At 50.2% G+C, this 140,442-nt stretch overlaps 3 protein-coding genes and 2 long non-coding RNA genes across 26 annotated transcripts; 3 read left to right on the forward strand and 2 right to left on the reverse strand.

Annotated features, from left to right (window-relative positions):
* The first annotated feature begins 414 nt into the window (after positions 1–414).
* On the forward strand, positions 415–53,042 carry CAMKK2 (calcium/calmodulin dependent protein kinase kinase 2). Of its 18 annotated transcripts, none has more exons than XM_036221893.1 (17): positions 415–494; positions 14,232–14,740; positions 18,110–18,157; positions 18,876–18,929; positions 19,663–19,714; positions 21,753–21,886; positions 24,139–24,175; positions 28,527–28,548; positions 28,651–28,739; positions 29,921–30,120; positions 30,774–30,827; positions 32,888–32,961; positions 33,059–33,146; positions 34,264–34,392; positions 38,574–38,674; positions 39,206–39,248; positions 41,949–45,144. In XM_036221893.1, the coding sequence occupies exons 2-17, from the start codon at positions 14,297–14,299 to the stop codon at positions 42,111–42,113; spliced, it is 1,734 nt and encodes a 577-aa protein (XP_036077786.1). In that variant the 5' UTR covers positions 415–494; positions 14,232–14,296; the 3' UTR covers positions 42,114–45,144. The 18 variants fall into 18 exon arrangements, 11 of the variants coding, with proteins under 11 accessions (XP_036077786.1, XP_036077791.1, XP_036077785.1 ...); XM_036221892.1 differs by lacking the exon at positions 415–494 and adding an exon at positions 2,799–3,355; XR_004951112.1 differs by lacking the exons at positions 415–494; positions 39,206–39,248; positions 41,949–45,144 and adding exons at positions 45,236–46,535; positions 49,078–49,449; positions 50,053–53,042.
* Positions 46,926–61,079, reverse strand: P2RX4 (purinergic receptor P2X 4). The gene is made up of 12 exons (XM_016149649.2): positions 60,906–61,079; positions 56,763–56,910; positions 54,059–54,130; positions 53,892–53,964; positions 53,379–53,475; positions 51,662–51,742; positions 51,416–51,557; positions 51,188–51,324; positions 48,644–48,737; positions 48,435–48,500; positions 48,006–48,101; positions 46,926–47,494 (listed from the first exon to the last, which is right to left on the reverse strand). The coding sequence occupies exons 1-12, from the start codon at positions 61,037–61,039 to the stop codon at positions 47,468–47,470; spliced, it is 1,167 nt and encodes a 388-aa protein (XP_016005135.1). The 5' UTR covers positions 61,040–61,079; the 3' UTR covers positions 46,926–47,467.
* Positions 61,080–61,224: 145 nt separating this feature from the next.
* Positions 61,225–74,803, forward strand: LOC118602801. The gene is made up of 3 exons (XR_004950798.1): positions 61,225–61,346; positions 61,952–62,044; positions 69,188–74,803. It is a non-coding gene; the product is annotated as an uncharacterized LOC118602801 (long non-coding RNA).
* A 627-nt stretch (positions 74,804–75,430) lies between these two features.
* LOC118602802 lies at positions 75,431–79,618 on the forward strand. The gene is made up of 2 exons (XR_004950799.1): positions 75,431–75,762; positions 75,879–79,618. It is a non-coding gene; the product is annotated as an uncharacterized LOC118602802 (long non-coding RNA).
* On the reverse strand, positions 79,536–117,005 carry P2RX7 (purinergic receptor P2X 7). Of its 5 annotated transcripts, XM_016149664.2 has the most exons (14): positions 107,872–109,598; positions 107,523–107,691; positions 106,731–106,822; positions 106,348–106,416; positions 104,038–104,110; positions 102,898–102,994; positions 99,423–99,503; positions 98,655–98,784; positions 94,458–94,594; positions 87,587–87,677; positions 85,796–85,861; positions 85,541–85,690; positions 83,728–83,829; positions 79,536–82,205 (listed from the first exon to the last, which is right to left on the reverse strand). In XM_016149664.2, the coding sequence occupies exons 3-14, from the start codon at positions 106,761–106,763 to the stop codon at positions 81,708–81,710; spliced, it is 1,527 nt and encodes a 508-aa protein (XP_016005150.2). In that variant the 5' UTR covers positions 106,764–106,822; positions 107,523–107,691; positions 107,872–109,598; the 3' UTR covers positions 79,536–81,707. The 5 variants fall into 5 exon arrangements, with proteins under 5 accessions (XP_016005150.2, XP_016005148.1, XP_016005147.1 ...); XM_016149662.2 differs by lacking the exons at positions 106,731–106,822; positions 107,872–109,598 and adding an exon at positions 116,769–117,005; XM_016149661.2 differs by lacking the exons at positions 106,731–106,822; positions 107,872–109,598 and adding an exon at positions 109,613–113,556.
* Between the last annotated feature and the right edge of the window lie 23,437 nt (positions 117,006–140,442).

Genomic DNA, 140,442 nt, shown 5'->3' on the forward strand with positions numbered 1-140,442 from the left:
CCTGCAGGGCCGCGACCGCCGCGGGGAGAACCGGGACAGGTGCGCGCCGCGGGCGGAGGCAAAGTTGCCACCCCGCCCCGCGCGCTCGCGCGCCGGGGTGTCCCCCCCCCTCCTCGCCGGTCCTCCCCGCTCCCCGCCCCCCGCCCCCGCGGGGCCGCACCCCCCTCCCGCCGCCTCCCCCTCCTCCTTCCTCCTCTCTCTCCGCCCGGCCGCTACTTCGGCCGCGGCGCAGGGCCGAGCGGCGCGGGCGCGCGCGGAGCGGCGGGCGCGGGCGCGGGCGCGGGCGCGGGCGGGGCGGGCTCGGCGCCCGGGTTGCCAGCGGCCGCGGCCAATCCCCGCGCAGCCCGCGGCGGCGTCGCGCCCGAGCCGGCACCGGGCGGCTCCGCCCGCCCTCGCCCCGCGCGCGCCCGCCGGGGCCGCGCCGCGCCTAGCGGAGCCGAGCCGGGGGCGCAGAGCGCGGGAGGCGGCGGCGGCGGCGGCGGCGCGGAGCCCAGGTGAGCTGGCGGGAGCCGGGCCGCGGGCGGGGGCCGCCGCCGCCGCCGCCCCGGCGCCCTTGGCCTCCGGGGGCGGGGGGCGGACCGCTGCTGGGACTGCAGACAAAGCCCTGAGTCCCACCCCACGCTTCCTTCGCCGAGGGGACCCCCACGTGCGCCGCCCCACGCCCCCGCCACGTGGGAGACGAGGCCCCCCGCGCCCCTTCCTCCGCAGCCTCGGAGCGCGGGGGCCTCGGGGTGGCAGGGGCGGCGCGGGAGTTTGGGACCCAGGTGGCTGGGGGCGGGGGCAGACGAGCACCCCGCAGGCGGCCTAGGCCCACCCCCTCGCGCTTGACAGGTGGGGGGAGCTGGCGCGCCAGGGGAGCAGCGGGCCCGCGCACTTGGAGCATCCCGCCCCCCGCTCCCCGCCGGGCTTGGGGGAAACCCAGGCCCCGTGGGAGGGGGCGGGTTGGACGCTAGGCGGCGGGACGCGAGGCCAGCAGCGGTGGGACCGGGGGCCGTTGCCTCTCCTCAGTCGGCCCTTTGCCTGCGCCCCGGTCCCTCGGCCGGAACCTCGCAGGCTTGGTCCTTTTGACCTAAATTCACCTCCGGGCCGCAGCGCGCTGTGTATGCGGAGAGGTGCCTTCACCAGCGCCATCCGCCTGACTCCGGGGCGCGGGTGTTCTGGGCCCTGCCCCGCTCACATTGGGTCCTGGTGCGTGGGGCGCCACCTGCTCTAGCCTCGAGCTTTTCCTGGCTTCGCCACCCCCTGCACTGCCCAGTTTGGGAAGCGGGGTGTTTTCACAGCTCTGCCAGCCGTCCTGGCTGCTCTCGCTGGGCGCCGAAGAGGGTGCACCTCCGCCCCTCCTGTCTCCCCCGGAGGCGGGGGGCAGAGGGATGGCGTTTAGGAGGCGGGGAACTCAGAGCTGTCAGCGGCAAGAGAGGGGCGCTCTGGCCTTGGGGTGGGACATGCGGTGTCCACCTCCTCAGGTGCAGCTTTTCCTTCCTCAACCTGCGCTTCCCTAGAGTCCCAGAGGAAAAAAAAACTTCACGTGCCTTAGAGCTGTGCAATCATTTACTACCCTCTCCTGGCTCCGCCACCAGGGGACAGAGAAGAAGATAGCTCTTTGTACTTGGGGGCGCCCTTGTCTCTAGGGCAAGGCAGGGGCTGCAACAGGGGGGAGAGCTTTGGGGGAGTTAGACCCCCTCCTCCCAAACCACCCCACAGAAACATGCAACTTAAGAATAAACAGAGTGCACGCTATGCAAATGCAGCTCCGCGGCGAGCCAGGACGCTCCTTCCAGACTGCTGTTTGCAAACCGTACCCGTATGGAGAGCAGCCATTTGTAGCGAGAGCACACAAGTTATTTTTTGTCATGAAAATAGCCACTGTTGGGTGAGGCCCCTAAATACAGTGCCATGTGTTACACGCGTTTATTATCTCATTTAGCGCCTATTATGCAAGGCTGAGGTTTTTATCCCCACTGTAGAGATGGGGAGATGGAGGCTCGAAACAATCCTGCAGTGTTTCTAGGTGTTAGCCCTGTTTTATGGAGGGGCCCAGAGAGGTTCAGTAACTTACCCAGAGTCACACAGCCAACCCAAGTATTTCAGGTCCTAGACCGTTTGGACTTTACCACCTCTTGTAGAGCAAGGGCCCTTGCAAGGCCACCCTCAGCTTCTCGAGGAGTCCAGGTTTGTTTGCTAAACCGGCCTGTGAGGACACATATCTAAGCAGGTATGGTGGCGATGCTGACCACCTTGGGCCTGTCTTTGCTCCAAAGCTGTTAATGGGTTGGTAGCCAAATATATTTACTAATAATTGTACAGTAGCTCTCATCAGAGGTGGTCCTACCTTCCCGGCAAGTGTTTGGAAAGGTGCGGGGGTGACATTTGGTCGTCATGCTGAATCATGCTGAGCATGCCTGGCGTTTCGGCGGGCAGGAGGTGTGGGGTTGCCAAATGTCCTGCAAGCAGGCCGGATCTGCAGCAGATGTGGAGAGCCGCCCTGCCCTCAGTGCCAGGAGGAAAAAGCGCCGTGGTGACGAGAGAAGCGGAGGGCAGTGGGGGGTTCTGGAGAAATCTCTCCTGGCCGGCGTGAACCTAGGAGGCTCCCCGAAGGAGGTGTCATTGGTGCTGAGCCTGGAAGGATGGGGCGAAGAGTGGAGATGGGATGGGAGGAGGAGCGGAGGGAGCTAGGGCGGGGTGGCCTCACAGAGGAAACTTTCTGCAGTCTCCCTGAGAACCTCAGTCTGGATCCAAGATGGGCTGGTGCCTGGGGGAGTGGGGGGGCGCCTCTATCAGGAGGACGAGGTGGGCCGGGTGGGGCAGGCCAGGCCTGTTTTCAAGGCATTCAGGCTCAGATTTTAACATGGCCCACGCAGTCACCCTTACCCCAGCATGAACCCCAGCATGAACCCCACCACGAACCCCACCACGACCCTATTTTACGGAAGGGCTCAGAGAGGCTAGGTAACTTGTTCAGGGTCATTGGTAAACCTTCTCCCCGGCATGCCGTCTTCTGGGGGGCTGTGGGGAGCATGTGGTTCCCATTTCCTTTCCCGATCCACGAGACTGGGGGCAAGCGCTATTTCAGATTTTCCTTTGGGTCAGAGGTCCTTATATTGCTATTTTTTGCAGCTGTTTTGCTTCCCCAGTGGCTCCTCCCTTTGGACCGGGTTAGGGCGGCCCGGCCCCACGGTGGCACTGCAGTGACCTTCGCGTTTACTTCTGCACCTCCTTTCCTGGAAGCTGGAGCAATTGCGGTTCCCTCATGGAGCGGACTTTTCTTTTCTTAGGCTCTGCTTGTTACCCTACTGACCTGTAAATGATACGTGACCTTTCATGTCTGGCTTCTTTCGCCGAGCATAATATTTTCAAGGTTAGTCCATGCTGTAGAATGTATCGGTGCTTCCTTTTTACGGCCAGCTAATATTCCTTTGTGCGGATGGACCACATTTTGTTTATCCGTTCATCTGTTGATGGACACTTGGGTTACTTCCACCATAAGGGCTTCTTAAGGCACTTCGTCCATTATTCTGGCTTTGCAGCCCCCAATTAATAAAACTTGGGGCATAAGACATTATTTTGTCACTCTGTTTTCAGGGAGAGGGCAATGGAAGAAAGGTTCTTGGGAGTCCGTTGGAGACCAGCTTCCTGGAATGTTTTTGGGGTTTCCTTGATTTCATCCCCACCCGTTTCTCAAGAATGCTAGCTCCCTTCTCAGCCCATCACCCCCCGGAGGCAATGCATGGGGAGAGTCTTGGTTTCATTCAGTTCCGTTCTTCTCAGTCACCATGACGGGTTAAACGTAGGTCTCCACGTGATTCCATTGGTGTGGATTTTGTGACACTTTTTTCTAGGTAAGTAAATCCCCAGAATAAAGAAAGCCTCACCAGGCAGATCGTGCCCCGACCCCCTGGCCGGGCATGGTGTCAGCTCAGTCTCTCCGGATAGCTTTGCCAGGAATGGCCCTCAGGACACTCAGAACAGACCTGCTGCTGCTCAGTCCCCTGCCATGTGACAGCCGGGGAAGGTAGAGCTCAGAGGAAGGGAGAACCGGGTCCCTTCCCGAGCACAAATGGTGAGCCAGGCTGCGTGTTGTTGACTCTGGGTAGGCCGGGTGGCTCCGTTTTACAGAGGGGAACATCAAGGCCCAGGTCCCCAGGGATCTGTGTGGTGTCCTGCCAGGCCTGCTGACCACGCCCATTTCCTCAAGGCCTGGACTCCACCTTCTCCTGGAGGCTACAGTACCCACTGCAATCATTCCCGAATGGCTTCGCGCTCCGAAAAATAAGAGTTTGAATGATCATCTTTTCCTTCTTCCCTGGTTGGTTCTCTTCCTCCAGAAAAGCAATAATAAAAGGGGCATATTTCAAAGGAGGGGAGTCCGGCGAGACTTCGCAGCTCTGGCATTCCCTGCTGGGGGGGGCGGTGTTAGTGACTAAAATGGAAAGGAATTATTTTAGCCCCTGAAGTTTTTAGTTTCAGTTATGTTTCTAGTGTTCCCGATGCCTTTTTTTTTTTTTTTAATTCAATTATGAAACATTTTAAGCATCGAGAAAAGCCAAAGTTTTGTTTCGTTGACTGGCTCATGTTTTTGAAAGGGTGCCCAGGAGGTGAGGGAAGGAGGGAGAGCAGGGTGCCCTGTTTACTTAGTGCTGGCCCTGGAACCCTGATGAGCTTTCACTGAACCCACACTTTTTTGGGGAAGCTGATGACAAGCTCTGCCCAGGAAACTGAGGAATGCAGGGGTTTGGTCCCTGCCCCTAAGGAGCTCCCAGGCGAGTGGTCGGTGACCTGTTGGGGTGCACTTTGGAAAAGATCAGCGATTCTAGCATTTTTCCCTTTTGAAAAGGAGAGAGAAAATTCCAAGAGGCTGTGGTGCCCCCACGCCCACCCCGTCCCGAAAGCTGCTGGGAAACTATTTTTATGTTGTCTCTTTTTATCCCATTGGCTCCTGGAAATAGTCGAGAGATGGCAGTGGGAGAGAGAAAAATGCTAATTGCAACCTGGAGAGGAGAGAGGGATGGTCCCTTAAGGGAATGGGAGGCCTCGGGCTTTGTGGCTTGGACACAGGTAGGAAGCGAGTGCGTGGGGAAGGGGTGTTGGGGGGGGGGTGCCAGAGAGAAGCCTCTGCTGGAGAAGTTTAAATGGGGAACCAGTGGTTTGGGTGGGGGACAGGGTGTGGAGGAAGGGACACACCTCACTCCCGTATACAATCTTAAAGGTACTTTGGAATTTTGCCTTCAATGCCCCTGGGTCCAGGGTTAGAGACAGGGTTGGGCCCCAGAGCTGCTTCCTGGCCCCTCTTTGCTTCTGGCTGGGGTTGCTTTGTCCTGGAGGCTGGGGAGGGAGGGAGTTAGATTTAGCATCACCACCAAACACGGGAAGCTAGCATGAGAAGGGCTGTGGCGGGGAGGGGGCATGCCGAGCTGGCCCCTCTGCCTCTGCTCTGCTCAGCTGCAGAATGGTAGAGTCAAAAGTCTTTCTCTTCATTGTCAGTTGCAATTCTAGTCGTTTCCTAGCCTCTTCCTTGGGTTCGGTGAAGGATTGGGGGGGGGGGGGAGGGAGGGAGGATTCAGTGGGAGAAGAGGAAGGACAAACGAGGGATGGAAGAAGGTCCCTAACTCCCATTTCTGAATACCCCACCCACAGCCACACCCGCTCATCCACACTGCTCTATAAGGCAGGGCACACCTGGCTTTATGATTGAGACAATAGCTGCCTAGCTGACTGTTAAGACGGTGGAGCTTCTTGCTCTGTAAGAGTCCAGGGCCACCGGGGACACAGGCTGTGGGGGTCAGGACACCTGGGTCTCCTCCAGGCCTAGCCTGGAGCCTGCTGGGCTGCCTCAGAGAGGTCATTTCACCTCCCCGGGTCTCAGCAACTGCATCTGCAGCCCTCGTGCATGATTATGAAAGCCGCGTTCAGGTTCTTACGACACGAGCCAGCAAGGATGTAAAATGGCATTGTAATTATATTACCCTTTAATTTTGCAGAGTGATGCATATGGACAAGATTTGGAGGGGAAGATGAAAAGAGTTAAGTTAGCACAGTGGAATTACAGATCAAAAACAATTTTGTTTTTTTTGTATGAATTAAAACCAGTCACAGGCTTGAACTTGATAGTCACTGGAGTGTTTTTTTGGCGACAGCTTCCGTTTGGGGAGCATTTTCTGTGTGCAGGGGCCTGTGCTGTAGGTGAAGGTAGGCACTGTTGTCCCCAAGGTCACATGGCTAAGGGGAAGGGATGTGCACCTGATCACAAGGTTCCGCCTCTCTGGGGGCCTTTGATTTCACACCTGTGCTCTCCAAAGCACGGTGTGACCGTGGACTCTCTGTGCTTCCGTTTCCTCGCCGGTGCAACAAGCACCTAACTCGTGACGTTGTTGTGATGATTGAATGAGACGATGCGTGCGAAAGGCTTAGAAGAGTTCCTGGTGCTGGGCAAGCTCTAGAGAAGTCTAAGCATCACTGTTTTGGCATGTACAACCACCACGGCAGCCGCTACAGTGATGCGATTCTTGTGTTGAAAGTGCTAGTTAGTTTCTTCCCTTCACTCTGCCCTGTTTGTCAGCCCTTCTCACCCTTGACTTTTTTTTTTTTTTTTTCCCTTTAAGATTGAAAAAAGAGAGAGACTTTGGAAGCTCTGATTTCTGCCAGACTGTCACGGTGAAGGGTGTCTGGGTTGCCAGGGCACAGGCTGCTTGCCTGGCAGTTTGGCCTGGTTGGGAGCCTTAAAACACCTGGCAGGGAGCTTAGTGGAGAAGCTTTTCGGTCAGTCTGCCCCGTGTCATTGGTCAGTCACGATGCTTTGCTGTAAATGACAGAAAACCAAGCGCAAACTAATTTAAGCCAACATGGGAATTTATCGACTCGTGTAGTTAAGAATTCCTGGGGTATATGAGCTTCAGGCATGGCTGGATCCAGGTGCCAAACAATGCCTCCAGTGTCCGTCCTCCATCTGTTGCCTCTCTTCCCTCTCTGTCGGTTTCATTCTAAGGCAGGGTTCTCCCCCACCTTATTGCTCTAAGTCCCGCAAAATCTTAGAGTAAGACTTAGTAGATGGACTTGGGTCACACATCTGCTCTTAAATCAGTCACTTGACCAGAGCAGTTGCTGCTCAGTGGACCAGGCTCGAGTCACATGGGAACCCCTGAAGCCGCTGGTGCAGATAGCTCTGTGCAGTCACCTGTCACATGGAAAGAAACATGGCTTCCCAGACGTAATCAGGCTGCTGTTATCAGGGAGCATAGACTCTAGGGCAGCTAAAGAAAGCTGACCTGCGAATGGCCTTGGGATGAGTGAAATAAACAACGACCTTTGGTCAATATTCATTGAATGCCAGGAGTATTCTAGAAAGTTCTAGGTCCTGGAGTTCAGCAGTCAATAAGAAGGGCAAAGCCGTAGCTCTGAGAAGTTAAATCAAGTCAATGTCTTCATGCCCGGATCCTGTGCCTGCCTTTCTGAGCATCGTAAGACACTATGGCTTTGCTCTCTCACCTCTCACACAGGTGACGGTCCCAGGAAGGCAGGGGAGTGGGCTGTACGCTCCCCTTTGTTAGAGATTTTGGCCCAGCCTGGACTTTATTCAGGACACAGCATGGGGACATTGCAAGACCATACCTGCAAAACTCAGTCCCTTCCTGAAAAACCCCGACCAGTGCCAGCTCTGCCTAGAACCACCGCGTGACTCTGGGGCCGATCAGTAAACCTCTCTGAGCCTTCCTTCTCTCATTGGTGAACTGAAATGGCTGGAGCAGGGGACCGCTGGTGTGTGCTCTTAGCTCTAGCATCGAGTGCGCCTCAGAGCAGGGCCCGTAGGGCCGAGAGAGGCCACGGGATGTGGAAACGGGGGGCATGTAAGGTGGCGCTCAGCCCGTCCTTGGTTCTCAGTCTGTCCTGCTGGGGAGGCCAGGGGGAGTGGCGAGGACTCTGCCGTGCTGTCCACAGCTGCAGTGAGTCGTTCCCGGCAGAGAGCACGGGCCCCGTGCACTCAGAAGGTCCAGTCCTTCGAGAGACTGGAAATTTTGGTTTCTGTATGAAATCTCTCAGCTCTGAAATGCTGGCATCTTCAAATAGTTTTAAACACCGCGTAGGCTAAGCAAAGTACGTCAGTGGCCGGATGTCACTCAAGAGTCCTCGTCTGCCACTTCTTTGCTCTGAGGCTGTGATGGGCTGCGGGGTCTGTGCAGTCGAAGGCCAGAGCTGTTTTCCCTGCTCTCCGCCAAGGGAGGGCCTTCGTCTCCGGGGAGACAGTTGGTTTCAAAGAGTCCAAACCCAAGAGCGTTCAAGGAGAGATGGCCGTAAGAATTGGCGCCACTGACCCTGGTAAGACTGCTAGGCTGGGCCAAGGTCCGGAATTTGAGATGGTCAGCTGGTGTCAAAGCCTTTGGCGCTGTGGCTGACGCAGCCGAGCCTCCCCAGTCTCCCCGTTTAAACCCCAAGAAATACCTTCTGAATCGTGGTCTCCGAGGCAGCCAGCTTCTCTGGCTGGGGAGCTGTGTGTGTTCGCTAGGGCCGCCATGGCAAACTACCGCACACTGGGTGGCTCAGGCGATGGTAATGCATTATCTCACAGCCTTGGAGGCCAGAAGTCTGAGATCAGGGTGTCAGCGGGGCGGGTTCCTCCAGAGGCCGTGAGGGAGACTCTGTTCCGTGCCCCTCGCCTGGCTTCTGGTGGCTTGCCAGCTATCTTTGGCGTCCCTTGGCTTGTAGGTGTAGCACCCCGACCTCTTCCTTCCGCGTTCTCATGGCATTCTCCCTGCGTGCGGATCTCTGTCCAGGTTTCTCCTTCGTATAAGGGCCCCAGTCATATTGGAGGAGGACCCACGGAAATGACCTCCTTCTGACTTGCTTAGGTCCGTAAAGTCCCTCTCTCCAAATCAGGCCACATTCTGAGGTCCCGAGGTTAGGGCTGTAAAGTGTCTTTTTTAGGGTTGCACTTTTCAGCCCATAGCAGGCACTGTGGCTTTGCCTCGGGACGCCCCTTCTGCTCTCCGTCCGCTGCCCACAAAGCTCTGGAGCCCTGGCCCCTCCAGCAGCCCTCACCCCGCCCACTCACGCTCACAGTCCTAGGGGCCTTCTTTCTGGTCCTCCTCTCCCACCTCTTTCCTGCCACGAGCCCTTCTCCCTGGAACAGGTTCCTGCTCCCCACTCTCCCCGGAGGTCCCAGCCTAAATATAATTCCCCCATGCGGCCTTCCTCGACTGCCTTCCCATTCACGTGGAAAGTGGGCCACTCTGTTCTCTTCGATCTCATCCTGGTTTTCTCCCCCAGCGTGTGCTTACAGAGTCACGCGTGTGCCTCCCTTTAAGAATTCTTGTTTGTTTGGTTTATCCAGAACATAGTCGGTTCTCAGTAATTACTTGTTGAAAGAAAACAGAGATGAGTAAATTTCCTTTAGGACTTCCCTGGGCCTCAGTTTCCCCAGTGGGAGAAGTTGTGGCTGGCCAAGCCCGTTGTCCCAGGGAGGGACGTCCTCCCTGGCCTTGGCAGGGTCCTTGCAGCCGTTTTGGACCCCTTTTGTTGCCCCTTGGCATCAGGGGACCCTGCGAAGGGTGTGACTCGGGTCGAGCATGTCCCTGGCATGCTCACCGGCACGCCGTGGCTTCCGTGGTGGCTCGTCATCTGGTGAGCAGGTGCAGGTCGGAAACGGCCCCCGGGAAAGGGGCATGTGTTTCTGGGGCACCTGTGCCACTCGGCTTCCTGGCGGAGGAAGGAGCCCTGCCTGCCATCCTGGCCCGGAGCCCAGGTCCATCTGCTCTGGGAAAGGTCTGGTTGCTGCGTCAAGCTGCCCTGCGAGCGTGGAGGGGAGCGCGGGGCTGCCAGCCCAGCGCGCTGGGGTAGGCCTTTGGAGCTGGACGGAGGACCCAGAGTTGGGGCAGAAGGCTCAGGGGAGAGGCTCTTGGCATTTTGTCAAACCCAAGCATCTTTGCAGAAAGGTCCTCTTCCTCTGGGGCCCTGAAATCAACATCAAATGCTTAGCTGTCCCTCCATCGCTCAGGGCCTGTGAGAATTAAATGACCCAGGCAGAGCAGTTAGCTACACTCAGTGCATGGTAAGTGCCTGGTCGGATGCTTGCTATTGCTGTGATTTTGCAAACCATTATTTTTTTGTACAGTTCTTTTCTTTTGGGGAGATCATTGATAGGTTTCATCAAATCCTGATAGGACCTGTGACCTTATAGGGTCAGAACATTGGCTTGGACTCTGCAGGGGTCAGTGGCAGAAAGTCTTATTCATCAGACCGAATGGCCATGCCTGCCAGGCCTCCCCACAGACCAGCAGCCGCCAGGTGGCCTTCGGGAGGCACCCATCTCAGTCCCAGCCCATGCATTTCTCTTCCCCTCCCTCCTCCAGACCTCAAGGGCTAAGGCCCCTGCCAGACGCCCAGTGTGTCAGGGAGACTGATTAAAAGCAACTTTGCTGGGGGTGGATGGCTTGGTGTCCTTGGGCTGGAGAGGAGATCGATAAGCAATTGTTTTTTCTTTTGGCAAGAAAAAAAATTTCTCCATTAACTTTCTCAGGTGCTGGCAGACTGGTGTTCTTTTCAGGAACTCTGCAGCCCTGCCGGAAGTGGCTCTGGGAGGGAAGACCGGCCACGGCAGCTGCTCCCTGCCCTGGGAAATGCGGGCCCACGTGGCTGGGGTTCTGGAACCCATAGAAGAGCAGGCAGATAGTAGGCATTCGACAGGTATTTCTGGAAAGAATAGCATTCCGAGCACTTAACCATGTACCAGACAGGATATTGAGTGCTTAGCTCATTCAATCATCTCATGACTACCAGGCAGGTGCCTATTTTATAGATAAGAAAACCGAGGCCCAGAGAGGCTAAGTCACTTGTCCACGGCCAGCCTAAGCAATCGAACTCTTGCTTCCCCCTCCCGAGAGACAAGGATCATAAAAAAGTTATGCCGAGCAACAGCAGCCGGGGCCACAGAGAACACTGAACTTGAGTTGTCTGCCTTCGCTGATAGGGAAGCCCAGACAGGAACACAGTTGGTGATTTCTTGCTCAGATACCGCGAAGAGGAGGAGGGTAGAGGGAAAGGGGATGGGCCAGCCGCCCCCTCCCCTGCCTCTCATCCCAGCTCCTGTCATGGCTACAGTCACCTTCTCTTTTAAAGATTCATTTCTGAATTTTTACTTTTTAAAGTAAATGCAAATACAGTGCAAAGGAGTCTCCTCTGACCCTGTCCCCCGACCTCTGCGAAACAAGCGTTTTCTCTTGCGGCCGCTGCTACCATGTTCTCGTGTCCCCGTCCAGATACATGTTTGCCCGTGGATTTACATATGCCAGGTGTGGCCTCTTCCCCTCTCTGCCAACAGCAGCGCACTAAAGCTTTGGGGTTTTTCCCCCCATGTAACAGTGTGTCTTGGAGCCAATTCATATTAGGAGGCATAGAGTCACCTCTTTTCAAATGAATGCATGGTTTTATCCTGGGATACCTGTACCTCATTTTATTCACTCCGTCCCCTAGTCTGGTCCTTTCAAACCCAGTCATCTTGTACGTACATCATTTCTTACACGTGCGAGGTTGTCCATAGGATTAAACGCCCAGGTGTGGAATTGCTAAGTCATATGTGCATTTGGGATTTTGCTAGATATCAGTGAATTTCTCTTCGTTAGGATGGTGCAAAGTTATACTCCCCACGGCCTCACCAAAATAGTATTATTATAATTACGTTTTTTTTGTCTTTGCTCCTCTGATACTTGAAAAAGGTGGTTTTCATTGTAGTTTTATTATTACTAATTTTGGTCAAATGTACACAACAATATTTACAATTTTAACCATTTTTAGACGTATGATTTAGTGACATTAGTTAAATTCACAGTGTCGTGCGACCACCACTACTTCCAGAACTTTTTCGTCACCCCCAAACAGAAACAATGACTCCCCAATTCCCTTCTCCACCAGCCCCTGGTAACCTCTTTTCTACTCGCCGTCTCTGTGAATTTGCCCATCCTAAGTACGTCACGGTGGTGGAATCACACAGTATTTGTCCTTTGGTGTCTGGCTTGTTGCACTTGGCATGTTCTCACCTGCAGCACATGTCAGAGCTCTATTCCTTTCCATGGCCGAATAATCCCATGTACGGATGGACCACGTTCCATCATCAGCTGAGGGACGCTTGCGTTGTTTCCACCTTTTGGCCGCTATCTATCAATACGGGGTGTAGATGGATCTGCTTAAACCCCAGCTTTTAATTCTTTTAGGTGTATACGTAGGAGAGAAATTGCTGGGTCATGCAGTAATTCTGCGTTTGACTGTTTGAGCGTCCACCAAGCCATTTTGTCATGGTCTGAATTTGCACTTCTTACTATATATAACTGAGGCTGGGCATCTTGTCGCACGAAGGGGTCTTTTTGTTCTTTTCCTGTGAGCTCGGTGTTCGTAAATCATTTGGGACACCGTGGTTATTTCCTTAACGCATTTCCATGAGAGCAGGGACCCCCTCTGTCTACGTCCCTGTCTAGATCGCCTGACAGAGAAGCTGTGCCTTAAATAACTAGTTGCAGGACCGTCCCAGGTGGGCAGCTGGCATTTCTCTGCCTCGCGTCCCGGTCCTCCAGGGAGCCCTGACGTTCTGCCCCCATCTGCACTTCCTCTCTGTCCCCTCACTGCCATCCAGTGTCCTCAAGGGATAATTTTATTTCTTCACAAAATCTCTCCGCTCAGCACTTACCGTTTCCCGGCATCGTGATGCGGGCGATCAGCACGCAGCTGCCACCGTCCGCATCTGCCAAGGTACTCCCCGAATTCTCGCGGCACCTGTGACGTTTGTCCAGCAGGATTCGTCAAACACGTGAACCAAAGGTTAATACTCTGTCCTAGAGACGGAAGGAGTCGACAGTCTAAAGGGAGTGTGTCGATCTGTTTTGTTTTTAATTTACATAACATAAAACTAACCCTTTAAAAATATACAATTAAGTGCCGTTTAGCACATTCACAATGGTACAACCACCACCTCCGTCTAGTTCCAGAACATTTTCACCACCCCAAAAGGAGACCTGTGCCCATAGAAGTCACTCCTATTCTGCCTAACACCTCCCCAGTCCTAAGTGACCGCTCGCCCACTTTTCGTCTCTATGGGCTTGCCTATTCTAGAAATTTTGTATAAATAGAATCATACAGATGTGACCTTTCGGGTCTGGCTTCGAAGTTCATCTAGATTGTGACACATGTCAGTACTTTGTTCCTTTTTAGTCCTGAAATGTATTCCATTGTGTGTATTCACTACATTTTGCTTATCCATTCATCTGTGGATGGACGTGGAGGTTGTTCCCTTCTGGACATTGTGACTAATGCTATTTGGGTAAAGGCTTAGGAACAGAATTGCTAGGTCATGTGATAATTCTCTGGTTAATTTTTGGGGGAACCACCAAGCTATTTGACATCAACGTTTTTGACTTCATGCTTGCCTTATGCCTGGCAGACACCAGCTGGGGGCTGGTAGAGCTTGGCTCCTCAGACGACACAAACTGCCCTGACTCACACTTCCCGGGCACCCATCTGTCCTCTGATGTGACCCCTGACCCCCAGTCTCAGTTGAGGATCCCGGGCTGGGAGGCTGGACTGCTGTTCGCATGAGCTTTGCCTTAAGAGACCTTGAACAAATATCCCTTTCCTTCTCTCGAGCCTCAGTTCCCCCATTTTCAGAATGGGGGGTATTATCATAGCCAACCAGCAACCTCGGGTGCTTGTGAGATGCTGCCGGTGGATGGAAGACGTTTGATAAACTGTAGAGTGCTGTCTGGATCGCCGCCATGCCGAAGTGGTGCAGCCCAGATGTCGCCACGCAGGAGTGTTTCATTTAGCCCACCCAGCATTCAGAGATATTTGAAATAATTGTGAAGTAAAAAAATAAATAAATAAATAAATAAAAAATCAGATCTCATCTGACCTCTTGGGTTTAGGGCTTCTCTTGAAAAACAGATGGCTTGAGCCGGAAGCGGCTGTGGCCTCTATAGGAGGCGTGTGCTGTTTTGGGGGTTATCTCATACTTGGCTCCCACTGGAACTGAATTTGGAATTCTCGTTATATGTGTGAGGAGGGGCTTTTAGAATAAGGAAACGTGGGGTGTGTTCTGTATAGTCTCAGAGATCAGATCTCGTCGTGTTTTGCAGGATTTTTTTAGGGTGTCAACGCGAGGCAGGTGAGGCACCACCCAGCCTGGGGCAGCAGGAGACGGTGCGCCCCCCCCCACCCCCCGCCCCCGCATTGGGCGTGGCTGACCCTTCCTCTCTCCGCAGGTGGCGCCGCTGCCCCATGGGAGTAACCCCGCGGGTCCCTGCCGGACGAGGTTGGCCCACGCACCATGTCATCATGCGTCTCTAGTCAGCCCAGCAGCGACCAGGCCGCCCCCCAGGATGAGCTGGGGGGCGGGGGCGGCAGCAGCAGCGAAGGCCAGAAGCCCTGCGAGGCCCTGCGGGGCCTGTCGTCCCTGAGCATCCGCCTGGGCATGGAGTCCTTCATCGTGGTCACCGAGTGTGAGCCAGGCTGCACCGTGGACCGCGGTCTGGCCCGGGACCAGCCCCTGGAGGCCGATGGCCAAGAGGTCGCCCTCGACGCCGCGTCCCAGGCCCGGCCCCACCTCCCCAGCCGCCAGCTGTCTCTGCAGGAGCGGGCCCAGCTGGACGCGGACGGACGCCCCGTGCTCCCCGCCCAGCCCCCCTCGCCCGTCGGCTCCCCGCAGTCGTCGCCGCGGCTGCCCCGGCGGCCCACGGTGGAGTCCCACCACGTCTCCATCACTGGGATGCAGGTGCGTGAGCCCGTGTTTGCTGGGGCCCAGGGGTCTCCGTGGTAGGCGGGCTCCCCCAGAAGGATTCTTGCTTTGGGAAGTGACCCCAGGAGAGAAGGGTGCAGTTATGGAGCGGGGTACCACCGTGGGCACCAGGGCTCAGCCGTCTGGGGAACCGGGGGGACAGGTAGGACAGAAACCTCAGGGTCATCCCACCCGAGGCGCAGGGAGCTGGGGCTTTTGCACCAAGTCCTGGCAGCCTGCCTGGTGAGGGCGGCTGAGGGTGGGTGACGTGCCCTGAGTGTGGGCAGAGCCGCTGTGGGGTTCAGGGCGAGCTTCTAGCAAAGAGATGCAAGTGTTGGCAGTTGGAAGTTATGCGAGGGGCTCTGAAATGGGAACAGCAGGTCCCCAAGGGACCCCTCGGCCGAGTGTCTGCGGGGCGCTGTGTTCACGCGCTTTTCTCGTTTGATCCTTACAGTAAACTTGGAGGTAGATTGGGACTCAGACCCGCGCCAGGTTCACGGGGTTCAGGGGGCCTGCGCCGTCCGCCCCGCCCCTTCTCTGGCCGCCCCGCCCCCTCTCCCACTATGTCTTAGGCTCCCGCTGCCCAGCCGCAGGGCTCCATCCTCACCCGCTGCCTTCTAGACCTCATACCCACGCTCGTTGCCTCGGGCCTGTGCCTTTGCCGTCACCTCTGTTTGGAGTCTCTCCCGTGAGTCTCTCCCATCTTTGCAGAGTCACCTGATCTGACGTGTAAGTCTCAGTTCAAATGTCACTTCCTCAGACAGGCCTCTTGGACCACCCTCTCCAGGCCTCCGCCCCCAGGCCCTCTCTGCCCTGTCTCCCTGTTGACTTTCCTTCACAGCACTTGTCACCATCTGATAATTTTGTGTGTCTAGTTGCTTATTGCCTGTCCCCTCGCAGCTGGAAGGGACGTTCCATCCATCATGGTGTCCCCAGCCCCTCTGACAGTGACTGGCACAGGGTAGGAACTCGAAAATATTTGTTGAGGGAATGGAAGAATTTAATTAAGAGAAGCCTGGAAATCAGAAATGGCTTTCGAAAGTGGTTGACATTTAGCTACAGTTTGAAGGGCGGGTAGAATTTTCATAATTGGAGATGGGAACACACGGAAAAGATCACTGCGGGGTGCGTGTGTGTGTGTGTGTGTGTGTGTGTGCGCGCGCGTGCGCGTGCGTGCAGCCTACGCAAAGGCCCAGAGGTAGAAGGCATGATGTGGGGAGAAGGGCAGTCAAGGGTTCAGTTAACTGGAGTACGGGGCGTGGGGGGGTGCACTGTGGCATCAGGGCTGGAGGGACAGTTAGAACTGAGTCAGTCTAGAGAAACATAGACCCCAGCCCCCCCAAAAAATAATGGCTTTAACACAATAGGGTTTCTTTATCATGTAAAACAAATCGGGAGCGTAAAACCTCATGGTCTCAGGACGGCTGCTGTGGCTCTAGCTTTCACAGCTCTATTCCAAGCAGGAAGAACGAGCAGGGAAGAAGGACAAAAGCCTTCTGCCTCCTAAGCCGGCCCTCTTCCCTGGGAAGCTCTACTCAATAACTGCCTTCCTCTTGCTAGCCAGAACGCAGTCACTGGGCCACCCTTAGCTATACGAGAGGCTAGAGAGGGAAGTTTTTTCAGGACTCAGGGGAGTGAAAGCAACACTGGACACAACTTAAACTGTGTGCCAGCGAGGGGAGGGCTCTGCGAGCCATGGACAGCAGGTCAGAAGACACAGGTCGCGTGTACACTCCGACGTGGATCTACCTCCAGTGAAAGGACGTTGAGAAGGGATTCAGTGCGGCACCATGTTATGCCTCCTCATACCCCATTTCAAAAACAACACACTGCTTTCTCCAGGTGCCTGTATGTGTGCATTTACCCAGAGAAAGGCCTGGGAGTTTATACACCAGGCCGATATCAAGGTTTGGGCAGGAGAGGGCTAGATGAGGGTGGGGGGGGGTACCAGGGGAGCGTGGGGTTTATCGCTGATACCCAAAGTTCTGTTTCTGTCGCGTTTCTTTTCCCAGTTTTACCTCGTGTCGCTTAACATCTCCCCCTGATTACATTGAGGTATAATGAAAGGAAAACAAACTGCACGTTTATCGAGTGTATGATGGGATCAATTTCGATGTTTATGTTCACGTGTAAGACCATCGCCCCAGTCCAGGGCACAGACGTGTCCAGCACACCCAGCAGTGTATCCCTCCCCCACACCCCTTTTCCCCTGTACCCCCCGACCTGCTTTTTATCATTGCAGATCAGTTTGCAAGTTCCAGGGTTTTATATTAGTGGACTTGTGGAGGATTTCCTCCTTTTCAGCTTAGGGTCTTCCACAGTATGATGATTGAGATTTGGCCATACACCGGCAGTTCCTTCCTTTTCGTAGCTACATAGTATTCTGTCGTTTAGATGTGCCCCAGCTTGTTTGTCCATTTACCGGATGATGGACATTCAGGTTGTTTCCAGTTTGACTTTTACAAGCAACACCGTTACGAACATTTGTGCACAAGTCTTCGCCCGGACACATGTTTTCATTTCTCTTGGATAAATACCCAGGAGTAGAATGGCTGGGTCGTATGGTGGGCGTTTGCTAAGAAATTGTCAAACTGTTTTTTTCAAAGAGGCCGCATCATTCTAAATTCCCAGCATACGTTCCGACTAAACCAAGTGGTTTATGTTTTAGGTCGTCTAGCGGGTGTGGTTTTAATGTACATTTCCCCGTGATTAATGATGTTGAGCATCTTTTCATGTGCTTATTGATCATTTGCATCTTCTTTAGAGAAATGTCTTTTGAAATCTCTTGACCATTTTTTAAATTGGGTTGTCTTCATGTTAATGCGTCGGTGAGAGCTCCTTGTATATTCGGCTCATCTTTCATTTTCTTAGTAGTGCCTTGAAGAGCAAAAGTTTTAATTTTGATGAAGTCCAGTTTGTCATTTGCTTCCTTTTCTGTTTTGTACTTTTTCTGTAACATCTAAGAAACCGGTATCCCAAGGTCACACAGATTGTCTTTTATTGTGCCACTTCATATTTTTCTAGGACAACATAGTCATGGATTACTTGTTTAAGTTAAAATTAACTTTTTATAAGTGGGAACAACATTAAAAAAATGGGTATTAAAAGAGTATGTACTGTTCATTGATGTTTTTTTTTTTTTTTGCAACGTATGGAAACTGCTGTTAGAAGGCAGGCTGGGGTCACCCCGGGGCAGGCCAGGTGACTGGGAGGTGCTTCCGGGGAGCTGGGAATGTGTTCTTTTTTGATTCGGGTCTGGGTTACAAGTGTTTTGGTGTCGTTTGGTAAGGGAAAAAAAAAAAAAAAAAAACTTTTCTAGCTGCAAACTGAAAATTCACATTCTGTGCGTTTCTGCTTACTTTCCAGGATTGCGTGCAGCTCAATCAGTACACACTGAAGGATGAAATTGGAAAGGTACGTCTCCTAGGAGCCAGGCTGGATTTCCACATCTAATGGGGCGGTGGGGAGCGGGGCACTAGAGAGCTGGGAGGCGAGGTTGAGGGAGGGGAGGGTGTTGTGATTCGTGGCCAATTTGTTTTGTTTTGTTTTTATGTCATGATATTAATGTGTTTCTGCAAAAGCACAGAAAGTGTCCAGGGAAATCCCATTTCACTAGGGTGATAGTTCGAGTCCCCCGCTACCATATTAGTGTTGGGTTTTTCCCTCTAAGATACGCTCTCGCATCTATTTTTGCTTTTGTTGCAGCCAGTGGGCAGGGTCACTGCAGGGGTCAAAGGCTCACGTGCCCATAGAGAGCAAGTGAGTAGTAACCGAGCACAGCGTGCTGGGTATGAGACAGTGGCAGGGGCGAGGGCCCCGTGAATGACGCGGGCCAGGCGTGAGCATAGGGGAGTAGTGAGGTCTGCGGCGAACTGTACCACATGGAAATGACGACGGCTCCATTTGGTCAGATCTTTTGATTCTTTTCAAAACGGGCTGATAAGCTGGATCCTTATATCCAAGTTTTCTGTTTTTAAATGTTGGCAACTGATTCGAAACTTTTTAAAAACTGGAGGTCCAACAAAATACAGTTGCAGGGCAGCTTTGGCCAGTTTGCAACGTCTGTCTCAGGGTCCTCGTTTTCCAGATCATGACTCTGGATAGTACGTCATGGTCATCTCCCTTTTTCCAGGGCTCCTATGGCGTGGTCAAGTTGGCTTACAACGAAAATGACAACACCTACTATGTGAGTATCCACATCCCCCTTCCCGCTCCCATCCTTGTCCAAAGAAAGAGCCTCCGTTCCAGCACTCAGCCTCCTGGAAGCTTTTCATAGCCGTTGTCCCATTTTATTCTTAGATCACATTCCTTTTGTGCATTAGGAAGGAAGCGGTATTCCCATTTTACAGGTGGAATTGGAGGGGTGAAGCGATGGCCCGGGAAGAATGAATGAGTAAATTCAGCGGGTGACTTATATCCCGACTCTGGGCTACCCTTTCTCCATCTTCCCACGGCACCGAGAATCGGGCGGTCGTGAGCCAAAAGGCCCTGATAACTGAGGCTTAGGAGTTAGTCCAGTGTGATTCACGTCCTGGCTCCCCCATGTGCCAACTGCCCGACCTTGGACAAGTGGCATAACTATCGAACCTCAGTTTCCCCGTGTGTAAAACAGCCAGTCATCCCCCTCCCTCGCCTGTCATTTCATCGTACTCATGCCTTGGTGGCAGCGAGTCCCAAGACTCATGGTCTCTCAGGTGGTGGAGCTGACCTGGAACCTCAGAAGCACCCTCAGGGCTGAGGGGACCCCATACGTCCAGCCTCCATGCAACCTGTAGTTGCTTGACCCCCTCTGGTGATAGGACTCTTATGACATTGTCTCGACACAGCCAGGGGGCCAGGAGCTCCGGCGGGCCCGGAGGGAACGCCCCTTCCGCCCCCCTGCCCGCTTTGACTGCGATGCGGGGTCTTTTCTCCCACAGGCGATGAAGGTGCTGTCCAAAAAGAAGCTGATCCGACAGGCGGGCTTTCCACGTGAGTGTGGCGGGTCAGGCGGGCCTTTGTTCTTAGGGGCAGGGGCTGGGGCAAGACAATAGACCCCACCGAATGCTGTCCCCTACAGAGAGTGCCCTGGGTGGACACCCCAGAGACAGTGCTGGGCCGCCTGCTGAGGTTCTTGAATTCATTTTTATTTAAAAAATATTAATTAAAGTAATACAGGTTGCCGGCTGAAACATTGGATTCCGTTAACCAATGCCACCATAAAAAAATTAATTAAAATAAATAAATGATAAATAAATATAAATAAAATAATGTAATACAGGTTTCAAGTCAAAAAAATCGATTAGAAGAAAATAGTTGGACGGTTCCTCAAAAAGTTAACCGTGGAGTTACCCTGTGGCCTAGTAATTCTAGTCCTGGGTGTATATACCCAAGAGAATTGGAAACACAGGTTCACACAAAAGCTGGCACACAAAGGCTCATAACAGCTCTAGTCACAGTAGCCAAAAGGTGGAAACAGCCTGAATGTCCGTCAGTGGATGTCTGGATAAACAAACGGTGGCCTATCCATCCAGTGGAATATTACTCAGCCGTAAAAAGGGTCGAAGCACTGACACACGCTACACCGTGGAAGAACCTTGAAAACATGCCGAGTAAAAGAAGGCAGACACAAAAGGTTGCCTGTGGTACGATTCTGCTTACATGGAATGTCCGGGACAGGTACATGCACCGAGACAGGAAGCAGATCGGTGGTTTCGGGGGCTGGCACTAGGTGTGAGGGAAGACGGCTGATAGGTGTGGGGCCTTTGGGGGGTTGGGACATGAAAATGTTCTGGATTAGATAGCGATGATGGTTACACCATGTTGCAAATGCGGTAATTGAATTATACATTTCAAAATGAATTTTAGAAAATCAAATACAATGAGGTATTTGAATTATATCAAACCTGCCCCCCCCCAAACAAAAAACTGCAAGGAAAGGACAGGAGGGCTTACAACAGGTTCTGGCCATACTCCCTCCCCCTACAGGCAGCCCCCACTTTAAGCTCTTTTAGGAGCTGGTAATTAAGGCGTGCGGTTAAATGATAAACCTGCAGACGAGCGTATCAGAGGCTGCTCCAACATACGCTCCTGCCAGCATTGCTGGGCAAAATGTTGGCTTGGGCCATAACAAGGAAGTAGAAAGTAGATAAGAGAAAATGTAAACCCTGTCCTTTGGCCCGGGTCCTGGTTTATCCTGCTTATCTGAACTTGGAGACAGATCCCACTCCTTCCCTTCCGTCCCCAACGAGACAATGAAACGATACCGTGACGTTTGGCTCCCCTGTTATCCCTACACTTGCCACTTCTCCGCTTGCTCCGGCAGAGCAGCAGGTGTCTCCTGACCCCTCGCTTTGGAGGACGAGGCTGCGAGCGGCCTTCCTTTGTCCTGGAACTCCTCGTTTCCCCTGCCACGTCCCAGTTCTGACGCCCCGCACCTTTGCCTTCGCTTCTCAAGGCAGATCACGTCTGCATTTGGTTCCGTTGATGACACATCTGAGTACAGACACTGTGTGACATCACAGGCGTTTTAACCGTGGGTCTTCCTATCATTGTGATAGGGCCAAACAGCGAACTCGTTGCCTTTCTTTTTGTCGTGGTCTTTTGTTTTTGTCTCTCTGGTTCTTACTTACTTTCCTGTTTCCGACTTCATTTTACGGCTCTGTTATAGCCATGGAGATGAGGGGTAATGTGTTTGTCCATCTTATGGAGTGGGGAAGCTGAGACACAGAGAGGAAAAGCGATTGCCTGCCCCCGGGATGTTGAGATTGCCAAGCCAGAGCGCAGACTTCTTTTCCCGTACCTCGGTGAACTCCTGACGCTTGGTGTGGCCTGGGGCATGGGAAGGGGAGGAGGGGATTCACAGAAGGCTGAGCCAGGGCACCGTGGTTCCAGCTCGCTGATTTTCAGCGGCAGCGGGGACAGATGAGAAGGCTGCGTGAAGCACTTAGCGGCATCAGCTACTCCAGCCCTCGGCAGGGGAACGGACGTCTCTTTGCCCTGACCCTGAGATCATCTGTGTCTCCTTTAGGTCGTCCTCCACCTCGAGGCACTCGGCCAGCTCCGGGGGGCTGCATCCAGCCCAGGGGCCCCATTGAGCAGGTGTACCAGGAAATCGCCATCCTCAAGAAGCTGGATCACCCCAACGTGGTGAAACTAGTAGAGGTGAGGTGGGGGCCCACGGAGGAGGGAAGGAGGCCGACGTGGTCCAGCATTGGCTCCGTTATTACCCAGGCACCACGCAGCTGTCTTCCAGGGAGAGCCCTGCCGCATCAGGCGGCTCGTTGCAGGACTGAGGAGTAGTTACTGCTCTAGGCTCCTTCACCCGTTATTTCATGTAACCTTCACCTGTCCCTAAGACTACGTATCGCTCCCATTTGACAGGTGAAGAAATTGAGGCTCAGAGGGATACTGAGGCCTGCCCTTCACCTATTTCTGTCTCTTTGGTTCACTCTCTGGTACCCACATGCGTAATTGTAGCACAAAGACAGCCATAGATGTGTAAACAAATGGGCACGGCTGTGTTCTGATAAAACTTTATTTACAAAACAAGCAGAGGGCCGGGTTTGGTCTGTATGCTATCGTTTGCCGACCACTGCTCTAGATCAGCAGTTCTCATACTTTTTGGTTTCAGGACACATTTATATTCTTAAAAATTATTGAAGACCCCCCAAAAGCTTGTGGGTCATTGTTACCTCTTTAGAATTTAAAACTGAGAAATCTAAAAAATTATGTATTAGTTTGAAACAATAATAATCCTACTTCATATTAACATAAGTGATCTTTTCATGAAAAACATATTTTCTGAAACCAAAAAATGTAGTGAGAAGAGCGGTGTAGTTTTACACTTTTGCAAATTTTTGTTGTTTTTTTTTAATGTCTGACTTAATAGAAGACACCTGGGTTCTCGTATCCGCTCCTGCACTCAGCCTGTCGTGACATCACATGTCATGTGGTTTCTGGAAAACCCGTGTGCACTCGTGGGGCATGAGAGTGAGAAGGCAAATATTGTCTTAGTTGTAAAGGGAACATAGTTTCGACCTCGTGGACTTCCTGAAAGCATCTTGGGGACTCCCAGAAGTCCCCGGACCCCATTTGGAGCACCTCTGGTCTAGGTGACAAGGACAAGGAAGCCACGTGTGACAAAGTCCTTTATCGAATGTATGTGCAGTGTTGTGGGAGGACGAAGTGGGAGCAGCCGGCTCAGCCTGAAGGGGCTGGGGACGGCTTCCCAGGGGAAGTGGTGTTGGAGATGGCCCAGTCGTTCCTGGATGGAGCAGAGAGGGACAGGCATCACAGGGGGGGAGGAACAGCATGTGCAAAGGGCCAGAGGCCCCTCCTTGGCGGGAGGGTGCGCCCCTGCCTTTGGCAGGTGGGAGGGTCAGCAGCCCCACCGCCTGGGGTCCGCTGGGTTCAGAACTCTAGGTGTGCCAGGCCCTGGGTCTGTCTGTCTGCACAGGACAGGGCTTAGGGCTCCAGATTGGCTGCCCCGGGCCTCTGCCTAGGGTTCACCCCTTTCCCAAGGCTCTTTCCCTGTGGACCTCGGAGGGCTAGGGAAGACAAGTATGACGCAGAAGGAGGCGGGTGGACCAGTCTAGCCAAGGAGCTTGTTTTTGTTTCTTTCCAAAGAAGAGAGATGTGGCTTCAGGCCATCACCACCTCAGCTCACAGATGCTTAGAGGAAGCCCCAGGGCATTGGTTAGCAAGGTGCCCCAAGGCAATGGCTCTGGGTCCTGGCAGGATCTCCCTTCTCCCCACTGCCCTGTGACATGTGGCTTCTCCACCGAACAAGACTGCATGCCAGCCTGCCTGTTTGTTCATTCATTCATCAGACATTTCCTGAGCACCTACTAGGGCACCGGAGAGACAACCAGGGTGGGGACAGCCTGGTGCCTGCCCTTTGGAAAGAAGGAGAAAGATAGAAATAGTGATAAGATAGAAGCAGGGGGGTCAGGAGAGAAGGACAGGGAGAGGAGGTGCTGCGGGCGGCAATTCCAGGCTGGGGACAGTCGCTTCCTGCTGGGGGACAGAGCTGGGGACAGGGTCTGGATTTTTACCCTTTGGACCAGTTGTCGTCTCCTAGGCGACAGGTGGGGTTTTTGCTCAAGATGAGACATTTCCTGGGAGGAATTTGCCCCCTGCCTTTTGCAACCTCCTTTCTGGGTGTTTTGGACCCTTGACAGTTGGGCTAGAAGGTGCTCGTTTTCCGGGTGGCCTTTGGGATCGCACAGTCGGGGTTTTTTTTTTTTTTTTCCTGTGCCTTTCACCTTCACTAGAAAAAATGGTGGAAAGCACAGTCCTCCCGTTAGCAAACGCGGTCACGTGGATGCGGCTTCCTGTCTGCTCATCCCTTTTTTTCTCTCTTCCTCCCTCTGCTCCTTGCCTCCGGCCTGTCTCTCCCACGGCTGTGCCAACAGGTCCTGGATGACCCCACTGAGGACCATCTGTACATGGGTAAGAGTCGAGTCCTTGCCTTCTGCCACCTTTGCTCAGGCAGCTCCCACCAAGGACAGCTTTCCCCTTCCCGCTCCAGCTGGGCCCCGCAGTGAGCCCCGTAGCAGGCTGCAGCCCTGATTCGAAACAGGATGTGGAATGCAGTTCTTGCTGGGACTTTCTTCATCTGATGTCCTATCCATTCGTTTGCAAATATTTATTGAGTGCCTGCTATATCCTGGGCACCACGCTAGCCACTGATCAATTTGAAAGGCGGGGCGCTACCCTTGTGACGCTGACGTTCTGGTCAGGGAAGACAGGTTGTCGTGAACTAAATAAAACATAACTTCAGATAGATGCTCTGCAGGTTAAGTAGGGTGACGTGAGAGTGTGAGAGGGAGGGGATGCTCCAGATGGGGGGAGCCCGTTCGGCACTCGAATGTCAAGGACGTGGTCCTGTTACATCTGGGGAAGAGTATTCCAGGCAGAGGGAGCTTAGTGTGTTTGAGAGAAACGTAGCTGGGGCAGAGTAAACCAGAGAGAGGGGGGTGTGGTTGAGGATGGAGGGCCCGGTGGGCATTCCGATGAGTCCGTGCATTTTGAGCAGGCCCAGATGACAGCCAGGAAGGGCATCAAAGAGGTGATGGGGGAAGGCACGGCCAAGGCCAGCCTGGAGTCAGGCCTCTCCTGGATGAGCGTGGGGGTGGTCCTTTCTGCACAAGGAGCGATTGATCATGAAGTAATGAATGTGATTTGAAAGTAGAGCTCAGGGTTCAACTTCCCCTAATGCTGTTGCTATGGTTCCGTTTTGAGGATGCGGTTGTTGCTTTGGATATTTTACTTTTTTATTTCTCCTCCGAGTTTTTATCCCGAAAAATGTTAAGCCTACAGAAAAGTCGAAAGAATAAATACTGTAATGAATACTTGTATACCTACCACCCGGATTCAGCAGTATCTTTTCGTCATGTTCTCTTGATCGTTCTAGCCACCCACCCACCCATTTCTCTGAATTTTTGCTGAAGCATCCGATAGTTTCGGCATCACCTCCGAAAAAGTCAACGCTCATTCCTTAAGAGCATCTCGTGTTCTAAGAGCAGTCCATATTCAAATTTTAGAACCTTTAGACAACTTCCTTTACAAACAGTTTAGAAGTTGTGCAGTAAATAACATCAGATACGTTAACTTGAAACGATTATGAAGGAAATATTATAAAGATGTGAACATTAGAGAATCGCAATATTTCTCAAATGTGGTCCTATCACCACTTTAAATGTATGAGACAATTTTAGGTGGCGCACAGACAAACATTTAAAAAGAATTTTTAGACTTAATTTACTGTTGTATAAGAAAAACTAGGACCAGCACAGTAAAAGCATAATTTCGTGGATATCATTACCTAAGAAAAGGCTAAAAATTTAAAACTCAGTCTAGAGAAATATCAAATCATAGTTTACATGGTCATTAGATGCAGCCAGATTATGAACGCAGTAGGCAAATAAGTGAAGTCTGGGGAAATACAGCAGAAATCATAAAGTGTAAAAGGTAGTTTTGGGCCCAGAGTGGCTTCCTCAGGCTACTTCACTCACACTCCGGGCCCCAGACCTGTCATGGCTTTGGGCCATTTCTGAGGAGGCGGTTTGTTCATTCAACAAACATTCCCGTTCGTCAGGCCCCGTTCCAGGTTCCTTAGTGAACAAAACTCAAAAGGCCCTGCCCTTGGGGTATTTTATCGCTCTTGTGAGGACAGACAGACGCTCAGTGACCGAGCATTTTGTGTAGGCTTCGAAGGTGACGACACCGTGGAGAAAAGCAAACCTGGGCAGGGTCCAGGAGCCAGGAGTCCGGGGTGGGGGACTGGGAAATAGAGAGGCCCCTGAGGATGCCTCACGGAGGTGGCGTTTGTGCAGGACAGTGGGGACCAGGTGACAGAGGACATTTTACCGCATCGTGAGACCTTGCCTTTCGCTCTGAGCGAGAAGGGAGCCACTGCGGGGGCTGAGCAGTGGGGTCCAATGATACGTGTCAAGAGAACACCGCCCAGGTCCTTGAGAGGTCGCCTGAGTTTGAACCCAGAGAACACCACCCAGGTCCTTGAGAGGTCGCCTGAGTTTGAACCCGGCGGCTGCAGGGACAGAGTTTTTCACTCCTTGAGGCGCTGCTGTGACAAGGAGCCATGCTGCCCTTTGGTACTTGATTCCAGAAGTTCTGGAAATCTTTCTGGGGTACATGCAGGGCCCGCAGCAGGCATGGGGTAAGGGGCCTGCAGCTGCAGGTGTGACCGTCAGAGGGCCGAGAATGGGATCAGCATTTCTAGAGGGTAAAAACATCTTACCGGCCGCTCTGCCCCAAGCGTGATTAATAAACCGTTAGTGTCTGCAAACGGACTTGTTTCTGCAGGCCAGCTTCCCCCATGCCAGTGACTTACAGGGGGCTCGGGGGCTCTGGTGGGCGGAGGAAGACACAGAAATTCCTGAAGCGCCTCTTGAAAGCTGACACTTACAGAACCCAGGTGGGTTAGGCCAGCGCAGGGGGAACCAGCCAGCCCGTCTGTGGGAACCTTACTTTAGGACCGTTGCCCTTAATTTTGCCGCAGCCTAAAGCTGCGGTGGATCCACCCTGCCTCCAGTTTGCCAGTTGATGAACCTGAGGACATGGGGTGGCCCGGGGGTGCCAAGTTCCTTTTCTGGTTCGGGCTGTTAAGCCTTCCTTTTGTCTGAGGAGCTGGCTCATTCTCCTTGGCTGCCTCAGCCCTCAGGACCTGTGAGAAGCCTTTGCTTTCTTCCATACACTCACTCTCGTTTGGGTAGATGATTCCAGAGCCACAGACCACTCCACAGTCATTTTCTCCTGGATTTCGAAATCCACCGTGCCATTTTTTCGCTTCTCACAAGACAGCTTTACATTTGTACACGCAGAACAAAATCAAAGCAGCTGTGCCATGTGACCCAGCAGTTCCACTCCTAGGTCTGTACTCAAAAGAATTGAAGACGGACGTCCATAGATACCTGTGCAGAAACGTTCCCGGCAGCCTCATTCACCATGGCTGAAAGGTGGAAACAGCCCAAATGTCCATCGACCGATGATAGATAAACAAAATGTGGTCTATTCATGCAAGGGAAGCTTATTCAGCCATAAGAAGGAAGGAAGTACTAATAAACGCTATGACAGGGGTGAACCTGGAACACGTTACACATTTAAGTGAAAAAGCCATTCACAAACCGTCACATAATCGTATGATTTCATGTGTATGCAATGTCCGGAAAGGCAAATCCATTGAACCAGAAGGCAGAATGGTAGCGGCCAGGGGCTGAGGGGCAGCCGGGGCGGGGTGTGGTGGGGGGTGGATGGGGAGTGACCGCTAATGGCCACGGGATTTCACTCGGGGCGACGAAAGTGTTCTCGAGCTAGACAGAGGTGATGGCTGTACAACACTGTGAATGCTAAAAGCCACTGAATTATATACTTTATGGTAGTGAAATTTTATATTATGAAAATTTCACCTCAATTTTTAAAATGCAAAAAACAAAAACAAAAACAAAAAAAACCAGACTTACAAAAAACACTCAAAACCCAACCACCAAAAAAAAACTGCATTCCCTGAACACGGTGTGTCTAGGTGAGGGCGGTGGTTCCCGTGTCCACAGGGCTGGGAGGAAGCCGACGCGGTGCGAGGCGTTTGCATGTCGTGTGTGAACATGAGTCCCTCGAGCTCAGTGGAGGAGGAACGAGAGGAGCTGGCCTTCGAGGTGGGGAGGAAGTCCCTAGCCCTGCCGCTAGCTCTGAGCCTTGGTATGGGCTGAGGGTCAGGGGAAAGGGCGCGAGGGCCGGCCGACCACAGGGCATGGAGGCGTCGGAATCGTCCTGTCTGTCCAGCCGTTCTGGGTCCGTAGGCTGACGCAGCCTGGCAGCTTGGAGAACTAGGTAGGGGTTGTTGAAAGCCGTTCATGCTGTTTCTTGAAACATTCCTAGGGTTCTGCAGACCCTTAGGGCCACTTCTTTGTGCCTAAGTAAATCGATACTGGGGTCGCGTCCCCTTAGACCTGGTGGTTTAGCATCAGCCGTTTCCCTGGACACTCCGAGTTGTGGGTGGAGAGGAGCCCCGTGAGCTGTCCCCACCTGTTTCCTGTCTCCTTGCTGTGTTTCTGTGGTGGCTTTGAAGACTTCGAAGTACAGCCAGGCTGGGGTCCCGGGAACATCAGAAATCTGACCCCTGGCCTCTCATGGGGACTTAGAGGAGCAGGGCTTTGGGTCCCAGTATTAGTGTCTCTGCTTCGCGGTGTTTCTGGAGGTGGTTGGGAGGTGGGGACAGTGGGGAGGAAGGCGGAGTTCCCATTTCCCAATGTAATCATTCCCCCTTTTCTCTTCCCTACAGTGTTTGAACTGGTCAACCAAGGGTGAGTGCCCCCACCTCCAGCGGGTGCGATGCCCGAAGCCCGTGAGAGAGGGCAGAGGCTGGGGTGTCTGCTTTGCCTCTCACGCACGTGTCGACCTTTCAGGCCCGTGATGGAAGTGCCCACCCTCAAACCGCTCTCCGAAGACCAGGCCCGATTCTACTTCCAGGATCTGATCAAAGGCATTGAGTACTGTAAGCGGGGCCTGTGGGAGGCGTCCCTCCCTGGGGTGGTTAGCACATCCAGGTGGTGGGGGGGAAGTGGGAAGTTTCCTGGTCCCCTCCTGGAGCACAAGGAGGTGGGTGGGAATCAGAACTGTCTGAGGTGTAGGGTCACAGGCAGTGGCAGGGAACCCCTCCTGTGGCCACGCCCCTGGCTGCAGAATCTCTTCTTCCTGTCCACGCCCCCGGCAGCAGAATCTCTTCTTCCTGTCGCACAGGAAAAGGAAGAGCAGTGGTGATAGTGACTGTTTATCTAGCACTTTTCTGTGTGTACCAGGCACCGTCAGGGGCTCTGCTTGCATCATCCCTTATTCCCAAAACAATCCTGGGACAGGGTTCCTGTTAACCTCCTGGAACCTTTAGTTTCCTCGTCTGTACAGTGGTAATAAAGTGTCTCTCACCAGGGCTGAAATCAGCCAGCGCACATCCGTGGTTCTGATTGACAGGTGTCTTTTCTGCTCCCGGTGACTAAACGTTTCAACTCTTATCCTCACCTGTCACATAGGATCATTGTGAGATTTAAATGGGATGAATGGGAAGCACTCAATACAGGGAGTTGCTGCTTCTGCTGCCCATATCATCATTTCCTTCATCATCATCCTCCTCCTCCTCATCACCACCACAAAAATACAGTTGGGTCTTCCAGGCCATAGGCTTCTCCTCTCTCATGGGCTGCCATCCAGGCAGGAACAGTTAGCCAAGTCCCCAGTCCTGCCCTGTGGTTCTCACTGCAAATCAGTCTGCTCCAGTCATTGTAGGTTTGGTGAGCAGGTCCAGCATCGACATTAGCAAATGAAAATATGTTTGACTGTTACAGTCTCGAGGCTTCTAGCTGGGAGCCAAGCTCCACAGAAACTCCCCATGCTCTGTCGCTGGCGACGGACCGTAGCAGAGCAGACAGTTCCTCATTGCTATTGGCAGTTGGTGTTTCACTCATTTTTGAGGATGGGGGACATCCTTAAAGATGCTCTTTTCCCCTGATCTTTCAGAGCCCTGGGTGTCCAGCAGGTCTGGGAGGGGCAGGATGGGAAGGGCCGGGGGCTATGAGAGAGCAGGGGGTCCATGCCTGTGTCTCTGGCTGCATGGGCCATGTGGAGCTTCTCACATGGTTTTCCTGCCCCCTCTCTCCCACCCGGTGTTCACCCCACCCCCAGTGCACTACCAGAAGATCATACACCGGGACATCAAGCCTTCCAACCTGCTGGTTGGAGAAGATGGGCACATCAAGATCGCCGACTTCGGCGTGAGCAATGAGTTTAAGGGCAGCGACGCACTCCTGTCTAACACCGTGGGCACGCCTGCCTTCATGGCGCCCGAGTCACTCTCAGAAACGCGGAAAATCTTCTCTGGGAAGGTAGGTTTGGACCTGCCTGAGATGCCGAGTATTTCTGTGTTAGGGTCCTCTCAGTTATAAGTGGCAAAAATCCAACTCAAGCTGGCTTAAAGGACGAATTCTTGTAGATAAGTGGGGTACATTTGGCTTTAGGCATGGCTAGATACAGATATTCAAATAGGATTACGTCTCTCCATCTCTTAGGTCTTCCTGAATTGGTTTTCTTCCCAAGTGGGTTGGTCCTAGGAGCTTGGGGCTACATTCTATCAGTTTACCAGCCTCAGTAGAAAGATCATTCAGTTTCCTGAAGAGCTCCAGCAAAAATCCTGGGGTTGGCTCTGATTGGCCCAGGATGGGTCATGTGCCCATCCTTGAACCAATTACGATGCCTGGGGGAAGTTGTACTCTTATTGGTCAGTTCTGGGTCATGTGCCCAATGTTGAACCAATTACGATGGCTGGAGGAATTAGTACTCTTATTGGTCAGTTCTGGGTCATGTGCCCACCCAGAGGCTAGGAACAGGGTCAGCCCCACCTCAATTTCTTGGATGGAGGGTCAAGGAGAAGTGGTTCCCCAAAGGAAAGCTGGAGGCGTGAATGCTGGACATGCAAAAGCAGTAGACATCCTTCACTGCCCTTTGTCCCCTGACATGAAGCTCTTTTTTTTTCTTACAGGCCTTGGACGTTTGGGCCATGGGTGTGACGCTGTACTGCTTTGTGTTTGGCCAGGTAACAGGGTGGGGGTGTCCTGCCTCTTGAGTGTGGCTGGGTGGCCCCCTGGGATTGATAGTTAGTTAACTTTGCAGGGAGGCAATACTTATTCATGAAAAGTCACATATTTTATTTCCACAGTTAGATTTGAACATGAAAAAGGATGCCTTCTCAAATGTACATACCTATATAAGACAGTCATATCTGTGAAAAAACGATCCGTTAAAACAGGAGGATTGGCGGCAGCTCTAGAGGTTGTAAATAGTTGATGGATTCAGAACAAGGACAACAAATGTGCCACCTCACTTCACTCCTAAAGAAACAGAATAGCTAATCAATACCTGCCTTCCCTCCTGCTGAGCCTCGTGCCGCTCTAACATCCTTCTCAACAGTGTTCCTAGAAGCTGTTGGAGGGATAGGATTGGGACGGAAGGTAACATCCATTTGGGCTTATTGATTTAGGGTGTGCCGTTCTGATTTTTTTTTTTTTTTGCCATTCTTTTGTTGTCGTTTTTATATTTTTGATAATTAGGGGCCTTCTGTTTTTAGCTCTATTAAAATTCAGAATGATTATGTGAGCAATAAATGTGGATTTTTGCTTTTCACGAGCTTGTGCCTCTTCTAAGGAAAGCTTCAGAAACTGGTCCTATGAGGGTATAAAGGAGAAATCTGCTCCCAACATTTGATCAGGAAAACTTTCAATCAGATAGCAAAGTTGAAAGAATTGTGTAGTAAACACCCACATACAGCTGCCACCTGAAGTCTTCCAAAAACATTTTACTAAACTTACCTGTGATGATGTCTATCCATCCTCAATCTGTCTTATTTTTTTATATATATACATTTCAGAGTAACTTACCAACATCTCTATACTTCCTTCCAAATGCTTCAGGGTACGGCCATTAGCTAGAGCTCAATATTAGTTCGTGGTTCTCTCTCTTTTTGTTCTTTTGTAGTAAAATGGACATATAATGAAATGTGCAGATCTTAAGTGTACTATTTAATGAGTTCTGTCAAATGGCTATACTTATGTAATCCCAAGTCCTATTCAAGTTACTGCTTAGTGAAATAATTTTTCTTGGGTAGGCCCAGACCAGGTCACTTTCTGAGACTTTTTCCGACTTTCTAAGCACCCACATAAAGGTTTCTTTTTCCTGTCCTCCTCCTGGGTGAGGGCCTCCGCTGGTAAGAACATTGATTTGTCACCCAGAAAGTGATGCTTGTGCAGGCCGCAGAATCAGCCCGGTCTAGGTTCGGATGCTAGCTTTGCGCATCCCAGAACACATCACCTGCCTGAGCTTCTCGTTTCTTTCTTCTATACAATGAGAACAATACTTCTTATTTCCTATGGCTTGCTTCTGAAAGGATCAATAGAAATAATTTAAGCACTCAGCAGATATTGATTGAGCTCCTGCTTTGTGTCAGAGAGCCCTGAGGAGTCAGCAGTGAACCAGGTAGACAAAAATCCCGGCCCTCTTGGGGCTGACATTCCAGCACAGGCGTTAAAACAATAAACAAACGCGTATGTAATACAACATCAGGGGTGGGTGCTGTAATGAGATGTCACGTGCTGCTGGGGGTGGGTGGGGAGCTCAGGAAGGCCTCCCTGGGAAGGTGAGCTTCCCTCAGACATCTGAATGGTGTGAGAAAACAAGCCGGGCAGATAGTGGTGGGAAGAGCATTGCGGGCACAGCTACAGCCAACGAAATACTAGTCCTGAGAAACCTCAGGACAGGGTCCGGCCCAGGCCAAGCCCTCACAGATCTCAGCTGTCGCCGTGACGTCTTTTGTATCATTCTTAGTATTACCATTCGCCTGACAGGAGGGTGTAGATGAGCATTTGCTTTTGTATAAATGAGTAAATCAAGTCACAGCTACAGAGGAAAGCTGCAGTGTGGTGGGAAGGGCTCTCGCCCCGCTCAGAAGGACATTCCTGGTCCTTCTAGAACTTGGGATGGAAACTGCTCTCTCCCTAGACCAGGCCACTGGGCCATTTATTTCTCTGCTGTAACCCATGTGGTGGGCTTTATAGGACAAGTGTGCCAGCCACTGACGGCCACTCCGATCTCTCTTCACAGTGCCCATTCATGGATGAACGAATCATGTGTTTACACAGTAAGATCAAGAGTCAGGCCCTGGAATTTCCAGACCAGTGAGTGTCGCCCGGCTCTCCGGATGCACCTCTTTGCCTGAGCCCTTGGTGGCCCCGCGTGTCTGTCTCCCGCCCCTGACGTGTCTCCCACCCCCAGGCCCGACATAGCCGAGGACTTGAAGGACCTGATCACGCGCATGTTGGACAAGAACCCCGAGTCGAGGATCGTGGTGCCAGAGATCAAGGTACCCGGGGGCCGCGGCTGCCTGCGGGCCGTGTGCCGGGGGCTTGGCCTGCGTCCTCTGCTTGGAATTGTTCGGCTCCGTCCTGCCTTGGCCAGACCACCCCCCGCCCCATATCCACAGTGCCACTCTCTCTTTGGCACAGCTGCTCTCCCATGCCCTGGGGCCTCTAGGCTGCTGGGGGCTGGTGGGGGTGGGGGGTGGGAGGAGGATTTGGGGCTTATGTTCATGCGATTGTGCAAGGGATCTTCTGCCCGCTGGGCAGCGAGTGCTCACTCCAGTTGGCTTGGGCTGATGGCATCTACCCTCCCCGCACCGGACGAGATGGGGCTCTGTGTGTCCCATGCCCTGGCCCGGGCCCTTGTCTTAACGCCGCCCATCCCTTTGAGAAATTGCAGTGAGGATGGGAGGAAGTTAGTGAGCGGTGAGACCCGACCCCTGCCCCGGCCTGCTGAATTCCGCCCCGTTGCAGAAAGTAGGGTTCGGAGCGACCCCCATTCACTGCCAACACCCCAGTCAATGCTGCACACACGTCTGGCCCTTTAAGAAACCTAGAGATTTGTTTTGAGAACTCCTACGCACTTAGCTAACTAGTATTCCAAGAGGGGGAAGTCCAAAAGGTTACAAATAAGGGCTTGGAGCCCAGCGGTGGGTAGTGGTGGGGGCAGACCCCTGCCTGGGTCCTCTCCTGGTTGTGTCCTTCATAAAGGTGTACCTCCCCGAGCCTCCGTTTGCCCTTCTGTGAAATGGGGAGGTTGCTGCCTGCTCTGAGCTGAGCCTCCCAGGCATTGGGGAGCGTGGCCGAGGAGTGATAGGGGCTCCCCTGGGAATCGTGCAAGACAGATGCCAACTTCCAGTCACTTCTGCCAAGACCTGGGGCCAGAGAATCCGGTCCACGCACATGCCAGCCCTGTGGCTCCTTCCCATTCTCTGTCTCTCACCTTTTCCACGTTTCCTCCCATCCTGCTCACCCCCACCCTCCGCCTGGCTTGACAGCTCTCTTGCATGCCTGACCTCAGGCCACTGCCTCTCCTGTCCCTGCATCCCTTCCCTGGCTCCGTTCTCCTGCCTCTGGGAGCCAGCTGCACCTGCCCCTCACCCCTCCTGTCATTCGTTGAAGCTGCACCCCTGGGTCACGAGGCACGGGGCGGAGCCGTTGCCATCGGAGGACGAGAACTGCACGCTGGTCGAGGTGACCGAAGAGGAGGTCGAGAATTCGGTCAAACACATTCCCAGCCTGGCGACCGTGGTAAGGCGGGACGGACCACTGACCAAGAGCAGGGACAGAGAGAGCCCGAGGCAGGCCCAGCGAGGATGGGCCAGGACACAGGCGGGCGTCTGAGAAGCCGATGTCGGGCCTGAGAGTCAGGGGATGGCTGAGTCTGCCTCTGACCCGCAGCCGCCAGCCTCTGGGCCCTCGGCACACGTCAGGCCAGCGGGCCCCTTCGTCTTCTAGCTTTAGTTCTATCTGCAGCCAGGTCCATGTTACAGCAGAGAGGGCTAGCCCCTCTCCGAGGGTCCTTTCGGAGCATGTCGGGGGGAGCGGGAGGAGGAGGGCTGGGGTGGGTGCTGGGGATGGAGTGTAGCCGAGGTCTCTGAGACAGGGGTCCCCCCTGGCTGGACCTCCGGTTCCTGGAGCGGACAGCTTAGCTCATCGCACGTCTGCCGTGTGGGCCACTGCAGGGCTAGGGGTAGGGGCTCCCACAGCACACGTCTCAGAGAGTTCTTCCCGGCTCCGGAGGGCGGGAGTTGGCTCACGAGCCACCAGGCCCCTTTAATGGCCTCACACTTGGGTCCTGACCCAGGTAGAAGGAGCCAGAATGTGGAGTCTTCAGGCTTAACCCCAGAGAGTCTGGGAGTCACCCACTCGCCACGCTTCTGCCCAGGAGGGTGTTGCTCCAGGAGGGAGCCCAGGACGCTCAGGGGCCCGGGACCAGGCAGCCGTCCTAAGGGCAGAACCCAGCTGGCCGCCCCCCGTGGCCGCCTCCAGAGCCCCAGCCCCAGCTGGCCGCTCCCCACGGCCGCCTCCAGAGCCCCGGCCCCAGCACACAGGCAGGGCCCCGGGCTTTGGGAGGAGACCGGCGGGGCCGCAAGCACACAGCGGCCTCAGCGACCGCCCCGTTAGGAGCCCACGCGCCGGCTTCTTCTCTCCTGGCTTTGCACTTCTCCCGCCTGCTTCCCACACACTTTCTCCTTCTTCCAAACCCTGAGCCCCTCGGAGGGGCGTCCATTAACATCCTCCTCCACCCCTGCCTGGGGCCCCTGCATGACCTTCTCTGTTAAAAGCTCACGCACACCTACTCTTTCTCATCCACCCACTGCACCCGCGTCCTGCATCCCCGGTGGGGAGAGCAGCTGGCGTGCACCCACCATGGGTCATCCTGTTCCAGGCTCAGGATGTTCTTGGGAGAAGGCGTCGGACCCTAGAGCTTTGAAACAGTCGTTGGTTATTCAGGGGGCACCTGGACACTGAGGGTTCCTCAGGCCTTGCTGGGAGCGGGTGTATCGTGATGAGTAAAACCAGCATGGCACCCGCCACCCCGGAGAGGCAGATGCGGGGCCAACAGCCGACAAATAAATGTGCAATGTAACTGAGGGTCTGCGTGGCGTGCCCCTGAGGGGGGCCGTGCCCCAGGTGATGGGATGGAGAAGGCCTCCGGAAGCAGTGGATGTGTCCTGAGAGGTGTAGGAAGCGCCTGCAAGCTATGACTCGGGAGCAGCACGATCCGGGTCGGCTTAGAAAGATCCCACGTGGAGAACGGACCGTGGCGGCCAGGGAGGAAGTGGGTGCTGCGGCAGCCATCTGAAAGTGCGGCGGCTGGGACAGGGAGGGCCAGGCCCCCTCCTGGCGCCCAGGGTGTGCCGGGCATGGGGTGACAGCGATGAACAAGGGACAGTGCCAGCCCTCATGAGCCTCCTGGCCTCCTGGAAAGGATCACCCTCATCACATAGTGACAGGGCCAGCATGGAGAGGGGCAGGAACAGCGCCTTCCGCTGGGTTCCGAGGGCTGGGAAGAGGTCAGCTGGTCTGACCAGGGCACAGGGAAGGGGCAGGTCTTGCCGGGGGGAACGACACCTGCACAGGCCAAGGGGACAGGCCGGTGTGTTCCAGGAACCACAGAGCGCGGGTCTCGGCAGGGGAGGGACGTGAGTGCCTCGCCAAGGGGGCCTGGCCTTCGTTCTCTCGGCCACCGTTTTTCTTGTCTGTCTTTTTTATTGAGACAGAATGAGCGCAACATAAAATTAACCATTTTAAAGCGAACAGTACGGTGGCATTTGTTACACGTACAACATCATGCGGTTATGACTCCCATCATTCCGAACCATCACCCCAGAACGAAGCCCTGTACCCGTGAGCAGTCACTCCCGATGCCAGCCCCCGGCAACCACCAGTCTGTTTTCTGTCTCTGCAGATTTACCTATTATGCACATTTTATGTAAAAAGAATCATGATGTGCGGTCTTTTGTATCTGGCTTCTTTCATTTCTTATAATGTTTTTGAGGTTCATCTACATTGTAGCATGTCCTTCCTTTTTATAGTTGAATAATATTCCACCGTAGGGCTAGACTACATTTTGTCGATCTGTTTTTCAGTTGAACATTTGGGTGTTTCTACCTTTCGGTAAAGCAGTTTTTTGTCTTTCTGTTTTTAAACACTTATTTATCTTCTTAGCAATAAGCCCTTAAAAAAACCCAGAATCTCAATATATGAAAAAGCTTGAAGAGGCTCCATGCTCTGCCTGAACAGGGGTGGGCGCCAGAGTGTTATGGGGTGTCCAGGCCATGTCCTTGAGCATTCCTTCATGGGATACAGCAGCCAAAAGCATTGCCAAAGGTGACCGGTTCACTCCTTGCTCCAGAACCTTCTATGGGCCCCTGGCTGGCAACAAGATAAGTTCCAGGCTCCTATAGGTGAAAGATTCTAAGTCAGGAGGTGAGAGAATCAGGTTTCAGAAAAGACGGGGGGCAGACTGGCCAGGTGAGGTAGAGGACTGAGAGGCAGAGAAGGGAAGCTAAGCTGTGGCTGAGGGGTGTGATGACGGATATTATCTTTTCCCCAAGGACCCTCTCCCAGCCAAGCCGCAGACCCAGTCTGTGTCAGAGTCAGCAAGGGGGGCCCACCAAAGAGTTCCCACTCCTGGTGATGGACAGGCCAGTCCCCGGCGCCTCTCCACCTGAGAAGGACCTTTGGGTTCTCCGAGCTCCCTTGTCCTCACACCACGCCAGCCTGTGGACTGGCCATCCTCAGTGTCCTGGGGACAGGGGCTTCCCACGTGACTACAACGCAGCCCCCTGAGAAAACGGCCGCCTTGTCTGTTGCTCGTGGGCAGTTGTGCGGTGGTGAAGCCCCCGTCTGGCAGCCCCTCAAAATGTTAGACATAGACTCGCAGTATGATCTCAGGGTTCCACTCCTGGGTATACCCCTGGGAGAAAGAAACACATTTTGTGCAGAAAGCATGCGTCCACCCAAAAACTTGGGCAGAAATGTGCATAGCAGCATCATTCATCATAGCCAAAAAGCGGAAACAATCCAAACGTCTACCAATGGATGAATGGATAAAGAAAATGCATATCCACACAAAGGAGTATTACTCAGCCACAGAAAAGGAATGAAAAACCGATATAACATGGACGAACCTCAGAAACATTATGCGAGTGAAAGAATCCAGACACAAAAGGTCACAGACCGTATGATTCCATTCCTATAAAATGCCCAGAATAGACATTCACAGAGACAGCAGCTCAGTGGTGGGCAGGGGCTGGGGGAGGGGGAATGGGGGGTGACTGCTCATGGGGACAGGGTTTCATTCTGGGGTGGTGGAAATGTTCTGAGATTAGTGGTGATGTGAACATACTAAAAAACATGGAATTGCACACTTTAAAATGGTGAATTTTATGCCGTGGGAATTATATTTCAATTAAAAAAAAAAAGCGCAGCCCCCTCCCTTAGTGATGCCTGGGCAGCACTAGTTGGCTTCTTGTTGGAGTGGTCGTAGGTGGCTTTCGCCAAGCATAAAGGCCTGGCCTCGAAGATGCGCCAGCTTGATGGGCCAGGTGGGCACATCCAACAGTGGCTCAGGTGAGACAGATGGGCCAGTCGGGCCAGCTCTCCCGGAGCGCGGGGTCCCTTGGGGAAGACTAGATGACGACCGGCCTTGAATGGGAAGCCAAGGGGTTTGGACCTTATCTTGTCGGCAGCCAGGGAGCCGTGGAAGCTTTTTGGGGAGAGTACCAGCCAGACTCGGTGAGGGCTTTGGCTGTCCTATCCTGGGTGGAGGGATGCTGTCCGCTGTGTCCTGAAGGCCTGCCATCGGCCACGAGCCCTGGGATCTGGCAGGGGGCCGGGGGAGAAGGCAAGTAGGAGCGACATGAGGGAGGGTGTCGCCTGGAACCCCGCCTGGCGGCTGAACCTCCGCTTCTCTCCTTCAGATCCTGGTGAAGACCATGATACGGAAGCGTTCCTTCGGGAACCCGTTCGAAGGCAGCCGGCGGGAGGAGCGCTCGTTTTCAGCGCCTGGAAACCTGCTCCTGTGAGTGTCTGCCTGTCTCCCTCTGGGGCGGGGAGCTGGGGGCTGCACGCAGGCCAGCCTCGCCTGGCCTGCTCTGCCTGGGCCCGTCCCTGGAGCGGCACCGTCTGGGAAGGCTCAGACCAGACGCGCCGCGTGCACGGGAAGGCAGAGCGGCTGCTGGCTGGCATCTCACCCCACCCCAGGCTCCGTCTGCCTCCTTTTGCTGATGGCTCATCCACCCCGAAGCTTTACCTTTCTCAGGGGACTTGCATTCTAACTGGGGAGGCTCTTGACAATTAGAAGGCACTTTTGTGGCCCTGAAGCAGGTGTGCTTGATGGCGGGTTTTTGGCCCCGTGTTGGGCGAGCAGGCCATTCTCACTCATGGGTCTCTACGTGTCATGGCGGAACGGTGTCCTGCTCATAAGTGCCCTGGCAACAGCACGTGAAGCTGGTGTTTGGGGCCTGAGTGTCTCTGGGGTGGGGGTCAGGTAACCCGTGGATCCCAAGAGTCCCTTCTCACTTCCCTTTTCCATTCCCTCTGGTGATTCTAGCAAAAAACCAACCAGGGAGTGGGAACCCCTGTCTGAGCCCAAGGTAACGCCTGCCTGCCTGTAGCCTCTGCCGGGGCCTGGGGGCGGGGGCAGCTGCAGAGCACGGGGCATCCTCACCCAGGCGGACGGTCCCCCCTGCTGTGCCCAGGCTCACCTTGGGCCTCTGGACCCAGGATGAATATGGGCATCCGGGGCTCGGACCCGATGGCGGGCCGTGCATGTGAGCTGGGGCTGCGGGTGCATGGCGCTCCGCCCGCGATGCCTGTGAATCCACCCAGGTCTCCCAGTCCAGCCGGGCACCCACACATGCTCAGGGCACGGCCCTGGCATTGAAGCTCTTGCCACAGGGCCCCGCGGCTGCCCCTGCTGTGGGTCGGTGTGGTCAGAGCGAAGGCCAGGCATGCTGCCCGCTGTGCTCTCCAGCATCCGCCCTTTCTTCTCACTAGTGTAGACCTAGAAAATAAGTCCCCTCCCAGCCTGCCGCGAAGGAGGGTCTGGACCTTTTCACCCAGTCAGTCATCCCTCTTCCAGAAAGTGTTACCAGCCCCTTCCAGGACAGGTGAGAGCTTTTGTCCCTGTAAGACTGAGATGACAGTACTTGGTGCCCCTTCTGCCACTCACTCCCCCGTCCCCCAGTACCCGTGGCAGGGGAGCAATCCTCGTACTGGCTGAGCCCAGCTCACCCCCTAGACCTCACCAGGGTGCTCCAGACAGCCATTTCTCTGGTTTAAAAGCAGCTTTACTGAGACATAATTCACATAGCATGTAATTCTCCTGTTTAGAATGCGTAATTCTTTGTTTTTCTACTATAGTTACAGAGTTGTGCACCATCTCCACAATTAATTTGAGAACGTTTTCATTAGCCTGAGAAGAAACCCAGCACCCTTAGCTCTCACCACGCACCTCCCCTATTTCCCCAGCAACCACTAATCTACTTTTAGTTTCTGTAGATTTGGTTGTCTATGTAGGATATTTCCTACATAGAATCACATAGTATGTGGCCTTTTGTGTCTGGCTTCTTCGACACAGCATCATGTTTTTAAGGTTCATCTGTAGTGTAGCTTGTCAGTGCTCCATCCCTTTTTATGGCTATATAATATTCCACTGTATGGAGAGGTGACGTTTTATTTATCTGGTGATGAACACTATCCACTTTTCGGCTCTTACAAATGAGTAATGCTGACGTGAACGTTCTTGTTCAAGCGGCAGCTTTTTCCGTCGGTTAGGAGTTGGCTTATGAGATGAACTTTATTGGCCACTCATACTATAGTAGGAGTCAGCGGCATAAATGGTAGCATGGGAAGGATGCCCGTTTGGGGATTATTTATGCTTTTCTGCAGCGGGGAAAGTGGCAATTAGCAATCAGAGCTGGTCGCCGACAGCCTTCTGACAGCTGCCTCAGTCCCCGCCGGATGTTCCCGGATGTCTCTGCAGCCAGATGACAGGGTGGCCCTGCCTACAGTTCAAGCCTCATGGGGTGACAGGAAGCGGAAGCAAAACGGGCTGGTCTTGATTCGGTCTTTCTCTTCTCAACCTCAGTTTTAGGGTTTGCCTCCCGTCTGTGTGCAAGTTCGTCTTTTTTTTTTTTTTTCAATGAATCAAAATTTCAAGACACCAACAGACTGAGATTGGCCCAGATGGCTTTCCTGCCCCTTTATTCCCTCACCGGCAGCCCCAGGAACACCTGGAAGTTCCCTGCCCTTGTCCTCAGCCTGCAGTTGGGATGCTTTGGTTGTCCGAATGGTCCAGCACTGTGGAGCTCATGGGCCTTAGTCATTGGAGGCCTTGTCCCAAGTCCCACCATCGGTTACAGTGGGACCCGCCCGCAGGAGCAAGCAGCTGCTAGGACAGAAACTGAGGACCTGTTTGGGCATCTAGTGACCGTTTCCTCCCCAGGAGACTTGACCCCCTCGTCTTTAGCATAAACATAAAGCCTCATGAGTGTGATTTTTTCAACAGAGAGGGTTTTCTTCCTAGGAATGCACAGACATCAGGCTCTCCATTGTGCAGGAGCACTGACCAGGGGCATACAGTGGACATTGGTCCTGTGCGACAAGCCCAGCGGCTTCCCTGAGGAGCACAGCTCTGCCTGATGGTGTGGCACATGGCTTGGGCAGCTCCTTAGGGATTTCCCCTCACATCTCCACGCCACTCCGCCCATGTCTGTCACCCCAGGCCGCTCTAGCTGGGGTGCTTTGGGATATGGCCTCTCTGGGACACGAGGACACCTTTTGCCTCGCTGGCTTGGTCCGTTCCGCTCTGGTCACTCACATCGGGGAGAGGAGGGGCCCTTCCCTCACTTCGAGGTGTCCCGTAGGCCTGTGTGCAGGGACAGGTCTGTCGACAATTGTTTCCTGAAGGCCCGCTGTGGGCCACGCCCAGCCCAGGCGGTCCGCTTGTTATAGCCTAGGGGAGGACGGGGAGAAGTCAAGGTACCCGAAAAGCCCCTCAGGGGCCGGGCCTCAACGTGGGTCCCACACAGTAATATGCGCCGTAATGTTAGGTGACAGGCAGATAGGTTCGCATCTATTTTTATAGTCCCTTGCTATTTTTGGCAGATGACGCTGGTTTTCCATTTACAGAGCGGATACAAAGTGTCTTTTTGAAAATTTTACATAAGCAAGAAAAAAAAAAAAGGCGGTGGGGAGAGAATCTAAAAGAAGAGGTTAAGTACATAACGGTCGGTCGGGGCCCGGCCGGCACCGGCCTTGGTCTTAACACGGCTTTTCTGTTCGGTGGGCAGGAAGCAAGGCAGCGAGGACAGCTTCCAGGGCCCCGACCCGCCCCCCGTGGGGGAGGAGGAAGTGCTCTTGTGAAAGGCGGCCCCCGCGTGGAGAGTTGGGGGGCCGCGGCCCCCGGGCCCCGCACGCGCATGCGCCCTCTGTGGCCGGAGCCGGCGATGGAGTAGCCGCCGGACCGCCCCGCGACCTCGCATGCTGGCGTCTCACCTGCGGGCGGCGCGCGCTGCGTTTCCATAGCAGCATGTCCTACGGAAACCCAGCCCGTGCGCAGAGCCTTGGCCGTCATCTCTGGTTGTTGTTTTTGTTTGTTTGTTTGTTTGTTTGTTTTCCTTTGCTGTTTTAAAGGGGACAAAAAAAAAAAGACTTGACTCCATGACATCGACCTTGGCCGCTGGCTGGCTCAACGGGCGGGTGTGAGGAGTTGCAGACCCAGAGCCACGTGCATTTTGGGACAATTGCTTTTTAAAACGTTTTTATGCCAAAAACAAAAAAACAAAAAACAAACCTTCGTTGTGAACTCAGAACCATGTCAGCTATACCACGTGAATGTGTGGGGGTTTGAAAAGCGTGTAAAACTGGCAGAAGACTATCTGGGAAGTGGTCTGAGACCACAGAGTTAGTCACCGCTGCATTCGAAAGGAAGGGGGGCGAGTGGGCGTGACTTCTCACACGAACCCCAAACCTCAAACCATGCCACCTTCCAGAACTGAGGGCTCAAGGAGTCAGGGCAGGGCCAGCCCTCAGTAACTGCAGGGAGCATTGGTGCAACTTATTTGTAAGAAGGACTTTTAACATTTTTCTATGGTTAGACTTGTAGTCAGGAAAACGAAAAGGGCTTGATGTTTCACTGCTTCATAAAGGCGGTTTTCCAACCCTAGAAGGGCATCAGCGGTTGTGGTGGGACAAGTTTTGCCTAAGGGACTGAACAGGTCTCTTTGTGACAGCCACTTAAGGGTTTCTGAAGTTATTAGCTGAGCTCTCTAGTAAACCTCTTCAATTTCAAAAAACTCCAGGGTGAAATCCTACACTTCCATGTACATTACATGGCTTCAGAGTAAACAAACAAACATTTTCAATTCTCCAACTAGGCTGAACTCCAGAGTAGTTCAGAAATCACTTAGAGCTTCCGGGATCTATTCCGTGGCTTCAGGCATGTGGATCAGAGTTGGAGCCAATAAAACCCATGCTTGTATATTAGCAGCTTAGCTTGTTTGTAACCTGTGTATCCTATGGACTGCCAAGGTTTCGTTTTCTTAAATACTAGCTGAGTGTCGTAGTTAGTGAAACACTTATCCAGTTTCTGGAGGGCCATTTAGGAAATACTTTAATTCTACTGAGACACAAATGATCATTCTTACCAGCAAAGCCCTGTTGGGATAGACACAAGAACTTCGGGGCACCCTTTGAAAGAAGGCTGTTGAAACCCAGAGCACTCCTCAGGGTTCACGTGCACAAGGGCTTGACACAGGACGTTGCCTTTTGTAGCCAAAAGTCCAGAAAGAAAAGGTTTACCTTTTCGACTTCCACTTAATTTTGGGAAGTTTGGTTGTAATTCATCTTCTTCCAGAGCCACACACGTGGGTGAGTCTGAAGTTCAAGTTGTAGGACAGCAGGAAGGACTTTGCCCTGGGAGATTCTCAGTATTTCGTGGTCCCTGGCTTGGTGGAAATAGTAACCAAGCTCAGAAGGACGTATTTTCCTGTAGTTTCTGCCTGATCAGTGTTGAGACGAGGACTCTTTGCAGACACAGTGACGCCAGGCCACGTGTCCCCCTGTCCAGCATGTTCACAGAGCCCAGGCGTTCTTGGCTTCCATAGATCTCCATAAGCTCTTGACTGTCGTTGTAGCCAGACTTTTCTTGCTATCGTATAATCAGTACACAATTAGGGGCTGCTGGTTTCCGAGAGCAAAGGACACCCGCCTGATGGAGGGTCCTGCCTGCTTGCTTGCTTTTTGTAACCTAGTACTTCCTCTTGCCCCCTGCCCCTGCGCTTGTTTAAAGTTATGGGCCCCACCCCTTCCGGGAGCAACAGATGGGGTCTGGTTAGTTTGCAATAAGCACCTTGCAGTGGTTAAAGTCAGCCAGTCCTTAGTCCTGGTCCCAGACGGAGTGTGTGGACTCCGGCCTGGCCACGTGGCTCGCCCAGGAAGGGCGGGCAGCATGCAGAGCTTCTGCAGAATTCCTGTGTTTACACGACTGCATCAGGCAATGCCATTAATCCCCCCCCAAAACTCTCTGTATTCGGTTTCATATGCGGAATGCCAGCTGTCTGGCAGCTGTTTCGGTGGGTGGGTTGGGGGAGGCCCAAGTTCATAACTTTTTTTTTTTTTTTTTTTTTACAAAGAAACACCAAAGAAAGTTATGGAAAGGAACTGCCACCCCCAAAATATATAAGCAAAGAGGGCTGTAGCACAAAGCATTAACTACCACTGTCTTGGAGCACAAAAGCCAGCTCTGTTGGGACAGGGAAGCTGTCAGGAGCAGCTTTTTCAGGGGAGCAAAAACAACACGCATCAGTTTTTTCTATTGCTGGCTCATCTGTGGGACCAATTCGGTACAAGCAACCTGTGGCCCGCATCTGTGGCCTTGAAGGAAGCACAAGCTCTCTCCCTGTCTTTCCTCTACCTGTTCCACTTCCCCCCATCTATTCTGCAGGCTCACCAATGGCTCCCATAAAGCCTTATCTTGCCCCTCGTTGGCACTGGGGGCCAGAGAGGCTGTCTCCCTGTCTGGCCTTTCCCGTGAGGTAGGGCTCCCATCCTCAAAGCCTTTTTTGGAACAAGGAGGCAGATACCTGTGCGTTTAGACACCTACGCTCCACTGTTGCTCTCATGCATCTTCCAAAGGGGAGCTTCCTGTTGCCAGGGGGGAAGAACCATGACCTCCACTGGCCTCTAAGGTGCTAGGGAAGGTTTCGAGGTCGTCGGTTCCCATCTTCTCTCCAGCTTTATGGGCTGAGTTTTGTGGGACTGCTGACTTTTCTATTCTGTGATCTATTTACTGCCCGATGCTTGTTTTATTCCTGATCCTTTCTACTATGCATTTTCCTTTTATCAGGTGTACAAAGTTAAATACTGTGTATTTATCACTTAAAAATACATGAACTTAAGAGAAAAAAAGTAAGCCTTTGGTGTTTTTCCACAGATGTTTAAGCTTCTCTGTAAACTTGAAATAAACAGACAGCAAAATGGTGCAAAGTCTGGGCCTCTTTGGGATTTTTCTGTTGGTGGTTGTTTTAAGTCAGCGCTTTCTAGGACATCTGCCCTTACGTCTGTTTTCCTTACTTAGGCTGACGGCGCAATCAGATGCCCAAGTCAGGGCTAATGTAGCCAGGATGACATTATTCATCCCTAATTTAAGCATGTCTTAGCGTCTCACTACTCAGAGTGTGGTACCTACAACCAGCAGCATCAGTATCACCTGGGAGCAGGTTAGAAATGCAGAGCCCCAGGCCTCACTTATACAGGACTCAGCACGGTGAAGGCTGAGAGTCACCGCTCTGGCTGGTGATGGAGACCAAACCTGTGAGCAGCTGTGGGAGTGATTTTAATCACCCGTGGGGCAGGCCCCGTGAGGAGCCGTGCCCCACGGCACTGCACCCCGCGAGGAAGGTGTTAACTCCGTTTCATGGATCGTCAGCTGAAAACAGGCTCAGGAAAGGTAAGTCGTTTGTCTGAGTTCACAGCATCTCGACAGTTGCCGGTTTTCACGGTGTCTGGAGATGGTTTTAGAACCGATGCTTTTTCCGGATTAGAGGCCGAGGACGCCGTTGCATCCCAAATGCGAATCTAGCCCGTGGCATTGCTCTGCTGGCTTCACGCTTCAGTTTTCCGTTATCAAGGACAGCAGATGAAGTCGCAGAGAGTCCTGTGCCGTAACTGCAGAAATGGAGCAGCGAATACTGGCTGCTAAGACTCAAGGGCAAGTGTTCCTGTTAGAGACGCCACTGAGACGCTGACGGACGCTGAAAGAATGCACCGGGAGCATCGCTTTGTAGTGTTTCACTGGTTTCAGAGACTCGCCGAAGCCCATCCCTGGATGCCAGGTTGAGGGACCCCCCCTGCTTACCAGGCAGCCCCAGGGAGCCAACAAACGGGGGTGTAGCTGAATGCAAGATGATTCTGGTGAGTAAAATCAGCGATGCCACCCCCCACCTCTCACCCCAACTGGCAGCCTTAGCATCTGTCTCAGAAAAAGAAAGCTAAAAAGAGTCCCCCCCCACTCCCGTAACCATTGCTCCTTAGCCTGCAAGATAAGCCATTTCTAAAAATTCCAGCTCCATTTGACCCATGTGTTCAAGCGGGCTTTTTTTTTTTTCAAAAAGGCAGCAAACCCCAGAGCTTCTTCAAAAGGGGTTCAGTAAACTTTTTTTCTTTCTCCCAAAGCAAGAAAAGCCCAGATTGGTCATTTATCCAACAGAAGAGCACTTTAAAAATAAACCGTTCTCTCGGAACTTGGAAATGAAGTCATGACGAGGGGGAGGGCGAGCCGCTTTCTTTAAGGAGATCCTGAGCACCTGATGCAGAATTAAGTCGGTGTGAAGGCTGCGCTAGAAATAGCTTCATTAACATTTCGAACCGGTGGCAAGGTAGGAGTAGGTGGTGCCAATTTGGGTTGGAAACTTCTGGAAAGCACTTGGGGAGGGGAGAGGAAAAGCCCTTTTCATGTTCCCTAGAGTGGAGTTACCACCATTTTATGTAAATTGTAAGCACAGGTAAGCCAGGTAGGTGGTCACTACAAGAAAAAAAAAAATCTTGGAAACGCTATGGGAACACAACCTGATGAAGATCAAAATTCCTAGGCCTTTAAGAGAAATCAAACGTAGGAAAAAAATAATAATAAACGCCTACGCTCCAGCAACAGACCGTTTTGGGAACCTTTTCTGAGCACGGAGAGCTGGGACAGCAAACGGATCTGCTGGTCAAAGTAAAAGAGAAAGAAAGTTCTAGCTCATGCTATGGAACGACGCAGACAAAGATTAAGAAGATCATTTGTTTTAATGTTTGGTCCTCAATCACCTCAACACAGCTCTTCTCAAAAGAGAACCACTGTGTCCACCTCACGACTGCACGACAAAGTCTGTGGTAGGGGGCTGGGGAGTGGGGTGGACGGGGAGGAGCAGCGGCCCAGGCACACTACCAGGCTAGTGGCGACACCCAGGTGTTCTTGCTTTCTGGATAAAGTTCTTGAACAGAGCTGCTGGGCCTGCCTTGCAGGGGGCTGCAGAGGGGAGCTTGAGGAAGCTGGCCCCGGGGGAGGCCACAGCAACATTACTGCCTGCGGGTTTTAGCTCACCCGAAGGACCCCAAGCTGAAGAACATCAGAGGTGACCCGGCCAAGAACAGACCAGTAACTGCTGCAGAGTGGTTTACTATGCGATCCTACAACACCACGCAGCAGCAGCTGGGCAGCGGTGTGGAGACTGTCTCGGAATCTGGAACATTCTCCAGGGTGCCGTGGCAGCCTTCTCTCCCTTCTCTTTGCTCTCCACGTTGCTCTGACGAGGGCTGTGGGGAGGCGTCACCGATCCATCTCACTGTCAATACCCTGCAAAGAACGAAGAGCTTATCATTAATAGCTACGCTTAAATGGATAAATGCATACCCACCCCGCGCTGCCCACGGGCAAGCCAGGAGCCTTTCCTGAGGACTGTGACAGCCCTTGGTAACTGCGCGAACTCTAGTTGGTCCTCGCACACTGGTCTCAAAGCACGGTCCCCGACCCCTCTTCCTATGCGAGGCGAATTTAAGTACTGTGTGGACATATAATTTGGCATATCCATGATGATAATCATGTCACGAATTAAAATGAGGCTAGATTTTAGAGTGAGTCCATCGGAAGAAAAGTATGAAGTAAATACCAGTCTAGATGGTACGGAAATGGAGATGGCAAGTGTGGCACGTGACCGCCTGGGCTGATGACACACCCAACTAGCGCCGACCTCTGTGCTAGGGCCTCCCTCAGGTGGGCCCAGTGCTCAGGCCTCTCACCTGACACAAGAGCAGATGAGGAAAGGCGCTTCGACCTCCCCGCCTGCTGAGGTCAGGAGGTGGCCTACCTGCTCGTAATCTTCCACATATTTGTATTTCTTCTCCCGATAGTAGTATTTTTTCTTCATGCAGTAGAGGACTATGACGTCACACAGCACCGTGGTCTGAATGCAGCACAGCGAGACAAACAATGAGGATATCTTAGCCGCTGTTATTCTGCGTGTGCCCCTTCCCACAAAGCCTGGGGTCTGCCGAGGACGAGAAAGGCTCCTCCGTCCCTTGGGAAGGGCGAGGCCCTGAGGGGCGCGGTCTCCGAGAAGGGAAGATGGAGGTGGCGATGGGGGTGAAGGGGCACAAGCCCAGAGGGAAGGGTCCAGAAACGAGTCCGGGGTCGGGGAAGAGTCAGGCCGTCAGCCGAGGGGCTCGCCTGGCTGTGCTAAGGACTGCTGAGGAGGGTCCCAGCCCCAGGGGCGAACGGAGGGGTCTAAGTCACTCACCACCCCCAGGAGCGCCAAACCGGAGCCGATGTTGATCATGGTTGGGATGATGTCAAATTTCCCGGCCTGTACATGATGGGAGAAAAATAAAAAATAAATAAAGAAAAGATCGGGGTGGGCGAGAGCCGGTGAAGAGTGGGGAGGGGGCCCCTGGCCCGCCGAGAAGGGGACTAGCAGGGGCCGAACGAGAGCGGTCGGTGGCCGGCTACCTTCCCGAACACGATGATGTCGAAGCGGATGCCGTAGGCCTTGATGAGCGTGCGGTGCTCGGTGCCGGCGGGGTCGCTGTAGTACTTGGCGAACCTGGGGAAAGGAGGACAGGTTGCGGGGACAGGCACAGGCCAGCATGACACGGCGGCCGGACCCACCCTCTGGGGCCTGGAGGGGGAGAGGCGTGTCCCAGTGGAACCCCCTGAGGCCTCGCAGAGTTACCACTGGCCAGAGGGTGACTCTGCTCTGCCTGCGGGACAGACGACGCCTGAGCACCCTGGGGCCTCTCCTAGCCTGGGCAGCAGGAGAGCCTGTGGACAAAGAGGGTGCCAGGGCCCAGGGAGGCGGGAAGAGCTCCCTGCTCTGTTGTCCCTGTCACCTCCTGTGCCATAAGCCAGCACCTCTTGTTCTAAATGCTCTTCTTTCCTGCCAGCCGAGCCACCTGCCTCTCCCAAGGAAACCCTGGCCATGTCCAGGGAGCGTGTGGCTGGCCAGCAGCAGTGTCCACAACGGCAGGTGGGGGCACCCCACCATCCACGAAACTCACAGTGTCGGCACTGGGTTTTTAAAAAAAAAAAAAAAAAAGAATCATCGATCCATCGGTGGATGAATGGATAGATAAAATCTGGTACAACTACACAACGGAATATTATTTGGCCATAAAAAGGGATGAAGTACTGAGAAAGGCTACGAGGATGAACCTTGAAAGAAACATGATGCTAAGTGAAGCAGGGGCGGGAGGCGGCCCCACGTCTGATTTCACTTGCGTCGAAGACCAGAAGAGGCAAATCCAGAGACACAGAAGGTAGATTAGTGGAAGCAGATTACTGGTTGCCAGGGGCTGCGGAAGGTGGGGGACGGAGAGGGGGTGAGGGCTAAGGGGTACGGGTGATGGAGATGCGTCGAGGCGATGAAATTGGCGATACCCGCACAACTCTGAATATGCTGAAAATGGCTGAACCTACACTTTAAGTGGGTGAGTTGTATGCTATGTGAGCCATGCACCCACCGATAAAGCCATTAAGGAAAAGGCATGAGGGGAAATGACCAGGGGGTGGGCGGGGAGAGCCAGTGAGACACGGTACCGTTCGCTGCCCTGTCTTACGCAGGGGACCCACTAGGAGCCTGAACTCTTGGCCCACGATCCGTCTGGCCCACAACTCCCCTGTCGTGGTCCGGGCCTGGGGAGTCTCAGGAGGGGCCTGATGCTGGTGGAGGTCAGGGGCGTGGGGTGGGGTGTCCTCAAGAGGGTCCCCTCAACTTCTCTCTGTGTTGGGGTTCCAGCCTAAGCTTGAGGTTTTCCACAGTTCTGGTTTCTACAAGAACTGTGTAACAGCACAGACAGAGCGACACAAATCTAACTCCCTTACTAAAAAAAAATTTCAACTATCTGCCCTTCTTCCATCAGTGAGCCAGACGGTCGGTTCCAAAGCACCGCCGAGCCTACCTGCGCTTGATTCCATGCGTCACCACTAGAGGGAGACAAGCACAACACAAAAGCATCACCGACCTGCTCAGGTGGCCCCTCGTGGGGCCTATTTTTAAGATTGGCGGTTGTGTGGAAAAGACACGACAAACGGCATGTGAAAAATGTACGTGGCTCCAGATTTTACTGCCTCAAGAAAGGGGCAAACATGACCCTGGGCCCTGACCCCCTCATCAGATTACCAGCTGTACTGGGGTCAGTATCGTCCCCCAGAATGCATTCGTGTCCACCTGAAACCCGTGACTGTGACCTTACTTGGAAACGGGGTCACTGCAGATGTAATTAGTTAAGATGAGGTCACACTGAATCAGGGGCCCTGAATCCAATATGACTGGTTTCCTAATGAGAAGAGGGGAAGAGGCCACGTGATGACGGAGGATTGGAGTGATGTGTCTACCAGCCACGGGCCACCGAGGAGTGTCAGGGGCCACCGGAAGCTGGAGGAGCCAAGGAAGGAGCCTGGCCCTGCTCATAGCTGGATTTCAGGCCTCCGGCCTCTGGAACAGTGAGGGAACCAAGTCCTGTCGTCTCCAGCCGCCCAGTTCGTGGTCACCTTTTACGGCAAACCTCAGGAAACTAATACCCAGCACTTTCACCAGAGAAGGACCAGCGAAGGCCTTTCCCGAGGCTAAAGCCCGTCTCCCCTGCACATTGCCAATTCCGGGGGTAGGCCCGGTCTTGGAGAAGCCCATTTCCAGGTCGGGCCCCGGAGGCCTCTGCACGGGAGGATGCGATCACAAGCTCATCCACTCCGTACAGTCTGAGCGGAGGTCCTGGCTGAGGCTGGCTGAAAAAAGCTGAAGCAGCCCGCCTCTCTTGGCTGCTCCGCAAATTGTCTCAATGTGTTTCTTGAGGCAAGAAAGGACATGGAGGGCCCTCTGGGGCCTGGATGCCACAGGCGCATGGCCCCTCCCTGGCACCCGGCCTCCCCACCTGCGCGTGGGGGCTGCCTGAGTGCTGGTCTTCGGTGGGCGTGGGCTCCCCCACTGGGGAGTGAGCCATCCACCATCACCCCCCCACCCCACACATGGGAAACAGGGCCCGAGCTCACACACACCTGAAATTGTAGCCAGGAGACACATTGTGGTCCGTGTCCCGGGTGTCCAGGCGGCGGAAGGAGTACTTGGGCAAGCAGAGGGAGGTGGCTCTGTCCAGGTTGCAGTCCCACCTGATCTGGATGCCAATGATGCCTCCCTATGGGGTGCAAGCAGAGACAGAGCAAGCTTTCCTCAGGGTCCGCTCCAGGGGGGTCGGAGACCAGGAGAGAAGCCAGGGCCGCGCCTACCTCGACGGCCATGTCCTGGAAGCTGTGTCCTGCATCCTCCACTATTTTGCCGAGGCGGAAGATGGGGCAGAAAGGGTCTGTGACAGCATCGTAAATGCACGATTTGAGGTAGGTTGTGGTGATGTTTGGAAGAATATTCCTCCTAAAGTTGGGAGGAAGCAGAAAAGAGAAGCGAGGAAGATCTCAGCAAGGAGCCGGAACTGTGTCCAAGACCTCGGGGAACTCGCACGGCTGGCCACGACTTACTTGCTGAAATTAAATTTGGGATACCAGATGTTGTTCTTGACCAAAAGGGTGAAGTTCTCTGCAGCCTTTAAACAAGCAGGTCTGAAAAAAAAATTATCATGTGTTGATTATAACACTGTTATTGTTACTGTAAGTACAAATATAAGTACGCTCACATACCTATGTAATATTTTTCGAAAACATATACACGTGTCTTACAATGTCATTTTGTCAAAAAAAATAAAAAGTTCTAGCATTTTCTACTCTCCTCTGCATAAACACTGGGTCAAGAGAGGAGCCCATAGGCCAAGGCTCCCAGTTCCTTTTGCTCGTGGCCTCTTGCCCAAGGCCATGGGGACCGAAGAGCCTGAGAGATGGCTGAGGCCCCGCTGGAAACCACCCAGCTGTTGGGTTTCGGGGCTTGCCGCCTGCAGGTGCTCTCAGGGGAATCCTCAGTAGATCTGGTTTTACCAAAGTCAACACAAAAGTACATTCGCCTATAAGCTGGATCCTGACCTCTCAAAATTACACAGAAAGTAGTGTCCGCTGGCTGACGATATGAGTAGATCTGCTCCCAAGGGGGGCCCACTTCTTTGCTGGATTTCCACAGGAGAATCTGACACTGTAAGCTGACCCCTCCGTGGGTAAGGCCTCCCCTGAATCAGTTGGGATCTTTGAAATTAGAAACCAGTCTTCCCAACCCTGAGACAGGAACAAGGCCAGTGACAAAGCCACCCAATGAGAAGAGCTGAGCTTGTCACCACTGCTGACAACTAAAGGCCTTGACCAACACGCAGCTCTTGAGGCTTCGAATTCCCTCCTCCCTGTACCAGGGATGGCTGTGTCAGGGCTTTTCAGACTTGCCATTCTCTATGCCATAACCTTTCCCCCACCTCTGTGCATCTCATGTGTTCAGCAGCATCCAGCACACTGTTGTGTGATCATCACCTCTATCTAGTTCTAGAACATTTCCATCACCCCAAAAGCAAACGGTGTGCTCATTAAGCAGCGACTCTCTATTCACTTCTCCCTTCAGCCCCTGGGAGCTGCCCGTCTACTTTCTGTCTCTACGGCTCTGTCCGTTCTGGACATTTCGGGTCTGGCTTTCACTCCGCGTCACGTTTACGAGGTTCGTCCACGCTGAAGCGTGTGTCAGAACGCCATTCCTTCGTAGGGCTGAATAATCTTCCACTGTGGGGATGGACCACAATTTACCTCTTCATCTGCTGGTGAGCATTCGGGTTGTTTTCACCTTTAGGATCAACTCACTTGTTTATGGACATTCATTTTGAAATGAAACTTTCTATCGTGGCCATAACAACAACAACAAAAAACAAACATCATTTGCCACACGTTGGAAGTCTTTGTTTAAGTAAATAAAGTCAAAACGATGTTACTATAAGCTGTAGTTAAAATTACTGTCTGCCCATGGTGCCGATGGGGTCCTGTTATTCATGGATTTAAGTCGCTTGAGGTTCTGAGGACTGTTTCCCGTGAGTTACTCGCAGCTGATGGCCCAAACACAGAAATGAGTCATCTGCTCTCTTATCACGACAAACACTGGGCCCCGCCTTGCCACCGATGGGTGCTGCCTGTGAGAACCACCACCCCGGGGAAGCCTGACTCCACAGGGGCGCCAAGGGCACGAAGCCACCACACGCAGGCTTCACTCGCTCCCCTGCCGCCTTCCCTGAGCCCCGAGAGTTTCGGGCACTTCCTTCCCTCGGTCAAGACTCACTTTGGCACAAGTGTGTCACTCTCTACTGGGCACCAGCCTGCCACCTCGCACGTCTTCACAGTCCCGTTGAACGGCACACACTTTCCTGTTTGAACTCCTGCAGGGGTGAGGAGGGCCGAGTCCACAGGTGGTCTCCTCGTCTCTCCTTGTGGGAGGCAGAGGGCGGAAGCCTCGCCACCGCAGCCTACGCAATCAGCCTTGAGCTGTTCCAAGTCTGGGATTTGGACAGGGTCCAAAATATGGGAGTCGGAGGAAATCGGGTGCCTGAGTCCTGGGCACATCTCTTGTTTTGCCAGTTGCAGGGTTGGGGTGAAGCCAAGCCACAGCCTAGGGCAAGATCTGGGACGGCTTCTGGGACGCGGACCACAGGTGACTGTCGAGGGGGTCCTGGGACCTCAATCTGGACCCTGGGGTCACGTGAAGGTTTGTGGGGCTGTGGGAGACCTGTTCGCCCTGAGATTTCGCCATCGGAGGAGCCGCACGGGGCGGCAACCTGCCACCGTGCAATCGTACCGTTGCTGTGGGTTCCCGTGGAGCCGGCGACACACTTGGCGTCTGACTCGCACACATTGGTCTCCTCTGGAGTCTGGAAAAAGGAAGGACGAGAGAAAACGAGTTCCACGTGGCCCGGCCCCACGCGTGGTGGGCCGGGCCGGGGCTCTCCCCGAGAAGCTGCCTACCTCGGGACAGTGGCCTTGGGTCTGGTTCGTGGTGACGATCATGTTGGTCATGATGAAGAGGGAGTTTTCCTCCTGCAGAGCGGGCGGAGGGGAGAGAGCACGGCCATGACACCCTCGGCGGAGCCGAGCGGGGTCGCGAAGGCAGCCGGACGCTCGCTTAACAACAGGACAGGGCCTCTCACGTCTCCCACATGCCATGCAGAAAACCGTTTAAGAAACTGATCTCGTGGTCTCCCGTTCTCTCTCCTGAGGGTTTATAACCTAACTGAAGACAGGGACTCAGACAAATACTGCCAGTACGTGCGTTCACAGCGTTATTCACGACAACCCCAAGGGAGAAACGACCCCAGTGTCTATTGACAGGTGAACAGATACGCAAATTGTGGTCTATGCCTGTAACGGAATATGACTCAGCCCTGAAAAGGAACGAAGCCCTGACGCCTGCTGCCACGTGGACGAACCTCAAAAACGCGAGGCTGAGTGAAAGACGCCAGCCACAAAAGACCACACACCGTATGATTCCGGTGACACGAAATCTCAAGAATACACAAATCCCTGGAGACAAAAAGTAGATTAGCAGTTGCAGGAGGGTGACAGAGGGTGGGAGAGACAGTGACTGTTTGATGAGCCTGGGGCTTCCATTGAGGGAGATGAGAACATTCTGGAACTAGATTGAAATGATAGTTGCACACTGTGAATATGCTATATGCCACTGGATTTTTCTTTTTGACATGATGACTATTATGATATATGAATTTCACCTCAATTAAAAAAAAAAATGTCTGTAACCTAAAACAGGTCCTTCACGAAGCTTAACGTGAGGGAAAAGAGCCAACAGGCGCTGAAAACATCCTCTGCCAAACAGATTACCTCCGAGGTACAGAAACACGAGGCCGTAAAGGGCTCAGATTTGGCTGGTTTTCTTTCCTAACTGGAATTAAAATAAATAAAATGTTCTAGCATCGCCTCCATCAAGGTCAGCGACTGATACGTCCCCCTTTGAGAAGGTTCTGTTTTCTCATAAGTATGAAGGTGCCAAATGGTTAATTATCAAGAGTTGTTAATAAATTCTGGAGCAATTTGCTGGGGATGAGACTGGAGAATTGCTAATAATGGCCTCCCAGTGCAAGGAGGACAAGGCAAGCCCCGCCCCCAGGATGGTAGCTGAACCTCCCCCTCGCTCAGACCTGCCATTTGAAAATGAAATGCCAGCAGCTTTCTCTCGGCATTTCATACTGCTGGGAAGGGCGGAGTCAGCGCTGGGGGCCCCCTGGGAGACCAGAGTAACTCAAGTACAAGGGGTCTGTAGGCATCTTCACCCCAAGAGCTGATAAGGTGGCAGAAGCTCTGAGAGTAGCCGGCATTTTCCAAAGAAAAGCCTAGAACAAACAATGCTGGGAGACGAGGAAATGACCGTAAGAGGAGGCACCAGGATGTGGCAGGAGGCCCGAGGCTCTCTCCTGGCACCTGTCAGGTTCCCAGGTGTCCCATGTGTGAGCTCACTGTTTACCTGATGCATACAGAAGGTGCGCCTACGCCGCTCCCGAGTTAGACGCGAACGACTCAGTATGGTTAACTCTCTGGTTCCTAGTTCTTATGTATTTTAAGTTTAGGGCAATTTCAGTCTGGAAGTGAGTGAGTGAGTCAGGTCGATGTGATGCAAACAGATGTTTGTGTTCCATCTTTGGAGAAGCAGAAGGGCATTGTGAACTCTCACAGAGAGAGAGAGCCCCGTGGAACTCACACAGCCCCCAGCCCGGATCCAAGACGGAATGTGGTTGCTCCATGTTCCTTTCAGAAAACAGACCTTTTGATACTCCCAGGGCTTGCTAGGTCGAGGCTATGCCTTCGTTGGAAGCAGAGGTCTCTGCTGAGACAGGTTTGTGCCAACAGGGCCAGCTACCTCCAGCCAACTACCATTTGACCTTTATGACTCGATAACCCTGTCTTCCCTCTGAGGACCCCACAAGACCCTTCTCTTAAGAAGGCAGGGGGGAAAATGAACACACCTGAAGGAAGTTTTCTGAAGTCCTTGATTTCTGCCGCATAGCTCTCAACCAAGAGTTGACAGCTTATCTGCATGTAGCCACCTCAGTTACCCTAGCATGCAAAGCCATCTGGAGGGATAAGCTGGGGTTTGACTGCGTGGAGCACAGCCATTACCAAAGATAGAGTCAATATTTAACTTGGAGCTTTGTGGATTCACGAAGCTAGAGCCTAGGATGCTGCATCAAACACTTTCTTACCTTTGCTTCCTGATGGAATCCTATGTAGATATGTCTGTTTCCTTCTTGTTTGGCTTTTGGTCTCTAGTTGCTGTTAAAAGTTTTTAATGTTGTCTGAAAAGGTTTTTGTGTGTTTACAACCATAAAGCAAATATAAAATATAGAAAGATGATATTTCCACCTGAATTTTCCCCAGGATTTAAGACATTTGTCTTTTCACCCGTCGGGCCTTGAGATATACTGAGATGTCCACATGGAAAGTTTTCTATGTTTAAGCTAGCTATGGTTTAGAGCCAAGAAAAATAACCGATTGACTACTAGATCGTAAGCCAAAAGGAGAGCTGCCTGCACTGCTTCCTTAGACAAAAACCATTAGCCTGAGCATCTGGGCACGCCAGCCATGAGTCAAGTGTGCAAAGTCAGCAGAGAGAGAGGAGCTACCTAGAGGCTTTCACGTCCCGTCATAGTGGGCAGCCTACCTGGGCAGGAATCACGTAATCAGCCACATCCCAGATCCGGAATCCTAGTTTAGAAGTGTTGGTCACGGTCACGCCTTTGGCTTTGGTAGTAACTGAGCTGACCACAGAGTCCATTTCCTGGTAGCCCTTCTCCCACAGGAACACCCACCTACAAAATAAAACAGGCCTCCTGAGTTGTAATTAGGATTCGGTGAATTTAAATGGATGCTAGGGAGCCTCTGGTAGCCAGTGGTGGAAAGAATCATGTTCACTAATGATGTGGCTTTGCAAAAGCTGCTTAACTTTGGCGGGGAGGTGGGGGTGGAGGTGGGGGCTCCATTTTCACTTCTGTAAAACAGGCTCGATGGCACCTAAACCACAGGGTGGTTTGTGGGGAATTAATGAGTTTCGAGTAAAGCACTTAGCATAGTGATCGGCACAGAGAAAATGCTCGATGAACAATGTCTTCATTATTACGTATTTGAATTGCATCACCAAGAGATAATAAAAATCATGATAATTACCATTTGAGTGTTTTTAGGTGCTGGGCACTGATCTAAGCTAATCCTGACCACTTTGTAAGGCAGGTATCATTATTACCATCTCCATTTTACACACAGGGAAACTGAGGCACAGAGCGGTTAAGTCACTTGCCCAAACTCACACAGCAAGTGGGTCACATAGTCGGAATTTGACCTCAAGCCTCCTGTCTCTGAAGCCTATTCCCTTGCCCTCAGGGCTATCCTCCCTCTCGAAAAGAGGCCCTCTCCTTTCAGATAGCTTTTTACAGTAGTTTTTATTTTTTTCCCCAAGAATTCAAGTCACATTATGCTTCTTTCCTCTGAAGTGGGGATGTTACTGTGAAGTCGGGAATAATTCAAAATCTAAAGGCGTCGGGACACCTGCAAACAGACCGGAGCCAGCTGACCTCCGTTCATGTGTCAGCTCCACCGTTCGCTAGGCCTGACTCTGGCCAAGCTGCTCACCTGCTCTGTGCCTCATCTCTCCCATCTTTAATACGGGAATGATGCCGGAGTGTCACAGCATTGTTGTCGTGAGGTGTTATAAGTTAATGCACGTTAAATGCTCAGAACGATGCTTGTGAGTCACCAGCGGTAGGCTGACATTGGCCGTGATGGGACCAGCTGCTCCATGGAAAGTGGCCAATACTACAAATCAGAACTCTGCCCCACCCCCCAACCCCCCTCGGTGACTATTATTGTTATTCTTGTAGAGTCAAGAAATGCTAGCATCCCTCTCCCCTCCTTATAATGCTGCAAACTTCAGAAATTCGCTGGTTTTGGTTACTTATTTCTGGGTTTGTCTGATCTGAGCAGTCTACAAATGCCTTGCCCATCCTAGAGATGGGCTTTTCCCCTGACAAGTCCTCTTCTCCGGGGTTTCTAGGAGTTCAGCTGCAAAATAAGCTTCCATTTAATTCTAGTTGGACACATTGAAACTTAGGGCAGGAAGGTCACTCACATTTTACCACCAGTACAGTGAGCTAAATCAGAGACACATGGTCTCACACGATTTCCTCATCTGTGACTGATTAACTGAGAAATGCGTGTTTGTCTCTTTTTGAGGAAGCATTGCTGTAGGTCACCAGGGAAAAAAGCCCACAACTGCACCAAGAATAAGGGATCAGGAAGTTAAGAAATGAGTTTGAAAAAGAAAGCCCTTAATTTAAATCCTGAATCAATTTTGACGATAGCAAGATGGGTAAAAGCAAAGCATTTACTGCCTGAAAAATCCTCCTGATCGAGGTAGAGAACTTCATAGGAACCGTAGAAAGCTGGGCTGCCCAGGAGAAATATAACACAAACCACATATGTACTTTGAAATTTTCTAGCAGCCATGTTAAAAAATAAAAATAAACAGATAAAATTAATTTTAATGATATATTTATGTAACCCAATGTATTTTAACATGTTATCAATGTAAAATGTATGAGTATGTCTTACTGCTTTTTGGGCGTGTGTACTAAGTCTTACAAATCCCGTTTATTTTACAGTGATACCACATTTCAACTTGGAGGAGGAACATTTCAGGTGCTCAGCAGCCACATGTGACTGGTGGCTACCCTATCATATAGTGGAGATATACAGTATAAATATCCCCTTATCCACTGGGGATATGGTCCGAGACCTCCAGTGGATGCCGGAAATTTCAGAGAGTACTGAACCCTATGTGTACTATGTTTTTTTCCTATGCGTACATGCCTATGATAAAGTTTAATTTATAAATTGGGCACAGTAAGAAATGAACAACAATAATAGAACCATTTTAACACTTTACTGTGGTGAAAGTTATGTGAATGCGGTCCCTCTCTCTTTCTAACGTACCTGATGACTGAGACAACTATTAAGTGATTAACGGGAGGGAATCTTATACAGCAGGGGTCCCCCACCCGGAGCCCTGGACCAGTCAGGTCCGCACAGCAGGAGGCGAGTGGCTACATCTCTATTTGTAGCCGCTCCCCAGTGCTAGCATCATGGCCTCAGCTCCACCTCGGATCATCAGACATTAGATTCTCATAGGACCACCGGTCCCTCGTGCCAGAGAGGTTGGGGACCGCTGGTGTACAGCATGGAGACGCTGGAAAAAGGGATGATCACATCCCGAGTGGGGTGGAGCAGGCAGGATACCACGAGATTTTATCGTGCTGCTCAGAACGGCATACGATTTAAAACTCATGAATTGTTTTTTTTTCCCCCTGGAATTTTCTATTTAATATTTTCGGGCCTTGGTAACTGAAACTGTGGAAAGAGATTCCTGAAGGTGGATGTAACCTGATCCTCCCATGGGCATCACAGGCCAAGAGGACAAAGCCATGTGAGAACTCCTGATGACAGATGTTTCGGGTCCAGCCCAGCTCTGCAAGCTTGGTTAACCGGCGAGTACCGGATCTGACAATTTAGGGGTGCATCTCAATCAGCGGGGTGCGGTGCGGAGCTCCTGATGGGACTTAATGAGACTCGCGTCCAAACGCAGGGGTGGGCTAGGCTGTTCTGATGTAGAGGCCATACCTGCAAAGCCATTTTATTGAATAAATGTCAGAACCTACTGCTGCCGGGAGACAGACTTAGAGGCCACACCTGCTGATCCTGTGAATTCCCTTGGGCGGTGTTAACAGATTCCCAGCGCCACCCAGGTTCCTTATAAACAATCCCTCAGGTGAGTCTTTCGTGATCAGGTAGATTTGCGAAACACACACGAGGACACTGGTTCCCAAACTTTGCTGTGCTTCAGAATCACCTGGGTCATTGGTCATACTCAACAGCAATGAAATCAGAAGGTCTGGGGATGGCAGCCAGCAATCGATGATTTTTAAAGATTCCCAAATGGCTCTACGTGTCGTTTGGGGACCACTGACAAGGCCTTTTAACAAAAGGAACCAGGGAGCAGATAACATCTGTCAGCTCAGCAGCTGTAGACACCGTAATACCTCAGGCGACCTTGAAAACCAGCCCAGTTGGCAAGTTAATTTCCACCTCCTCTCCTGTGTTTTATTCAATTGTAAGGGGTGCATTCGATTAAACGATTGGTGAGGAATGATGGTGGCGGGGCACAGCTAAGCAAAGAGGGCAGCACGGGGAGCTACGAGGCAAAGGCACCGTAGTACCAACGAGGCCACAGAAAAGAAGGAAATGGACTTCTAATGCTTTCTGGAAGCGTGGCCTCTCTACTATCTTGAGTCACCATGGTGCTGAAAGGGCAGGACGGGAAGCCACAGACGCAAAAGGAACTAAGTGGAAATTCCGAACTTTGGTTTCCGCCAGCAGATCATCGGAATGGGAAGTGAACAACAAAGATTGAGACATTTAGGGCCAAGCGCTCCCGTTCCCCTCAAGCCAAAGGACATCGTGGAACAAGTCAGAATGACAAGAAGCAGAAAGAGAGCATGACGGTCTCAGCCAGGCTCTGCCCTTAAAACACAGCATCAAGCAGTGTCCTGTCCCGGAGCCTGGCACCGAGCCAGTTCCCCGTGGGGAGGCTGCCCGTGGCTTAGGGTCCGGGAAGCGGGTCTGGCAGCGGGCTCGGGGCGCGGCGCCCTGGACCCCACCTGGAGGGCGCCGGCGCCGGCAGGTGCACGGCCGGGACCCCGGCGCCCCCCGCCCCCGTGTCGGACCCCCAGGGGTCGCCGCGCACGGCCGCGCTCACCCGATGACGTAGGCCAGGATGAGCAGCTGCACGGCCCGGTTCATGAGCCCCACTTTACGGCTGCGGATGAGCACGATGCGCGGCGTGTCGTACTCGAACAGGAAGGCCGCCAGCACGGAGCAGCAGCCCGCCATGGCCGCGCCCGCCGCCGCCGCCGCCGCCGCCGCGCTCCGGGCCCGGCCTCGCCGCCCGCCGCCGCGCCGCGCCCCGAGCCCCGCCCCGCGGCCCGGCCCGCCCCGGGCGCCCGCGCGGGGCGGGCCCGGAAGGGGGCGGCGCGGGCCGCGGAAGGCGTGGCCGCGCCCTCGGGGACGAGCGACGCCCCCCGACGGCCGGGGGACAGCGGGGAGGCGCCCGTGGGGGAGCGGCGACCTCCCCCTCGGGGGCGAATGGCCCCTCCTCAGGAGTAGGGCGAGGGAGTAATGACGCCCCTCGAGACGGCGGGTGAGGAACCAGCGAACCCCGTAGGAGGGGTGGGCTCGCCCAGAAGGAGCGACCAGGGAGGACGAGCGACCCGCCCCGCCTCAGAGGGGCCGGGCCGGGGGAGGAGGGTACGAGTGAGCCCCTCGGGACGGCTGGGCAGAATGAATGACCCTCTCTGGGGAGGTGGAGCCCTTGAGGAGAGAGTGACTTCTCCCTGGGGAATGTTTCCCCCCTCAGGGGCCGAAGTCGAGGCCTGGGGAGGGTCGCTCCTTCCCCGGGACTCAGGAATTCAGGACTGACCTGGAGAGAGGGCGCGTGAGGGCAGTTTAGGAGGAAGAGCGATCCCTTTGGGCGTCCACATTTCAGGCCCTCAGACTGGGGAGCAGCCGAGGGGCCAGCACTGCGCTCTCAGCCTCTGGGGGAGAAGCCTCGACGCCAGGTGCCCCAGGAGCCCGTGGCTGGAGCCGCACACCCTGTAAAACGCACCTCTTGGAGTTGAAGCCGGGCGCGTTCTGCTGCAGTTCAGATGCTTCCTTAGTTGCAGGGGCGGGGGACGGAGCAGCCAGAGGCCAGTGAGGGGTCTCTGTGGCCATCCTTTCAACTGAGAGAGTTTTATCCAACTTTAGGGAGAATTGGCAACTAGAGGGGGAGTGGAGGAAACAGCCCCAGTGCCACGCCTTGAACATCCTTTTTTTCCACCGTTTGTTCATTCCCTTCAGGTATGTTTTCATAGGTATGTTTTATCTTTAGTTCCATTCATTCATTCAGCATTTAATAAGAATCAACTTGCACATGCCAGACACTGTCCAGCAATCAGAACGAGTCAAGACATCCGACCTTTGTGGAATATAAATTCTACTAGGTAATTAATCGTGTATAAAATTTTAGTTCGTCATCATAGTGATGGCACTTTTCATTTCCTGACTCACACTACTTGTTCTGCGTGTTACTGCAGACTCATAAGTATCATTTTAAGTCTGTGGGCCGTCTTTCCCAGAGGATATGCTATGATCTCCTTAACCACTGTCATTCGATTGCTTTTAGTTTGTGGATCCTGTGTATAATATTTGATACAGTATTTTAATTCATTTCTTGGATGTCAGATTCCCAAGCCACACTATCCTGTTTTTCCAAATATAAAAAGTTAAATAATGAGAAATTTGCAGAAAATACACAGCATCTGACTCTAGAGATGGAATAATGTTGAATTAGAGGGAAGAACAGAGCTGCCACCTGCCTCAGTCCAAAATAGTCGGAGAAAAAGGTGGCGCCAGGTTAGGTGGGATTTTATTCATTCATTCGACAGGTATTTACCAAGTGCCTGTTTTGTGCTTGGCTATATTCTTGATAGGGATTTGAGGGTGAACAGACAGATGAAGTCTCTGCTAAAATGGAGCTTCATGTAGTTGCTTACATTTTATGAAGAAAAGGAAAACCCAGCCTCTAACTTCTCACTGGAAGGGGACTTAAAAATGCTTTTCCTTAAGAGTCAAAACACATTTCCAGCTCTCGTTCTTATCCCAGAGTGACGAGTTGACCCCGGCCTCACAAATATTGAATTTAAATGGTTTGCTTGTGTTTTGAAACAAAGTTGGTTCAGAGGAATGTGAAAATACAAGTTTTCCTAAAGTACCAGTCAGTGATGTATCCTCAAGCCCAACCAGAGAAGCTGATTCTGAAAATTGATTAGGAAAAGAAGCTATTTAATTTACTCTCTTGCCCTTAGGTTATCTCTTTTGAAAAACAGATTTCTTGAGGTATAATTGACATATTAAACTGCACATATTTAAAGTGTACAGTTTCCTAAGTTTGACATATATACGCACCCATGAAATCGTATCACCATAGTGAAGATAGTGAATATATCCAATGTACTGACCAGAATAATTTTAGTTTATGTAAAGTGAAAGTAACTGATGATTCCAGTTGGGGCTAAAAGATTTAGTTTGAAAAATAAATTAAGGTACCAAGACAATTTAATGAAAGAATAGTCTTTTCGACAACGTGCTGGGACATCTGGCTACCCACAATATAAAAAGATGAAGTGGGACCACCTACCTCACACCATATATAAAAATTAACTCGAAGTCAATCAATGACCTAAAGGCTAAAACTATAAGACTCGGATGAAAACGTAGGTGTAAATCTTTGTCACCTTGGATTAGGCAGTGGTGTTTTAGATATGACACCTAAAGCACAGGCAACAAAAGAAGAAATAGATAAATTTGACTCTCTCAAAATTTAAAACTTTTGCAGTTCAAAGGACACCACCAAGGAAGCGGAAAGACAGTCCACAGAATGGGAAAAATGTTTGCAACTCACATATGTGATAAAGGTTTGGTATCTTTAACATCTGAACTCTTATGACTCATCAATAAAATGACAACTCAGTTGAAAATGGGCAAAAGATTTGGATAGACATGTCTACAAAAAAGATATACAAATGGTTAATTAGGACACGAAAACATGTTCAGTATCATTAGTCACTAGGGAAACGCAAATCAAAATCACAATGAGACGCTTCATCCCACTAGCATGGCTATAATCCAGATTGGCAATCAAAAAGATGGCAAGGTCGTGGAGAAAGTGGGAGCCTCATACACTGCTGGTGGGAAGGTAAAACGTGCAGCCACTTTGGAAAACAGTGTGGCAGTTCTTCAAAGTGTTAAACAGAATTACCACGTGACCTAGCAATTCCACTCCCAGGTATGCACCCAAGAGAACTGAAAAGATAGGTTCGGGAAAAACTCGTACATGAATATTCATAGCAGCATTATTCCTAATAGCTAAAGAGTGGAAATAACCTAAATATCTGCCAGCTGGCGAATGGATAAATCAAATATAGTATATGCATGCGATAGAATATTATTTAGCCATAAAAAAAGAAATGAAACGTTGGTACATGCTACAACGTGAATGAATCCTGAAAACATGCTGAATGAGAGAAAACAGACATGAAAGGTCGCATGTTGTATAATTCTGTTTATAGGAAATGTCCAGAGGAGGCAAATCCATAGAAACAGAAAGCAGATTAGTGGTTTCCAGGGGCTGGAAGAGGTAAGAATGGAGAGTGATCACTAAGGAATATAAGGTGTCCATTTGGGGTGATGGAAATGTTATGGAAATTTAGTTGCAGAATCCCTGTGAATATACTGTCACTGAACTGTACATTTTAAAAGGCAGATATCATAGTACATGAATTACATATCAAAAAAAGAAATGGATTAGACAGTCAAGTCCTCAGGAAAAAAACAAGGTACATACTACAAAATAATGGGGCCAAACCTCATGGTCTTTCTTCATAGGGTACACCTCAGGCCCTCACACAGAGTTAATTTTTATTTTAGATAAAGCTCTAACAGTCTGGCTTATCTGGTATCCTTTGTTGCATGATAAGCCAGTTTACTGCAAAGTACTTCCTCTGAAAACTGCCCTTCCTCACAGAGATGGCCCCAGCGGCCATTTTTATACTATGTGACCTTGACCTTATTGGTTGAACCACAGTGGGAACCTGACCCCAACAGGGTTAGTCAGCCTCTCCTCTGGCACTGTTGTGCTGGGAGAGAGGCAGCCCTTTGTTCTCGACAAGTGACTGGGCACCGACCGAGTTGAGTAACCTCGGGTTGTGGCAGAGTCACATTCTTGGAGAACTCAATAAAAGGAAGCTGCAGAAGCAAAAGAATGACACAGATGGGCCAGGGGACGCAGTGGCGAGAGCGCCTAAGAAAATGGCCTCTCGGTTTTTGCTGAGTTTCCGCTTCTGGATCTGCCCCCTTGGTTCACCTTTGCCTATAAGATACACCCATAACCTTATAATAAATGTTCACTTTTCCATAAGCTAATAAGCCTCTGAAAATACTTCGGTTATGGGGCTAGGTTCCAAGAGATGAAAAATGTACTGTCACCGGTAACGTGGGTGTTAAAACAAATGTTTGTATGAGCGCAGCAAATTAGAGGTGGGAGGCACCTCCTGAGGCCACAAATGTTAAGAGCAGCAATAATACTGCCCCCCCCCCCCCCCCCCCAGAATAAGGCCCTATAAAAAGCAGTGCCAAGAACTCCAAAAAGCTCTTCAGTCTGGGATGATTTAGTTGCGAGGCCAGCAGTAGCCAATCTTAGTGTGCCTCAGGGTGTCAGCTGATTATAGCATGGTAACAATGATGTTGGTCACAGTGGCCTTGAGCCACAAAAGACCAGGCAGATGAAGCAGTATCCTTTGTTCAGGATTATCTGCAATGAGAAAATGTTTAAATGCTCAGACATTTAAAGATGAAAAGTTCACTTATCTGGTAACATTGTGAAATAGGTCATTTTATAACATAGTGACAGATACTTGTGGTCCAAACGTGTAATTATAGATACCTCCAGAAATAGCACATCCCTTAAATGAGAAACAAAATTGAGGAATTATAAATTATTTTATAATTTTGCTGTTTCTTTCCCCATGGAATCTTGGAGGCTGAAGCTTTTATGGAACATAGAAAAAAAAAAAACTGACTCTTATCTAAGAGGCCGTATGCTGATCACAGATAATCCTCTGTGCTATTTGCTAGATCAGTGGATCTCAAATCAGATCCAATGTCCCTCTAAAAAGCAATAGTTGCTAATATCCCATTAGTAGCCCTGAAAGAAATTAATATGGAATATAATCTGTCTACACTCAAACATATATATGTGTCAGTTTGCATTTTCATAACAATTAATGTGCTTATTGGCCATTTGTGTATCTTGGGAGAAATGTTAGCTCCTTTGCCCATTTTTAAGGTGGGTTGTCTTCTTTTAAGTTGTAAGAGTTCTTTATAAAGTCTCGATAGTTTTTTTTTTATCAGATATATGATCTGCAAATGTTTTCTTCCATTCAGTACATACAGTAGATTACAGATTATTCAAGTGGAAAAAAATGGAAAGTGGGATATTCTTGAAGATGAACTGGCCCTATATTTGTAATTGTGTCTTGAAATCCCAGGATATTTGACATTTGATCTCTGAGATGTAAAAAGACCTTGCAGACCACATCCTTTGATAGGCCACAGAAAATAGAAGATGGATAGGGAAAAGAAGCCAGGAATGCAAGAGGCGGTGGGGCGGTCGTGAGGTCCACCTGCGGGGACTGTTGTCTGATGTACCTGAGAACGACAGTCCTGAGGAGTGCGTACTGTGTGTGCCAGGCCGTGTGCGGGTAGAAGTGAGATTATTTACTAGTTGCGCATCCTTAGGTGACCTATTTGCTTTTTGGGAGCCTGTTTCTTTATATTAAATGAAGATCGGTGGTATCGTGTCGAAGATGACATCACCTGTATGACGATAGTGACAGGGAGACCGTGCTCAAGGCTGTATGGGCTTTATTTCATTCAGTCTCGCATGAGCCGTGAGGGAGACATTGAGAAACAGAAGTGAGACATGGTGAAATTATACCAGTGGTGAGTTGGGATCTGAGTCCGTGTCTGTCTGATTCCAGAATCTTTGCTCTTCACTATTTCATTGGGTAGTCTGAAAATGCTGTGAAATCATCTGTCTACTGCGAAACGTATAATATTATGTGGGGCTATTTTTCTGGTTCTGTTGCTTGGTGTGTACCAAGATTAAAGATAACGAGGGTCGTGGGGTCACCTTGAAATGGGAGAAATCTTGCTTGTGGAGATGGGAGTTATTGGAACCCCCATGCATTTCATCATGGTCCCTGACATTAGGGCACAGTGCAATCAAATATTTTCCAAATTTACTTAGAAGCCATTAGATACCTAAGTATTTGGAAGGATTACTCAACGGACTTGGGAAAAGAAGACCCAAAGATAAAGTCCTGTTAGTGTCAAATCTGGTAACTTTCTCAGACGGCATCTTAATTACTGCGGTAGAATAATGAGCACCGCCCCGCACAGGACAGCCACGTTGTAATCTCTGGACCCCGTAGACATGTTACCTTACATGGGAGACGGGCCTTTGCAAGTGTGAATAAGTTAAGAATCTTGAGATGGAGAGGTTGTCCTGGGTTATCCAAGTGGGCCCATTTTAATCACAAGTGTCCTTAAGACATGGAAGGGACAGGCTGAACAATCAGTCCCTGAAGGCCACGTGGTGAAGCACAGGGCACAGAGGAGAATACTAGGGGAGGCCATGACGCTGGAATGGCAAGAGATGGAGTCCCTCCCAGAGCCTCCAGAGGACTGTGGCCCAGCCAACACCCTGATGTTAGCTGATAAGACCCACTTCGGACTTCTGACCTTCAGAACTCCAGAACTCCAGAACTCCAGAACTGTAACATAATATATTTGTGTTGTCTTAATATATTTGTGTGGTCATTTGTTATAGCAGCTGAAGGAAACTAATACAGTTGCTAGTTCCATAGAAACACTAGAAACCTAAGATTCTTAGTTCAGATTAAGCCACAAAGAATGTCATTGTTGTCTCTAGTCTTTAGTCATGGGATAGCTTGATTTGTTTTCTTTTGGGGGAATTTTGGTTTACATTTTCCTGTGTACACTCAGACACATGGCAAGGGACCCGGGCTTAAAAGGGAGAAGTACAAAGCTAACTCCAAAAGGCAAATAATTATTCCTTCACAAAGTAATTTTTATAAGCACAGAAAATTAATCTCTTACCTGGACAAAATAAGGGCTTCGAAAAATTCAAAACCATTTCTGTGAATTTAGGTTTTTAAAAAAATAAGTGGAAAATTAAGATTTTTCACAGAGTAGAAATGTTTGCTTCATTTAATGTTCTTAATGACTTTTTTTGACAACTAGGGAGGAATTGTATTTAATGATGGAAAAGACCGATACTGGGATAGGTAATAGAACAAAGAGACAAAGGCTACAAAATGCGTAGATTAACTCAAAAAGCTTATAGCAGTTTGAATCCTACTCAGGATGTCCTATTTGTGAATGGTACAGCGTTAAGCAAGGGCAGTAAACCCTCAGAGGATCAAGCATCTTGTGTTTCTGAGACCGAGAAGTTTCCTGGGATGTGGGACTTTCAGTGCTAAAACTGGGCAAGTCCCTGGCAAACGGGAGGCATTGGTCACCCTCAGAAGGATTAAATCAGTGGGCTTCAGGTGGCTGTGATAGTGTGGTTCTGGATTCTGAGCCAGCACCCCGCGGGCCACGGACACCACTTCCCCACGCCCTTCGTCCACCCCAACCTTCGCTCTCCTAAGACTTGTACTGACTAAACTTGACATAAATCTGTTAAAAAACAAAAACAAGCGCTTGCTGCAAGAAGCGGGGAGGCCGTCTAATGTAGCCTCTAACCCACACTTCTCCTGATGTTTTATCAGATAACTTCAAGCTTACTGAGACGTTAGAATAAAAATGAAACGACAAAGCAGCCAAAAGCATCAAAGCTGTACCTTTTGTGTGACCCGACAGCATGTCTGATTTTTTTTCTCTAGCGAAGACAGTTTTCTAGAATACGCAGAATGTGGGTTAATCTCTTCTTCCCCCAACAGTGCCTGGATTTTTAGCCAAATAATTCTTCTCTAGCAGATGTAACTCCAGCAGAGTGGGAGTCCAAATTTCTTCAGGTTGCACAGCAGTTTCTGCTTTGAAAACCTTCACATGAGTGATACTCAGACTCCCGTTTCCAGTTGAGTCAGAGCTCAGCCTCATTAGCGTCTGCTAGAACATTCTGGAGGTCTTCTCGTGACTTTGGCTCCCTCTCTCTCTCTGTCGTAAGAGAGTTCTCTTAATGATAGTTGGTGGCTCTGAGGTTGACAGCACAGAGGGAGGGACTCACCAGACTCCACAAGCATCAAGCCGGTGGTAACATCTTACATTGCCATTGACCGGATGCAGATAAGCACCTCTCAGTCCATCAAATCCCAAAGCATTCTCTTGGGATTTTCCCCGTTCTTTTCTGTCCTTCAGTGTAGCCCTTGAAAACCGGCGAACACCGAGCAGCTGCATAGCTCTCCAGTGACAGGCGCGTGTGATGCGAGCCAGCCCGAGGGTCCTGAGGCGTGTGGTGGGCAGTGGTAAGTCACACCACCAGCAGGACGTCTTTGAGGAGCGTGGCGTCCTCTCCCTTTCTTTGGTTGCTTCCCTTTTTCTGGTTTTTCCGTTTCTCTGTCAGTAGGACATTTCCATGAGAAGTGGGGTGGCAAACTGTAGTCACTTTTCCTTGGATCAGTCGAGGGTAAAGGTTGCCTCTTTCCTGCCCTGAGAATCATCCAGAACCCTCATCTCCTGCTCCCTGCTTCCGACTTCTTTGCCAGGAGTGAGGCACCATCAGCCTCAGCCTTCTGTTCGGTCCAGCTCTGCCATTTGGCTTTAGTTTCATCAGCCTTCGGGAGGCCGAGTAGACAAATGCCTCCTTCAGCGTCCATTCCGGCCTCTCTGAGCTTGTACGTGATCAGTGACCGCTGGATCGTGTAAGTAACCTTCGCCTCTAATCAGAGTCTCAGTGTCAGTGATGTGAACGAGGCCTGTCATTGGGATTTGTTGTTAATATGTACATATTCACCTTTGAATATAGAGGAGGGTTCTAGTTGTAATTGGAGTGGAAAACGTCTTAGGTACTTTTTGTGTTGAATTTCTATCAGTAATTTTAAGTATACATTTAGAATTATCGCTATAATAAAATAATCATTGATTAGAAACTATTTTTCTATTAATAAAATGAATTAAAAATGTTATATAGTCTTAATTTTGTCTGAATGAAATAAAATAAAAATATATTTTATTTTCAAGAATAATAACTAAGAACTCTCAAATGATTTAATAGAAAAATCAATGAACAGAGATTTTCGTTGGCTAGTAATAATAAAGACCTAAAGATATTAGAAATTTAAAATATGAGTGAAGAAGTAATATTTAACTTGCTCTTGAAAATATTCAGAAAGTATGTTCAAGCAAAGCTTTGGTTTGTGGGTGGTTTCAGTGAGAGTATGTTATCCCCATCAACCCAGTTTTCAAGCACAGAGGCTGAAGAGGTCCAGAGTCTTTACCATGGTTATGTGGTGTCTAGGAGGAAGGAAGCGTTCGTGATTGGCAGCGTCACTGTCGCCAGGGTCCTGTTCCAGTAGAGCAGCCAAAAAATACTTAGCTCCCCGTGGGAACAGTTGAAAACGGACGTCTGATTAACATCCAAATGGTCAGGGGACCAACCGCAGGAGCAAGCCTAAGGAATGAGTGCTCCTCTGTTATAAAAAGCAAACTTTAAAAATCCATTATTAAAAGGTAACAAAAAAATTGAAAGACTATTAAACCTTTAGAAAACGTTCAGGTTTATTCTTGTACCGCCGCAGTAATGTTGGGCTTTGGGTATTGATTTTCACACCCAGCCTTTTGGCCAAATGTGTATTTGGTGCTCTTTTACTCTTGTTTTATTAATTTATTTATTTTTTATTTGAGGTAAAATTCGCACAACATTAAATTAACCATTTTAAAGTGGACAGTTCAGTGGCATTTAGTGCCTTCACGGTGTTGTGCAGCCACTACGCTGTCTGGTTTTAAAACGGTTTCGTCACCCAAAAAGGGAACCCATAGCCATTATGCGGTCACCCCCCAATTCCCGCCCCCTCCGCCCCCAGCCCTGTTCTCTGTCTCCATGGGTTCGCCTGGCCTGGATAGTCCACGTGAACGGAATCACACAGCGTGCGATCTTTCGTGTCTGGCTTCTTTCATTCAGCATGCTTTCGAGGTTCGCCCACATCATAGCATGTGCTAGTGCTTGATTCCTTTTTACGCATAATACTCCGCCGTGTGAATAGACCACATTTTGTTTATCCATTCTTCAGTCGATGGATATTAGGGTTGTTTTCGCCTTTTGGCTATTGCGAATAATGAGGCTACGCACATGCGTGTACAAGTGTTAGTTTGAGTCCCTGTTTTCAATTTGGGGGGTGTATACCTAAGAGTGGAATTGCTGGGCTAAATGATAATTCTGTGCCTAACTTTTTGAGGAACTGCCAGACTGTTTTCTTCCTTTATTCTTCGTACCGGGATGTGTGCATACCTGCCGACCGAGAAGTTCTTAGTTTCTCTGAGCGGCTCCAGAAATAACCAAGGTGCGGTAATGCTGTGTCATTGGTACGATGAGATACCACAGGCCTTTACTGCAAGATTCCTCTGCAGTTGTCCTTGTACCTGGGCAAATCTGCCGAAGACAACCCAGAACATCTGCATTGGGAAGACTTTATCCAACCTCATCGTGCTGGCTTGTTAAGGACATTTATTCGTGCATTCATCAAACAGTTATTTAGTTCTCGGTGTTTATCTGTGAACTAAACAGACAAAAATCTGCTTCCAAGAGACAGACAATAGACAATAAAGATAATAAGTAGAGGCAGTCAAGGAAAACCATGGAAATTTATTAGCAAATGATTGTAATAGTCAATATTTAATAAAAAAAAAAGTCATGACTGTAGTTAGATATTTTTGTTCTGCGGTTTATTTACTTTTTTCCCTTTTTCTTGGACTCACCTCTGGCAAGACTTCTATCTTATTAATCTTTCATAGAACCACCTTTTAGTTTTGTTAGTTATTTCATTTGTTCTGTATTTCATTGATTTCTGCCGCGATAGTTATTAATTTCCTTCGTGTTTCTTTCATTTGGTTCTGTTCCTCTTTTTCTAGTGTTTTGGGTTGAATGCTTAGCTCATGTCTTTTTTAACCTTTCTCGTTTCCTGATAAATGTCTATAAAGCTATAAATTTCCCTTCCAAGTAGTGATTTCACTGTGTCCCACCAATTTTGACATTCAGTGTTTTCTCTCTTCAGTTCTGAATTTTTCCAGGAGTCACTTAGCAATATTTTATTTGGCTTTCAAATATTTTAAGATTTTATCTCTTTAAAATTAATTTCTAACTTTATTAAAATGCGGTTGGAGAACCTGGTCTGTGTCCTATTGATCACTGGGAATGTATTGCAGGAAATACCCGGTCAGGTACAAGTCCGTTTTTGGAAATGTTCCCTGTGTCCCCTAAAAGAATGAGCATCCTTGCTTGGGTGGTGAATTGCCTACATATGTTTTAGCTCAGGAGAGGCCCTCTCTAAGTAACAATATCTGTGCTGAGATCTGAATGTTGGGAAGGCGCCATCTCTCTGAAAATCCAGGGAGAAAGGATCCCAAGAAACGAGAACAGCAAGTGCAAAGGCCCTGAGGTAGGAATGAGCTCTGTGTTTTCTAGGAACAGATAGGAGTCAGTATGCATGGAGCATAGTGGACAGGGAGGAGACTGAGGTCAGCTAAGGTCCTGAGAAGTAGTCGGGCCAGATCGAGTAGGGTCTCAGAGAATACGGTATGGACTTTTGATTTTAACTAACACAGTACATTCATTTTTCCCTCGCTAGGTGATGTGCTAAGCACTTTACATAAGCTTAATATCAAGTACAAATTGATCTTCTTTTATACAATGGAGGGAGCATTTTGAGCTTTAAAGTGCCTTAGAGATTATATTTAGCCCCGTCCTCTCCCTTTGCAAATAAAGGAACTGAGATGAGGTCTAGAGGGGTCTCAGGCTCGTCAGGCAAAACCCAGGCTCTGGACATGGCCCCGTCTCTTTGACAGATAAGGACTTCATTTTATATAGTGAAAGGAATCTTATCTTGTCATGAACCTTGTTGTAAAGCAAAAATCGCCCTCACCCATCCTATTATTTTACGAATTCAGACCTTTATAGGTTAGGTTTATTTCAAGTGAGCTTCCCACAGGGATTCCTTCCTCTCTTGAAATACTCCACCCATTCCCTTCTGACCCCTCTCGGCTTCTCCTCCGCATTCGGATCTGCCTCCGCGATACAGCAGCTTCAGCCCTCCCTGCATTCTCTTGGGAGCCACCTTTCATTTCCAGGACAACCCGTCCCAGCCCTTTTCGACGAGGCCTCTGTGCCACATTAAAAAAAAAAAAAAAAAGCCTCTCCCTTTCAAAGACACCCTTAATTACCCATTGGGACAGTCTGGCTGTGTACGGTTTTCCCTCGTGGCCTTCCTTGGATTGACAGGGGAGCAAATGTGGATGTCCCCTGAGCGATTCCAGGCACTTATCTGAAATCGAAAGCAGATTTATTCCACCACGAAAGTAGACATTTCTTTCCTGAAGGTAGATGGCAAAGTCAGTGCCTCAGGCAAGATCAGGGCCTCAGAGTCCACCCTAAGAAAGCCAAAGGTAAGATCGATATTCACTAACCACGGGCTCATTCCTCCTTCCATGCAAATCCTTGCAAAAGTTCTGGCTTGCTGGCCCTGGAATGTTTTCTTACAAGACCCATTGATACTCCTCCGGAGGACGTGAAGAAATGTGAATAGGGCTGACCTATGCCTCCGGCTGAGACTCAGGCAGAAAGAACGTCTACATGCTGCAAAAAAGTAGATGTTTTAAAATGATACTTAGAAATTTCCACAAAACATAAAAATCCCACAGTTGCCTAGACATTAGCTTTTATTTTTGGCAATTAAAAAAATTATAAGTATACATAACGAATTTATGATCCGAACTGTTTTCAAGCGTACTGCTCGGTGGCATTGTGTTCACAGTGTGGTGCCAACATCACCACCATCCAGAACTGGACCAGAACTTTTTTTCACCATCCCAAAGAGAAGCTCTGCACCCATTAAACACTCACCGCCTCGTCCCTCCCCCTTCTCCCTCAGCCCCTGGCGACTACTGAGCTGCTGTTTATCGCTGTGGGTTTGCCTGTTCTGGACATTTCATATAAATGGAATCATACAGTTTGTGGCCTTTAGTGTCTGGCTTCTTGTTGTCAAGGTTCATTCACGTCGTAGCATCTATCAGTGCTTCATTCCTTTTTCTGGCCAAATAATATTTCATCGTATGACTAGACCATGTTTTGTTTATCCATTTATCGGCTGACGGACACTTGGGTCATTTTTATCTTCTGGCTGTTGTCAATAATGCTGCTCTGAACATTTGTGTACAGGTGTCTATCTGAGTCCCTGCTTTCAGTTCTTTTGGGTGCGGACCTAGCAATGGATTAGCTGAATCATATAAAAAAAAATCTTTATTTAAGAATTTGAGGAACTTTTAATCCTAAACATTAGATCTTGTATTAAAAATATATTTGTCACAATTAAGAGAGAGGGGGTGTTTGTTTGGGCTACCATAACAAAGCACCACAGATAGACTGGCTTAAAAAACAGAAATTTATTTTCCTCTGGTCCTGGAGGCTTCCTGTCCAACACCAAGGTGTCCGCAGGGTGGGTTTCTTCTAAGGCGTCTCTCCTTGTCTTACAGACAGCCATCTTCTTCCTGGACTTTCTGCGCCTGCGTCCTAATCTCTCCTTCTTGTAAGGATAAGAGTCGGATTGGGTTAGGGCCTGCCCTGTATGGTCTCATGTTAATTACCTCATTAAAGACTACATCTCCAACTACAGTCATATTCTGAGGTAATGGGACTTACGACTTCAACATATGCCTTTGGGGGTCGGGGTGGGGGGGGGAATTCAGCCCCAAACAAGAGATATAAAGCCAGTCATTTGCCAACTCTTTAAATTGACATACCCCCAAACAAATCATGATAGAGGAAGACCCAAAAGACTATTTTTAAGCTTGATTTCTAGATTTCAGGAAAAGCCATTGATTTTTTTTCTGGTATCTCTGAATGATTATATTTGTCATTATCCAGGACATTCCAGTGAGGAATGAGGCTGTTCTTCTTTGTCTCCTTAAATTCAGGGTTACAGGTTTTTAATAAATACTATCTTTGCAGGAAGGGAAAAAAAAAAAAGAATCGCTAATTAAAGGCTCGCATTCTCCTTCAGGAAGAAGCATCCTGCAGACTGTGTTCTGCCTGGACCGTTTTTCAGCGTTGTTTGCGTCCTTCTGGGACATTATTTTATAAACAGCCGCATGTTATTCTGTTACTTGAGTGTGCCACAGTTTCCTTAACCAGTCCCCGCTGTTGCACTTAAAGGAATTTTTTAAATTCTCAGATTCTTTTTCTTTCCGTCGCCACCACCCAATCAGTAGACCAGGTGTGTATTGAGTCACTCTCATGTGACCCGAGCCCGCGTCTACGTAATCTCCCTTCCCAAGACGGGTTTCTCCATCTGCCCAGCATCCCATGGCCGTCCGAGGCTGCGTGTAAGCCACCGCTTTCCTCATGTCCCCTGTCAGCCCAACGACCACATCTCGGCTCCGCAACTGGTCCAAACATTTCAGCCTTTTTTATTTTTTTTTCCTTTTAAGATTTCCCCCAATCAGTCTCTCTCCAACCTTCATCCACCTTCTTCCCAGTCTGGGGAGGCAGCCAAGCCTATTTATAACCTCAGCACACACCATACCCGTCTGTGCCTGGACCTGGCTCATGCCCCTGGTCCTGTTGGGCAGGCCTGGTCCCAGGCCACTCCGTGTTTGCAGTCTCCGGTGAGGGCCAGCTCCCATCTCAGCTCCGTGGAGCTTCCACAGTTACTCTCGCCTGTGTGGATTTTGTCGTCGTTTCACTGAGATGGGACCACGCAGTTTGTGAAGCAGTAAGAAAGCAAGTAAGCCTGGGTCCCTCCCAGGGCAGACTTAGAAGGTGGGGCCCGTGGCGTAAATGTCCCCGTCACACTCGCCATCTGACAGTTCTTGGAACACACTCACTTCTTTCCCACTTCAGGGCTCCGCGCTTGCTGTCCCTGTGTCTGGAAAGCCCTTCCTCCAGCTCGTGACGGCCAGCTGCTGCTTGACATTCAGATCTAGCTTGAATGTCACTTCCTTGGAGACGCCGTTCCTGACCCCTACCGGAAGTATGTCCATCGTTTCTGTCCCAGCATGCTGCTCGTTGAGGTTACGTCCGTTATCCCAAGCTCTTCTCATCTCTTCTGTGGCTGCATGCCCGTCTTCCCCGCTACCCCTAGCAACCTGTCTTGTTCACCTGCTTGTCCCTGGCACCTTCACTCTGCCAGGGTGCTCAGTGAACGTTTGCTGGATGAACTAATGACACGGGATGGGATGGGGAAGGGGAAGGGAGACTGTTCCTGGAATTTCTGGCTTGAGAAACTGAGCTGATGGCAGGTGCGGCTAACTGAGCCCGGACGGTCTGGAGGAGCACCCGTGGGTGGGGCTGGGGGGAGCAGGGAGAGTGATTCCTCCTTTGTACCTGTTTGGTTTGCCTCTAAGCTATTTAAATAGAATATCGTGAGCTGGTTAAACATAAGCCTTGAGCTTAGGAGGGATGCTTGGGCGCTATCCACATCACAGTAATAGCATAGTTTGACATAGGGTTAACACTTTAATAATAATAATAATAGTTAACATTTTTTGAGTGCTTACTCTGTAACAGGCAGTGAGCTAAGTGCTTTACATACATTTACACTTATAAAATCTAAGACTTAAAACCACCCTTGGACACAGATGTATCACTCAGGTTTCTTAGGATTGAATAAGCTGTCTGAGGCCACGCATGGCTAATTAGTGGGCTGGCCACGGTTTGAACCCAGGTGGGCAGTTCTCAGAGTCTCTTCCCCACTGTACCACTGAGCTGGAAAAGGCATGTAAGGGACACAGAACCAAGAAGAGCCTTTTGCCTTTGAGGAAGTTAACTGTTTGCTTAGGGGAATAAAATATAACTGGTCACTCACTGTTCTTGCGTAAGGCTTTTATCCAGGTGGTTACTTTGTTAAAATGGCCAGTCAGCGTTGGCTCCTTCCTCCTCTGAGTCCTGAAGGCTCAGACTCAAGTGACCTCGATAATTCATTAAGAAGAACTAAGGATGTTTAAAGTGTGAACTATTCTCCATCAGGTCATTTATTTTTGAAACATGATTCATAACCGCTCTGGGACTGGAAGTATCACAGTAAAAGGGAAAGAAGGTAGTGATGTCTGGATCTGTTCGGAATCGAGCCGAGGAGTGGAGTCAGGAGACACTCAGGGATGACTGCCCGGGACTGGAATGCGGCTTGAGAAATACACGAGCAGAGGAAAGTGAAACCGTACTCGGCGGACCCTCGCGGCCCATTTGAATAAACGGGGTTGGTGGTCGCAGTTCCTCGTGGGCTCTGAGAGGCAGGGCTTTGGGCAGTGACTATGCAGAAGCCAAGCCAAGCCTCTGATTTTTGGAGGCAGCTGGTCGGCCTGGACTTAGGGGTGCTTTAATCACCTCCTCTTTACCCCATTGGCGAGGGAGGGATTCCCAGCCTGGGGTTATGGGGGTGGCCAGACACATGACACACAACACTGGACAGGTGAAACTGGCCTCGGTTTGTTAGTCACATGGACTCACGGCTCGGGGGGGGGAGGCCCCCACACGGAGGTTGCACGTGGGGACAGAGCGAACAGCCAGCGGCATTGGGAGGCAAGTTTGCTTTGTGGTACCAAGAAGGTGAGGTGGTGCCCCGTCGTTCCCACAGGAGGATGTGGTTGGCTTTTCTGGGTAATGTTCGTGGGCTGCTGGGGAACTCGAACCCACTCCTCGGGGGTCAGCAGGAACTGCATCTGGTCCATCTGATAAGGAGGGCGACCTTTCCCACAGGATCAGACCGGGGGGCTATTCTCGGTCCTCCTGATAATCACCGGGAGTCAAGCCAGCACGTGACATTAGACCTCAGTGACAGGCCCTACACCACAGGGCGAAACACACCTGCAGGCTCTGGCGCCTGCCCCCATCCACATCTGGTGCCTTCCCAAAGCGCAGCTGGCAGGTGCTCATTCTGACCAGCCCGGGGCGGTGGCTCTCCGAAAATCAAGGCTCCCGAGGGCTCTTCCTCATTCTTTCTTGCTGCTGATCTTTTTCTGTGACTTCTCAAGAGGAAGAGGAGGAGAGAAAAGAGCATCGGTCCACTTTGCCGCGTATTCGGAGCAGACGTTTCACGGAGCAGGGAAAGACCGAAGTGGAAATGCAAACCGTATCCGCCTCCGCTCCCAGTTCGTTCTCCACGCAGCCATCAGGATGGTCTTTGAAAAGTCAAACAGAATCTTACCAGGTCTTACCAGGTGCCTGCTTCAAACATTCAGTGGCTCTCCCTTGGCCTTTCTCAGGACGACGACAGACTCCGCGCCAGGGCCCGCGAGGCGCCGTGCGGGCCAGCTCCTGCCTGCCTGTCCAGGCCCGTTTCGTGCCTTGCTTCCCCCTGCTCCTCATGGAATGGCACGCAGGTCTCCTCTACGTTCTGCACACCCGCTCTGCTCTTTCTGCCCCCAGGCCCTTGCACATGCTGGTCTCCGCCTGGAAGGCTCTTCCCTCCGCCGTTCGCCTAGGCGTCTAGTGCTCATCCCTCAGATTTCAGCCGAAGGGCCCCTTTTTTGAGAGGATTCCTCTGATCTTTCCCCTGTGACAGCCTATCGGCATCATTTATCTTCCTCGTGAGACTCGTCGCAGGATACGAGTTCACATTCGTTGAAAGTAGTTGATTTACATCTGTCTGTCTGTCTCCCTCACCTCTTTATGACAGCAGCACCTGCCTCTGTCCTCGGCCTCGAGTGAGCGCCTCAAAGAAAACTCCGGTTTTCCTGTACTCATAATACTTCTGATACCAAATGCATGGGGCTTTCCGCCCACCAGCCAGTTCTCCGACACTCCAGACACCGTCTGGGTGTCCCACAGTTCAGTCATGACGTGAACTCCCTAGAGCGAGCACAGACTTCAGAAGTTAAGGGCTTGGTCCTGCAAGACTGTCCCCCACTTCAGAAGCCAGTCACAAGCTCCAGGTTGTAACCTGTACTTTCGACCAATTGACTATAAATGTGGGGCTCCCATACCCCCTCCCAGCTATAACTGTCCTTAGACCTCATGGAAACCCTTACTTACATTTACCTGTCTGTTATAAAGAACGTAATAAAAGATACAGATGAGCAACTACGTGGAAAGTTAGATAGGGCAAAGTCCTAAAGGGACCAGAAGCTTCTGTGCGAACCTCATAGTTCAGACACTTTTATGGGAGCTTCATCCCAGAGACCCAATCAATTACTAACTCAGTTTCCTGTCCTTCCCCACTGTAGTGGATGAGGGGGTAGGAATGAAAGTTTCAAAATTCTAACTATGACTTGGTGTTTCTGGTGATCAGACCCCAAACTGAAGATACCCAGGAGCCCACCAAGGGTCACCTCACTAGAACACAAGACACTTCTATCGCCCAGGAAGTTCCAAGGGATTTAGAAGCTCTATGTCAGAAACTGGGGGGGGGGGGTGCGGGGGGGGGCGTAGTGACCAAATATTTATCTTCTAAGTCACAATAACCTCAATGGATATATGTCGAACGAATGTGTCAGTGAGTGAGCTGTGATTTGGTGATCTTCTGAGAAAAGGAAGTAAAAGGAACACTTCAATAATCATGAATTAGACATTATTTTTTATTATCAAAACAGTCAAGTTAAGACACCTACGTTGCCAAGCTAGAATTAGGAAGTGTTTTTTTTTTTTTTTAAAAAAAAAAAAAGAAGAAGGTTTCTTTTAAAGAGAGAAGTGCAAGTCCATTGCCAGGTCTCCTTGCAATCAGTCAGTGCTGCGGACGAGAGAACGGAGCCTACAGAACGTGCTTCTCCTTGGCGCGCCTTTGGCGATGACATTATTTTATGCACCAGACTAAAAATAAGAATTCCAACACGGTGCGCGTTATTATAGGAAGCGTCAGACCCATTACACACCGTTGACGTGACCCGTCGCCCTCTCACCTGGAGCACCTGTGAGGGAGGTGAAGGAGAACAGCGGGCGGATCCAGTGACTCTTTGTCGTTCCAAATTCCGACTCCATCTGGGGCCCCTGCGAGGTGACAGGACCACACCGGGAATAAGGCACAGAAACACGAAGGTCACAAGGCCCAGAGGTCCTCAGAATGGACATGTGCAGCTATTGCAGAGAATTCTAGGAGGAAGAATTTCAATTCTGAAGAAGTCATGTAGAATCCGCTTTCCAAAAATATCTCAGAAAGGCAGTAAGAATGAAAGTTCTGTCTGGCCTGATTAATTTGATACCTGAGTTGGAAAAAAATCCTGGTTCTCGAAAAGTTTTGTTCTCCTTCTTTTACATTAATACAGTAGAAAGCTGTCGGTTTTTAAAAAGTATCAAAATGGTAAATCTTCGAGTATATATAAAAATCCTTCATCAGCCACAGTGTTGAATGGAGGTCTCTATTTATTCTTTAAAACAGTCCTTTAGAAATAGTTGATTCTAGTGCCAAAACCATGAAAGGGAAATCCTGCAGGAGGACCCTAAAACTTATTACCACCCACTTTTATATTCTTAGCAGTCGGTGTATAGAAATGCTGAAGGTTTGGGCATGGGCCGCTTTGTAAGTAGATTGCGTCCCCTCGAACTGGCTGCAAAGTGCAGGATGTCCGTGTCGAAGGTGGCCTTTTCCAGTTTTGATCAGTCATAGAAATGCGATGTAATCAGAATGTATCAGGTAGCTCGATACACTGAGAAACAATGAGATCTGACGGGATTCCAGGGCAGACCTGCTTTGGTCTGCAGCCCCCCTGAAGCTCCCCAGGGGTGGTCCCGGCTCCCTGAAAACCTTAGAACCAGGGACGGTATGGGCGGAGTCTATGTCTCTATGAGTCCGGTTCGCTCTCTTGTCTCAGTTATCTGTTGCTATGTAACAAACAGCCCAAAACTTCATGGATTAAAGCAGCAGTTTTATTCCGTGGGTCGTTGGGCAGCTCTCACTGCATGTCTCGGTCATGGGTTAGCAGGCTCTGGAATCATTTGAAGGCTGCTTCTTGCCCAGGTCTAGTGACTGGGCGTGGACGGTTTGCAGGCTCGGGGCTGCCTGGGCATCTCTCCTCTCCCCATGGCTACCTGGGCTTCCTCACAGCGGGGCGGTCTCTGGACAGTCTGACTTTTACCTGGAGGTGGCTTCCTTCACAGCCAGAGTGTCAAGCGACTGGGAGGAGAAGCTGCCAGCCTCTTAAGACCAAGACCTTGCAATCGACATAGCACCACTTCCACTGTTGGATGCGCAGTCAGAGTTGCCCACACACGAGGGGATGAGACGGAGCCCTCAGGTCCTGAGGGACAAGTGCCAAAGGATTTGTGGCCACTTTTGATCCTCTACATTCTCCAGCCAGGACCTGAAGGGTTTGTTCATAGTTGGACATTATCCTAGTCTGACCTCATCATGAGCTGCTTTGTATTCATGTAGCTCTTTATGCATTAGCAAGAAAAGTTCACGCATACTGTCTCAAATTGCGTGCCCCCCCCCCCAACATCTCTGTGAGGCGGTAGATTGGATACTAAGGTGCCTGAGGTACAGAGGTTAAAGGCCTAGGATCACACGACTTCCTAGGGACAGAATTGAGACAGACATCCGAATCTCTTGACGCTTAGTCCATGCCGAGGGATTCTGGGGTGTGTGTGTGTACCCAGGTCTCTGTGCTCCCTGACACATACAGACCTATAGCAGAGGAAAGCACATTTCCTTTCGTCCCAAGATCTGGCCACAGACCTTTGGACGTGAAGCTCAAGGCACAAGCAGAGGTGATGTTAAAATGACCGCCCGGCGCCGTGCCGTCAGTAAGGACTCTTGAAGCCACTGTACTGGCCTCCAGCCTTGGGAAACTCCCTCCGGATCCTCCAGCGGCAGCAGCTGGGCAGGATAGCAAAGTCAGCCAGGTCCCGGGAGCCGAAGCGCCACATGGTGTAGCACCTGTAGGCACAGTGCCGTAGCTGGTTGTTGGTGGCATCTGCGTCCAGCGCCAGCAAGGGCTCCTGGTAGAGCAGCAGGAACTGCAGGACCCGCCTGGACAGGACGAGCTTCTGGAACGGCTCCGAGGTGGTGATGCAGGCACCGGGCTTTTTCCGACAGCACAGCTCCTCCAGACACCGGTGGCTCTCGGGCAGCTGGGACGGGAGGCAGTGTCCACACTGGCACCAGCCCGGGCTGTCGCTGGACCTGGGAGTCGTCTCTCCGCTGAGCAGCTGGATCTCCTCTGGGTGCCCAGGAGTGGGGGCCGGGTCTTGGAGAGACAGGGGCAGCCTGGACAGGTCCGTGAAGTCCATCAAGGGTCTCTGAAAAAGTCAAGTTTCCAAATCCATCAGCAGTGATGACCCCGAGGGCTCCAGTTTCTCTAATTTTTATTATTAACTTACAAAATTACATTTTATATTACATTAATACTAGTAGCCATCATTTACTAACCATGTATCGGGACTGCGATAGTCTTTCACAAGCATCGCCTCATTCAGGCCTTCGAAGAACCTCATGAGAGATGTGTCCTTATCGCTACCATATGAATTTAGAAAGTGAAATTCAGCACAGCCAGGCCTCGGTGCCGATAGCACCTCTTCAAAGAGCCCTTCTTGCCCTGAGCACCCAATCTAGGGATTTCCCCTCCTCCCGGGTCATTCCCATATCACGTCCTGAGATTCTGCATCCGTCACGGTACTTATTGCCGTCTGAAGCGGTCTTTTTCATTGATACATTTATTGGACGGACGATTCTTCTGCGTGAAAGCAGGGGCCCTGTCCGCCCTGTTTATTGTCATATCTGCAAAGCCCAGGACAGTGCCCAGCACGCAGCAGAGAGTATGCGTTCGTTGGCTTAGCTCCACTCTGTCCTTTTCCACGAAGCTCCCCCTTCTGCTGCATCTATTTGTTATGCTCCAAGGGAAGTTGCCATAGTTGCCGTCATTTACAAATGGCTGTTCTTTGTGACATACACCTTCATTCACTAGGCAAAGAAAGTCTGAGCCAAGGACATTAAAACGGAACAGTTCTTGTCCGTAAATGTTCACAGCGGCACGCCTCGGTTCCAGACTTTCAGCCTCCAGAACCGCGAGGCAGTAAATTTCTGTCGTTTTATGCTCCTTAGTACATTGTGGTGATCTATTATGGCAACTGCAGAAAACTGACATGTTGGCGAAGATGTCCGGCCACCAGAACTGCTGGAGAGAGTGCGCATGGGAACGCGGTGTCCACTGGGCCCGGACATCGGCCCGCCTCGTGGCCCCGCACACCCACGTGTCCACCATAGCGGCATCGCCGGCGTGAGCCCCAAGCCGGAAACCACCCAAACGTCCACCGACAATAGGAGGGATAAATGAGTCGGATGTTCAGAAAATAGAAATCATACGACAGCGAGAAGGAACTGTTGCCATATGCAACATCGTGGACGACCTTCACAAAACTAATGTCGAGTGAAAGAAGCCAGGCCCTCAGCAAACAGAGTGTATACTGAGGATACGCTATAGGACTCGAGTTTTATAAAATTCTGTGCTCTATACCTGAAACTAATATAACATTGAATGTCAACTGTAATTGGGAAAAAAAAAAAAAACAACCCTTTTTTTTTTTTTTTGACTCTAGAAGAGGTAAAACTAGCCTTTGGATACAGGGTGACGATGACTTTTAAGGGAGGGTGATTGACACATGAAAAAGACTTCTGCTATCAGTAGTTATTTTTTAAATGTGGATGCTGGTTACATGTTTTTACTTCGTTAAAATTCATCAAGTACGATTTGTACAAATTTCTAGATGTATTTATATTTAATAGTAAGTTTAAAAAAAAAAAAGACTAAATGTTTTAACTTACTGGGACTTTTTCACCATTGACATCTTGCAGACTTTTCCCAAGTAGGCGCTGGTCCACCATCCTAATGTGCAATTCATCCACAAAGGACACATATTTTAATGTCTAGGGAAAGAAGGTTAAAATTTTTATTATCTATTTTTGTATAGAATTATCAAGAATTGCATACCTGAACATATCTAAAGGCCAGTGTTATTCCCATTCACCAAATGACAAACTGTTAGACAAGTTCACCAAAACGCTTGCTAACCAGGAATTTAAAGGAAAATCAGAAATGGAACCCAATGCCCCTTAATTACGTGGACTCGGAGTATCCACAGCCTACTGCCTGATAAGGTGTTTAGGCCCCACCAATGCTATACCCTTCCTTTGCTGTGTTCCTTCAATTTCAGGTACTCTGGATTGAATATCTCCAAAAAATACGCTGCTGCTACTTATTTATATTTTCATTAAATTTCACCCCACCCTGGGCCATGAAATAGTGATGATTTTTAGTGGCAAAGATGAACTTTGTTTCTAAATGTGTATACGCGCACAGTGGACACTGAATTGTGCATTCAGCCGCTGGAAGAGGGCAGTGATGTTTTTTGCTGGGGGGAAAGACAAAGAAACCGTCTTTGTTGTTTTTAAGTACCAGGGATTCCTCGTCGATTAGGGGAAATCAAGTGCAGAGGCCCTGCTTAGTAAAGTCCAAACTAAACAACCCAAATACAGATGAGCTAACGTTCCCTTTGCCTAGTCCCCCATCCTCGGCTTCTTTCCAGAAGGAGTCCTCGTTGTCACTTTCTTATGTGTGCAATGCCTTTTTGTATACATATGTTACCCCCATGTATAAATGTGTGTGTGATACATGTAGGAAATATATGTATAAAAACATAGAGAATATGTGTGTTTGTGCATATATCTACACATATACATATATAACATACATATAGAAAATACACAGAATTTTCGTGTGTGGTTGTTTTTTACCCCATATATCATACCATATATGTTGTTCTATAATTTGCTTCTTTTCTCTCAAAAAAAAAAAATGTCTTGGATATTTGCTCATGCCAGTACCTGTAACATAGTGGTAATGAGCATGGATTCTGAAACCATCTGCCTAAGCTGGAATTTCAGCTCTCCCACTTACGAGCTGTTTGACTTTGGACAAATTGTTTAACCCTCCTGCGCCTCAGTTTCCTCCTCTATCGAGAGTGATCACAGTAGCACCTATCTGTAAGGTTGTGGTAAAGCTCAGCGAGTTCATACATGGAAAGCACTTCAAAGTGCTATATAAACGTTTCCTCTTACTGTCTACCTCATTCTTTTCGACCCGTGCCCGGCATTCCTTGCTGTGGATCTATCGCAGTTTAATGCACTGCTCACCTAGTGGACAGCGCTGTCACGGACGTCCTGAGCACGCCGGCTGCTTGGGTACTCGTGAGTGTTTCTCTAGGGCAGGGACGGAGAAGCAGAAATGCCAGGCTGCACAGTGCGTCCCACTTAAACGTTACAGGATATGGCCAATATGTCCTCCAAAGTCATTGTACTGTTTTTTGTTGTTGTTGTTGTTTTTCGGCTGTACCAATTTAATAAATCTGGGGAAATGGACAAGTCCTGGAAGGTAAAACTTTGTTCTCCCCATTTTGTTTCTGTTCTTTCCTAAGACCAAAGGACGCATCTGAGGGGCAGTGGGCCGGGGTAGGGTGCAGAGACGTGTCCCCCGTGGCGGCGGGGGGGTCACACCCGCGATTCCGGCCTCGGTTTTGCGCGTTCTGGGCGCCCTAGCAGACCCTGGGACGCCGCGACGTCGGGGGCACGCGGGCCTTACCGGCTTGGGCTCCACGATGGACTCGCACTTCTTCCGGTAGTAGTACTCGTTGACCGCGCAGCACTCGCAGCACCTGCAGTAGCGGTACACGTGGGACCGGCAGCATTTGCTCGAGTAAGTGTCGATGAGGAAGTCAATGAACATCGTGGCCTGGGAAGAGCCCAGACCAGTGCCGCGTTAGCGAAACTTTTTATTTATTTTTTATTTTTTTATGTCACATCGTTTTCAGAAAGCGTGAGAAAGAGAGCCCCTTACCAAACCGAAGTAGGAGAGGGTCGAGCCGATGTACACGATCAGCTGGATGATGTCGAATTTGCCTCCCTGAAAGCAGAGCGGGGACGGTTACTCGGCTGAAATTCGGGGCCACGATCTTGTGCTCTAACGTGTCGTGTGACTGGCGGTCCCGGCAACGCGGGGAGCCCGGTGCTGCGGCTTCGAGAAAAGCATCCAAAGTGGTCGCAGCCGCAGAGCCCGCGGAGGCTGAATGTGAGGTTCCCGGTCCTCCCGATTCTGACCCCCACGTTGTGCTCGAGAACGTGAATGTTTTAAACACAGGCGCCCCGGAACCCACACACAGAGTGAGGACCACTGAAGGTGGTCACGCCGTGCAGCGTGAGGGTTTCAGACGAACGTTCTCTAAACGTGGCCTGAGGTTCCTTCGGAAGCAGCGGGAAGGACTGTCCGCGCGGACTCTTCCTTTGGGCATCTTCCTGGCTTTTATTCCCAGCGGTCTGTCTATCCTGACAGCCAAAATCTCATTGATTCTCGTGCTGCTCATCACCACGTTACATGAATAACGTGCCGTCGGACAAGGCGTCGTGGGCGTCTGTTGATTCTTGCACGCCCAGCATCTCCTCCTTCCTTCTGGAGACAGCCTCCCAGTCTTCCCTTGGAGAACCGTCCCCGCCCGTACTCCGCGTGGAGGGCAGGCTGGTCCATGATGTGAGCCCTGTCTGATCTGCGGCCTGGACCGGGGCTGGGGCAGAGAGCGCTTACTGCAGTCCCTGTCAGAGGCTGTCTGGTCATAATCAATGTCCCCCCTCCCGTGATTCGGCACCCTCCCCTGCCACCTGCCGCCGGTGGGTTCCTGGGACAGCCCTGCCCATTGTCCTGACCTCGTCAAGCGTGTGCCGTGGTTGCCTGTGACTGGTACCTGCAATTGTCCCCTTTTTGCCTTATAAGATTCTCTGGGGCCTGTTGGTGGCACGGGGATCCGTTTTGTCCGGCAGACGCCCGAGATGCGCCTGGTATGTAAGTGTCCCTGAATGCACTCTGCGCATTACCAGAGCGGAGCGGCAGCCTCCGTCTCTGGTCTTCCCCTGTCCTCTGCTTACAGAGGGAGGTTTTCAGTTCCTGGACCTTTCCCCGAGTCCGTGTGTACTGACGCTTGGTCCGTGTAGTTTGGGGCTGGTTCGGGGCTGGAGTAAGACCAGCCGTGTAGAGAATGGTGTGACCCTGATCACAGTGATTAGTTGAGGTTGCTAAACTGGGAAAATGTGAGGAGCCGCCTAGCACCGCCACGTGGAGGTGGCTAGCTGGGGACAGTGCCGGGACAGAGGAGGACAGAGGTAAGAGATGGGGGGAGGTGGATTCCTCACGATGGTGTTGGAGAATCTGGACCCAGCCATGTCTGAAGCCTGAAATTGCCCCTGGATCTTTCAGTCACGTGAACTAAAATTTAAAAATGCCCTTCCCCCCACCCCAAGTCAATTTGAGTTGGATTCTGTTACTAACTACTCTATTTTGCAGAGGGATTTCTGGATTTCTTTCTCCTTTTTTTTTTTTTTTTTTTTTAAGCATCAGAATATTTTTAAAGCTGAGTATTAGGTATTTTCCCCCCAATCTCACTCCTGTACTCATCAGTTGACTTTTTCATGGACAGAGCCCCTAGGACGTCTCTTCCCCCTTTCTTATCCCGCATGGGAGATGCGCAGCGCCCGCTAATGACTGTCACCGACAGGCTCGCCCCTTGAGGCACTACGGCAATAATTAGGACACAGTCAGAGGAAGGAAGGGAGATGCTGGTGGCTGGGAGCAGAGACTTACAGTCCCAAACACCAGGATGTCAAAACGGATCCCAAACACTTTGATCAGAGTCCGCTTTTCCACGTTGTTTTCCTTGTAGTACTTGGCATATCTGCAGGAGGAAAAGGATACTCGTATTTATAAAGATCCGTCGGAAAGTGCTGGCGCACTATGAAAAGAAAACTCGAAACACGAGGTAACCTAGTCTCAGCCATCTTCTAGCTCCGCCTCTAGATCTGTGATTGGCGGAAAGAAGAACAGACCCCGAACCCGCAGAGGTCCTCTCTCTGACCACCAGGAACCGAAGTACCACTCGCCCACATCACCTCCGCTGTTCCCACCATCACACAGCGATGGAAATCGCTTTTTGTTTAAGATTTAAAGGGACGATTTTTAACCAATACAGGATTAACAAAAGGGATTTAAAACAACAACAACAACAAAAAAAACACTTCAAGCAATCCGATTATTCTTTAAGAGGGAAAAATAGATTTTCTTGGACAAAATGTCGGGGGTAAAGCTTAGATGCTAATCACTGGATAGGGGACAGGTACACCTCAGCAATCTGTTCTAAATTCTATTTTCTCAGATCTTGTATTTGTCTATTTGGCAGCCATAACCACAGGGCCAAACTAACAACTAAAGTCGTTTACGTCTTCCTTGTACTCCAGCTTCTGCGGGTGCATGAAAATCACGTTACGAACCCTCTGCCCAGCCCCGCGTGCATGCCACCCCGTTGGTCTAGCTCTCACACACTCGGCTGGTATTTTCCCTGCCTTAAATCACCCGGGACCAGGTATCAGACAACGAGAGGCCATTCCCACAGCCCAGAGCCTGACGACGGCACTCAAACCAGTGCGTTCGAAGCTGTTCACCCTGCCCTGCCTCGCCGTTCTCACCACCAACACAAAACAGCTCTGGTCCGTGCCCCCTCCTCCCTCGTCCACCTTCTGACCAAACCTGCTGCTTCCGGCTGTGGGCCTGTGAGGCGCGTGGCTGCCGCCTCCTCTCCAGATACAATCAAATTCTTTCACAGCATTCGCCTCTCCGAGTCATCACTCGGTCCCCTTTCTAAGTTAAGACCTGGACACAAATCACAGTCATCCCAGATATGCATCTCACCAGCGCTGCAGTCAGGAAAAGAGGTGCATTTTATTTTTCATGAATAATTAGGGAGGCTTAAACCACGTGTCTCAAGAAACTGAAATCCGCCCCTCCCTCTCACCACCGGTTGGTGGTGGTTTTTAGGTAAGGGTGTATATTTTCTTTCCGAGTTATTAATTCACGATCTATTTACAAGTGTGGGGAGAGGAGAAAACAGAAAGGAAATCCTCTGCCAGAATATATAGTATGGGACAAAATCTGACGTCGAGATTGGTTAGATATGTTCAGGTGCTTAGTAGCGTTTTCAGGCCAGAGGGGTTTCAACATCTTTGCATCTGATTGTTCTCATTCCATGCGTTCTTTCTTCTTCTGCTCTATTTAGTGACTTGTTTTTTTTGGTACACAGAGCGAGCATGCATCACTCCGCGTCCTGGGGTTGCACTGTCTCTCTATGCAAGCTGGTTTGCCTGGGAAGGTGAGCAGGGTGTGGTAAATACTTAAATTTCTGCCTTCAAGATCTCGGTACAGTGGTTCTCAGACTGAGGGCAAGAATCACGTGGGAAGTGTGTTCAAATGCAGATTCCCGGGCCTTATTCTCAAAGGGTGGTTTCGGAAGGTCTGAGCATTTACGGGAATCTGTTTCTAGGAAAGAAACCAGATGGCTCTGGTGTAGGTTTCAGTGGGTCACACTCTGAAACAGCAGACCCTGGACAAGGACATTTTTCTACACACTGTCATGGGTCGAACTGACATCTCCCCCTCTGCCAAAACAAAACAAAACAAAACAAAACAAAACAAAACAAAACAAAAAAACCCAAAAAACCCACATCCAAGTACCTAACCCTTGTACCTGTGAATGTGACTTTATTTGGAAATAGTCTGCAGGTGTAATCAAGGATCTTAAGATGAGATTGTCCTGGACTTAGCGTGGGCTCAAAGTCCAATGTCTGGCGTCCTTACGATAGAAAGGAGAGAGAGAGAGAGAGTTGAAACAGAAACACAGAGAAGGCCATCGGAGTGAAGCAGCCACAAGTTAAGGAATGCCTCGAGCCACCAGAAGCTGGAAGGGGCAAGGAAGGGTCCTCCCCTCAAGATTTCAGAGGGCGCCTGGCCCCGCCGACACCTTGCTTTTGGACTTCCGGCCTCTAGAACTGCGAGAGAATAAATTTCTATTGTGAAAGCCACCAGGTCTGCGGTAATTTGTTAGAGGAGGCGCAGGACATAACACGATCACGTGCCCATTCTGAACCAGGGGGGAACATCGGCATTCTGCGTGGTCCGCCCCGCCCTGCCTACACACGCGGCAAATAAACAGAATCACATGTTCACCTACCGCCATGGACATCTTTTGGTAAAGGACAAAATTCTGTAATGTGACCAACTTCTTCCAATTCCTATGTTTTAGAAAGTTATATTTTCTCACATACCTCATCTAACCTGCAATTACCTTTTCTTCTGTGCGGCTATTTGAAAATCACTTGTCTGGGTATCCTACAGATCTGGACAATTCATTTTTGGCCAAAGATTCCTTTCCGTGCTCATTCCGGACCACAGATGCTCGAACACTTTGTTCTAAAGGACTATTAAACATCATAGTGACGTCGGTTCTCCATAAAGCTCAGATCTCTCCAGGAGCAAGTGTCCTTAGGCTCAGCACAGCACATCTGGTTGGTACATTGCCCTGCATGCTTCTGCTGATTGCTAAAAAAAACAAAGCCCGCGAGGGCGGTCCGGGGACCACTGATCCCATCCTCTCTCCTTGCTAATGGCCATCAGCCTATTCTGTAGAGCAGCAGGGGATGATCGGTACCTAAACGAGGATGAAACTACGCTGGTCTAGAGGAGGCAGAAAGCCTCTTGTGTCTCATCTTAAGCCAGCCTTTACTCAAGGGTCTCAAATTCAGATACGGACAGGGGCCTAGGAGATGACAGAAATGAGTCACGCGGGCCAGGTATGAGGCAACAAGGCGTGGTGGGGACAGTGGCAAACCAAAAAGCATGTCCCTTCCAAAAGGGAGCCACTGACAGCTGTAGCTGAGTGCCGCCGTGTGGGACATAAACCCAGAGTCGCCAAATGGATTAATTTCTTTTTTCCAAATAGTTTAATTTTCCAAGAAAAGTAGGGAGTCTAGATTTCTGTTTGAGCTTTCAAAACATTGTGCAGGCCAAAAACTACAATAAGAGCAGCGGGAGGCTGCTTGCCAGTTTATGATGTCACTTCAAGTGACATCTAAGAAGAAAGTCCTTTGGGGTGCTCGATGACGGAGCCCAGCCCAGCGCTTCTCAAACTTTAAAGCGCACGCAAATCTCCCAGGAATCTTGTTAAAACACAGCTTTTGATTCGGTAATACAGGAGTGCGACCTGAGATCCTGCTTTGTAGCTGCTGGTTCCAGGGCCTCGCTCCAAGCATTGAGGTTCTAGATCTAGATCCACGGTTCTCAAACTTGAGTGTGCGCCGGAATCACCTGACGGGGTTGAGAATCTCTAGGTCCAGGGTGGAGCCTGAGAATTTGCGTTTCTGACAAGGTCCCATGGGATGCTGATGCTGGGCCCGCGCTTTGAGGACCATTGGTCTAGATCACTAGTACTAGAGGGATTCAGAGATGGCACATTTTTTTTGCGAGTTGATTCCCCTACGTGGGCTCCTGTCTGTGCCATTTCTCTAGTAGGAAAGGACGTGATGCCCGCGGGGTGCTACCTCGCCCTTGGAGGGGGCTTCCCTGGCCGCCTCTCCAAGTGCCCCCTCCCCTGCCGACGACCCCCTCACAGTGTCTTGTCTGGTTTTCTTTACAGCATTTATCATCACCTGAAATGGTCTCGTTGGAACTATCTGTTTGCTCTTTCGAGGTATAATTTACCTACAATAAGATGCAAGCCCTAAGGGTTCAGTTCAATGAGTTTTGACAGATGAATAACCCTGTGTAATCTATACCCCACTGATATCTAGAACATTCCATTACCCCCAGAACATTCTCTTGTGGTCCTTTCCAACTGATGTAGTTAGTTCCCTTTTTATTTATACTAAGTAGTGTTTTATTTTATTACTCTATCACAATTTATTTCTCCGTTCACCTGTTATTAGACATTTGGGCTGTTTCCAGGTTTTTGGCTATTTACGAACGAGGCTGCTGTGAACGTTCGTGTGCAGATCTCTGTGTGGACATATGTTTCCACATAGATGCATGTTTAACGTTGTGAGAAGCTTCCAGACAGTTCTCTAACGTGGCTGCACCATTTTACACTCACACCAGAAAGATGGGAGCATTGCAGTTGCTCTTTCTTGCCAACATTTGGAATTCCCAGTCTTTTTAAATTTCAGCCATTCTGGTGGGTGTAGTTGTATCTCATTGTGGTTTAAATTTGCATTTCTCTGGTGATAAATGATGCCTTGCTGGCGTCTTTTATTTACTTATATTTTTGTCCTATATTATACTTATATAGTAGACTGATGATATTCTTATATTCATGTCCAACTAGAATATAAGCTCCACGAAAGTAACTTTGTCTATTTTGTTTACCAATATATACCCGTTAGCACAACCAATATTTTTTTCTTCAATATGTACTCGACGAACGAACAAATGAGGAATGCCAATATCGGTTTCCTACCAGCTTCACAGGCAAATCATGTGGCCATTATTCTAGGGACCTACTTGGCAACTCTTTCTGAAAAGGGAACGGCGTACACCTACTTTGTTCCTAGAATCCAGGCACAGAATGACGAGCCATAGCCACAGTCACAGAAACCTGTCTGGCTCCCTCAGGCAATGGCAAGTCATGGAGGCTGTGCTATGAGCCTCGGACTGGCGGGACCAAGTTACTGCTGGGACAGAGTTGTAGGAACAGGTCGGGAAGGTGATGCAGACGTGGGAGGTAACGTGGAAACTAAGTTACGATGATCGCTGGGCAAAAGTCAGGATCCGAGGATGAACCGCGCCAAGGGTCCAAACGGGACCAGAGCCGGACCTCTCTAGTTTAAAGACAGCGCTTAAGGGAAATGTTTAGCTGTCTCCAGCAAGGTCTGGGGTTGGGATTACTTTCTCGAGGGGTGAAAAGAGAAGTTAGTGATTCTGGGTACTTTTGAGGTTTAGCTTTCTCCAGATCTTTCCAGATATCACCATTCCAAAGGCCAGAGCCCTTTCTTTTTTGATCAGTCCCCTCATGTCTCGTGAAACCTAGTGAGAATGTAAATGGAATGCTTTACAGTGAATACATAACTTTTCAAATAAAAAAATATTCATGTCTATAAAAAAAAAAACCCACAACAAAAAACGAATAGATCAGGCCCAAACCAACAGCAGCCAGCTTAAGAGTGAACATGAACCAGGGTTCATTCTAGTGAATTCGCAGTGAGGAAGCAGCAAGACCCAGGGTATCACCAGTCCTCAAGAAGTTCTTCTGGAAAGGACTTCTGGTCAAGATAGCATCCCGAGCTAGTACAGGAAGCCCTCCACCTCCCACCCCATACACAAAGACGTCATCCTAATATACTGCTGAGCTCCAAACAAAAGAATGGCCTTTTCTGGATGCTCGAGATAAGTAGTGAGTGAGGACTAAAGCCAAGAGACCCCTGGGGGTGCCCAGACCAGATCTGTATCTGAGGAGCCATGGATGTAACACACTCCTGGGGAAGGGGGCTGAGCCTGCAGAAGCCTTACAAGGCAAGGGAGCGGGGATGGGAGACTTTCAGCAGAGGGAAGACATCTGGTGCCCAGAAATTAAGCTAAAATCTGGTTCATAATTGATAGATGCCTTACGATCCTGGTAGGAACAACAGCAGAATTACATAACCCCCATTCAGTAGACTGGACCAAAGGAGTAGGATCCATGAGGTAAGAATGGACCCCACTGAAACAACAATAATACACGGCTTTGAGAAAGGACCAAATATAAACTTGACAAGTGAAAAATACAGCCATGGAAAAGTTTTTTTAAAACCTGAAAGCATATGGTAAAATGTTCGTAACCTTCGATCCAGTACTTCTATTTCTAGAAATTTATTCTAAGGAAATAATCTGGAATTGCAACAAAGATTCGTGTGCAAAGATGTACGCCGCAGAGTTATTTATAAGGGAAAAACTGGAAACACCCCAAATGTGCAATAATAGAGGAAGGAGTGAGAAAATCGTGAGGTAGAAGGGAAAGGGTGTGAGTTTTGGGGTCAAAGTGACCTAGGTTAGGATTATGCAGCTTTTACTCTTAGCCGTGGGTCTCGGTAAATCATTTCACCGTCAGTGGCTTTACCTGGAAATGCTACTGTCTACCTGTCAGAGTTGTTTTTGAGATGAAGCCGAGTACCGGGTGTATAGAACACCCTCCCTAGGTTGTGGCGATTGTCACCATTACATTCGCACAGTGGGATCATTAACATGATGGTCATGGAGAATTTCGAGTGACAGTTCCCAATTATAAGCATGAAATGATCTCATATAAACCTCACGAAAGGATCAGTTACATGAAAAAAAAATTCACCAGAGGGTTGTTGATTATCTCAGGGAAGAGGAATTACAGGTGGTTTTTTAAAAAAATCCTCTTTTCTATGCTTTTCTCTGTTTCGATTTTCGTTTTTTGTTCTACAAAGAGTGTGCATCTCTTTAAGAATTAAAAAGAAAAAAATTCCTACAAAAATATAATCACCAGCTAGCTCTGAGAGGAGGAAGTCCTTTACATTCATCTGTTGCCTTGGGAACCAAATCTAATCTTACTGACTGCTGGGAATGATGCAGTCAGTCCAAGAAGGTCCCTGGGGAGCCGGGGGGTGGCCGGTCCAAGCTGGAGTGCCATTACCTGAAGTTGTAGCCGGGGTACAAGGTCTCATTGGTTGTCTTGTCATCAAGGCGACGGAAACTGTATTTTGGGTAGCAGTGATGGGACCAACTGTCCAGGTTGCAGTCCCAGTAGATCTCAATGCCCATGATTCCTCCCTGGGGAAGACAACGAGAGGGAAGCTCTGAGTCCTGCTGGACACGGGATTCAGCCACCAGACACCTTGCAGAACGATGCTCACCGAAGGACAGGCTTTTTGTTTTCAGAGGAAAAAGGCTGCTTCAAGGTTTGAGAGCCATGCGCACAGCCCCGAAAATCAACACGGATACTCCTGTGGCCGCTGCAAACGCAGCTCCCTGCCCCTCCCGTCTGGGGCATTCGCTGTTAGATTTACTTTCCTAAAATATAACTTTCAACAAACCACTCCCGTAACCAAACGCCTGCAATGGCTCCTCTATTAAAGCGTAAGTTGAAACTCGTTAGACTGGAATTCGGGGTGCCCCGCCACATGCGTCTCCTGCTCCACCTCCCAGTACTCCCCCAAGAGAAAGCTCTTATTCCAAACCGTCCACACTTTCCCCTAAACACACCTTGTCCCTTTCATTTCTTTTTAAAAAACAGCTTCATTGAGATACAGTTCACATGCAAGTCACCTATTCAAAGTGTGTAGTTCAACAGCTTTTTAATCGTATCCCTACATATATATATACAGTTGTCAACGATTCTGTGACATTTTTATCACCTCCACAGAAACCCCGCAAACTCGAGCCATCGTCTCTATCTCCTCTCCCAATCCTAAGCGACCACGAATCTACTTTCTGTCTCTATAGAGCTCCCTGTTCCGAACCGTCCTGTGACTATATCGAATAACATGTGGCCTTTTGTGTCCGGCTTCTTTCGCTCAGCGTAGTGTTTTCAAAGTTCACCCACGTTATATAACATGTGTCTTTCTGTGGTGGAAGACTATTCCGCTGTGTGGATACACTACATTTTGTTTATCCATTCATCCTTTGATGGGCATTTAGGTCATTTCCACCCTTTGGCTATTGCAATTAATGATGCTCGAACGTTTAGGTACAAATTTTTGTGTGGACATAAGTTATCATTTCTCTTGGGTATATACTCAGGAGTGGAATTGCTAGGTACACTTTGAACTTTTAAATGCCGGCCCTTGCCCTTTTCTCCTAGTGAAATGTTTCTCTCACCTGCCTCTCTAGCTAACTCCCCCTCATCCCCCAAGAAAGACCCAGCTTACATCCCTCCATAACCGCCCCTGTCCTCCTCAGTTCAAGGTGACCTTTTTCTCCTCGGACCTTCTGACGAGTCTCTTATTCTCTTAACCTGCCCTTGTACTTCTTCCTTTCTACAAATATATTTTGAGCACTGACTACCATATTTCCTTGTATCTTTAGCCGCTATTGCTTGTGAGCCCCATACTTTTTTTTTTTTCCTCTAAGAAGAAAATGTCAAACTGTGAGACTCCACCAGTTGAAAGCACTTCCTGGTTTCAGAACTATTCAAAATGAAAAAAAAAAAAAAAAAAAGTCAAATGCAATCTGGCATTTCGAGACAGTATGCTAGATGCTGGGGATGCAGAGAAGAGTAACAGGCAGGCTCTCACTTGGAGAAAGGGGAAATAATACAGAATAATCACGACTGTATTTATTGGCAGGCACTAAGCCAAGCACTCTGTCTACTATAATGAATATCTAATGTTTTTGTCACTTAGCATCCAATTCTCCTCCTTCTGGTAAGAGCACCTGGAATTTCCTTTGGGAAACACCTTTCCCAACTCTTACTGGTTTGACCGGGGCTGGCCTCTCTCCCAGCTCCAGGAGTGAGCACATGACCCAGGCCTTGTCGATCAGGGCAGTACGTCCCTCTGGGCCTGGTGATTGGTTCAGGGGTAGGAAGGTGGCCCAGGATAGACCTATAAGAGGCTTCCCTGAGACTTTTTGCCAGAACTATAAGAAAAGAGATTCTCTATTGGCTGGAACCACTAGCCATAAAATGTGAAAGTCTAGACAAGCATTGTCCCAATGAATTTTCTAAAATGATGGAATTCTTCTATTGTCATGCTGTACAAAATAGTAACTATTGGTCACATACGGCTATTGGGCCCTTGAAATGTGGCTAGCACGATCGAGTAAATAAAATTGTAATTTCGCTTCATTTTAATAAAATTATTTGTTAATTGTAATATTAAATAAATATAGTGGTCACGGAAAGCTTCACTGAGCACATATTGGAGTAAATATTGGAAGTACGTACATGAGGGAGACAGCTAATGCTGTGTCTGGGGCAAGGCTCTTCCAGCTGAGGGACTAGCAAGAGAAAGGTCCTGCAGCAAGAAGATGCCCTAAGTGTATTGGCCGGTCCATTCCCTGTGGTCTTTTTTTTCTTTTTCTTTTTTTCTTTTTTGCCTTTTTAAAGATGAACTTTACTGAAGTATAACATGCCCTTATTTAAGTGTGACGAGTCAGTGACTTTCGTCACTCATATAACCGTAACACCACTGCAATGCAGAAGATACAGAACATTTCTATCCTTGAAAGGCTCCCTCGTGCCCCTTCGTCGTCCATGCTTTTTCCTGCCCGCTCCCGACCAAGGCAGGCTCTGGTCTGCTTCTTCTCACATCGATGCCTTATGCCTCCTTTTAGAGTTTCTTATAAATGGGATCGCATAGTATGTGCCTTATTTCCTTCACTCAGCATAATGTTTCTGAGACCTATCCACATCGTTCTGTGTATCAATAGTCTGTTTATTTTTATGGCCAAGTCACAGTTCGTTGTATGAATGTACTATACTTTGTCTTATCTACTCACCTGTCTGTCGATAGATGTTTGGTTTGTCTCCAGATTTGGGTTATCAAAATAGCTGCCATGAATATTCTTGTATAGGCTGTGCGAACATAAATTTTAATTTTTCTTTGGTAATTCCAAGGGGTTCAACTGTTGGGTGTTATAGAAAGTGAATATTTCATTTTGTAAATAATTGCCATACAGTTTTCCAAAAACAGTTGAACCACTTTAAATTCCCATGATCAATATCTGAGAGGTAAATTGGACTTTGTCAAAGTTAACATTTGCTTTTCAAAAAATACCACTAAGAAAATGAAAAGGCAAGTCACAGACTAAGAGAACTATTCACAATACATATGTCTGCTATCTAGACATATGTATCTAGAATATAAAAAGAACTTTTACAACTCAATAACAAGAAGTCAAACAATCCAATTAAAAGACAGGGAACAATTTAGACAGATTCATGAAAGACTCACAAAGGGCAATATCCACATGAAAAGATGCTCAACATTACTAGTAATCAAAAAACTATAAAACTGTAGCAAGATACCACTACTCCTCATGGTCTTTTTACACAAGCAAACAGAGTTCCTTTTTTGACTTTAGCCAGTCGAGTTTGGTTTCTGTTATTTGCCCCCCAAATTTATTTTTTAATTTTTCGCTCTCATCATTTGAGTTGGATTTCTGTAACTTGCAACTAGAAGAATCCTGGCAAATCGAAGTGTGGTAGTCTGAATAATGGCCCCCAAATTATTCCTAATCTCAGGTCCTAATCCCTGGAACCTCCAAACATGTTACCTTATATGGCAAAAGAGACCTTGCAGCTGCAATTAAATTAAGGATGTCGAGATGGGAAGGTTGTCCCAGACTGCCTGGGTGGGCCCCGAGTGCTGCCTCTTATGAATGGAGGCAGAGGGAGTGTTGACACAGACTAAGAAGTCACCGTGCCCACTGATGTGAGACGCTATGCTGCTGGCACTGAGGCTGGGAGAAGCGAGCGATGAGCCGAGAAAGGCAAGGAACGCAGCTCCAGAAGTGGAAAAGGCAAGGGAAGGGATTCTACCCTAGAGCCTGTGGTGGGAGCGCGGCCTTGTTGGTAGCTTGGTTTCGGCCCAGGGACCCTGATTTTGGCCTTCTGACCTCCAGAAGGAAAGAAGAAATGTGTGCTTTTTCAGCCACCAAGTCCGTGGTAATCGGTTCCAGCAGTTACCGCAGGACCTAACACACCGGGTATCTCACGTGAGGCTCGTTGTGGGATTAGATGAGGTAACGTGCTGAAAAGCCTTGGCATCGTGCATGGATTTACTAAATGCTCGGTAAAGGGAGCCATACTCTTAAGACCCCGTGGCCCAGACTCGTGGCCATTCGACGTCTTCCATCTCCCAGCACCAACACCACACCGCACGGCACAAACCTGAATTGCCACTTCTGAAAAATTATCTCCCGTTTCTTGGAAGATGTCTCCTAGTCGGAAAATGGGACACCGTGGATTCCGAATCTTGTGAAAGGTGCAGGTGTTGTTTATATCCTGCAAGATGTTTCTCCTGCACATAATGAAGAACGAACAAACAAACAAACAAACATCTCTATTGACGACTAGGACCCGTCTCTTTCACGGGAGTGAGCCAGTGTGGTAGCCGGCTCCACGAGGGCCCTCAGCGATCCCCGCCTCCTGGGATTCACGCCCTTGTGTAGTCCCCTCCCACACTGGACCAGGGCTGGTCCGTGTGACCGATAGCATATGGCAGAAGTGATGGCATGTCCCTTCCCAGACGAGGTTATAAAAGACCACAGCTGCCATCTTGGTTCCTCTCTTGCTTGCTTGCTCTCTGTCCCTCTTGGATCTTTTGCTTTGGAGGAAGCTAGCTGCCATGTCCTAAGGACACTCAGACAGTCCTGGGGAGAGGTCCATGTGGTGAGGACCTGAGCCCTCCTGCCAACAACCACGAGAAGCCTGGAGTAGGACTCTCCATCCCCAGTCAAGCTTGGAGATGACTCCAGCCTCATTGACAACTTGACTGCAGCTCGAGAAACCCTGAGCCAGAACCACCCAGTAAAGTCACTCCCAGATCCCCGATCCACAGGAACCAAGTGAGATGCTAAATGCTTGTTATTTTAAGCTTCTAGCTTTTGGGGTGATTTGTTACACAGCAGTAGATAACTAATATTGCCAGACACTTACGTGGTGTAGTTGTGGCCAGGGAAGTCGATATTATTCTTGATGAGCACGGTGAAGTTTTCGGCACTGCTTAAGAGTGCAGGCCTGAGAGGGAGAGAGGCAACATGGGGGTCAGTGACCACAGGGGCTGAGGGAGGCAGCGGGCCGGTGGGACCAGGGGCTTCTGGTCTCTTGCTTGGGTCATTGTGATGAGTGAAGAGAAACGCAATCTAGTGGGCAAAACCTTGTCAAATTCTCCAGCTTCCCCAGGAAGATGTCCCTTCTCGAGTCCCCCATGGCACTTACTGTAATACTTCTCACACTCCTGTGTAATTGCATGTTTTGATATGTGCAGTGGTATGCTGATAAATGGTTACCAACCAGCTCTCCAGGTTAAAGAAAAAAAATAGCCAATATGTAGCATTTTCCGATTATCGTGGTATAAATACTCCCTGCCATGTATGATTTCAAGCTACTGGTGGGACATCCCTGAACTTGGGACTGGGAAGGGGTGAGCATAATTGATTCAGAGTCAGTGCAAGCCAGCTCCAGCACACCCCAGCTGTGTCTTTCCCAAGAGGCGTGGCATTCCTGCAGGGCTGGGACAATAGTTTTCTTATCTCGACATCCCTAGCCACTGGCCCAGGGCCACACACCTGTAGTCAACTCCATCAGTCATTCTCTAGAGGCATAACATTTTGTACGAGTTAGAGGAGCCCAACTGCTAGACTGTGGGAAAGTCTGCCCACCACTATTCATCTATCTACCCATCCATTCGACAAGGATTTACTGTGCTAGGCATGGGGCTGGGCATTGTGGAGACAGCGATGAACAAGACGGCCAAGGTTTTTGTCCTTACGCAGTTGACAGTCTGTTAAAGATGGATAGAACTGGCTATGGATTGGAACCCTGTGGCCTGGCGTGCCTGAGGAGGGGGCGGATATGGACTGGGAGAAGAACCAGGAGGAGGTGGAGGGAATTCGCAAGGGGCCGCCAAGAACAATCCGCTTTCATTCCAGGACTTCTAGAGCCCCGCTTCGGCTCTATTTGGGACATCACTGTAGAGCGCAGAGTAATTTTTCCTGTTCAGCATCCATCGCCCTCCGCCAGTAGCCCCGTCATTTTCTTTCTGTGAGGAAGCCAGGTCTCCCGCACTGTCAGACCAGAGGGTTGGGTAGGGCCGAGTCCATCTCCTGCTCATCCCTATAGCTCCTGGGGTGGGCAAGTGACCCAGAGCTGACCAAACAGTGTAATCCAAACCCCTTGGCCACAGTGATCGGTTCATACATTGTCACGTGACTCAGACCAATGAGAACATTCCGGGACTTTTATAGGAACTATTGGGAAAGAAAAAAAAAAATTATTTTTTTTTTTGGACTGTTAGTAGTAAGGACAGTGTAAACCTGGAATGCCTTAGACCACAGTGCGAGGAGAGACAAAATGGAAGAAAGAATAACTGGGGTCAGGGGGGAGGAAGAAACAATGAGAACCTTACTGATGTCATTTGAAGCCTGGATCAAGCCTTACCTGAAGCCATACTTCCAGACTGCTCAAGTACAAGAGTCAAAAACACAAGCTAAAAAGTAACACTCCTTTCTTTTTTTTCCCCTAAAGTCATATTTCCATCCCTCACATAAAGAAAATCTTATGTATGACAAATGTCTGCTACGTGCCAGTCCATTTGCCTTTAGAACATTCTAGATTCTGGGCTTCCTAGGCAGTACTCCAAGAACCGGAGGACTGCAGGATCAAGGCTCTTTATTCCTCTCTCTCTTGACACTTACAGTTTTCTATCTTGAATTCCAGCTCTCTCTGCATGTATCTTAACTCTTCTAGTTGATGGCAGGAGCCTTGGGACCTGCTCCATATCTGGATCTTTCGTATTTTACATAAAATTTAGCTCAGCCTCTTACACATAGTTACCCATGAAATAAGTATCTAACACCTACTACATGGGAATGGCTGTGCTGAACGAATGAATGGTTACGTGAATTATTTTGGCAATTCCTTCGTATATGAGGAAGCAGAAGTTCGTGGAGTCGCTTGCCCCGAGTCGCGTAAAATTGCAGTCCAGGGACCAGCACGTTGAAGACGCACAGTATTCATCCGAGGAAAGAATCGGTAGCAGAGTCAGGACTCGAAACCATAGATAAGAGGCCCCTGGCTTCGAACCAGGGACGACTTGAGTGTCGGCTAATGTCCCTGAGCAGTCCCTTTTCTGACCTAGAACTGACCCCGGGAGGTGCCATCAGCTGACGAGGGTCAGACAGGCTGACACTGCCCAGCGCTTCCCAACCTGACGTTGGGAACCTTGGCTTGAATGAATCTTCTGAAAAGTCAGTCTGGGGCAGTTTCTTTGCCCCGCAGATGCTGATGGCCTGGCCCCGAGTCACTTTTGCGAGAGCCGTGCTGGCCAGTGTTGTCCAGCGTCCCCTAGGCAAGTGTGGCTAATTAAATTGAAATTTAAGTTTAATTTGAATTTATATTCAGTTTCTCAACAGCCACGTGGAGCTAGTGGCTGCAGCATTAGACAGGGCAGGCACAGCACATACCTGTCATTGCAGGAGGTCCCATCGGGTGGTGCTAGTCTGGAACCACCAGACTTCTAGGGGCAGATCGTGTATGCATGCGTGCGCGCGCGTGTGTGTGTGCATGTGTGTGCATGTGCGTGCATATGCATGCGCATGTGTTTGCGTGTGTGTGCATATGCATGTGCGTGCATGCATGTGTGTGTGCTTGTGTTACTGAGCACTTACTTTATGCCAGGCACTGGGCTCACTTTGCAATCACTACGCGAGTATCATCTCATTTACTTCTCACACCGAGGTAGGTGACATTATCCTCCTCGGCTCGCAGATGGGGAAACTGAAGCTCGGAGGGGTTAGGCCACTTGCCCAGGGAAGCGCTAGAGCTAAGCTTCGAGTCCCGGTCTCTCTGTCCTCTGCTGGAATGCTTCCATCCCTGCGGTTTCCAGGGTCAAGGTCAAGTTCTGCCTTCCGGGGCCGACCTTGTGTGTTAAACAGGAGCCTCGACTACAGGACCACCAAGTTCCGTGTCACTGTGGCTGTTTAAGAAAACTTCCCTTCCCTTCCTCCCTTCCATTCCTTTTTCTTCCTTCCTCCGCCCTTCCCTGTTCCTTTCTTCCCTCCTGCCAATTTCCCACTCTGAAAAACTCAGTGTGGACGCTGACAAGCCAGAGTGGACTCTGCTATAGCCCTGGGGGGCGGAGGGCTCTGGAGGTGCCCTGGAGTGTGCTGGTGTGGAAGGGCGGCGGGGCACCCCAGGGTGCTCAGGGTAGTAGCTATTTACCAGCCAGTACAGAATTATTTCAGTACTTTAACCGCTGACCCAGCCCCCCCAGAGACCACCAGTGTGCCTGGCACGGGGTCACCAACACAGCAGGGCCTAGGACTCTGCAAAGAGAAGTTGGAGCAGTGCCTGGCAAGACCTCGCCTGCTTACTGCTGAGGGCCCCCGCGTGTCCCCACCCTGCAACTCACCGGGGGGCCTCTTCCGCCGCCTCGGCGGGACACCAGGCGGACACTTCACAGGTCTTGTCTTTCCCTTTATACACTATACACCTTCCGGTCTGGATTCCTGTGGGGTGGAGGGGGTCGCAGAAGCACATGCGTGACTGTGGGGAGGAGACTCCAGGAGGCGTGTCACTAACTCAACCCAAGTGAGCGCCTGTTGGTGCTTTGCAACCCGCGCAGTTTTGGAGCCCCATCCACACCACAGACGTACATGAGGTCAACCACGCAAGCAACGCATCTAACATGTTTTTCTAAAAAAGCATCAGCAAGAACACAGGAAGAACATTGATGCTGTTAGGTCGTTTGGCTTCTTTGCAAGAAAAGATTCCTGCAAGGGAAGCTGGTACATCCTCTCGCCTGGGATAGAACTAGAACTAGAACTTGGCTTCTCAGTGGGCATCTGAGTCCCTCCAAGTATGTACGGCACGTGCCAGGGATGTGCAAAGCCGCACAAAAAACACGGCACATCTTCCCGGAGTATCGGTGTCAATGAAAAGTTCCCAAGGGGGAAGTTAGGTAGTAAGTCATGTTCAAATGATCTCTATAGCAACTCAAACATACATGTATTATGGACTAAGATGTAACATTCATGCCTTTTTGTGTATGTGTGTTTTTATAATCACTGATTTTTCTCTCTTTTTTTTTCTCTTGTGGTAATTTTTTTTTTTTTTTTGGTCATGTGCCTCTTTAAGTTAAAGAAAAAAAGATAAGGAAATTCTCCAGGTGGATACAGGTATGGCCCCAGGTGTCCTGGGGGTACAAGGACAAGCTCCTCGGCCTTTGGGGAAATTCGAGAGGGAAAGTTTAGAATACTCAGATAATGCCGTAGACTGTTTCATATTTCTGTCAGAGCCCTGAAGGTGCTAATTCTGCGAGGTTTTCAGGAGCTGTCCTCGCTGGGGAATTAGAGTCACAACCGTAGTCAGCAGCTGGTCCTCTCGGGACAGAGCCGAGGGACAAGGCAGATGCAGGCTCACCCAAGGCTTGGTAAGGGTAGAAGGCAGCTGGGTGCCAGAGTTAAAAGATCTGAACTTTAGGGCACTGCGAATGTCACCAAGTTGCCAGACCATCCATCCCCGGGGTCCCCAAAAGAAGCCGAGTGTGTACCTTTGCTCTGCGGGTCCATCCACCCCTTTTTACAGCCCTGGTCGGAGGAACAGAGTGTCCTGCGGGTGGGATACTGCGGAGAGAAGCACGGGGTAGTGGGGAGTGAGCACGGCGTGTCCCTCGGGGATGGAAAAGCGGGTGTCTGTGTCCACACAAAAAACTGTACGTGGGTGTACGTACACACACATCGGCGCGGTTCGCGGTAGCCGAAAGGTCGGAACCAGCCCCGACATCCAGCACCCAGTGAGAGGGCAAAGCCAGCGCTTTCATAGCATGGAGTACCGTTTGGCCGTTAGCAGGAAGGAAGTACCGACACGTGCCGCACCGTGGGCGAAGCTGAAGGCGCCGGTGAGTGACAGAAGCCAGACACAAAGGGCCCGTGTCGTCAGGTTCCATTGACATGAACTATCCAGAATAGACAAATCTATAGACAGAAAGTAGATCGGCGGCCGCCAGGGAGTGGGGGGCGGGTAGCGAGGGCTGACTGCTGGTGCGTATGAGGCTGCTTCTGTGCGCGATGAGAATTTTCTGAAATTAGATCATCACGATGGTCGCACAACACTGTGACTATGCTAAAGACCGCCACCTCGTACACTTTGAAAGGGTGGGTTTTGTGGTATGTGGATTATATCGCGATAAAAAGTAAAAATAAATAAAAATCTAAAAAGCGGACCTCAGGGCAGCCCGGGAGCGTTTTCAGGGACAGCCCCACGGGGCGGCGAGCAGGTGGCCTGGTCCCGGGAGCCCCGTGGCTGCGGGACCGGGTCCAGGGAGCGCGCGGGGAGGCCCGGCAGGAAACGTGGGGCCAAGGGGCGCCAGCCAGCGCTCCAGGCGGCCCGGGAAAACGAGGCCAGCTGGTCTCGGGCCAGAGGGCCGGGACAGAACCCGGGAAGGAGAGGGAGGTGGCGGCTGGGTTAGTGCCCACGCCACTGCCCTCCTCTCCAGGAGTCAGGCTTCGTGGCCAGAACCTGACGCGGCGTCTGCGGGCACGGCGTCTGCCCGTCCTCGTCTGTGCAGTCCACGGCTTTTACAGCGGAAGGACCCGGGGACACCTAGTTGGGGCAGAAGCTGCGCCATTTTCTAGCTGAGCGACCTCGGCCCGGTCACTGAAGCTCTCTGAGCCTCAGTTTCCTCATCTGTATAAGGAGGTCGAACAGATTTGTCTTCAGTGGTGGTCGTGAAGATTAAATGAGCATTACTGACAGATACCAAGGGGACGTTAGCTTGGTGCTAAGTGTAGGTAGAAATGACGCTGAAGACGGTGGGCAGTGGGGGGCAGCATGTGTACTGTGAGCTCTCGGACACTCAGAAGTCTAGACCCTGTCACCTGAGTGGGCTGACGAGCCAGACCCACGGGCAAGGCTGGTCCTCCCACAGGCAGGAGAGCCGCTTGACGGGGCCACGGCACTGCGCCCCTCGGTGTCGGCATGGTCCCTGGGGAAGCTCAGGTCTGTCACCCGAGAGGGAGACGGCGGGAGGGCGCGGGGAGCAGGTAATGCCCAGTGACACCCCGCTACCGATTAACTGACCAGAAGAGCTCCTTCTCCTCTCAAAGAGCAGGGAGCAGGACCAGGGAGGGGCAGACAAGGACAAAGACATTTCCACAGGGAACAGTGTTTTGCAGAAGGAGGTCGGGGAAGGTTGAAAGTGCGAAGAGGGCCAAGCCAAGCTGGGCAAGACCGCGTGGGCAGTGGCGGGGGGACAGGGAGCGTTCGCCTGATGTGGAGGCTAACACCGAGACGCGGGCGAAGAGGCAAACTCGAGCCGACTGGCCGCCCGGGCCCTGCCGCCGGCTCGCAGCCATGCTGGGGAGACGCCGGCAAAGAGGATATACCTGCCGCTGAGCTCGGCTCTGCCTCCGGCAAGCCGGGCGACCCGGGGGAAGTACTTAACCTCTCTGATCTGTGTTCCGACCTGTAAACGAGGCCTGGGAATGCTGTTACCCTCCTAAAGTCGTCATGAGGCTCCACTAGATTGTGAAACGCTGCCCACGTGCCGTAGATGTGCATCGCCATGAGCCGTACGGGGCGAGTGATGGGGGAAGAAGGCCTCCCGCCTGCACAGGCCCCAGTGCGGGGGCTGGGCACCGAGGGCACAGACCAAGGTCGGGCGGCTGCAGAGCGGGAACCCCAACGTCTTCTCACCCTCCTTCCGCCCCGACCTACGCCCCACAAAAGAGGCTCGGTAAGCATTTGTGAGCCCAAAGACGCCTGGATCTCCATTTCCACTTCCTCTGACCTACTTCCTCTGACCTGTACCTCCCCCAGGAACTCTTATCACCTATCAGGCCGCTCTGGGTTCTCTCCTTACCTCAGGACACAGCTTCTGCTCCTGGCCTTCTGTCTTGAGAAAGTTTGTCATCACAAAGAAGGAATTTCCCTGCCGAGAAAAGGAGAGATGTCAAAGGCAAAGCCCCTGAGAACAGGACTGCTTAACCACAATAATCTGGCTTGCTAAGTGCCCGGGGGCGAACCTTTCTGCTCTTCTGAGCTGCAGCCTAGAAATCAGGGTCCTGAGCAACTCGGGGCGACACAGAGGGCTTCATATCAAAGCTGGATGAGCCGCCCTGCGGAGCAGAGGGGGAGCAGAGGCACACTCCAACTGATGGAGTACTCATTTCCATCCCGGCCTCAAAAGCAGCCTTTTCATTTTTTGGACACAGTAAAATCCCATTAAACTGGAGCTCAGGAGACCTGGGGAGGTAGAAGTGGGGGTGTTGGCTTCATCAGAATGCAGTTGAGATCATCCGGGACTGTAGTTGAAGGGCAATAGGGCGTGCCACCACCTGGGAAGGAGCCAGAGATTTTAATGACCCAGTGCTAGAAACGAGCAGGCAGCAGCTTGGGTTTTACGGTTTTGCAAGGTTTTCCAGCTCCCCGAGGCTGCCAATGTGCCCTTTTGTCCCTCCCGTCCCCCGTCTGTTCCTCAGTGCTCTCGACCACACTTGATTTCTCCTTTTTGACAATTCTAATTTCATTTCCTCTTCTTGCAAATTGAGACAGTTACTAAGGCCTTTCTATGATCCACACACCCTTTCTTTCTTTGTCATCTTTCCTTTGTACAAAACCCCACCCAAGAGTGTTTTTTCCGGAGACATTTCTGTTGATAAAATGCCACACAAACAATATAGAAGGGCTGGTCCTCTCCAGGCAGGACGTTCCCTGCCCTTCTAGGCAGACCTTGCTGACTCGATGGCCCTGTTTCTAAAAGGCAGCGTGTAAATCGAAGTGTGAGTGAATCGAATCGTGTTTTAAATGCACCAGGACACACTGCTATTTTGAGAAACCCCACGGGACTTGCTAGAGCAAAGAAGCATCTCTTTGAGCTGTTGGATCTGACCCAATTTTGCAGTTTTTTAGGTTTTCTCAGTTGGGATTTTCACAGAGCTTTTAAAATAGGGCCGATGTTTTTCTGGAGTAAGGCTCTAGGTCCCAGGGGAGGGGGGCGGGGCCCTGGAGGGAGGATGCCGACAGGTGGTCACCTACCTGCAAGGGGAAGGTGTAATCCGCGGTGTCGAAGACGGTCTGCGTCTCCTTCTCCATCCCGTCCTCCATGATCACCTCTCTCACCTCCGCTATGCCTTTCACCTTGGTGTGCACAGAGCTGACGACGGGCTCTTTCCGTTGGTACAGCTTGTCACTCACCAAAGCGAAGCTAAGTGGCGGACACAGACAAGCGTCAATGGCTTTTCTCGCGGGAGGCGCCGTGCAGGGGTTTCGAAGGCAGGGGCTGAAGGCCGCCCCCATTCCGACCCCAGCTTTGCTGCGCGACTCTGGGCAAGGGACTCGCCCTCGTCCTCCTTAGCTGTAAGACAGGCAGCATGGTCACACCTACCTCGCGGGGTTGTTGTGAGGATGAATTTCGGTCCGCGTGTGAACTCCTCGGCATTGCGTCTGGCACACAGCGCTCACTAAACTGTCGTCCTAATGCCAGCCTCTAGTATTGCCTAACACAGACCCTAATTTTCAGGACAGCTTCTCAGATACCAAAGTGAACCCCACATCGGTCCGCCAGCCCTCGTCTGGGGCTCAGGAATACATCATCTGTCTAAGGGTGGGTCAGCCACCAGTTCTCCAGAAAGACACACCTGGTTTGTAAATAATACTGATAATAGGAACCGTCATTGAGCACTTGATACCTGCCAAATACGGTACAGCCATCCTCTCCTTTAATCCTCGCAATAGGAGAAAGTTACTGTAATCTCCTTCCATAAACCGGAGAATGGTCTCAGAGAGGTGAAGGAACTTGCCCAAGGTCACACAGATAGTGGCAGATCTGAGACTTGCGGGTCTCCCTGAGGCCCAGAGCCAGACCTCTTAACCAGGTGTGCTATACTTGTTCACACAGGACGTAGCTCCGAGGTGTCTGGTTTCCTGTTTTTGGTCAGTTCCTTAGCTATTAATACCTTATTTAGAATATGAATCTAAATCGTTATGGTGGGAACTAGAAGAAGAAAGTGGAATTGATCGTTGAAAATGGTAGCTTCCACCCCCTTTTGTCTGCTTTCCCTATCTTCCATTGCCCCGGATAATGAAGAGCCGATTCTAGATGCTCGTTTGTTCATTCGGCATGTATTTATTTGGTCTCTTGCCTCTGCCTAGCCCCTCATGTGTGAATGCTATTAGGACATCCCAGCCAAGGGCGGCCTTCTGGGAGCTGACCTTGGCAAAGAGTGGGCCAAGAGGTAGCCCCTGCTGTCCTCAGCAGAGGCTGTGACATTATAATCATCCAGGGAGCTCTCAAAACTGCAGCCCCTAGCCCCAGCCACTCCGGTTCAGTGGGTCTGGGGAGTGCTCCAGGTACCTCTATAGTTTTTTAAAGTTCCCCAGCTGATTCCGATGTACAGCCAGGGTCGAGAGCCCCTGGGAGACTCTCGAAAAGACAACTCCCCTTGGGCAACATGCAGTCCACTCGAAGAGCTAGCAGGTCCGCTCGTGGGCGTGTGCCCTCGAGACACCCTCGCACGTGCGCCCCAGGAGTCGTGCTCAGCAATGTTTACAGCAAGCAGCATTCGTAAGAGGGAAAACTGGAGGCGACCTAAGCATCCCCGAACGTCGAGTGGGCACCGTAATTGTTGGATTCGTACGATGGGGCGCTCTACAGCCGTGACGAGTGGAGAGCCGCTCGCGTCCACGCGGAAGCAACATCACGCGGGGCAAACAAAGCGGGCCGCAGTGCGCGGCTCGAAGGAAGAGTCTGCAGTGCCCCCCCTATCCCGGCGACTGGCCAGCAGGTCTCCCCCAGCTCACACAGCCGCTCGACTCACGCAAGCCCTGCTGCCCGGCTCCCTTTCTGCACCAAGAAGCTACAACTTTGTGCATCCCGAAGCCGGCAAAGCCGCTGGCCCCTGGAGCAAACAGGGCCATGCAGTGGTTGGCGTTTGCCTGCGCTTTACAGTAAACGTAGGGCGAGAGGACCGGGGGGCAGAAAACTGAAGAGAATCTGGGAAGGCGAAAGAGGCTAGTGCAGGGGGAGCCTGAGCCGCAAAGAGGGCTGTGGCGGGGGGAGCAGGGGGCGCGGATGGAGAGCGAGGTCAGCCCGTGGAGCCCTCGCTAGCACACCGCTCCCGACTCACCAGATGTAGACGACAGTGCCCGCGGTAAAGAGGTTCCTCAGAGTGCCAATCCAAACGCTCTGAATGTGAACGGCTTTCCGGACTCTCACAGACCGGCACACCAGGGGGAGCTGGCCCAGCCCCGGCATGGCAGGTGTGGGGAGCCTCAAAGCGTGGCGGGGAGGAAGTAGCTCGTGACAAAGCCTGGCCCTATCTGACAGCTCCTAGGCTCACTGAGCAAAGGTAACTCTAAAGCGAAAGGACATGACCCGAAAGTGAACGACCTCCCATCTGGTTAACCAGTGCCTAACTCCGGGCCAACAGATTTTTTTTTTGTGTGGGCCCCTAAGAGAACCGTGGGCCTTGGGCACTCTGCCATCTGTGCCTCTTGGAAAAGTTGGGCCTGCAGCCTGTACTTCTTGAATGTGAAATCCCAAGAGAAGAATCAGATTATGTCCATCCCTGGTCCACTCGGCTGTTGGGGGGAGGTCAGCAAGGGGCCAAGGGCCGCAAGGGATGTGCCGAGAAGAAAGCGAGCGAGAGCCTGGAGCCCCAAGGTGACTTAAATACCAATTGTGTCAATCACCCATTGCTGCTGTGGCAAATTACCACGAGCTGAGTGGCTTAAAAGAACATGGGTTTATGCTCTTACAGTTCTGGGGGAGTCCGATGTCTCTAATCAGTCCTACAGGGTAAAAACGATGGCCGGGCCGGTTCCTTCTGGAGGCTCCGCGAGAGCACCTGGTCCTCACCTCTTCCAGCTTCCAGAGGCTGCGTGCCTGGGCGTTCCCGGCTCACAGCCACGCCACCCCAGCCTCTGCTCCTTGCCACATCTCCTTTCTCTAACTCTGACCCTTCTCTCTCTCTCTCTCTCTCTCTCTGTTTCTCTCTGTCTCTGTCTCTGTCTCTCTCTCTCTCTATTTTTTAACAGTGGAAGTCATCCACATATTTTTATTGAATTTCCCCATTTCTGGGGATACTTCCATTTTTAACTAAGCTTGCTCTTTCACACTGCAGAGCCTCTAGTCTTCTCCTGAGGTGGAGGAGTGACCGTCCCCTGCCTACAAAAAGTCGAAGAGATGATCTGCAGTTCTAACTGCTTTTCACGTGGCTTTAAACCAAACAGTCCAACGAGTGTATCCTCCCGCTCCACTTCTCAGCACGGCCAGTGTCACCACTTCCTGAGGCCTTGGGAGATTCCGTGGAGCAAACCGGGTGTTTTCTCCAGAGGTTTTCTATTGCCAGCGTAGGTTTGAGCCGCCTCAGGTCTGTTAATGTGAGCTTCACCCAGCTATTCTCCAACTTCTCAAATATTTGTGTCTTCTCTCCCATCCTCCCTGCTCCGTGGATACCTTCCCAAAACCGAGCCGCACCCTCCTCTCCCACGTTGCCAGGCACGTACTTGCACAAGGACCTTTTCACACCTAAGGTAAATTTCACATCTTAAGATAAATTTCTGGATGTGGTCATTCTGCATCTCAAACCACAAACATTTGACTCGTTCCATGCTTCTTCCACTAGCAAAGCAAGAGTACGTGCACCATCTCTTACGAGGACCTTGGCAAACAAGAGTGTGGTCATGTGGGCTTGGCCGAGATAGTAAAGGGTCTGGACAATGTGTTGGGGACTCGTGGCCGGAGGGATTGGGGCTACTGTTTTTGAAGAAGCGGAGAAATACAATAGCCGGGTGCAACGTCTGGGGAGTATCAAGCAGCAGAGGGAACCACAGGGGAGAACTCCCTCTCACCAGAGGGGGAAGTCGCAGAGAGATTTTGGCTCAGTGTGAAGAAGTAACGTCTAACAATGAGAACAGTCCCAGAACAGAACAGGCTCTCCTTCTTGTTGCTGGTTGGTGACAGCGAGGACGATGATGGGAATTTCCATTTCTCTCCTCCCCTCCCTCTCTCCCATCTCCTCTTCATCTGCATTTCGGCATCATTTCCCATCTTAGAAATAAACCCTCCAGCGACCCCACATTCTTCTCCTACCGCTTGATGCCTCTCTTCTCCTGGGTAGCCAAGTGCCTTGAAAGAGTGAGTCACCCGCACCATTTCCGCATCTCCATTCACTCCTCCACCCACTCCAGTCTGGCTCCCGCCCCCTCCCCCGAAGCTTCTCTTGCCAAGTAAACAACAACTCCATCTTCACTAAATCTGATAGACACGCAGCAGCAGTCCTGATCTGGGAGCTCTCAGCAGCATTCGGGACCGATGATCACGCACCACCTCCCTCCCCTCTGCCCTGAGCTTCCCAGAATCCACGGTCTCCTGACTTTCTTTGGATCCCTGTGGCCATCCTTCGGAGGCTCCTTCAGGGACTTCCGTGCTCCAAATCACTGGATGGTTAGCATTTCTCAGGGGTCTGTTCTGAGCCCTCTTGCTGGTCAGCTGCAGCTACTTCCACGGTTCTAGTTGCCTTGTACACGCTGATGGTATACAAATCTGTATCTCCAGCTTCAGATTCACATCTCCATCTGAGGATCTACATTTGTATGTCCCATAGATATGTCAAACTACATGCCTTCAGTTCTGAACTCCTCTTCCACCCCAAATGGGTTTTTTTTTTTATTTCCTATTTTGTACCCCGTTAAGTTCTTCCACCACACATCAGTTGCCCAAGCCGGAAACCTGGCACACTCCTAAGTCATCCCTTCGCTGTTTACCCCTCATTCGTTCTTTTGTTTTATCTTCCTAATGTTATTCAGATTCATCTGCTTCTCTACCACTGTCACCTCCTTGGTCCAAGTCACCAAGAACTTTCACCCAGATCACCCACTAGCCCCTCACATGGTCTCCTTTCCTCCATTCGTTTTCCTATCTCCTTCATGCCCAGGCTCCTCCCACACCCCCCACCTGCATACAGCCAGCCGCCCATGACCGTGGGTGCTGTGATCTTCTCCCAAGAGAATAAATCTGTGAAGAGTTTCGGGGCCATTTGGGAAGAGAGTTCTGGGGTCCTGCGTGCCCAGAGCCTGGTGGGATGGAGGACCGCAGCTCCGGATGGGCACATTCTGCCCTGTGGCAGGCAGACTCCCAAGGTGACCTGACATACACGCCCTGCCTAATCCCCCCAAACTTTCAATATGATGAATATACTTTCATGAGTAGGTTGTATTGTACTGTTGGACTTAAGATAGGAATATCGTCTGGGTGGGCCTGAAGCAATCGCATGAGCCCTTTAAAAGCAGCAAGTTTTCTTTGGCTTGTCCCAGAAGGGAAGTGAGATTTGACACATGAAGACGATTCATTGTGTCATCACGGGCTCGAACGTGGAGAAGACCACAGGGCAAAGAATGCAAGTGGCCTCTAGGACCTGAGAGTGGCCCTGGGCAGCCGGCCAGCAACGAAACAGACCTCTCGACCCTACCATCGCAAGGAATCTAATTCTGCCAACAAGAACGAGCTTGGGAATGAATCTTTTTCCCTCGTGCCAAGATGAGAGCTCAGCCCAGCTGACACTTTGATTCCAACCTTGCGAGTCCCCAAGCAGGGAACACAGTCATGCTACCCCCAAACTCCTGCCCTACAGAACTGTGAGGTACTAAGTGGAGGTACTATGGTGTTTTATGCCGCTAAGTTTGTGGTACTTGGTCAAGCAGCAATAGAAAACTATCACAGCCCCAGAAGCCCCTTCCTCCACGGGAAGCTCGCAGCCGGGAGAGAGCTCCAATGAGCCCTCTATAGCATGGGCTCCAGGGAGGTGGCCCCCATGGTATAGGTCAAGGCCGGAGCTGCCCCCGTGAATTCCCAAAGACGGTTTCCGCCCACGCCCACCACCTCGTGGTATCCCCTGTGTGCTAGAGCATTGCACGGCACTTAACATTTGCAAAGCTTGGTTCTCACGTCTTTGTCCTAGCTCCAAGGGAGGCCAGGAAGTCAGGCCGTGGCATCTAGTCGAGAAGTGATCTATAACATGGGACTGCCCCATAGTTACGCTGTTCAAATCGTGATCACCGTGAGATCACATTTTTTTGTCTGTCTCTTCCCCCCCGCTCCCCGCCCGGCCCCACCACTTGCTTTTTCTATTTCTTCTTGCGCCAGAATTCTTCTTTTCTAAGGAAAAACCACTGGATGTGGTTCAGGTCGGGTTCATTCAGCTTTGCCGCCCTTTCGCTGCTTCCTGCCGCAGGAGTAACCACATGACCCAGGGCTGGCCAATCAGGTGACACCATGCTTTTGGCCTTGGCAATTGTTTAAGGGATGGAAAGGCAGCTCAAGTTCAACAAATCAGTCTTTCTTGGAACTCCCTTGCTAGAGCTTCTATCAGGAAAGACTTGTTTTTTCCTCTGCAGTTGCTGGGAGGGGAAAATATGAGGTTATAACTGTGCTATGCTATAAAGGGAGGCTATTCAAGAAAGCCAAATAGAGCCAAGATATGGAGAGAGAGAGAGAGAGAGAGACAGAGAGAGAGAGAGAGAGAGAGAGAGAGAGACACCCAGCTCTGATAACACAGTTTGAATGTTTATAACTATCTGTGTCTGCAGACAGCTCCTTCTCTTCCGCCGTGACAATAATTGATGTGACAATAATTCCCCTTTGTGGCTTGGTGGCTAACCTGAGTTAGGTTTCTGTCACGTATCCAAACAGTTCTGACTAATACAGGCCTCCTCAGCACCCGTCCACACACTTCTGCAACCCTGGAAGCTGGGGCCACTTGACGCTGCATGCCCTGTAGACCCTGCTCTTGAGTCTAGATCTGAACTTGGTTGTGGGGATTATGAGAAACTGATCAGCCTCTTGTCTTATTTTCTCTTTCCCAGCCCCTACCTTGTACCCCAGTCTCAGTAACTGATGCATTGTCTTACTTCATTATCCTGGCCTTTTGCCTTTTCTGCCCTAGTACGGACTGAACCCAGAACTCCATGGCCAGGACTCACCCCCCCACTGCTATATCTCCTGAAATGTATCTGAGGCTGTCTAGATTCCCGGCTATGGTCCACACCACTCCTGTTTGATGCAAAAAACCTCCCGGGTCCCTGTGCATCACGGGTCTACCCACTTAACAGACGCCCAACCCGCAGTCATGTCAACATGAGACCTCACAGCACCATTTAAGGCGGCAGTTCTGACGCTGTGTTCCATGGGACTTCATTCAGTGAGATGCACATCTTCCATTAGCATAAGGGCGAAAAGCAAAGCTGGCGATATTTTTCTTTGGTTTTATAATTTTAAAATATAAATAATGGAGAAGCATCTTACATGGGGTTACCTTCTAAAGTCAGCACTTAAGGTAAAAATTGCGTCTCATCAAAAAAAATTGCCTTTGCTAAACCCTTACATTGTGCACAAAGTGTAGCAAACAGACCTTCCAACCCCCAGTGGGTCCATCAGAGCCAATTTTCTACCGGCTCTGGAACAAGTTGCGGTTTTTCCAGTTTTGCTCCAGGCGAAGGTGAAGAAGTTGGCTCATTTTCAGGAACACATCGGGTGAAAGCTACGTATGTAGATTCACAGGGAGGGCGGCAAAATGCTCACTCTATGAGAAGAACAGAGACGGACTGAGGGAGCCTCGACTCCAGCACCCCAACTCACACTTAGTCCGGGCATCTGGCCGCTGGGTCGTGGCACTGTTTAAATTGTCCTCCCCCTTCATGCTCCCATGGGACATGCGCACCTGAACTCGAGGGAATTAAATGCACCATGTGAAAGACAAATATTTATCCTTGTGAGGTGTTCTCATAATGATCTGTCCTTATATATGTAATAATCTGCTTTCAAGAAATTGTGTGCTGGGCCCACGAATTCCAGTAAGTTACATCATCTGTCACATGGAATTGTGACGTATGATCTATGTATTGACACACGAGGGAGCATTTACTAACTATGCTTTTCATCGTTGGTTCCGTGATATCTGAGCTGATCAATGTGCCTTATTTTAGAATTCTAACATATCCGTTTATTTTTCAATATTTGTTACATAGTAAACATGAATCAAATAATAATCATCCTAATGATTAATATCAATAAGAAGAATTAACACTCAGTAAGGGTTTGCCCTATGCCAAGTATTTTTCTAGGCGTTTGGCATTTATTAACTCATTTAATTCTCACCACAACCATCATCCCCATTTTACAGATAAGGAAACGAAGGCTCAAAGAGGTGAAAGACTTTTGGATCCACCTTTTCAGATCTCAGATCCCAAGTTTGGGTGCAGTTACCTTGGCGGTCAAAGGAGAGGATGTACTGTATGTCAAAGCACCTATTATATTCAGAAAGGTTATTTTAAAAACTAGCTACCATTTGTAGAGCTCTTACCCTGTGCCCGGCATTGATGAGGGCTTGCATGCCTTTTCTTGTTTAGTCATCCCAACAGCTGTATGAGCTGATGCAGAAACTGAGGCTCAGAGAAGTTAAGTGATTTGGCCCAAGAAACGTAGCCAGAATTATAAACTTGTTTGCTCCAACCCTTAGCTAGTAAACTACGCCATCTCCCTATATCAGTGCAAGTTCTCCTCCTCCTCCTCCTCCTCCTCCTCCTCATCCTCATCATCATCATCACGAACAGCAAGGGGGCATTAGCCATTAGGCAAATGTGAGTAAAACCACCAGCAGATACCACCCCACATCGCACTAGGATGCCGATACTTCAAGACAGGCAATAGCAAGCGTTGGTCAGAACATAGAGAAATTGGAGCACGCGTTGCTGGTGGGAATATGCATTGGTACAGCCGCTATGAAAACTAGTTGGGTGGTTCCTCAGAAGGTTGAAAATGGAGTTACCTAATGACCCACCAGTTCCATTCATACCTAAGAAAACTGAAAACACGTTCATGCGAAAACCTGCACACGAATGTTCATAGCGGCACTATTCATAATCGCCCTGAACTGGGAACAGCCCGCAGGAGTGATGACTCACGCAGTTGCCAGCATTATCACTAGATGTGCCCCGACTTCTCTGCCTCCTCCCTGGGGGACCGGGGTGTTGCCCTGCATCCCCCCGCCTTCCCCAGGCATGCCCTGCCCAGTTCATTCCAGCAGGCCTGGGGTAGAACCCAGAGTGTTGCACCCGCCTCCCGAGGCTTCTTCCCGCAGCAGACGAGAGCCGCTTCCTGCCGCTTCCTGGCCACCCTCGTCCCTCCAGCCTGCGCGTGAGGCACATGTCTCAGGCTTTAAACCCACGGCTTCCCGTGCCGTTGACGACTGCGGAGATTTGGGGTCATCCCCACGCCCCACTTACCTAACGTAGGAAAAGACGATCATGTGGAAGATCCACTTAATGGTGCCATAGTTCATGCTCCGGATCCGGGTGACTTTGTTTGTCTGGTACTGGAAGGCATCACTGCAGCAGGCCAGCATGGCCAGAGGCCTCTCTCCCCACTCGGCTCGAGGCTGCACCGGAGCTCAACTCTCCCAGGCTGGCCACAGCAGGCCCACCAGTACCAGGAAAATGAAACGTCTTGATTCTTAGGAGGAGTCTTTTAAGTTTGAGTTCCTCCAATGGTGGCAGAGTGGGGGCGGGCCCTGGCAGCTGACCAGATGCTGCTGTGGATAAACAAGAGAAGCCAAGTCCTGTAGGCCCGCCTGGCAGATGGCCTTGCCCCAGCCGGCCTCCCCCAGATGCCCGCACAAAGATAGTGTTCAAAGGCAGGGCATTTTTAGAATTTCATTTCCCCTTTTCCTTTCGCCTTTTTGACTCATCTCGGTTTGGTGAAAGGGGCAGCCCTTCAAATGTCAGGAGACCCAGTGCTCCTGTTGTGGCGTGTTCAAATCTAAGACCCACAGAGCCAATTGAGATTAATTATGAACCTTTATTAGCCGGCCAGCGACTGATTCTCCCCACTAGAGAATCGGCCCCGAGCTTCCAGAGGAGGCGGCTTATATAGCCTAAAACCATGTCTTGGTGGGCTTTGATTACGCAAGCAAGCAGATTACAGAAGCAGATGCTGGCTGTTAGCATCTACTACAAAGAAATATGGTTTCAGGTGGACAGCTTTGTTATCTGTACCCCGGAGGCAACATTGTTTTATTTTCCTCCTTGGGAGCCTCAGAGCTATGTTCTCCTAGGCAGCTGGCGCCTGCAGATATCACTCTCTGCTCTGCCCTTGGGGCTGACTCACTGAGGAATTGATACCAATAACCCATCACAACATATTTTCCAAAGTGGTCAGGGCTGGAATGAAGAGGCGAGATGTGAACAAGGAAGATGTTATTGAAACGCACTTTTACACTGTTACACTTCCATTGTGCCTTAGCGAAGGGCCCAGACCGTTCAGTTGCTTCAAGCCCCATTCAGAGACGAATCGATTCATTTCTATAACCCTTCGTTCAGCCCCAGATGTCTATGAACGCACGCGAATAGAGGTCTCCCCGTTTTTCTCTCCCCCCATTTCCTCACAACGCACTGGTCTGTGGATGGGGGTGGGATCAGATTTGCTGATAAGGAGCTGGGTGCGGGGGGACTTTATTTCTATGCTGGACATTTCCTGTGTGACCCTCTGGGTCCTCTCTCCGTCTCGCCCTGTACCTCGGGGGCCCACCCTAGACCTAGGCCGGTCAGCCCGAGGCCACCAGGAACAAACTCACCGTCCAACAAAGCCGGGTTTTGACCCAGTCAGTGATATTGGAGGAGTTGTGGGCATCACCAACATAGACAGTTTTCCTAGGGTTTGGGGGAAGGTGGAGTTTCCATTAAATTTAAGTGAAAGCCGGTTTTGACAGGCTCAAAGCAAAAGTAAGTTTTGCGTGAGATGGCCAACTTCAGATCTAGACTGCAAAGTGGACCCAGTGCCCCGTTTCCTGGGAAGCGATAAAGCTGATGGATGTCGAATGCCGGGTCCCGGAGGCCGTTTCTCTGTGGCGCGGGGACCCGGCTCCTCCAGGCGGAAGTGGAGTATGTCATCCTCGCCGACGCAGTTTCAGAGAGCAGGGTTCCTGATGGTCTGTGATCTTAGAGGCTGGCGTTTCTCAGTGAGTCGGAAAGCAGGAGTCGCTCGAGGATGGGGGATGTTAATCACCTGACAGCTACAGAGAAATATTGTTATTTTTTGCAGTTCGATTTCCAGCAGAAATCTCCAGGCGGAGTTTTCCTTCTCCAGTCTGAGCTGAACGTCACCTTCCTGCCCATGTGCTCTGGGGGCTCCGTCACCTCCCGGCTCCCAGGTCTGGAGCCTCCTGGCTCCTCCTCCCAGTTGCACATGGCAGGGCCCTGGGCACTACACCCTCCTGTCCCTTCAGGGCTAGGGCCATGAGGGCTCCCTGCTGTCGGCAGCCCCCGGGGACTCGCCATCCCTAATTGCTTTCTCTTAACTCCTCTGACACCTTGATAAGTGGCCCCACCATTGGCTACCCCGCCAGAGTCCGCCATCACTTTCCTGCCCGGACTCTGAAGGTGCGGTAATCTTCATCTGTAACAAGAGGACGTCCACAGGACTCCCGCTAGGGCGGCCCAGCCTGGCGGTTAGAACATTGGGTGCTGAAGGACTAGCTGCCCAGTTTCCAATTCTGGTGTCACACCTTACCACCTCTGTGACTGAACAACGCTGTTTATGCTGTTTGTTTGTTCATTCATTCATTCATTCATTCATTCCCAAGAGCACCAGCCGCTAGCGGATACAGCAGTGAACAGGCAGACCACCCAGATGTCCATCAACAGACGAATGAATAAACAAAGCATGGCCTATCCACACAACAGAATACTCTTCAGCCGTAAAAAGGAAAGAAGTATTGACACTTGCTACGACTTAGGTGAACCTTGAAAACATGCTAACCTGCAGAAGCCAGACACAAAGGCCACGATATGGTGTGACTCCCTCTGTAGAGAATGTCCAGGACAGGCAGGTCAGCTCAGTGCTGCCCTTGCCACCCGCCTACGACGCGTCCTTTGTCCTGGCCGTGCCCTCCCCGCTCTGCTCCCTCAGCCCTCCGTCCACAGCCCCCACGCCACCCCACGGACACTGTTCTCGGTGAGCTTACTGGAGAACTCTCAGTTGCTAGCTTTAGTGGATATGTTTTATTCCTTATTTCACTTAAGCTTCGGGACACCTTTAACCCCGTGACAACTCTCTACTTCTTGGAGCAATCTTTAACCTTGATTCCCACGACTCCTCTGAGTTCCATCTTCTCCTGGTTCCTCATTTTTTACCTCTGCGACTCTTTGTCGTCTCTTTCTTTTTCTCTTCTCCCCTTAGCGGTCCGTTTGAGTGAATTCTGCCTCGGCATTTGTTATGCTTCTGTCATGCAGGATAGGGCAGGCGATGCCGTAATAACAAGCAATACTACAAATCTCCTGGACTAAACACACTATTGGTTTGTATCTCAACCACACTAAACGTCAGTCATGGGTCACCCATCTCTGCTCATCGTAGTCACTCAGAGACCACGGCTCGTGGGACAGCCACTGTCTCGAACTCTTGAGTGAGAAATCTGGCGGGTCTTACGGCAACCTTTAAATGTTCTGAGCTAGAAATAATACACTGCCTTCTCGCTCCTAACCCATCGGTCAAAACGAGTCAGCTGTCCTTATCTAACCACGAGGCACCAGGAAGCGCAATCTTGCCGTACGTCTCCCATGTACCTAGAAACGGGAGAAGCAAAAATATTTGGTGAACAGCATGAGTGACTTTTAAATCTTCCTCCTGGGGAAGTTCGTCCTCACAATTCTTTCACGAATCACCAAATGCTGACACACAGTGCAGTATACCTACGATGCCGTATCGAATCGTGTAAGAAAAGAGAAGCACGTATGTCCGTTGCGTGTTTAACTGCATGGGGAACATAGCTTGAAATGGGGCGTACTACATAATCCTGGGGGCCCAGTGCAAAACGGAAGTGTGGGGTCCTTGATTCAAAATTAAGACTGTCAAGGTGGCGACATCAGGGCATTAAGCCCCGGTCTAAGCGTGGATCCCTGTGCGACAGCAGAGGTTCTGTGTCCACTCAGCTGGCTGTGTCCAGAGGATATACGAGACGGTTTGAGGGGAGGAACTGGGGGATTCGTCAGTGTTTGTCAAGAGGCTTGTTTATCTATCACATATCTATCCATGCATTGCTATTGAAAAAAATCCCTGATAGATTCAAAAAATCTATACCTCCGGATCGAGCCTGCCTTCTGAGCGCCACACCTCTATGGTCCACGAACCAACCTCCAGATCTAAATATCCCGCAGACACTTCAAACCACACCTTCAGAAGGGATCACCTTCCCGCAAGACGACGGTGCAAGGAAGGACCGGAGAGAGGGGAAGAGTGGAGACGGCAAATGTGACTGCCTTTCCCGCCAGCCCGGCTATGAGGGGAGAGAGGCCAGGGTGGTTTTTAGTGGGGGACAGACTCAAGGGAAGATTGGGGAGGGAGTTAGGATGGAAGCGTTTGAGGCATTCAAAGATGTTCGAAGCGGAGCATGGAGATCTGTGGTCCCTGTTGCTTCGTGAAGTAGGAAGCAGGTCTTGAATGGAATGGGAGGGTTCGGGGGCTTGGGTAAATTTCTCAGTCAAGGTTGTGTGTGTGTGTTTCTGGTTACAGGGCAGAAAATCAAGTGATTTTCTTCAGCAGAAAAGGGAGGGGTTTTTTTAGGAACCACAGTTAGATCGCAGATTTCAAATGCAGGAAATGTGGCCCAGCCTTGCAAGAACCTATTAATAGACTCCGAAGCGGTGCCGGTGCCGGTGCCGCAGTGAGGTTGCTCGTTGAGTTCATCTGACGCTGCCCTCCCCGCCCCCCATCCCCGCCTGTCTCCCCGTGCACCCAGCGTGCGTCCCTCTAAACACTGGACTTCCTGGCTTCTCTGAGGACGTGTGACCAAGCAAGGCTATCGCGGTTAAAGGCCCACCGTTCAAGTGAAAGCCCCAGATCACAGACTAATTCCAGAATCCCAGAAGAATGAATCTGATTGGTCTTGCGATGTGCATCTCTGTGCAAAGCGGAAGGGGCAAGAGGGAGGAAGGGGGTCTGCCCAGAGAGGGGGCGTGCGGCACGGAGGCGGCTGGGGTCGGATCCCTGAAGGACACCCATGCCGAGGACACTGAGCAGGGGCAGCAGGGGAGGCGAGGACAGCCAGGAGGGAGCGTGTGCCCGGCAGCCCACAGAGACACCAGTGGCCGCAGGAGACGTTAAGAGCGATTTAAAGCTGGGAGATTGAGGGGCACAAGTGAGGGACGTGACGGATAAATTAACGGGACAGGATGGAGCCAAGGATCAAGCGCAAAGATGAGCGGGAACTTAACGTATGATAAACGCATTTAAAATCAAAGGAGAAATGACTCAAAATGTGAACTCAGAGCAATGGGCGAGGCATTTAGAGGAAGTCGGTGGAGGGAGGAGGGTGTGGGATTCTCACTTTTCATATTTAAAAAGATGCGTAACTGGTCGACCTGTGAGAGAGTCGTCAACTGGGAGCCAAATCAGCGACGCGAAATGGGACGTTCGCGCGGCCGAGCTGTTTGTGTCGCGCACACTGCGTGGTAGTGGGACGTGCACGCGGTGAGCACCGGCGCCCTCGGAGGCGACGCTGCCGCACGCTCACCTGGCCGGCACCGGGTTCTTTCTCCCACGCGGACTCCGTGTTGGCGTCACTACAGCGATGACATGATGGTACCAGACTCCTAATCCCCTTCGGGGGAGGGGACAGTACTTCAGCCAGAATTCACTGTCGTTTCTCCCTTGGGAACTGTTTTCACTGCTAAAACAGCACGTCGAATGTGTGTGTGTGTGTTTTTTTCCCCTCCCCTCTATTTCTCCATGGCAATGTCTCGTTAACGTGTGCTTCTCACCCCCTCCCCCTCCTCCTTCCTTCTCATCACCTAATTCTCATGATAAATTCGTCTACTGCTTAGGGATGTCACAGTTAGGAGAAGGCCCAGTGCCCTGGCATCCAGAAGCGTTTTTCTCTGAGTTCCGTTGAGCCAGTGCTGTCTCATAGGGTGACCGCTAAACTGCACGTGGCTATTTAAAGTCAAACTAGTTAAAACTAAATGAACTTTAAAAATTCAGTTCTTCAGTCACCCTCTTCCAGTGTTCTAAATCCACAGGCGGCTAGTGGCTAAGCACGTTGGACCGTGAAGACAGAGAGCATTTCCGCCATTGTAGAAAGTTCTGTTTGCCACACTGCTGCTGGACTATGCGGGATAGTGGAAAAGGGGGCACAGTGCAGGGGCACGAGGAAAGAAAGGTCGGGCGCGGTCGGATGGCATCTGTTTCCCTTGCGGAACAGGAGGCAGAGCTGCCTGATGGGAGGGTGGGGTGAGGCCGAGGGGTAGGAGCTTCGATGAGAGTGGAGAAGATCTAAAACAGTTGCTATGGCGAACAGGGGCGGAGAGCCAGAAGGGAAAGAGGGAATTCCAGGCGGCCCTGCGTGGTCTGATGCCTGAGGTTATGACGGGCCTGGGGCCTTCCACCTGCAGGATCCTCCTCCTGCCTCGCATGCAGAGACCCACCGGGTCTTGCCGCGGGGTTCAGGCGTTTAGATATCATTCAGGGGTTTAGAATTTGTAATCACTGGGATTCACTGTGTTCCTTATGGTCTTCTCCATTTGTTTCTGAAACTGTGAGCAGAGCTACATCTCTGCCTCTCCTTCTCCCTGAAGGACATTTCCCGGAGGCTCATATCCCTTGCTAACCCCACCCCAACATGGGAAATTCCTCCTTGTCCCCTAACTCAACCCAGGCACAAGGAATAACTGGCTTCACTCCATTTATTCTGGATATAATTGCTCTATCCTTACGGATGATGGATTTCTTTTAATCCCCAAATCTCCCCTCCACTCCACTCCACTCCATTCAAACCCAATACACATGCTCTCCTTGACCACTTCAGGTGATACCGAGGTCTTCTGCAATTCTAAAGGCAGAGGCTGGGACGGTGATTGCATGCCCCCAGGGACGTTTGGCCTGTCTGGAGACATATCAGTCAGCTGTTGTAATTGAGGGAGTACTACTGGCATTTAATGACCAGGGATGCTGTTGAATATCCTACAATACACAGGTCAATCCCTGCTTCCCCCACCCCCCACCTGCCCATGACAAAGAATTGTCTGGTCCAAAATGTCAGTAGTGCCAAGGCTGAGAACCCCTGGTCTGCACAGTATTGGCACCTGAGATGTAAATTCAGTTGTAAACTGTGAAATCGAGGGCCACAATGCAAAGGCACATAGTAGGTGCTCAACGAATGCTTGATAACAACATGAATGAATGAATGAATGAATGAATGCACAAACAGTCAAATGAATGATTGTACCTTTCATGTATCATGTGGCTAAGTGCCTCATATACAGGACTGTGTCACAGTGGCTGTTCAGCTGTTGGTTGCTAACTTGTTCCTGCAAATGTCCCCCTGAGGAGCCGCCTGTGCGCAACTGAGAACGATGTCCCCCGGGCTGGGGCACAGGACAGCCTCGTCGCTGTGGTTTGGGGTCACGATGAGGTGCTGTGGGAAGCCACAGAGCAGGGCAGCAGACTGCGTTCCTCCACGGTGGGATGCAACCATTGTCTTCTCTCTCACGCCCCTTCCCCAACACTCAGCAGAGAAGGGATTAAAGGGCTGAGCTGAGTAGGAGCCTGTGGGGTCAGCTCTGTAGGAAAGGGAGGCAAAAATGAGCCCAGACTAAGTTACTGCTGGAGGGAGGCTTGAGAGCCCGTGAGAATTGGAGACGGGGCGGGCGGTGGGGGCAGGACTCTGCTTTAGGCTGCAGTCTTCCTAATTCATTTATTTAACGAGTGTTTACTGAGTGCCAGCGACTCTTGGGGGAAATGGGCATTAATAAAAAAAAAAAAAACCCAACTCTTCTACCCTCTTGGAGCTTATATTCTAAAGAAACAGGATGAACAATAGATAAGTCAGATATATAGAATGTGAGAGGGTCACGTGCTCTACGGAGAAAAATCAAGCAGGAAAGAGAGAAGTTGTGTTCGAGGTTGAACTTTGTGGTTAATGTGAAGTGAAATTCACACGACATAAAATTAGCCATTGTAAAGTGCACGATTCAGTGATGGTTAGTACTTCCACAATGTCTTGAAACTGCCACCTCTATCTAGTTCCAAAACATTTTTGTCACCTTAAAAGGAGACCCTGTGCCCATGAGCAGCCACACGCCCCCTCCCCCAAAGCCCCTGGCAGGCATCGGTCTGCTTTCAGTCTCTAGAGATTCACCAGCCCTTGGTAGCCGCCGATTTTCCTTCTGTCTCTGTGGATTTAATTTTTCTGGGCGTTTCACATAAACGGAATCGTATATGGTCTTTGGCGACGGGCTTCTTTCGCGTAGTGTAAACGTCTTTGAGGTTCGTCCACATTTCAGCATACGTCAGGAGTTCACTCCTTTCTGTGTCTGAGTAGGTGTGTCGCTGTGCGGCTAGATCACGTTTTATACATCGCTCGTCAGTTGATGGGCACTCAGGTCGTTTCCGCTTCCGGCTGTTGTGCGGTACGTTGCTACGAACACTCTGGTACAAGCGTTCGAGTTGCCGTTTTCAGTTGTTTCTGGAAAAAAAAACTAAGAATGCAATTGCTGGGTCATATGTTTTAAGTCATCGAGGACCTGCCGAACCGCCTTCCATGGGGGCGGCACCATTTTTACCTTCCCACCAGCAATGCGGGGGGGTTCCAATTTCTCAGCACCCTCACCTACACCTGTTAGTTTTCATTTTGTAAATAATAGCCATCCTAGTGGTAAAGAGGTGATGCCTCACGCAATTTTGATTTTCATTTCCTAGTACACATCATTGGGTGTGGAGCGTTTTTTTTTTTTTTTTTTTTCATGTGCTCCTTGGCCATTTGTGTATCTTTTTAGAGAAATGTCTATATAAGTCCTGTAACGCAGGGTCTTGAACGCGCACTTGGGTTTGGACTTTCGAAAGAACCACAGGGAGGAACAGAGGGGTGAGAAATGCCGTTTAGTTCTCACGAGGCAGGGCAGAAAAAGCAGGGTTTTGTATGCACAGGAGCAGCGGTTATCCCGTTGGGGGAGCAGCCGCAGCCTCGCCTCAGGCCTCGCCTCAGGCCTTGCCTCAGGCCTCAGAAAGACTGAGCAAGACGCTTGCCGCTTGCCATGGGAGCAGGCTCCAGGGAGCAGGCTCCCGTGGAAGCTCTTTGAGTTCTGCTGCCTTGGCTGGGGTGAGGGGTGGAGGGTGGGAAGGGCTATGTTCGGAGTTAACCCTGCCAGTCCTTTGCCCGCTTTTGAATTGGGTTCTTTGTCTTTTTGTCATTGAGACGTCAGAGTGTGGTCTGTGGACATATCACCCCGAACACACCTGATTTTGTCTGATCTCGGAAGCTAAGCAGGGTCGGGCCCGGTTAGTACTTGGATGGGAGATGTAAGAGGGTGTGTGTGTTGGTGTGGGGGGCAGGATTGAACTTTTTGGTCAGAAAAGGCCTCCCTGAGAAGGTGACTTTTACGTGAAGATCTTAGGAGGGCTCGGGAGCAGTAAGTCTGGGAAAAGCATCGCAGGAAGAGGGAACAGTGAATCCAAAGGCCCTGAGGCAAGATCCTGGAGGGTGTCGGCAGATTGTCCACACCTCAGCTCGCCCTCGCTCTTCAGCAAGATACTTAACATCTCAGGGCTTCCGTTCGCTCATCTGTAAAATGGCGATAATAATTGTGCCTACCTCACAGCGTTCTCACAAGAATTAAATGAAACGACACACCCAGCCAGAGCCTGGCACATAGCAGTGCTCGGAAATGTGGGGGGTCAAACGCAGATCAGGAGGACTTCAAATCCCGCGGCCTCCAGCAAGGGAATAGTTTACAGGACTGTCTAGCCTGACCCCAGCTACCATGTACTTGACTCTACTCGCTTGACCCAGGCTACCATGTACTTTATTCTACTCAAGTTTTGAAAAGCCTAATTTATTTATACACTAACACGAAGCAGGGGGACTACAGTCTGGATGCCAGCTTTCGCCAGGTCACCGTGGGCTGGTTTCTTAACCTTTTCGAACTCAGTTTCCTCACTTGTGCCTCGATGTTGTGGACAGGGTTGAAGATCATATATGGGTCAAGAGGAGAGCTGCTCGAAAAACTTCCCTCTTCGTTGTATGTCTGCCCAGTAAATATCATTTGGGACATTCCCAAAATACAGGATTACTTTTCATTATGTTTCGACAGAAACTGCTGTGATGATTTACTTTGGTTTTTGTTGTTGTTGTTTTTGTTTTGTTTGGTTTGGTTTTGGTTTTGGTGGCAGTTAGAATGTGGGTTTTGGGGCACAGGCCGGAGTTCAGGTGCCAGCTCCTGTGCTTACAAGCTGTTGGACCCTGGGAAAGTGTCTTGACCACCCTGGTCCTTAGGTCCCGGTCCACCTTACAAAGCAGTTGTAAGGGCCCGAGACCATTTTTGTACATCACCCAGCAGCCAGCAGAACTCTGGCTGGCTACACACTGGTATGAAGAAAAGGGCGGGAAGTCCAAGCAGTTTGGATGGCGAGGGAGAACAAGACAGAAAAATCCTAATAAGACTATCTAGAAAAGCTCCTGAGAGCCTAGCTGAGCGAAACCATAATGGGTGAGTTTCCAGTCCTCGTTTTTCTCCCTCTAGAAAGAGTTAAGAGTCAGGAGTCTCAGATTCGGAACTCTACTCTGTCCTCGGCTAGCTCAGTGCCCTCTGCCAAGTCCCTTCCCCTTTCTGCACCTCAGTTTCCCAGGGGTCGCTCTCTACAGACCCCCCTTCCTCTCTGAAACCACCTGTGGCGCTGCTACTGACCAGCAGAGGGCAGCGATGCATCGACATTCGTCAGGAGTCTGTGCCTCAAAGTTCAGGTTTCACTGTTGTGTAATCTTCTGACCCTGGACTAGAGAATTGTGGTGCAATAACAATAGTGGTATATGATTCTCTTTTTTTAAAGGTCCTTATTTTATACTCAGTGCACAGGTAGAATGAGGTCTTGCTACAATATGCAAATGGGGAAGGAGAGCCTCGGAAGCATAGAAAACTTAACAAGGCCACATATAAACAATCCCCTGGCAATTTTGCTCACACCGCATCCTAAATTTAGACTATTTGAACGATAGGAATGTATTGCTGTATGTCTGGGCTGCTTATTATTGATAATCTATTACCCAGTTTATGGTTCATGAAGGACTTTCTGATCGTCAATATCAAAAAAAACAAAAAACAAAAAACAAAAAACCTCTCAGCTCTCAGACGATCACACTGAGGCTTCTAGAGGTTATGCCGCTCGGCTTGGCATTTTCTTAACCAGCTCCATCTTATAGGCTGTTTGGTGGACTCCCAGAGCATCAGCTTCAACACTACAGAACTGGGTGTTTTGCCCCGGTTTCGATGTGATGGGTGTAGTGGTTCCAGTCCAGACAGTGCGCCTTCTTGTGCAAAAGGAATCAAGCCCCCCTGTCTCAGCAGCTGCACAGGTTATTAGCAGCTTCATGTGGAATAGCTTCAGGTCAACAGTGATACTCAAAAGGGACTATCAAATGATACACCTGTTCCCAGCTCCAGATTCTGATATCCACCCCCAACCACTCAAAGAATCACTGTTTTGGGTGGTTGTTTTCTGTATATGTGTATCTGATGTCTTTAACAGACCCCTGGGTCAGTTAAGGTGATACACCAGAAAGGCCAACTCAAATTAGCTTAAATACATAAACAATAAGGAAGATTTTACTTTATCTGTATAAACTCCAAGGTGGCTCGTGGAGCAACCCAACCCTGCCAGCAGAATTATCCTGCCCAAGTGTCAGTCGGGCCAAAGTTGAGACAGACTGGTGGGGATTCACCCTCTAGTGTAGGGGTGGGGCCAGGGTCTGCTTCAACGAAGCACGTGACAGTGAGGTCACCACACAGAATTTGGGTTCAAAGGGTCCGAAAGAGGAAGGAGGGCTGACTTCTGGGAAAGGATTCAACTGTGATCTCAGTTACAAGCCCTGAGGCTGTTTAATGAGCTCTAATAGAATGAACACTTGGTCTTTGTCCTCTCCTTACATGAAGTCTAGCCGTTTAACTCAGACTTGCATTATTGCATTGTTACTATTATCATTCGTATTCTTTTTGTTGCGGAAGCTACTGACTGAAACGAAGAAGAAAAACCGGAATAAGAAAAACCGGAATCGCTCGTAACCCACCACTCAGAGACAGCTACCATTAACATTTTTGGCCCTGTTTTCCAGTTACTGCAAATCATACACATCACCCCCTCATTCGTTGATTCATTCAACAGCGATGGAGCGGAGCGCTGGAGTGTGTGGTTCAGATTCTTGCTGTACAAGGAGTTTTCCAGAAGGATAGTTCGATCAATCGTCGCCAAGAGTAGTCGAATGGGGGAGGCGTAACCTGGGCCTTGAAGCTGATTCGAATGAGGAAAGGGGGTATAAGGATGGCGCTCCAGTGAGAAGAAGGGCCTGTCCCAGGAACGAAGGCAGGACAGATGGGTAGGGGAGAAGACAGGTGCATGTCGGAAGGTTACAGGGAAGGAGTCAGCGGTAGGGAAGATTCTAGGTGTGATGCATATGTGGTTTTTTGACCTGTTCGACATTCATCCGCTTTTCTGAGAGCAGCACCCACCTTTCCTCTGGGGAGTCACTTCTTCCCCACTGCCAACCCTCAGCCATTTTGGCTGAAGCTAACCCCATCTCCTTGTTTGGAGGTGGTCACATGACCGAGTCTGACCAATCAGAGTACCCCATCTCTCTGGTCACTGATTGGCTTATGGATGGGCACCTGACTAGATCAGGGCAATCAAGATCAATGAGATTGAATTCCATTTGTTGGGCCTGTCTGGATTTCTCAGTTTCCTTGAAAATGTAGGAAATTTGAACATACTGTGTGGTAGACTGGCTGGAGCTAAGAGGCTGCCTGCTTCAGACGGGACGTGCACTGTGCAGTTTGTCACATCCCCCGCCACTCCCCATCGCTAGGGATGAGGGCTCAGCAGTCTGTTTGTTTAGCACTCTGCGAGCCAAACACAAGTCGTCTGTCAAACTTAGCCCTGGGGATGCTAGTTTGTTGTCCTCGTGTAGGTGTTAAGATGAATCTTAGCTGGAAGGATGAGAGGGAGGCTAGCAGCGAGACGTCCATACAAAACCAATGGATGGGCAGGAAGTCCGTGAGGGGACCAACAGCTCCCGAAAAGCGATTTCATAGACATTCATTCAGGCCTCACATCAACCCTATGAGATGAGACAGGTTAATTCCATTATGCAGATGGGGGAACTGAGGCTCAGAGAATACCCACATCCACAAGCTACAAAGTTGCACCTCGAGGCTGCACGCTTTACCTCCTTGCTGGTGGTACCCAAGTTAGAGCTGACTTTGAAGATCCCGGAGAAGCTCAACACAGTGCAAGGAAAAGGAATCCTTTTGCTTAAAGGATGCTAAGCCGAGTCTGATACCCACACATCTCCTTGCTCTAAGGTGAGTGTAACTACTGGGCCGCACTTCTCTGATGACGTGGCAGCCACAGAGTGCACTGCTCAGATCCTCAAGAGAGGCTGCCACCAAGAACATGGTTGACTGACGGCCCTGGTTCCCTCCCCTCTGGATCCACCAAGTTCATGCCAAGGCCATACTTCCCTGGGCTGCTCTCAACCAATGGCTGAGCACAGTGGGAGTGCTCGTGCAGCCCCGCTGCTGCCCAGCCTGGGATTCCTCTTACAGGCGACTTTGGCCCAGGGACACCCCATTAGCATGGCTGGAACTTTCTTAGAACTGCGCTGCCGTCTGAGGCTCTTCCTGCCCAATCCTTCCTCCGCTTCCGCTTTCACAGGTGTCAGAAGAGGATCACAGTCTGAAGACTCTCCTGCCTACCCTTGCTCCCTTCCCCTTCACAGGCATGGATAAGTAAGTCCTCAGTAAACCTTTTGCAAGTCTAAGCCAACCTTGGCATCTGCTTCTCAGAGGATCTAAACTAACAGATGACTTCCATTTTGTAGAATGAGCTAATGAAGTCTATAACCATCCAAATCCACAATAATCTGTTGTCAAGGAAACAGGGTTGAACACTGTAACGATTAGGTCCAGGGGCCTTGGAATCGGAACGACCAGGGCGTGAGTCCTCCTTGCTAGCGGATGACCTTCGGGAAGTTTCTTAGCCCGCCCCAGACTCTATTTCCTCATCTGTAGAATCAGTGATTCTGAACCAGGAGTGATTTTGTCCCCCAGGGGACGTTCGGCAATATCTGGGCTTGTTACACTGGAAGAGTTGGAGGGAGAGGGGGTTATTGTTACTGACATCTGGCGGCTAGTGGCCAGGGGTATTGCTAAATATCCTGCAGCGTGCAGAGCAGCCCACACGCCCCCCCAACACACACACACACACACACACACACACACACACACAGAATGACCCAGCCTAAAATATCCATAGTGCTGAGGTTGAGAAACTCCATGTTACATGGAAATGGGAATGGTAGCTAATTCAAAAGGCTGTCGTGAGGATCCAGGGCAATCATCCATTCAAGATCTGTCATTTCTGCTCCCCCCCCCGCCCCCGCCGCCCCATAATCTCAGCAGGTCAGGGACCAGATGATTCTGCGTTGATGTTCTGGATTGCCAAGGAACGTGGCAGGTGCTAAGTAAATTATTATGAATTGAAGTATTTATCAGATAAGAGTGCAGATCGACAAATGGGTAATGACTATCATTATCTTCCTCCTCATCCACACTGTCTTCCCAGCCCCGGCTCAGTGCATAATTGATTTTCTATACTCGTTGACTGACTGACCGACTGAATGAATGAATGAGAAATAAAGGAGTTTTTACTCATTAACTATTCATATATGTGTTTTAGAAATTCTTGGGAAACAGGCCCAGTCTTTTCCTCTTTATTTGCAAATAGGAGTTTTGTTCCTGGGAGAAACGACGTGGGGGGATGGCGACCTCCCCGAGCCGGAGTCTGGGCCCCGGCTCAACGTCCTGCAGAGTTTGGGATGCACATCTTGCTCGGCTTAGGCAAAAAAGGAAAACGGGCCAGGCTTTGTGCGAACTCGCTGTGAAACAAGAGCTGTTTTCAGGGCCCAGGAAAACGCTCTGTCCCATGTTTAATTTCTTCCATCTGTCTGGTATCTGACCTCCGCTGCCCTCTAAGCCATTGCCACACATTGTCTGCGCACGCTCCCATATAAGGTGATCTCTCTCTCTCTTTCTCTTCCTCTGTTCCCCTCTCCCTCTCTTTCTCGGGGTTGGAAGGCAGCAGCACTGGCTTCCTCCACCCCGCTGTCCCTCTCCCGGCCTTGCCTGGCAGGCTGTGCGGTGAGGATGGATGGCTAGAGAGCGGGAAGGGGCAGGGGGCTGCCAAGGAATGTGGCAGGTTTATTTTTGTTCTCCCTGCATTCTTTGCCAGGCCTGCAGGCCCCAGCCACTTGGGGATGTCACATGCCGATAAGACAGTGGGGGTGACTGAGACCTGTGGCTCAAATCTGCAACACCCCAGGTGTGAGCCGTTGTCACGGAGTCGGGGAGGGGGGGGGTCGGGGAGAGGGACTCTGAGGTCATGGAACTCACCTCCTCCCACTCTCCCGTGTCTGATTCCCAGAAAGACACGTTGGATTGCGGGAATTGAGATCTGTAACCCCTTAGGCCTATGATGGGTTGGGCAAAACCCAACACGTACAGCAGAGCAGAAAAGAGACAGGTGTCAGGGTGAAATTATTCGCTGTGCGACCTTGGGCAAATTGCCTGACCTCTCTGACTCTGCTTCCTTATCTGTCAAAATAGTAACAAATCTACCGGATGCTATTCTAGTGCCGTAGTGAAATGTGAACTCCGCGAGGGCAGGGATCATTGTCTGCTCTCTTCACTGTTGTTTCACCAGCACCTAGAATCGTGCCTGGCACACAGTAGGTGCTCAGATGTGTTGAACAAATTAAATGAGATAATGCTTTTAAGTGCTCGCCGCCAAATGAATGATAACTATTACTGTCTATTCAACAATGACAGAAGTTTATTAAGCACTTATTAAGGGCCAGACCCTGATAAGTGCTGATGATACAGCAGTAAACAAGACAGACCTCGGGGAGCTTCTGTTTCTAAAGAGGGACGTGTACAGTCAAGTGAATTAACTGCACAGTACTGAGTGCTGTGGAAGAAGCTTGGAAAAGGATGTGGAAGAAGTGTGTTTTTCAAACCTTCGACTGTGGCTCACAGCAAGAAATTGTGTTTATTGTGTGGCCCAACGAACACACATGCGTGTTTATTAAACTGAAATAAAACCTTCACGAAACGTTTGCAAAGATGTCTGCCAACAACGCAGCACACGCCATTGCGGGTACGCACCTGCCACTCCCCGACCAAGAGGTAGAGTCTTTTTCTCCTTTCCTTGAATCCGGGCAGGTCTAATGACTTGCTTTGAACAATGCGATGTAATGGAGATGGCACTGTGCTTGTTCAGGGCCTTAGCTTTAAGAGGCCTGGTGGCTTCCACTTGGGGCCATTAGACGGATGTGGTTCTGCTACAGTGGCAGCCCACGTAAGCAAACCAAAACCTATGCCTGTGAATGCCTCAGGGTCGCACACTCAACATGCAAAAGGACGGCCAATCACAAACAGCCGCCTAGGCTTTTGGCGGTAGCCAATCAAAGAACTTCTTTCCTTGGCTTTCCCACGTCAGTCTTTCCCACGCCTGCCGTCAGCAGAGTGCACCCCTAACCACTTCCGATTGCCCGATGCGAATCGATTTTCGCTCAGATAAATTCGTAAGAATTTCAGCATGTCTCAGTTTGTCTTTTCACGGTACCCGGCTGCCAGGTAAGGAAGCTCAGGATAGAGCGCCGAGTGATGGGAGACCGCGAGGAGAAGGAGTTCACGTGAAGGAGAAATGGCAGCCCAGAAAAGCCGTATCGGATGCTCCAGCCCCAAACGAGCTCCCAGCTGAACTCAGACACATGGCGACCCCAGCGGGTCCCAAGTGGGACAGGACTGCCCCACTGAGCCCCGCTGCCCGACAGGTTTGTGGGGGAAAAGGCGTTGTTTTAAGCCAATCAACACATTTGGTTCGTCATATAGCAAAAAAATTTCTAACACAGAAGGATTTACCTTTGTTCTGTGTGATATTTTTGTTTCACTTCATTTCTTTTTAAATGTTAAGACCCCCTAAACCGATTTCAATACCTATTAAAAAGCCATAACCACCGAGTGAAAAACAGGGTGATAGAGAATGACGAGTAGGTGGATCGCTTTAGTAGGAGGGTCAGAGGAGGCCTCCCCGAGGAAGTAACACTCGAGTTGAGACCCGGACGAGGAGCAGAAACCAGGCGGGGGGAGATCTGGGGGAAGAACAGCCAGGCAGAAGAAACAGCAGTGCAAAGGTCCTGAGGTTGGGACGGGTTTGGTATGTTTGAGTGACAGGAAGCCAGTGGTCGGGGAGTAGAGAAAGAAGGGATACCTCGATGAAATCACACCTTACGCTGTCCAACGCCTGGGACCTCAGCTATAGAGAGAGGGCAAAGACAGCTTAGAAGACTTGGGAAAGATGGTTGACCTCCCAAGACCCTGACTGCCATCATTTTTTTTTTTTTCAGATCGAGGTGAGAGTCACATAATATAAAATTAGCCTTTTTAAAGGGAAAAGTCAGTGGTGTTTGGTACATTCACAATATTGCGCGAACACCTCCTCTATTTCCAGATGACTTCGTCACCCCAAAAGGAAGTCCAGTACCCACTGAGCAGTTGCTCTGCGTTCTCCCCTCCCCCCAAGCCCCTGGCAATCACCAGTCTGCCTTCTGTCTCTATGGAGTTACCTTTTCTAGATATTTCATGGAAATGGAATCACAGGACATGTGGCCTTTTGTGTCTGGCTTCTTTCACTTAACAGCGTTTTCAAGGTTCATCCCTGTTGTAACATGTATCGGTATTTTATTTCTTTTTATGCCTCAGTAACATTCTTGTGTATGTTTGCAACAGCATTTGTTTAGCCATTCACCGGTTCGTGCATCATTTTGTTTCTATAATTCCATCTACAGTACTGTTAAAGACCTCGATTTGACGTCATCGGCCCAGGAGGGAGAAAAAGGTCTTGGCAACATGAAGGAGAAGGCCAGTTTGTGCCCTGCTGCTCCTGGCCTTTTCTTGTCCCCTCCCATCAACCTTTTCCTGCACGATCTGGAGCTTCCTGATGGCCCAAAACGCAGCTCCACTGCTGATTACCCTTAAATACTCCCCCTGAATTCTATAAATACACCAGCGCTCAGCTGGGAAAAAAAGGACTTGAAAGGCATCCGAAATGAAAATACATTTTTTTCCCACCATCGGCCAAGTGTTTTTTCTCCATCTTTCCCGTCTTTGATTCCGGAGTAATCACTTGGATTTCGAACAATTAACCCTTCCTGGGTAAGAGGAGAGTTTCCTTGACAAAGGCTCTTGTAGGCAGAGGAAGCCAGCCGGCGTGTTAGCACTGGCCCTCCAGTGCAGAAGACTCCCGTGTCTCCTCAGTCATGGTCTGTCATGGTCTCTGTCATGGTCCTTCTCCCAGACTCTGCTGAGCCAGTTTCGAGTCAGTTTAGTAGGTTGACGAAAATGGCTTTGGGATCAGGCAGACCTGTGCGTGAATGTTAACTACTCAGCCAGCTACGAGCTATGTGACCTTGGGCCCTCTTATGAACTCTCCAGACCTCAGTTTCCTTAATTATAAAATGGAAAAACAATACGGTCCTTTCGGCCTTGCTGTGAGATTAAATGAGACGATGTGGGTGAGGAAAGCGTCCTTGAAATGAAATTAGGCCTAACTCCATGCGACGCTTGGACCTTCAGCTAGAGAGAGCCAAGGCAGCTTGGAGACATGGGGGTAGTTCAATCGGCCTTGCGAGGCCTTATTGCTCATCGTTTTTATAATTCAATATGTAACTCGATTTATAATCCATCAGTCTGTCCTTCCAGATCCCCACTCCACCATTTTCTTCCTTGGGAGGCCAGTTGGCACGGGCGACCTCGAGGGGTTGCCTGCCCCTTTGGCGCCCAGTTGAGTGTGGCTGACGGGAAGCCAGCCAGGAGATCGGAGGGCGGGAGGAATGTGCGGTCAGGACCGGCCACTGCCACAGGCTCCGTTAGGCAGACTTCTCTGCGTAGCTGCTCTGTTGGGCTTCCAGTGCCTGTCCCCTTCTCTGGCTGCTTTAGGGTTAGGGCAGCAACGGCTGCCTTTGTTGCTGGTCCCTTGTTGGTTTTCCTAAATCCTGCTCCCACTTTTATAAATAGTCCTTTATTAAGCTCCCCTCCATTGTCCAGAGGGTGCCCTCTTCATCCTGCCAGGACGCTGACTGACACAGAGGTTATCCATTTCAGCCCACGACTCAGATTGGCAAGAGGAAGTGTATGAATTTTCAATAAACCGAGATCCCTCTCTGAGCCCCCATCCCGTCATTACGGGGAATCTCCCCTCGCACACATCCTGGGGGATGCCGAGTCCCAGGGCTCTTTTGCAGTGACAAAACTTTAGAAAGTTACTTGAGGTTTTCTGTCAATGGCCCATCCTGGTGATGGCCTGGTCACCCACCTGTCATCCCAGGCTGCCTGGTCCTTTCAGGTGCAGGCATTAATGCGTCCCCGTCAGGCCTGCAACAAGGAAAGCTTTGGCCACAGTGGAAGCCACTGGACTAGCTGTGGCCTCTGTGGGGCGTTTCCCTTTCTTAGGGGCCACCCTGGAATTATCAACCTGTGACCCTCCTTAGCATCTCTCTTCTCTCTTGTTTTAGAAGGACCTTCTCTCTCTGCCCCCCGCCTGAGGACAACGAGTATAATCTCCTCCAAACACTTCAGACCTTTAAAAAAACAGGAGTTTTACTGATCTTAACCAGCAAAACTCAAGGCAATGCAAATTATTTCAAGAGGAGGGGAAACAAGAGCACACACATAAATTAATACTTTAATAAATTCTGACACGTATGTGATATGTTTACCAAAGCTCCCGAGGTACAGTAAGCACTCAGGAAGAATGTTAGGTACATCCTATGTTTTATTCCACACTTATACCTGAAGAATTAATATGAATTACATGTTACTTTGACTCCTCTACATTGCCCATTAATCTCACAAAACCTATTTAAAATACTATTTGGAATATCATCCGCTCAGTTAAATATTTCGCTTATTTATCTTTTTTTTTTTTTTTTTTTTACCTTTTAGGAAAAAAAAAACTGCTACTAAATAAACCCACAAGATTAAATTGCCGGAGCAGAGACAATTTAGGATATCTGCAAAACTCAATTCAAGTTTCCATTTAAATTTAGTGTCTTTCCTCTGCAAGTAACCTAGATGGCGAAGGCATTAAATGACAGTTAATGGATAACAGAATAACCCACTTCCGAATTTGTTCCTGCGTCTGGGTCATTTTCCCCAGTTTTGAAAGAATGAGATAAAGTGGGCAGTGTGCAGAGTGGCCCCAGATGGGATAGCATCTTGAAAACTGGCATTTGCTGAATACTCGCGCGGAATCCAGAAATATCTCACGGTCAGGATGAAAGGTCTAAATTTAATACCAAAAACAGAAAATTGGCTTGGCTCCTCTGTGCTCTGCACAGGAAAGCTCTTGTTTGGAAGTTCTGATATGCGAAGGGGCTGGAGACATTATGTTCGCAGCACCCTCAGGTTTTCAGGAGGACCCGGGAGGTCTGCTCTCGTGCCAAGATCTCGCTGGGCCCACGAGGGAAGCCTGCGTCGAAGGAAGATAATTCGTTGGTGGGAAATCAGGGGGAAAGTTCACGCTGATACGGATACTCCCCACAATAAATACAGGCTCATTTCTTCCCACTCTCGTTCTGCTTTCCCAGATTTTAAGATTCAGCCACCTTCCCTGACCACCTGGGAAAGGACATCTGTTGTTCTCGTTTGCGTAGCATCTCTGCCACTGGTAACAGAAGCCGGCCCTACCCTTTCGGGGGCTACCCTCACCCGTCTATCACTATGTCCGTCAGAGTAGAGCAGGTGATTTAAGAATGGGCTGGCATACTTCAGGCCACTGAAAGTCAGCACTGGGAATTTGATGAAACTATTGAAGATCGTACTTTTGTTGAGGTCGCCCGGCTGGAAGAACGTAAGCTTCTTGCTACTACTAGCAGCCCATTCAGAGGAAAGTGGAGACAAGAGACAGAGAGATGGAGGGAGACGGAATGGCGAGATGAGGTCACTGAGCTCCTAGATCGAGCCATGCCTGAAGGTAGTCCATCCTTAGACTTCACGATCACATGAAATAATGACCCTCTCCCCCTTATTTTTTATCTTGTACTAAACCAAGTCTTGAAAAATAGACAAGGGAGTTGGAAGAGGCAGCTTCCAGTTTCTCTCTCCCTTCCTTCCCCTGTCTCCCGACCCTCTCTCTCCTCCACTGGGGCCAGTGAACATTTAAAGGACACGGCTCCATAACATCATTTTCTTAAGCAGAGGGCTCCAAGTGAGAAGCAGATTGGGGATTTTAGTGGTAACAAGGGGTGAGTAGGTTTCAACAACAATCTGTTGTTACAACCAAAAACTGCTAAAGAATCCATATCTTGAATTCTGTAGTCTACAATAATGGGCATCCAAGAGACCAAAATTAACAAGAATTGAAAGAAAAAGACAAACCCAAGAATGAACGGAGACCCACACACACGCCCATGTCACCTGACTTAGCCGATGGAAGTACTTTATCTGTAAGAGATGGAGGTGTGTACACAGATGTTCACAGCAGCATTGTTCATTATAGTCCAAGGTGGAAACGATCCACATTTCTGTCAACAGGCAAATGAATGAACAAAAAAAACTCACACAGTAAAATATTATTCTGCCATAAAAAGGAATGCAGTATTGATACCTGCTACAACGTGGATGAGCCTTGGAGACATTACACCAAGTGAAAGAAGCCAGACACAAAGAATCACATATTTCATGATTCCATTTATAAGAAATGTTTAGAAAGGCAAATCCCTAGAGAAGAGGAAAAGCAGACTAGTGGTCGCCAGGGGCTGGGAAGTAGAGATTTGTTTTTGTTTTTGTTTTTTAAGTGGGAGACGATAGTTAAAGGGAACGGGCTTTCTTTTGCGGGTAATAAAAGTTCCAGAATTAGATAGTGGTGATGGTTCCACAATTTTGTGAATATGCTAAAAACAATTGGATTATAGACTTTAAATGGATGAATTATATGTATGTAGATTACATTTTACTAAATCTATTAAACAGAAAGAGTCAGGGTAGTAGTAGGAATCTTTCCGAAAGGCTCTCATATGACTGGGACTCCCCTTCACCTATAAAAATGTTAAATATTCAGCCAAGAGGCATCTTTGGGGGTTTACAAGGAAGACTCAACATAGCATCTAAGGTGGAAAACGTCTCCACGTGGGTGGTTTGACTTGGTATATGATCAGCGATGACTTCGCTTTTATGAAACTGTTGCTGTGTTCTTGGAGCCCTCATCAAATCTTTTTGTCTTAAATGAATCAGGGCATGATGGCAGGTCTTCCTTCGGCCTGAGTCTGGGCCCTGTTAATAGGCAACAACCCAGTGTGTGTAGGTCTCTCTTCTCTTTTTGCTTCAAGTTGGTTGGAATGTAAGCTCTCAGTACATGGACCTCAGGAAGTCTGCTTCAAATTCTACATCTGCAGACTCTAGAGAGGAGCAAATCTAACCACCTCATTGTTTGTTTGTTTTTTTTAGAGGGAATAAGAGACATGTCTTCCAACGTCAGGCACTGTTCTTATCGCTTTACCTATGTCAACTCATTTAATCTCGCATCAGCCCTTTTGAGGAAGGCATTATTATAGCCTCATTTTATAGATGAGGAAAGCTCAGAGAGGTGAGGCCACACAATGGCAGATCCAGGGTTCAAATCCAGGCAGCCAGGAGAATCTCCTAACACACCCAACAGGATTAATTAATTATGTAGCCCCTTGTATGAATCCTATTATTTCTCCCACAGTTATTTATTTAACTTTTCAAGGTTTTAAGTGTTCTAAATGTCGTCATAGGCACCTTTCTGTGAGCTGGAACCGATCTTAGTTTTTCTCCAAGCGCCCCACAGGGTACCTTCACTTCTACATTCAAAAGGCAGTCAGCAATGGACCCAACTTGGAGTGTTCTGTTCCCTCTGCCAGATAAACCCTCCCCTTTCCTGTTTGACTAATTTTTACTGATCCTTAAACATCACTTTGTCTGATAGATCCTCTCCTGATAGATAGTATGGTCTCTTGAGCCCCTAATAACCTTGGGACTCTTCATCTGGGCACCCCATCATTGGGTCCTTTTATTATAGCACTTAGTTAGCAACATTGTATTGGTGTTGCCCATTCAATTGTCTCTTGTCCCACGCTAGACTGAGGGTTCCATGAGGACAGGAGCCAGGTAATTCCTGCTCCCTAGCGACTGCATCCCCAGCAGCCAGCGCTGTGCTGGGGTACATAGGAGATGCCTAATATAGAATTTGTTTTGTTTTGTTTATAAGTCTGATGCTAAGTGTGTAGTTGGTTTCTTCCAAGATGTTTGAGCTAGCAACTAAGTTTTCAGGGCGTGTGGAAGTTCATTCTCATTTTTTCATTGTTATCTGACGTCACGAAGTTCAGTGGTCTCCAGTCTAATGGGGGAGAGGGCGTCAAATACCATTCACTGACAAAGGTCTCCCCCAAGCCAGTTCGTGCAATGGGGTCTCTGTTCCAGTGGACTTCCTGGCTCCTCTGTGATCTTTCTCCTGCCTACCTCGCAGGGTGTGAACCCCATGAATAGAGCAAAGAGGACTTCATTTTTTTCTGCACATGCCTAAAAAGAGACTCTTAAAAAAAGAAAAAAGAGGCTCTTAGAAAACAAAAGGAACCTTAGGCCATTTACTTTTTTTTCAGGCTCTCAGCATATTAAAAAAAAAAAAATTGGATTTAAAATAGTTAATTCTCAGTATAGGCTTTTTTTGCCCAATAACGTGACAAAGAAACTGAAATCTCTACGATGGCTGTCTTCTTTTAACCCTTCCAGAGACTCTACGATTTTTCCTACGTCTAACCTAATTTGTATATACTTCTGCCAAAAG

The sequence above is a fragment of the Rousettus aegyptiacus genome, unplaced genomic scaffold, assembly GCF_014176215.1.
Source record: "Rousettus aegyptiacus isolate mRouAeg1 unplaced genomic scaffold, mRouAeg1.p scaffold_m13_p_5, whole genome shotgun sequence".
In the NCBI taxonomy this organism is placed as follows: domain Eukaryota; kingdom Metazoa; phylum Chordata; class Mammalia; order Chiroptera; family Pteropodidae; genus Rousettus; species Rousettus aegyptiacus.

Excerpts from the sequence above, each read along its gene's own strand:
- CAMKK2 (XM_036221893.1), top strand. The coding sequence starts at position 14,297 with ATGTCATCATGCGTCTCTAGTCAGCCCAGCAGCGACCAGGCCGCCCCC. Across the intron at positions 14,741-18,109 it reads TCTCCATCACTGGGATGCAG|GATTGCGTGCAGCTCAATCA; the intron begins GTGCGTGAGCCC and ends CTTACTTTCCAG. Across the intron at positions 28,740-29,920 it reads GATCAAAGGCATTGAGTACT|TGCACTACCAGAAGATCATA; the intron begins GTAAGCGGGGCC and ends CCCCACCCCCAG.
- P2RX4 (XM_016149649.2), bottom strand. The coding sequence starts at position 61,039 with ATGGCGGGCTGCTGCTCCGTGCTGGCGGCCTTCCTGTTCGAGTACGAC. Across the intron at positions 51,325-51,415 it reads TCCAGGACATGGCCGTCGAG|GGAGGCATCATTGGCATCCA; the intron begins GTAGGCGCGGCC and ends TGCACCCCATAG. Across the intron at positions 48,738-51,187 it reads TCTCCTGGCTACAATTTCAG|GTTCGCCAAGTACTACAGCG; the intron begins GTGTGTGTGAGC and ends TCCTTTCCCCAG.
- P2RX7 (XM_016149661.2), bottom strand. The coding sequence starts at position 109,740 with ATGCCGGGGCTGGGCCAGCTCCCCCTGGTGTGCCGGTCTGTGAGAGTC. Across the intron at positions 85,691-85,795 it reads CCCTCTCCTACTTCGGTTTG|GCCACGATGTTCATTGACTT; the intron begins GTAAGGGGCTCT and ends GGCTCTTCCCAG. Across the intron at positions 83,830-85,540 it reads CCATCGTGGAGCCCAAGCCG|ACATTAAAATATGTGTCCTT; the intron begins GTAAGGCCCGCG and ends TTCTTTCCCTAG.